The sequence below is a fragment of the Mytilus galloprovincialis genome, unplaced genomic scaffold (genome assembly GCF_965363235.1).
Source record: "Mytilus galloprovincialis unplaced genomic scaffold, xbMytGall1.hap1.1 HAP1_SCAFFOLD_50, whole genome shotgun sequence".
Lineage (NCBI taxonomy): Eukaryota > Metazoa > Mollusca > Bivalvia > Mytilida > Mytilidae > Mytilus > Mytilus galloprovincialis.
The window spans coordinates 1-128,680 of record NW_027467996.1 but is presented as its reverse complement, the minus strand read 5'-3'; the positions used below and the strand labels follow the sequence as shown (position 1 = coordinate 128,680).

At 34.0% G+C, this 128,680-nt stretch overlaps 4 protein-coding genes across 9 annotated transcripts; all 4 read left to right on the top strand.

Moving 5' to 3' along the window:
• Positions 1-9,653: 9,653 nt before the first annotated feature.
• Positions 9,654-25,618, top strand: LOC143059966 (uncharacterized; the record flags this gene model as incomplete). The annotated part of the gene is given in 4 exon segments (XM_076233516.1): positions 9,654-9,786; positions 15,233-15,368; positions 19,721-19,927; positions 21,925-25,618. Coding segments are annotated over 4 exon segments (668 nt in total), but the record flags the coding sequence as incomplete, so codon positions are not given.
• Positions 25,619-27,064: 1,446 nt separating this feature from the next.
• Positions 27,065-40,084, top strand: LOC143059965 (fibroblast growth factor receptor 4-like). Its single transcript, XM_076233515.1, has 3 exons — positions 27,065-28,822; positions 36,148-36,397; positions 37,638-40,084. The coding sequence occupies exons 1-3, from the start codon at positions 28,818-28,820 to the stop codon at positions 37,689-37,691; spliced, it is 309 nt and encodes a 102-aa protein (XP_076089630.1). The 5' UTR covers positions 27,065-28,817; the 3' UTR covers positions 37,692-40,084.
• Positions 40,085-53,768: 13,684 nt separating this feature from the next.
• On the top strand, positions 53,769-101,236 carry LOC143059962 (uncharacterized). 6 transcript variants are annotated; one of them, XM_076233508.1, is made up of 8 exons: positions 53,769-53,892; positions 65,651-65,797; positions 66,827-66,971; positions 71,689-71,802; positions 72,371-72,496; positions 79,713-79,823; positions 89,199-89,265; positions 90,021-91,059. In XM_076233508.1, the coding sequence occupies exons 1-8, from the start codon at positions 53,890-53,892 to the stop codon at positions 90,088-90,090; spliced, it is 783 nt and encodes a 260-aa protein (XP_076089623.1). In that variant the 5' UTR covers positions 53,769-53,889; the 3' UTR covers positions 90,091-91,059. The 6 variants fall into 6 exon arrangements, with proteins under 6 accessions (XP_076089623.1, XP_076089626.1, XP_076089624.1 ...); XM_076233511.1 differs by having other exon boundaries at positions 89,199-89,280; XM_076233509.1 differs by lacking the exons at positions 89,199-89,265; positions 90,021-91,059 and adding an exon at positions 95,378-101,236.
• LOC143059960 (E3 SUMO-protein ligase ZBED1-like) lies at positions 91,414-93,970 on the top strand. The gene is given in 2 exon segments (XM_076233507.1): positions 91,414-92,926; positions 92,929-93,970. Coding segments are annotated over 2 exon segments (1,479 nt in total). The 5' UTR covers positions 91,414-92,352; the 3' UTR covers positions 93,834-93,970.
• Positions 101,237-128,680: the final 27,444 nt, after the last annotated feature.

Below are 128,680 nucleotides of genomic sequence, written 5' to 3'. Positions count from 1 at the left end.
ATACATCATTGTACATATTTATTAAAGATAATGAGTCTTTAAGATTTTTAGCACACCTGGCCCGAAGGGCCAAGTGAGCTTTTCCCATCACTTTGCGTCCGGTGTCCGTCGTCCGTCGTCGTCGTCCGTCGTCTTCGTTAACTTTTACAAAAATCTTCTCCTCTGAAACTACTGGGCCAAATTAAACTAAACTTGGCCACTATCATCATTGGGGTATCTAGTTCAAAAAATGTGTCCGGTGACCCGGCCAACTAACCAAGATGGCCGCCATGGCTAAAAATAGAACATAGGGGTAAAATGCAGTTTTTGGCTTATAACTCAAAAACCAAAGCATTTAGAGCAAATCTGACACGTGGTAAAATTGTTTATCAGGTCAAGATCTATTTGGCCTGAAATTTTCAGATGAATAGGACAACCCGTTGTTGGGTTGCTGCCCCTGAATTGGGTAATTTTAAGGAAATTTTGCTGTTTTTGGTTATTATCTTGAATATTATTATAGATAGAGATAAACTGTAAACTACAATAATGTTCAGCTAAGTAAGATTTACAAAAAAGTCAACGTGACCGAAATGGTCAGTTGACCCCTTTAGGAGTTATTGCCCTTTTTAGTCAATTTTTAACCATTTTTCGTAAGTCTTAGTTATCTTTTACAAAAATCTTCTCCTCTGAAACTACTGGGACAAATTAATCCAAACTTGGTCATAATCATCATTGGGGTATCTAGTTTAAAAAATGTGTCCGGTGACCCGGCCAACCAACCAAGATGGCCGCCATGGCTAAAAATAGAACATAGGGGTAAAATGCAGTTTTTGGCTTATAACTCAAAAACCAAAGCATTTAGAACAAATCTGACAGGAAGTAAAATTGTTGATCAGGTCACGATTTATCTGCCCTGGAATTTTCAGATGAATCGGATAATCGGTTGTTAGGTTGCTGCTACTGAATTAGTAATTTTGAGGAAATTTTGCTGTTTTTTTTGTTATCTTGAATATTATTATAGATAGAGATAAACTGTAAACAGCAATAATGTACAGCAAAGTAAGAACTAAAAATAAGTCACTATGACCAAAATAGTCAATTGACCACCTAAGGAGTTATTACTCTTCATAGTCAATTTTTAACAATTTTCTAAAAATTTGAAGATTTTCAATAACATTTTCCACAGAAAGTACTGTTATAGATCGAGATAATTGTAAGCAGCAAGAATGTTTAGTAAAGTAAGATCTACAAACACATCACCATCACCAAAACACAATTTTGTCATGAATCCATCTGTGTCCATTGTGTAATATTCACATAGGCCAAGGTGAGCGACACAGGCTCTTTAGAGCCTCTAGTTTTTATTATTTTGCCTTATATTAAATGGCATTGTCTCCCTTTTTAGCTCACCGGAGCCCAAAGGGCCCCATGTGAGCTTATGCCATCACTTGGCGTCCTTCGTCGTCTGTTGTCATAAACTATTTCAAAAATCTTCTTCTCTGAAACTCCGAAGTTTTGATCCATCGTCAAACATGGCCACCATGGCTACAAATAGAACATAGGGGTCAAATGCAGTTTTTAGCTTATATCTTAAAAACTAAAGCTTTTAGAGCAAATCTGACATGGGGTTAAATTGTTCAATTTGTCAAGATCTATCAGCCATGAAATTATCAGACGAATCGAGCAACCCATTGTTGGGTTTCTGCCACCAAATTGGTAGTTTTAACAAAATTTTGCAGTTTTTAGCTCACCTGGCCCAAAGGGCCAAGTGAGTTTTTCCCATCACTTGGTGTCCTGCGTCCGTCGTCTGTCGTCCGTCGTCGTCGTCGTCCGTCGTTAACTTTTACAAAAATCTTCTCCTCTGAAACTACTGGGCCAAATAAAATCAAACTTGGCCACAATCATCATTGGGGTATCTAGTTTAAAATTTGTGTCCGGTGACCCGACCAATTAACCAAAATGGCCGCCATGGCTAAAAATAGAACATAGGGGTAAAATGCAGTTTTTGGCTGATAAATCAAAAACCGAAGCATTTAGAGCAAATCTGACATGGGGTAAATTTGTTTATCAGGTTAAGATCTACCTGCCCTGAAATTTTCAGATGAATTGGACAACTGGTTGTTGGGTTGCTGCCACTGAATTGATAATTTTAAGGAAATTTTGCTGTTTTTGGTTATTATCTTGAATATTATTATAGATAGAGATAAACTGTAAACTGCAAAAATGTTCAGCAAAGTAAGATTTACAAATAAGTCAACTGGACCAAAATGGTCAGTTGATCCCTTTAGAAGTTATTGCCCTTTAAAGTCAATTTTTAACCATTTTTCGTAAATCTATGTAATCTTTTACAAAAATCTTCTCCTCTGAAACTGCTGGGCCAAATTAAATGAAACTTAGCCACAATCATCATTGGGGTATCTAGATTAAAAATTGTGTCCGGTGACCCGACCAATCAACCAAAATGGCCGCCATGGCTAAAAATAGAACATAGGGGTAAAATGCAGTTTTTGGCTCATAACTCAAAAACCAAAGCATTTAGAGCAATTCTGATAGGGGTTGATATTGTTTATCAGGTCAAGAACTATCTGCTCTTAAATTTTCAGATGAATTGGACAACTGGTTAGTAGGTTGCCCCTGAATTGGTAATTTTAAGGAAATTTTGGCTTTTTTGTTATTATCTTGAATATTATTATAGATAGAGATAAACTGTAAACAGCAATAATTTTCAACAAAGTAAGACCTAAAAATAAGTCAACATGACCAAAATGGTCAATTGACCCCCTAAGGAGTTATTGCCCTTTATGGTAAATTTTAACAATTTTCATAAAATTTGTAAGTTTTTACTTACATTTTCCACTGAAACTACTGGGCCAAACCTAATTAATAGGGATAATTGTACGCAGCAAGATTGTTCAGTAAAGTAAGATCTACAAAACATCACCATCACCAAAACTCAATTTTGTCATGAATTCATCTGTGTCCTCTGTTGAATATTCACATAGACGAAGGTGAGCGACACAGGCTCTTTAGAGCCTCTAGTTTGTTATTATCTTGAATATTATTATAGATATATATAAGAAGAAGTCTTAAAAGCTGTACATGTATTTCATGCTTATCTTTGAAAAGCAGCAGGAAGAGTTGATATTCCTGCTGAGGTCCTGACAAACGTTATTAGAACTTCTAATAAAAGATCCAACTATAAAGACCTTGAATCAGGGCCGTAACTACAATGAGGCAGACGAGGCAATTGCTGGCAAAAAAAAATAATAAGGGAAAAAAAGAAAATGGAGAAAGTTAGGCATGCATGCAGAGGGTAGAACACATCCTTGCATTTTAACATCAAGAATTAAGTAATGCATACTTCGAATAGTAATTTATGTTGACGTGCAGCTTCTGTACTTTTATTTCAACGTAAGGTATCAATATCTCTGTATCTGATTACCATCGCCAGTAAACCGGCATTTGGTTCTGTAATTATTTATTTCCCGTGAAAATGAATTATTGATAATGGATATTTCCAACATTATCAGTCATGTTGTCAGTTCGCAAAGTAAATCAAAATTAAAATAGTTTGAATTCTTCACCTTGCTCAGTTAATATTATTAAAGAAGCATTCACAGATCACACATGAATACCTAAACACCCCACAATTTGTATGTAGTTCTCTTTCAAATAAAATGAAGATTTGAGGCATTTTCAAATGTTTTGCTGCAAACCTGGCTGCTATTCGAAAACAAAACATTTATTTTGGATGGATGGAGGATTTGTTTGGTTTAACGGCAAGTACATGAAGTAGGCTTTCTTTTAGCTATATATAGAGAGCAAGTTACAAAATGTATGTGATTATTCCATTCAAATGTTAAACGGACAGGACAAGACCTTGGCAGAATGACAATTTGATTGCTTGATACTTTGAATTTCCATGGAGTATTGTGGGAATACTTTGGGCTTGTGAAATAAAGACGGTCACACAATTAACCATGGTAAAGGTGACTAGAGAGTATTTAATTTGTATCATTATTGATTCGGGTGTAATAAAATTGAGAATGGAAATGTGGAATGTGTCAAAGAGACAACAACCCGACCGAAGAGCAGAAAACAGCCGAAGGCCACCAATGGGTCTTCAGTACAGCGAGAAAATCCCGAATCCGGAGGCGTGCTTCAGCTGGCCCCTAAACAATAATGTGTACTACATGTAGTTCAGTGATAATGGACGTCATACTATAAAACTCTGAAATATATAAATGAACTAAAAATTAAACATGTTTTTTGATATCTCAACCCTCCCCTATACCTCTAGCCAATGTACATTGTAAGAAAAACAAACACACAGCAATACGCACATGCATTTATCATGTTTATAGAATTAGCAAAAAAAATTAATTATTCAATTCAAAGAAAGTAGTCAGACGATGGGATAATAGTGGCACAAGAAAGGTCAAACTAGCATTCACAGACAGTGACTAGGTTCCACTCTTTGCGCTTTATTAAAGTGTTATTGAAAATGTGTGTTATTTTTAATAAAACGTTGACCACACACACTTGTCCCGCATTTTCTACTATCAGACATATAACCTACTGTAAATTTTATATAATTGATGGTACAAAATTCGAGGCAAATATCTGTCAACCGGCTCTGATAGACTATTACAGTTCTTTATATGGTAAATATGAAACAAAACGATAAATATGATACAAACAACGGAGGTAACAAGATATATTTCGAACCATAAATTAATGTTACAATTTTCGGCCAGGGGGCCTCAATCGGCGGCTCCCGTTAAACCCCTGCCTCGTCTGTTCCCAAGGCCTAGTTACGGCCCTGTGAATTGTTTATTTAGAGCTAATTTCCTAATGCATGTAGAGCAAGACTTTCAGGTTAGCTTACTTACTTGCTTTGTTTGTATATTGTACAATTTTATTGGGATAACGTCCAATTAAATGTAAATATAATATATACAGGTTTAACTATGCCTATATATATTGTTTGAAGATGTCAAAGCTTGAGTTAAAAGTTTATACATTGTTATACAAACAAAGCAAGCAAGCCACCAAAGTTTTACTCTACAAGAATTAGGAAATTAGCTCTTAGTAAATTTTAATAGCTATGATTTTAATTGAATTAAGTGATTACGACCAGCCTTACTTTGGTTCACGATCATCAGACAATTGTTGAATAAACAAACCAATTACAAATGTATAGACTAATGATCATTATGGTAATTACATTATTATGTGTTCCAGTGGATTGTAAATATCTATTTATCTCTTCTATGTGTCGGAATTGAATATAAACTTTTCCCAATTGTATTCTGAGTTATCATGGTTATCATGGAAAATAACTTCATATTCATATACTGATATCGATGCTGCTTAACAAATTGTACAAATCACACTGATTACTCATTTTTGTATCGATTTAAAGTAATTCATCTGAATGTTTCTCTAAACATGCTAAAGGTAATATTAGGCATCCTTCACTTACCTGCTGTCACTATTCATCGATACTTTTTACAAATTCCATTTATACTGATTCAGATATGTCACCAAATCCGCCGAAGTTAATTATTCATTATTATTTTATTATAGGGCCGGATCAACTAGGGGTGGATAATAATAACTTGTACAAGTAGTACCCCTGACTGAATGTGTCAAGTTTGCAGCATTCTAGACACTTCAGCACCGAGACAAATCGTCACCAGCATGGTGACAGACATTATGTTCTCAACAACTTTGCTTTATATTTTAAAAATCACATTTTTCTAATACTGGATGTTGACTTGACAATGGTAAAACATGGACCAGAGACGGATATGTTAAATCTGTGTACGTTTTCAAAGCACGATTGCTTTTAAGAAGTTCTTCACAGTTATTTCTTCAGGAAAATACTCTAAATGAATGTAAGATAAAGGTATCAGTGATAATTTTAGCATTTTGGAAAATTTGTATGCATAATTAAACCTCACAGCTGTAAAACTGTCAGACAACTTCTTATGGGAGTTATTGCCCTTACACATGGAAATGACAAATGTTACCATTTTTTTTCCATTTTTATACGACCGCAAACAAATTTTTGTGGTCGTATATTGGTATGAAGTTGGCGTCGTCGTCGTTGTCGTCGTCGTCAGAAGACACATTGGTTTTCGCACTCTAACTTTAATTTAAGTGAATAGATCTCTATGAAATTTTACCATAAGGTTCAATACCACAACAGAAAGGTTGGGATTGATTTTGGGGATAATGGTACCAACAGTTAAGGAATTAGGGGTCAAAAAGGGGACAAAAAAAAACTTCCAGACATAACTTGTGTGTTAGTGTATGGATCTCTCTGACATTGTACCACAAGGTTCCATATCACAAAGGGAATGCTGGGATTGATTATGGGGGTAATTGCCTCAAAATTTTAGGAATTAGGGGCCAAAAAAGGGGCAAAAACAAGCATTTTTCTAGTTTCATGACAATAACTTGTGTGTAAGTGTATGTATCTTTCTGAAATTGTACTACAAGGTTCCATATCACAACACTACAAGGTTCCATATCACAACACTACAAGGTTCCATATCACAAAGGGAGAGCTGAAAATGAGTTTGGGGGTAATTGCCCACAACGTTTAGGAATAAGGGGCCAAAAATAAGAATTTTTCTAGTTTCCAGACAATAACTTGTGTTCAAGTGTATGGATCTCTCTGAAATTGTACTGCAATGTACCATACCACAAAGGGAAGGCTGGGATTGATTATGGGGTAATTGCCTAAACATATTAGGAATTAGGGGCCAAAAAGGGGCAAAAAACAAGCATTTTTCTAGTTTTAGGACAATTACTTGTGCGTAAGTGTATGGATCTTTATGAAATTGTACTACAAGGTTCCATATCACAAAGGGAAAGCTTGGTTTGAGTTTGGGGGTAATTGCCCTGAACGTTTAGGAATTTTGGGCCAAAAAGGGGCCTAAAAACAAGCATTTTTCTACTTTCAAGACAATAACTTGTGTTCAAGTGTATATATGGATCTCTCTGAAATTGTACTGCAAGGTACCATACCACAAAGGGAAGGCTGAGATTGAGTTTGGGGGTGATGAATCATAAGGGGGTTCAAAAAATTTGGGGGAGGGATTTTTTTTTCCTTTTTTTCCATTTTTTTTCTTTAAAATTTTCCATTTTAAATTGGTTATTTCTGATTTATATATAAAAGCAAATAATAATGATATGGTTTGAATAGGCAAATTAAAAATATTTTTAAGTTCTTAGACCACATTCATTCTGTGTCAGAAACCTATGCTGTGTCAAATATTTAATCACAATCCAAATTCAGTGCTGTATCAAGCTTATAATGAATGTTGTGTCCATACTTGCCCCAACTGTTCAGGGTTCGACCTCTGTGGTCGTTTCAAGCTGCACCCAGCGGAGCATTTTATTTACATTTATAAGTTTTCATTATTTACCGGCCCTCATTAAAATTCAAATATCTGTAATTGGGAGATATCTGTATTGTATTTTAAGCTTGGCCTTCGTGAAACGTAGATTTGACTGTCACAAATTGAGTTTACCTAGCAACGAAATACAATACAGATATCTCCATTCTAATGCAACATCTTAAAATAAATTCCATTTGATAAATATTTTGGCTTACTTCCCAAAGTTGGTTTCCGTCCTCTAACTTTAGTTTGCCTCAACCAAATGTTATAAAACTTCTACAAAAGGCTTATTACCACAAAACACAGATCAAGTTTAAATTTCAGTGGCGTCACTTAAACCGTTCTAGAGTTATGCCCCTTTACAAATGGAAAAATTGCTGAATTTTTCATTCCCGCTCTCTAGTTTAGGAGGGGCCTCAGTGGCCGAGTGGTCTAAGTAGTTACTACTGTAATCACTAGCCAGTCAACACTGAGGTTGTGAGTTCGAACCCCGCTTGTGCGGGTGCACTGGACTCCAATCTAAATTGACTAGGATTGTCAGTTTTCCTATCACAGGTCGGTGGTTTTCTCCTGGCACTCCGGCTCCCTCCACCAATAAAAATTGGCCCAAAAGCGGTGCTTAAAAGTGGCGTTAAAACACCAAAAATCAAATCAAATCTAGTTTAGGTTGCCTCAACCAAATGTTATGAAACTTATTCACAATGCTTATTACCACAAAACACAGATCAAGTTTGAGTTTCGGTAGTGTCACTTTTACTGTTCTAGAGTTATGCCCCTTTACAAATGGAAAAAATACTAGTTTTCATTTCCATTCCCTAACTAAAGTTAGCCTCAACCAAATGTTATGAAACTTATACACAATGCTTAATACCACAAAATACAGATCAAGTTTGAATTTTGGTGGTGTCACTTTTACTGTTCTAAAGTTATGCCCCTTTACAAATGGAATAATTGCTGAATTTTTTGTTTCCGTTCTCTACCTTCAGTTTGCCTCAACGAAATGTTATAAAACTTATACACAATACATATAACCACAAAACTCAGATCAAGTACAAATTTGAGTAGCGTCACTTTTACTGTTCTTCAGTTATGTCCCTTTCAAGGTTACCGCTGGCGTTCACCATTTTCGCATTTTGCAAAAAAATAAAAATTGTGGCGATTAAAATTCATCATTTGCGAAAGAATTTGGCGAAAGAAATATATATAATGATTTGATTTCATCCATTTTATTTATTTTTCGTTTTGGCGACGCACGTGTTTCAAGCATATTTTTACGTCTCAACTTTTTCATTTACGATGGTCCGGAAAAGAAAACTGTCGTTATGAAGAAATATATTCAACAGGTTGGGAACAACTCCTCAAATAAGTAACCCTTCAATGTAATGACTATCCCTTAAATCAGGGATCAATTTCAAGTGATAAAAAAAAAATGTTTTGTTGTAAAAACCACTTTTTAGTACAAAAGGGCACATATTCATATCATTTGAAGAAACTTTTCCCAAAGAACTATACAACTATCTGGTATTATATGGTCAAAACATGTCCAAGAATTTTGTAATATTCCTGGACTTATACATCATGTACATGTATCTTCTTTATTTTAAAAAATAAGTGGACCCCTCTTTAAGAAAAGTTGTTCCAAATATAATGAATTTTTCCCCGTTTAAGTTAAAAAAAAGCTAAATTTTTCTTTTTACTTTTCTACAACAGCAAAATGATCCCTTGTCTGAGGGACAGTCCCTTATTTAAGGGATATCCCACATTTGGAGGGTTGTTCCAAACCTGTTGAAAAGTAAGAAAAGTCTCTGCCTTTAGTCTTTATCCTTCAACTGGAAGGGAAATGTATATCCGATAAACTTTTGAAGTCAAAATTATGATGTCTATATTGCTATTTTTATAGTATCTTTTAAAAAGTAAATGGGGGGGGGGGGGGTTAGAAAGAAGGAACATTTTAAACGAAAAATATATTTATGTAAGTTGGCGAAAAAAATAATTGACTCGGGGAAACCCTGCCCTTTATAACTTTATATGATATGCTAGCGGGGGCATCATCTGTGTCCCATAGACATATTCCCCATTTATTTGATTTTGCATATATATATGTACAGGTACGACTCAAATAGACACCAAGTCTGACTTAATAATAGATTATAGAACAAGTTTCCAAATCGACAGCAGATTCTATGCACCTCTAATCAGTGTCCAGTTCTTATATAAATAATTAGGATTTTTTTTTCAGAGTTATGATACATCATATTGAAGCTGGAAGACATGACTTTCAAAATGACCTAAAAGAAATACTTCGTGATTTGTTGTTGACTTCTAGAACAGTGGAAGAAATGAGGTTCACAACAATGCTGGAGAAGTTTTGCAGAATGTGTAACCTAAAGGGAAGGTAAATTCTTTAAAAAATATGGTGAAAATAAATTTTGACCATTACTATCATGACTATTGACAAGACTGTTTCTTTAACCACTTTGTGCTTAACCTTAACATACTGCAGAATGAGGACTGACTTTTCAGGGTTTTTTTCACATTGCTGGACTATTGTGTTACAATACATGTACATACATGTAAAACCAGTAAGATATTGTTTTTTTTAAATTGAGAATAGCAGCTAAGATTCCTTACGAACATCTTGCTACAACAAGAAATGAAACAACATGAGCAAGCTTAATTAGTGGAATGAAAATGTTATTTCTTTAAAATTTTGAAATTCAGACAGACATGATACAATGTATATGTAACACTTCCAAAAGTGTCAATCTCCCCAACAATGCCCAAACATGTCCTCAAAATCCTAAATGATCCAAACGTGTTCAATTATTATTATTTGCAAAGCGTGTCCGCTTTAAAACACCAGAACATCTCAAAACTTTTAGCAATAATATGTCCTCAGTAAAGGCAATAACTTTTATGGCAATTTAATAATTTTTGAAAACATGATTAAAGACGTCTGGTTTTGGTTGCAGGATTCTAAAACAGATCAAACGACATCTGGAGGAAATAAAGGTATTCTGTTTGGTAAAGACCAATGCCCAAGACATGGAACATTATCCTGTCTATCCACAGTGAAAGATGATATCAATGACTTCTGCTTTCAAATAGACACCAGATAAGAATAAGAATGGCACAATAAAAATGCGTTTTGCTTGCAGTGGTTTTATTGATTCAGCCATGCTAAGTTGAAGACATATCATGAAACTTATAATGTGTTTTTATGATTTGTGGAATCTTTCTACACCATTTTAATCATGTTAATCATCAACTGCCAACTTTTGACATTTTATTTGCCCTTGAATTTAGAAAAGATTGGACGAACAACCCTTTTATTTTAGATATACACTTGCATATAGTTCCTTTGTAAATCAAAATTTATAATGATTTACTATTTATGAATTATTTTGAAAAAGTATTTTTACATCAATTGAATCAGTTGATAAGAATTTTGTTTTATATAAGTATCTTATGCTTGTGTAAGTTGTTATTCAACGAAATTTGGGTCAACATGTGTATTAATAGATCTAAGTTGATTCCCACACTTTTTTGAAATGGTATAACTCCAATTCTTTCAATTGGCAAGTAAGAGTCAGTATGATTATCAAATGTCATGATTTTCAAATAATTACACTCAAAGGTGTAAGTATTAATTGGAAACAACCCCAGTCTTAATTCACCACAGTTAATATCTCATGACCTGTTGTACCACCATTTATTAAAAAAAAATCTGACAGAGTCTAAAATTGACATATCAATATGTAAATATATCAATATTTGCATCAATATTGTGAAATTCCCTACATTTGGACAATTACACAGAAATTTTATAGTAAGATTGGAAATGAAAAGAGAAAAAAAAAGTATGGTTAGAAGAATATCAGACTAGCTATGAATATGGCTGGATCACAACATTGACAATGCTTTGATTAGCATAAGTTTGTGCAACGCGGTTTGTTAATTTGCAACGCATAATTTAACTCTTGGTTGCTTAGTGGCAAATATGTCATGCATACTTAGAATGAACATAAAAATTGTAATTGATTAGTTTTGTACAGTTAAATTTATCGTTTATTAATTATAAGTGAACTTTTTTTGCACAAATATACCCCAGTGATGCCAAACGTTAAATATCTTAATAATATAGGAGGGTATCGCATGGCCTGCTTCCTACATAAATGGTATCTGGGCTATTATCATGATTATATAGTTACTGTCCCATTTTAACAACAACAAAACAAAACTACTGTTCCTTTATTAATATTGATTGGATTTGTAAACAACATATATGTGAATACGAATCAATATTTAATAATGCTCGACAGGTTTAAGTGATTTAAAAATATTGACACGATAAGCATTCATAAACAATGGATGTTTTCACTTCATATAGACACATTTTGGTATGTTTTTTAAGTGGACAACAACAACAACAACAACAACAATACTTTATTTTAAGAGGGTTACACAGTTAGCTATATAACTAATCTTCCCTGAGGCCCTCATCATGAGAAATCAAACAAAATGCAAACATATACATTGCATACATTAGTATAAAAAGTCAAGTATGATAATAATGTTTAATACAACTTGATAAAATGTGATGAAAAAAATAAACATGATGACATGATCAGTTTTTAATATTATTGATATAGCTAGGTTGATTTCAATAAATGATCTGTTATTTTGTATTTGAAAGAATTAACATTTGTAATATTTCTTAACGGTATTGGCAAATTATTCCACAAGAATGGTCCAGAATACATAAAAGATTTTTTGAACAATTCTGTTTTTGGTTTAGGGAGTATGAGGTTTCCTTGAACAGCATTTCTCAAGGGGTATGGATTTCTGTCTGAAACATAATGAAACTTGTTAGTAAGATATGATGGGGCATCATTTTTAATGCACTTAAATGTCATCACTAACTTATGATATTTTATTCTCTGTTCAACTGTCATCTAGTTTAAATGTTTGAATAAGGGTGCAGAAGGAGCGAATGGGTCTGTTTCTAGTATTAATCTAGCAGCCCTCTTTTGTAATTTTAATATCCTTTTTAAACCCTCACTGCTACAACTACTCCACACTATACAACAATAATCAATTAGTGGCAAGATATAACCATTATAGAATAATTTTCTGCAGTCTAGATTTAGAAATTTTTTAATCTTTAATAGTAGATATAGTCTAGATGATATTTTTGAGCAGATCACATCAATTTGGTTTGTCCATGTGAGGGAAGGGTCAATTTTAATGCCTAAAAGACTTTCACATGTGGAAGATTGTATCACTTGATTGTTAATAGTTAAACAACTCTCATTGTAATGTGGCATTGCTCTTTGCTTCGTTCCAATAATCATATATTTTGTTTTATTTTTATTGATGAACATATTGTTATCATTGCACCATTCCTCTACACCATGTAAATCTTCTTGTACCTTTGACTGTAGAGTTTGATAACAATTACCAGAAAGATGTAAAGTTGAATCATCGGCATATAAATCAGTGCAACAATTTTGCATATAAATAGGAAGGTCGTTTATGTATAATATAAACAGAAGGGGGCCTAATATGGAGCCTTGGGGGACACCATACTTGATATAAAGTTTTTCAGAATGAGCATTACCAATTTGTACTTGTTGAGTTCTTTCATTCAAATATGATTTAAAAAAAGAAACAGCAGTATTATCAAATCCATAAATTTCAAGTTTTTTACAGAGAATATCATGATCTACTACATCAAAAGCTTTCTTAAAATCCAACAGGACTGCTAAGTTGATATTACCATCATTCATATCCTGTATCCATTTATCTATGATATTGATAAGGGCAGTTTGGCAAGAGTGTTCTTGTCGAAACCCAGACTGTGCTGGGTGTAAAAGATCTAATCTTTTTAGGTAGTCATACAAATGTTTTGAAACATGCTTTTCTAAAAGTTTTGATAAAACGGGAAGTACAGAAATTGGTCTATAATTTGTTGCCATGAATTTTTCACCAGCTTTAAAAACAGGGGTTACTCTTGCATTCTTTAGAACACTGGGTAATGTACTTGTATCTATTATTCTGTTAAAAATGTAAGTTAAAGATGACGTTATGAAAGGAGCACTCAATTTTAAAATTTTTGGTCCTATGTTATCAGATCCGGTGGATTTATTAATGTCAAGTTTGATCATCTCATTAAATAGACCATTTATTGTGACTGGTGGAATTGAAAATTTTACTTGTTCTGACTTAGTAAATTTCTTTTGTACAAATTGATTTAATTTTGCATAATCATGAGTTTTGCTCATACATCTGTCAGTCCTCAGGTTTTCAACACAAGATGTAAAAAACTTATTACTGTGCTTATCCAGTGACCTTTGGGGTATCACAATAGCAATGGCCAAAACAGTTTACCAAATTGCAGTTAGATTTCTTCTCCAACTAACTGATCAACTGGTAAAATGTTTTAGCAGATTGCTCAAGTGAAATGTTGTTAGTATGAAGTGAGTGCTGTGAAATCAAAAGTAATACTTACCATCCAGATCCAGTTAGTTGATACCTTTGTCAATTGTTTCAAACACAAAAATGACTTACTATAGTATGAGTCACTGAATAAGAAGGTCTAATTTTGACATGGAAACTTCTATCATGAATATTATTATAGATAGAGATAAACTGTAAACAGCAATAATGTTCAACAAAGACAGATCTACAAATAAGTCAACTTTACCAAAATGGTCAGTTGACCCCTTAAGGAGTTATTGCCCTTTATAGTCAATTTTTAACCATTTTTCGTAAATTTTTGTAATCTTTTACAAAAATCTTCTCCTCTGAAACTACTTAGACAAATTTAACCAAACTTGTCCACAATCATCATAAGGGTAACTCGTTTCAAAAATGTGTTTGATGACCCCGCCCGCGAACCAAGATGGCTGACATGGCTAAAAAATAGTACATAGGGTAAAATGCAGTTTTTGGCTCATATCTCTGAAACCAAAGCATTTAGAGCAAATCTTGCAGGATAAAATTGTTCATTAGGTCAGGATCTATCTGCCCTGAAATTTTCAGACCAATCAGGCAACACGTTGTTGGGTTGCTGCCCCTGAATTGGTAATTTTAAGAAAATTTTGCAGCTTTTGGTTATTATCGTGAATATTATTATAGATAGAGATAAACTGTAAACAGTAATAATGTACTGCAAAGTAAGATCTACAAATAAGTCAACATGACCAAAATTGTCAATTGACCCCTAAAGGAGTTATTGCCCTTTATAGTCATTTTTTTACAATTTTCATAAATTTTGTAAATTTTTGTAATTTTTTACAAAATATTTTCCACTGTAACTACTGGGCCAAGTTCATTATAGATAGAGATAATTGTAAGCAGCAAGAATGTTCAGTAAAGTAAGATCTACAAACACATCACCATCACCAAAACACAATTTTGTCATGAATCCATCTGTGTCCTTTGTTTAATATGCACATAGACCATGGTGAGGGACACAGGCTCTTTAGAGCCTCTATTTATGGTTGTGTAACCAATGAAAGGCAAATATTTCATACAAGAATAGAAGCCAAATATTTCATTGGATTACAGTTTATGTTAAGGAAAATTTTACCCCAAATTGTACCTTGTCCTATAAACATTAAGGAAGATCAAAATCAGTGACAAGAAAAGCATGAACAAAAAACCTCACAAAAATATTTAGCCCTTGACATATTTAAAATCCATGAAATATTGTAACCACCTTAAATAACTGATTAAAACAAGATCGCAATCGATTGACTCGACCTAAATTATCAAATCCTGGTACCCTGTATATGAAAATGATGAAAGGTTAATTTTGAAAATGGTTCTTTTTGTAGTATAGGATTGGTCGAGGAAACCATGATCAAGGATGTACGTGTTGTGGCAGTTCCAGACTTAACTTTCATAATTTCATCAAATAAAATGCTTGATGTAACGGATGTAACACAGATACAGATAATGACAGTTGCAGAGGTACTTCTTCATATATAAATAAAGTAAAAAAATTTCAGGCTTGTGTGTCAACAATTAATTTTCATTTCCAATGTATGCAGATTTCTTAAGTCTAGTCTTGTAAGTGCTCTCCTGTGTACTATTCTTGCCAAATATTTAAAGAATTTATATCGAAGGTTTATATCAGATGGCTTAAAATTTCTCCACTGATTTTTTTCAAAAAACTAAAATCCATGAACATGTACCATGAAAATATAAACTATGTATCAGATATCAGAATGCAATTTTTACTCAACTGGCCCAAAGGGCCAAGTGAGCTTTTCTCATCACTTGGCGTCCATCGTCGTCGTCGTCCCTTAACTTTTACAAAAATCATCTCCTCTGAAACTACTGGTCCAAATTAAAGCAAACTTTGCCTAAATCATCCTTAGGGTATCTAGTTATAAAAAAACTATCCGATGACCCCGCCCATCAACCAAGATGGCCACCATGGCTAAAAATAGAACATGGGTGTAAAATGCAGTTTTTGGCTTATATCTCTGAAACTAAAGCATTTAGAGCAAATCTGACATGGGGGTGAATATGTTCATCAGGCCAAGATCTATCTGCCCTGAAATTTTCAGATGCATCAGACAATCCGTTGTTGGGTTGCTGCCTCTGAATTTGTAATTTTAAGGAAATTTTGCAGTTTTTGGTTATTATCTTGAATATTATAATAGATCAGTCAGGGCCATTACTTAAACAAGTAACAATTAAAATTACCTATACAAGTAATGTTGAAAACGAGGCTAATTTAAATATAACTTATATAAGTTATTTTTCTAAATATTATTTTTATAGGTGTTTAAGAATACAGATTTTACTAGCTTTAAATAATTTTCACAGTTATCTGGTTATTTTTCCCTTGATATATAAAAACTAATTCTTCAGAAACACTAATTAACTTTCCAACGCACTTATCTTTCATAACGATGCTTCTGGGTCAAAGATTGGTCTCTTGGGACTATTAAATTATCATTTTCCTCTAAAATCTTGAAGGTAGACTGATATAAATAGATTGATACTTGTGAATTAATTAAGACCTGAAGTTATTTATAATTTGTAACCTAATTCAATTATGTGCCTTTAATAGGTAAGTGTAATTGCTATTTTTTTTCAAAAATGTTAAAAATAACTTATTCAAATAATATTTTTGTCATTATTTTCAAAGTAACCCTTTATCTCTATACTCCTCTCAAATCTGATAAATTCTTTATTTTATCATATAAAATGGTGTTTTAAAAATCATGAAAACTACATTTAGTCTATGTTTCTATTGAAAATTAAAATAACTCTATTAAGTAATTTTATTATTTTTAAAATAAAAAATTACTTATATATTAGGTAATTAAAAAAAATAACTTGTTTAAGTAACGCCCCTGACTGATAGATAGAGATAAACTGTAAACAGAAAAATTGTTCAGCAAAGTCATGAAAGTAAGCTCTACAAATAAGTCAAACATGACAAAAATTGTCAATTCACCCCAAAAAGAGTTATTGCCCTTTAAAGTCATTTTTTCACAATTTTTCGTAAATTTTTATACGACCGCAAAAAAAATTTGTGGTCGTATATATATATATATATATTGGTATGACGTCGTCGTCGTCCGAAGACCGATTGGTTTTCGCACTCTAACTTTAGTTTAAGTGAATGGATCTCTATGAAATTTTACCATAAGGTTCAATACCACAAAAGGAAGGTTGGGATTGATTTTGGGGATTATGGTACCAACAGTTAAGGAATTAGGGGCCAAAAATAAGCATTTTTGTAACTCCCTGACATAACTTGTGTGTTAGTGTATGGATCTCTCTTGAAATTGTACCAAAAGGTTCCATATCACAAAGGGAATGTTTGGATTGATTTTGGGGGTAATTGCCTTAAAATTTTAGGAATTAGGGGCTAAAAAAGGGGCAAAAAACAAGCATTTTTCTAGTTTCATGACAATAACTTGTGTGTAAGTGTATGGATCTTTCTGAAATTGTACTGCAAGGGTCCATATTACAAAGGGAAAGCTGGAATTGAGTTTGGGGGTAATTTCCCAAAACGTTTAGGAATAAGGGGCCAAAAATGGGCCAAAAATAAGCATTTTTCTAGTTTCCAGACAATAACTTGTGCAAGTGTATGTATCTCTCTGAAATTGTACTGGAAGGTTCCATATCACAAAGGGAATGTTTGGATTGATTTTGGGGGTAATTGCCTCAAAATTTTAGGAATTAGGGGCCAAAAAAGGGGCAAAAAACAAGCATTTTTCTAGTTTCATGACAATAACTTGTGTGTAAGTCTATGGATCTTTCTGAAATTGTACTACAAGGTTCCATATCACAAAGGGAAAGCTGGAATTGAGTTTGGGGGTAATTGCCCAAATGTTTAAGAAAAGGGGGCCAAAAATAAGCATTTTCCTAGTTTCCAGACAATAACTTGTGTTCAAGTTATGGATCTCTCTGAAATAATACTGCAAGGTACCATACCACAAAGGGAAGGCTGGGATTGATTTTGGGGGTAATTGCTTCAAAATTTTAGAAATTAGGGGCCAAAAAGGGTAAAAAAACAAGAATTTTTCTAGAGTCAGGACAATAACTTGTGTGTAAGTGTATGGATCTTTATGAAATTGTACTACAAGGTTCCATATCACAAAGGGAAAGCTGGGTTTGAGTTTGGGGGTAATTGCTTTAAATGTTTAGGAATATGGGGCCAAAAAGGGGCCAAAAAAACAAGCATTTTTCTAGTTTCCAGACAATAACTTGTGTTCAGGTGTATAGATCTCTATGAAATTGTACTGCAAGGTACCATACCACAAAGGGAAGGCTGGGATTGAGTTTGGGGGTGATGAATCATAAGGGGGTTCACAAAATAAGGGGGGGGGATTTTTTTTTACTTTTTTTTACTTTAAAATTTTCCATTTTAAATTGGTTATTTCTGATTTATATATAAAAGCAAATGATAATGATATGGTTTGAATAGGTAAATTAAAAAATTTTTTAGTTCTTAGAGCACATTCTGTGTCAGAAACCTATGCTATGTCAAATATTTAATCACAATCCAAATTCAGTGCTGTATCAAGCTTGAATGTTGTGTCCATACTTGCCCCAACTGTTCAGGGTTCGACCTCTGCGGTCGTATCAAGCTGCGCCCAGCGGAGCATTTTATTGTAGTCTTTTACAAAAATCTCCTCTGAAACTACTGTGCCAAATTAAACCAAACTTGGCCTAAATTATGCTTAGGGTATCTTCTTTAAAAAATGTATCTGATGACTACACCCATTGACCAAGATGGCTGCCATGGCTAAAAATAGAACCTGGTGGTAAAATGCAGTTTTTGGCTTATATATCTGAAACTAAAGCATTTAGAGCAAATCTGAGAAGGAGTAAAATTGTTCATCAGGTACAAATCTTTCTGCCCTGAAATTTTCAAATGCATCAGACAACCTGTTGTTGGGTTGCTGCCCCTGAATTGTTAATTTTAAGGAAATTTTGCAGTTTTTATATGCCCGTTTACGGGTCGTATTATGGTATACCGTTGACCGTCTGTCCGTCAGTCCTTCGTCAACATGTCGGACATTAACTCAAAAAAACTTTAACCAATATGCATGAAACTTTGGTGAATTGTTTATATCTATTGACGTGAGCTCCCTTTCATTTTTTATAAATTTCAGAATTACCGTTTCCGAGTTTTGGGGTTTTATTCATATAACCAATTCCAAGTTCTTTGGCTACATTTATTCAGAAACCTATAATATGTCAAATATTTAATTACAATCCAAATTCAGACCTGTATCAAGCTTGAATATTGTGTCCATTTTTGCCCCAACTGTTCAGGGTTGGACCTCTGGGGGCGTATCCAGCTGCGCTCAGCGAAGCAGTTTATTGGTTATAACCTTGAATATTATAATAGAAAGAGATAAACTGTAAACAGCAAAGTAAGCTCTACAAATAAGTCACCATGATCAAAATTGTCAATTGACCACTTCAGGAGTTAATCTTCTACAAAAATTTTCTGCTCTGAAACTACTGGGCCAAGCTCATTATAGATAGAGATAACTGTAAGCAAGAATGTTTAGTAAAGTAAGTTCTACAAACAAGTCACTGACACAAAAACAGAGAGTTTTGTCATGAATTCTATTCTTGTCTTAAAAAATGTAGAGTGTCCTATGTTTAATATGCACTGCAACACATAGACCAAGGTGAGCAACACCGGCTCTTAAGAGCCTCTAGTTATTATTGCGATATTAAACCAGTCAAATTATTTGTATAAAGAAACCTTGCAATAATTTCTGAATGTACAGTAGTTATTAATTATGAATTAGTGGGTCCTATATGGTTTTCCTTGTTCTTAGGTTAAAGTTTCAACCAATGATTCATTAGTTGATCAAAAGATTCATGATACTAGACAAAAACCAGAGGCTATTGATAAGGAGACACTTCAAACTATGGATCCATCAAAGATAAGAGGATTTAGCCAACATGTTGGACAGCTGATCATTGGACTAGGCAATTCTTGCTTCATAAAACAATGTCTTGGCCTTTTGCTCCATGAGACAAAGGTAATGTTAATATATAGCTTATTGATTAAAATGTTTCGATCAACTCTTAAATGATCAATACTTTCAGTCCAGTAAAATTAATGATCCCTTTTGATAGATAAATGATATTTTCTATAAAATTGCATTACTATCAGTACAAATCAGTTTAGTTATTTGGATGCCCTGCCCCGATGTCATGGTCTAGCGACTTCGTATTAATTGTCAATGCTGCTGTCCCTCAAATTGTCTTTTTCAGAATTTTCTGCTGACAGCAAGACATTTCTCTGTGTCAGCAGTTTATTATACCCCACACAACAAATAAGGACTTACTATGTAGATGTGCATATCGACAGCAAATTACGATTTTTTTTTGTAGGAGTTATGCCCCTTTAACTTAGAATTTTGGCCAAAATATACTACTGCAACAGTTTGTCATCCCAACTTCTCTGAAACCACACAACAGAATTTCATGAAACTTTGTAGATAATAAGGACTTACTATGTACATGTGCATATCGACAGGAAATTACGATTTTTTTTTTTTGTAGCAGCTATGCCCCTTTTACTTAGAATTTTGGCCAAAATATACTACTGCAACAGTTTGTCATCCCAACTTCTCTGAAACCACACAACAGAATTTCATGAAACTTTGTAGATAATAAGGACTTACTATGTAGATGTGCATATCGACAGGAAATTACGATTTTTTTTTTTGTAGAAGTTATGCCCCTTTAACTTAAAATTTTGGCCAAAATATACTACTGCAACAGTTTGTCATCCCAACTTCTCTGAAACCACACAACAGAATTTCATGAAACTTTGTAGATAATAAGGACTTACTATGTAGATGTGCATATCGACAGGAAATTACGAATTTTTTTTTGTAGGAGTTATGCCCCTTTAACTTAGAATTTTGGCCAAAATATACTACTGCAACAGTTTGTCATCCCAACTTCTCTGAAACCACACAACAGAATTTCATGAAACTTTGTAGATAATAAGGACTTACTATGTAGATGTGCATATCGACAGGAAATTACGATTTTTTTTTTTGTAGAAGTTATGCCCCTTTAACTTAAAATTTTGGCCAAAATATACTACTGCAACAGTTTGTCATCCCAACTTCTCTGAAACCACACAACAGAATTTCATGAAACTTTGTAGATAATAAGGACTTACTATGTAGATGTGCATATCGACAGGAAATTACGAATTTTTTTTTGTAGGAGTTATGCCCCTTTAACTTAGAATTTTGGCCAAAATATACTACTGCAACAGTTTGTCATCCCAACTTCTCTGAAACCACACAACAGAATTTCATGAAACTTTGTAGATAATAAGGACTTACTATGTAGATGTGCATATCGGCAGGAAATTATGATTCAATTTTTATTGTAGGAGTTATGCCCCTTTAACTTAGAATTTTGGCCAAAATATACTACTGCAACAGTTTGTCATCGCAACTTCTCTGAAACCACACAACAAAATTTCATGACACTTTGTAGATAATAAGGACATACTAATATGTAGATGAGCTTATTGCAGGAAATTACGATTCAATTTTTTTTCTAGGAGTTATGCCCCTTAGAACTTTTTTGGCCCAATTATACTACTGCAACAGTTGAAACTTTGTAGTTTATGAGGACATTATATGTTAATTGTGCATATCCACAAGAAAATTTTTATCAGTTGACTTTTGTAGAGTTATGAGTCTTTGAACTTAGGAATCTGGTGAGATTTTGTTTGTTAAGTGACAATGTGGGGGTGTGGGGTATGTGAGGTTCTTTAATTTTTTTATTAAAATTATTTTTAGGGTTTCCCCTTAGCAAATCATGGACTTTGCAAGGGGGAGGGGTATCATTTTGTGGAGCAAGATCACTGGGTACTTCTACTTTTTTTCCAGTGTGCTATATTCACAAATATCAGAACTTTAAAGTGTCTTTTATACCATCTCTTGGGCAGGTAACAAGTAACTTTCTAGTGGTATACTAATTAAGTATAACTGATTTTTCTTTTCAGATACTGATAACATGCCTGTCTACATCACCCAGGTATTGTAATCATATCAAAGATAAATTAGGTCCAGAAGACAAAGCTACTCTGCATTTCATTGGACCTTATGATATATTAAAGGCAAGGGAGAGGAGCCAGCTGATAAAAGCTTTTCTACGTTTAGGAAACCGACAAAGATTAGGAATATCAAAAGTATAATCTGCCTTTTGTGTTACTAGAATCTGCTCACCCTATCAAAGCTAAAGTGAATACCAAAGTTGATTCATAGTAATGAATATAGAGGTGTAATACCACCAAATCATGGTACGTCACATCCGGTTGCATACGAAAGTAGGTCTTAAAAAATATTCCCTTGAATTTGACCGTTGTAGGTAATTAATTCTACATTTTATTGCAGTAAAACTATTTCTGTGTCATAAACATATGTCTTGGGTATTTCAAAACACCATTATTTTTTACCCGTTACCCGTTCTCTTCACCCTTGGCGGATAAAATTTCGGAAACACAAGGTAAGGATTTTTAACCGGATTTTTGTGACAAAAATGTCGGTTATTGATTTGGGGATGCTCGGGGGTGGGCAGGCGGGCGGCAATCAAATGTTGTCCGTGCACTAACTCATGAACCATTCAACCAAAGCTTTTCAAATTTTAATATGTTGTTACTGATGACAAAATAGAGTTCAAGTTCAATAATGACGATTTTGACTTTTACCGTTCAAGAGTTATGGCTCTTGAAAGATCGTAAAATGGTGTTTCCATTCACGTTGTTGCATTTACTCACAAACCATTCAATCTAAGCTTTTCAAATTTTAATATGCTGATACTGATGACAAAATAGAGGTCAAATTTGATATTGACGATTTTCACTTTCACCAATCATCAGTAATGGTTCTTGTGATATTGCCAGGACACAAATAAATGCTAATAAATCTGGTTTGCTGTCGTTGTGACAGCCTCTTGTTATTGGTTGCAGTCGAAACTCGCTGCATCCAATCAAAAAGCGCCTATAACATGAACACGTGTAAATGTAAGACGTGTTTGTAAACAGTTGCCACATGTTTATTGTGCAACAAGTCTTTACATCCCTAAACATATGAAAATATTAATTGACAACTTGAAGGTTTTTAATCAACTATTAGAAGTTCCTGTGTGTATGTCTCATGCACAAATGCATGAATGTTGACATATATTTTTCGTTTCCGGCTTTACCAAGTGTGTAGAATCTACATGTTTTTACCTCCAAATTGAAGAGTTCAAGTTCTACCATTGGTCAAGAATAATGTATTTGGAATGGGTGTGACTTTAATCTTCCAATAGATGGCGCAACATTGTTATCACAAATCTTGACTCAATCCACCAAGGGTGAAGAGAACGGGTGTTGATGGTAACCTTTGGCTAGCGAAGATAATGAACTAGGCGTTTTCACTAATTAAAAGGAAAATAATGTCAACATTGAAATTGTCATCTTCGTCATCGTCTGAATACTTTTAGTTTTCGCACTCTAACTTTAGTAACAGTGAATAGAAATCTATGAAATTTTAACACAAGGTTTATGACCACAAAAGGAAGGTTGGAGTGATTTTGGGAGTTTTGGTCCCAAGATTTTAGGAATAAGGGGCCAAAAAAGGGCCCAAATAAGCATTAATCTTCGTTTTCGCACAATAACTTTAGTATAAGTAAATAGAAATCAATGAAATTTAAACACAAGGTTTATGACCACAAAAGGAAGGTTGGGATTGATTTTGGGAGTTTTGGTCCCAAGATTTTAAGAATTAGGGGCCAAAAAAGGCCCAAATAAGCATTTTCTTGGTATTCGCACTATAACTTTAGTTTAAGTAAATAGAAATCCATAGTTGAAAGCAAGCTATGAAAGACCCTAATCTGATAAAAAGTAAAACCAAACAATAACCAGAAACATATGTATTAGACAAGTGCAACCACTGAATTACAGTCTTGTTACCTTGAGACAGTAAAAAAAACATAACCTCGGAATTAAAGTCTCCTGAATTTGAACAGGGTTCAACCCTCCTCTAAGCCAGGACAGTGGTTTAACATCATCACAAAATTAAACTAAAACACTAGAGACATAAAGTACTGATCTATGAGTACTCACAGTTACTGCAAGCTAGTTTCCAATTAATTGCAGCAACAACTAATGAATGAATCATGTTTGCAGACTAAAATATCAATTAGTACTGTGACTACTATTTTAATAATATATGTGAAAAGATGTCAAATGCAGTCTTTTTTTAAATGTATTGGTTAAATTTCACAAGTTAGTCATTGTTTAAAATTATTTGTTCCAATTATTGAAAGAATGCACCCATTTTGTGAAATAAGGATTATATCTTCATGATCTTGTCAATGAAGAACTTGTGTCAAATGCATTCCTGATTACAAAATTAATATTATTACCAATCATATCTGAGTATATAAAAATCCAAAATTTAAAACCTACCACAAACACATTATGTCCACTCTATTTTGTTTATTTGCTTAAGCTATATCAAATGGTGTCTGCCATGTTGGATTGTAGCAGAAAACTATCTGCCTAGATTTTTAAAGAAATGTGCAATTTTTTAAAAGAAGAATGTTTAATTCATTCCTTAAACTTTTTCTAAATGAAGAACATGGTGTCTTCTGTCATGTTTTTTACAAATACAGAAATTTAAGTTAATTATGTATGCACTTTTTGCTTTTAGGTCTATCAACAAGTGCAAACCATCTTGAATAGTGTAAACTCGAAACAAATGTATTGAATTTTACTAATGGAAGTAAAAAATGTTTTAATTTTTTCAATTATATTATCTTACTGGGTTTTACTGTGAGTTTTAAGTTTGCTTGTGAGCAGGACAATGAAATAAATCTACACTACCAAGAAATTGTATCTTAAACTTAATAAAATCAACATGGACTAATCTAGTATCTAGAAGACCAATGTAGATTCGATATCGATACACGACTTTTCGTATGCATGTTGTTTTGTCCACATGGCCTGAATCCTCTTTCTTGAAAATTGATGACTGAAGTTGGCTGTAACCAATTCTCATATAATCTGAAGAATGATTGTAGGTTTAAATTAATAGGCAGCAACTTTTAAAAATCAATGTAAGTGTGTTAGCCATATTAGGTGAGGTCTTATTTTAGCATAAATCAATACTTCAGTCTGTGTTAATACAAAGATGTATTTATATTTTTACATGTGGTATTCCTATCGAATGAATTTTTGAGTTACTTGCATTTGAGATATATTTATTTAAGACTATTGGATCACACATTTTTATGCTTCCTTTGCAGTTCATCTTATACATTGTTATATTAAGTCTTTTGTTTGATTGAACACATGACAAATCTTTATTTAATTTATTATAACTTTTCATGTGGTTTTATTATTTGAGTTTGATTGTCAAGTTATAGAAATTGTGTTTCTCATAAGAAGTCATATGTATATGTGTAATCTGGAGCGTTTTGACAACATAAATGTATTTAGCAGACTTTTAAAACCTGTTTTCTTTCATCCTGATGTCCTTATTCTCAATTTAAACGCACAATTAATGTGTTTATGTGAAAAAAAATCAAATAAGCAACTCGCTCTCACCCTCTTACACAACCTAACAAAGAAATAGAGTTTAGAGCATTTCTGACATAGGATAAAATTGTTTTTCAGGTCAAGATTATCTACAAACGTAACAACACATTGTTTGGTTGCTGCCCCTATAATGTAATTTTAAGGAACACCGATTTTTGCATTTTTTTATGTTGTTTATTGACGACAAACCATTTTCTATATTTGAAAATGCCTGTACCAAGTCAGGAATATGACAGTTCTTGTCCATTCGTTTTTGATGCGTTTTGTCATTTGATTTTGCCATGTGATTATGGACTTTCTGATTAGATTTTCCTCTTGAGTTCAGTATTTTTGTGATGTTGCTTTTTGGTATGATATATACTTTTTATACTGACAATGTAGACAAAGGTGTATTCCCCTTTACTATTTTTGAATTATTGGCTTCTAAACACTAATTCACTGATATTTTCCAATATCTACCAGGCCTCTTGTTTCAATTTCATCAACCTTGCAGTGCAAATGGAGTGGGAAACAAAAATCAAACATTCACTGATAGGTAAATACTAGTAGAAAAAATGTTTCTTAAAGAATAAATTTAATACAACAAATCATCTGTAAAGTGATCCACATGCTCTGTGTTGATTTTTTTTTTTATCAAAGTCAAGATTTGGTAAAATTTAGTAACAAACTCATAAGTAAATAAGCCTGCAATTAACAACCACTGAATGATATATTTATTTTTGAAAACACATTATAGAATCATAATCAATTTTAAAATGTAACATACTGGACTTAGATAAGTATATATTAAGTTCAATAATTTTAATAACATTTGAATGACATGAGATATTTTCCTGAATTTAGGTAGATTTTTGTTGTCGGAATATTTGAGATAGCATAAGCTGGCAAGAACTTTTTTGGTGTAGCTGTGATGAAAAATTGTAATTTTCATTTATGTGTTTATTATGTAGATGCATTTCCATTTCATGGACTTATACACTTCAGTCAACATGATAACTTATGCAAATCTATTCTGTTTATACATTGTACAAAAACATTTTACATTTAATTGATGCCAGTTTATTATTATATCATTATTTTTCTTTGAATAAGCTTATACATATAAACTATATTTATTGAAGTTGAATGAACTTATTTATATACACAATGAATTTATGGATTAAGATAAATTTGTAATTTTTGAATAAGCACTTATTACGTAGAACCAAATTCAAATTTTCAAACAACTTTTCTAGTCTAGAAGTTAGGGAAGACCATTTGACTTGAAAAAAAGGGGAATGGATTTTTCGACAATTTGTTTTTTTTTAAATGGAGTCATGCAGATGATTATATATATAAGATGAACTAGAGGCTTTGAAGGCCATGTGTCATTCGTCTATATCTACTTGCATCTTCAACTGTGGACACCACTAGAACATAAGGCCATGTTCACACCATACGCAGTGTACAGTAAACATGTTTACCTTTGGTTTAATGTAATGTACACTAGTTTCACATTAAATTTGTTCACATCTATACACCTTGTTTCCAAATTTGTTTCTTCATGTTTTATGACATAAACTACATTTGTAAAAAATTTTGGGTCATGGATTTTGAATTAATGTAATCACTCCTTTTGTAATAGCAACGTTGACAGTTTTGTGAACTTCTGATGAACAGACTCTACAGGCGAAAGGACTCAGTCTAACATGTATCAGGGGAAACGAGTACCAATTAATGTTAACGTTAAGTAGACACAGCCTGTTGGAAAGTTTTATTGTAATTTCTATGATAGAAAAAAAGAAGAATATTGTTCCAATCAAGGGCCCTTAAAGTACACATAAAAAATGCATCATGATTTGTATATGCATTTATCGGTTAGAAAGCAAAATTAAATTTGAAGGTCCCATCCAAAGGGTGAAAATAGAGGAAGCAAAAGGAGGTGTTCCACGCGGAATATTTGTATTTTATGAACTCTTACGTACGGTGACCTATAGTTGATAATGTCTGTGTCATTTTGGTCTTTTGTGAATAGTTGTCTCATTGGCAATCCGTTGAAAGTTTGCAAATATCCTTATGACCAAATTACACGGATGATAAATATTCACCATTTGTTACGTTGCCGTGTTCTAAGCGTATACATGCAGGTCATGAATTAATTTGTTGAATGAAATCAAATTGGAGCTTATAATTCTTCTATACAACAAGTATTGTTGACCTATTGCTTATAGTTTAAGAAAAATTGACCAAAACACAAAAAATTAACCTGAGCAATGAACCGTGAAAATGAGATCAAAGTCAATTAAACCTGCGAGACTTTATTTAGAATATCGTTGATCATCTCAACGAGATTGATTTTCTCGCTTGAACCGGGACGGCGAAATCGAGAAAGGCAATCGAGTTGAGATGACCAATGATAATCTGTTTATAGCTATTCTAGCAACGCCACGTGCCTGCTTAGTTTTTAGCTATAATTTTCCTTCTCAAGCAAGTAGCACGAACTGAAAAATTATCACAAAAAAAGATCAAAGGCAAAATGCACAAAATAGCGATAATGACAAATACATAATGATATATTTGCATACAACAAATAATAATATTAACGGTACCAATTTTCTTGCACCAGATGCGCATTTCGACAAAACATGTCTCTTCAGTGATGCTCGTGGCCAAAATATTTGAAATCAAAAGCTTATATAAAAGATGAAGAGCTATAATCCAAAAGGTCCAAGAAGTATAGCCAAATCCGTTGACCTATTGCATATAGTAATAGAAAAAAAGACCAAAACTCAAAACACTTAACTGTAACCACTGAACCATGAAAATGAGTTCAAGGCCAATTGACACCTGCCAGCTAGACATGTACACCTTACAATCATTCCATACATCAAATATAGTAAACCTATTGCAAACAGATTAAGAAAAACAGACCAAAACACAAAAACTTAATTATAACCATTAAACCAAGAAAATGAGGTCAAGGTCAGATAACACCTGTCAGTTGGGCATGTACACCTGACAGTCCTTCCATACACCGAATATACAAGACCTATTTCTTAGAGTATCTAAGATATGGACTTGACCACCAAAACTTAACCTTGTTCCCTGATCAAAAAATGAGGTTGAGGTCAAGTGAAATCTGTCTGACGGGCATGAGGATCTTGCAAGGTACGCACATACCAAATATAGTTATCATATTACTCATATTACTAGTACTCTTAATAGGAGAGAAATTAACATTAAAAAAAAATCTTAACTATTTTCAAGTCGTCACACAACCATAAAAATGAGGCCAAGGACAATGGACATGTGACAGACGGGAACTTCGTAACATGAGGTATCTATATACAAAGTATGAAGCTTCCAGGTCTTCCACTTTCTAAAATATAAAGCTTTTAGGCAGGTAGATAACGCCGCCACCGAAGTCGCCGCCCTATCCTTGTAGCGAGCTTTCTACGACATGTGTCCCAGGTTCGACAAATACCTGAAACATATCTTCTAGCATACATTAATGTTTAACTACCTTTCGATTGCTGTTCTTCATTCTACAATAGCTATTAAGACATCAAACTTCATTATAAAATGAGAACCCTTTTGTTTCAAATTGTTAGTGTGCATAGTAGAATAAGCCACGAAGCAAGAGCCCCACGTGAGCTGTGGTCTGTTGATGAAGTGGTAGTAGGTTCTTCTCTAAAAAAACGATTACTTTTAGCCGTCGTGAAGAAGCTCAATGGAATTTACATTATATTTTGGAGAAATTGTCTCTTTAATGATGATAATTCAATAAATGGAAATAAACTAAGAACCTACAGAAAATTTAAAGTAAAGTATGAACTAGAAAAGTACCTTATATTGAATTTAGATAAAAATGTTACAAAAAATTATGCTAAAATAGGAATAAGTAATTATAGTATGTTGGCTGTTGATCGCGGTAGATACAACAAAACAGCTTTAGAAAATAGAATATGTCCTTTATGCCATAAAGAGGTGGAAGATGAATTTCATTTTATCATAACATGTTCAGAAATTAATAAAACTAGGATCAAAATGTTAGATGAAATTTCTAATATTGTCCCCTGTTTTAATAAATCAAGATTTTTTAAAATTTTTATACGACCGCAAAATTTGAAAAAAATTTCGTCGTATATTGCTATCACGTTGGCGTCGTCGTCTGCGTCGTCGTCGTCGTCGTCGTCGTCGTCGTCCGAATACTTTTAGTTTTCGCACTCTTACTTTACTAAAAGTAAATAGAAATCTATGAAATTTTAACACAAGGTTTATGACCACAAAAGGAAGGTTGGGATTGATTTTGGCAGTTTTGGTCCCAATATTTTAGGAATTAGGGGCCAAAAAGGGCCCAAATAAGCATTTTCTTGGTTTTCGCACTATAACTTTAGTTTAAGTAAATAGAAATCTATGAAATGTTGATACAAGGTTTATGACCACAAAAGAAAGGTTGGGATTGATTTTGGGAGTTAAGGTCCCAACAGTTTAGAAATTAGGGGCCAAAAAGGGACCCAAATAAGCATTTTTCTTGGTTTTTGCACCATAACTTTAGTATTTATAAATAGAAATTTATGAAATTTAAACATAAGGTTTATGACCATAAAAAGAAGGCTGGTATTGATTTTGGGAGTTTTGGTCCCAACAGTTTAGGAATAAAGGGCCCAAAGGGTCCAAAATTAAACTCTGTTTGATTTCATCAAAAATTGAATAATTGGGGTTCTTTGATATGCCAAATCTAACTGTGTATGTAGATTCTTAATTTTTGGTCCCGTTTTCAATACTATAAGCAATAGGTCTAGTATATTCGGTGTATGGAAGGACTGTAAGGTGTACATGTCCAACTGGCAGGTGTCATCTGACCTTGACCTCATTTTCATGGTTCAGTGGTTATAGTTAAGTTTTTGTGTTTTGGTCTGTTTTTCTTATACTATATGCAATAGGTCTACTATAATTGGTGTATGGATGATTGTAAGGTGTACATGTCTAGCTGACAGGTGTCATCTGACCTTGACCTCATTTTCATGGTTCAGTGGTTATAGTTAAGTTTTTGTGTTTTGGTCTGTTTTTCTTATACTATATGCAATAGGTCTACTATAATTGGTGTATGGAATGATTGTAAGGTGTACATGTCTAGCTGACAGGTGTCATCTGACCTTGACCTCATTTTTTCATGGTTCAGTGGTTATAGTTAAGTTTTTGTGTTTTGCTCTGTTTTTCTTATACTATATGCAATAGGTCTACTATAATTGGTGTATGGAATGATTGTAAGGTGTAGATGTCTAGCTGACAGGTGTCATCTGACCTTGACCTTTTTTTTAATGGTTCAGTGGTCAAAGTTAAGTTTTTAGTTTTGGTCTATTTATCTAATACTTTATGCATTAGGTCAACTATATTTGGTGTATGGACATATTTTATGATCTTTATGTTGGTTAGGCTGGTTTAATTTGACTTTGACCTCATTTTCACGGTCCATTGCTAAGTTTTAAGTGTTTGTGTGTTGTGGTCTGTTTTTCTTTATTTATAAGCAATAAGTCAACTATATTTGTTGTATTGAAAAATTGTTAGCTGTACATGTCTGCCTGGCATGGTTCATCTGACCTTGGCCTCATTTTCATGGTTGATTGATAAATGTTTCCTTTTCTTGGTTAATGTTGAGTTTATGTGACAGTTGTAATAAAGCTTTATATTTAGGTCTATCAAGATAGTATCAGGAATTAGTAAAGAAGGCGAGACATTTCAGTGTGTGCACTCTTGTGGTGTAGTAAGATAGTACTTTAATGTTAGATGGGCTATCTATTGAACCATGCTTGATGTAATTGGTTTTTTTTTGTGTAGCGCGATAGTACTACGATTTTATATGGTATATCTATTGAAACATGCTTGGTATATTTGGATTTTATTGTTTAGTAAGATTGTACTATCATGTAAGATGGTCTATCTATTGAAACATGTTTGGTATATTTGGTTTTTATGGTGTAGTAATATAATTATATGATGTTAGATGGTTTATCTATTGAAACATCCTTGGTATAATTGGTTTTTATTGTGTAGTAAGCTTAAGATAGTACTATAATGTAAGATGGGCTATCTATTGAAACATCCTTGGTATAATTGGTTTTTATGGTGTAGTAAGATAGTACTATGATGTTAGATGGTCTATCTATTAAAACCTGCTTGGTATAATTACTTTTTATTGTGTAGTAAGATAGTACTATGATGTTAGATGGTCTATCTATTGGAACATGCTTGGTATAATTGGTTTTTATTGTTTAGTGAGATAGTACTACGATTTTTTATGGTATATCTATTGAAACATGCTTGGTATAATTGGTTTTTATGGTGTAGTAATATAATTATATGATGTAAGATGGTTTATCTATTGAAACATCCTTGGTATAATTGTTTTTTTATGGTGTAGTAAGATAGTACTATGATGTTAGATGGTTTATCTATTGGAACAGCCTTTGACCAAAGGGTCAAAAATTAAACTTTGTTTGATTTCAACAAAAATTGAATGTATGGGGTTCTTCAATATGCTGAATCTAACCATGTATTTAGATTTTTATACGACCGTATATTGCTATCACGTTGGCGTCGTCGTCCTGCGTCGTCGTCGTCGTCGTCCGAATACTTTTAGTTTTCGCACTCTAACTTTACTAAAAGTGAATAGAAATCTATGAAATTTTAAAACAACGTTTATAACCACAAAAGGAAGGTTGAGATTGATTTTGGGAGTTTTGGTCCCAAAATTTTAGGAATTAGGGGCCAAAAAGGGCCCAAATAAGCATTTTCTTGGTTTTCGCACTATAACTTTAGTTTCAGTAAATAGAAATCTATGAAATTTTGACACAAGGTTTATGACCACAAAAGGAAGGTTGAGATTGATTTTGGGAGTTTTGGTCCCAAAATTTTAGGAATTAGGGGCCAAAAAAGGGCCCAAATAAGCATTATTCTTGGTTTTCGCACAATAACTTTAGTATAAGTGAATAGAAATCAATGAAATTTAAACACAAGGTTTATGACCACAAAAGAAAGGTTGGGATTGATTTTGGGAGTTGAGGTCTGAACAGATTAGGAATAAGGGGCCAAAAAGGGCCCAAGTAAGCATTATTCTTGGTTTTCGCACCATAACTTTAGTATAAGTAAATAGAAATCTTTGAAATTTAAACACAAGGTTTATGACCATAAAAGGAAGGTTGGGTTTGATTTTGGGAGTTTTGGTCCCAACAGGTTTTTAGGAATAAGGGGCCCAAAGGGTCCAAAATTGAACTTTGTTTGATTTCATCAAAAATTGAATAATTGGGGTTCTTTGATATGCCTGATCTAACTGTGTATGTAGATTCTTAATTTTTGGTCCCGTTTTCCAATTGGTCTACATTAAGGTCCAAAGGGTCCAAAATTAAACTTAGTTTGATTTTAACAAAAATTGAATCCTTGGGGTTCTTTGATATGCTGAATCTAAAAATGTACTTAGATTTTTGATTATTGGCCCAGTTTTCAAGTTGGTTTAAATCGGGGTCCAAAATAAAACTTTGTTTGATTTCATCAAAAATTGAATAATTGGGGTTCTTTGATATGCCAAATCTAACTGTGTATGTAGATTCTTAATTTTTAGTCCCGTTTTCAAATTGGTCTACATTAAATACCAAAGGGTCCAAAATTAAACTAAGTTTGATTTTAATAAAAATTGAATTCTTTGGCTTTTTTGATATGCTGAATTTAATCATGTACATAGATTTTTGATTATGGGCCCAGTTTACAAGTTGGTTCAAATCAGGATCCAAAATTATTATATTAAGTATTGTGCAATAGCAAGAAATTTTCAATTGCACAGTATTCAGCAATAGCAAGAAATCTTCAATTGCACAGTATTGTGCAATAGCAAAAAATGTTCAATTGCACAGTATTGTGCAATAGCAAGAAATCTTCAATTGCACAGTATTGTGCAATAGCAAATATTTTCAATTGCACAGTATTGCGCAATAGCAAGAAATATCTAATTGCACAATATTGTGCAATAGCAAGAAATTTTCAATTGATTGGAGTTATCTTTCTTTGTCCAGAATAGTAGTTGAATCAACTTAAATCATTGTTTTATACAATGCACAATGTATATTCACTTTTACTACCAACTGATAAATTAAAACACTCTTTACCATTCAGTGATAACAAGCACTTTTTGTTACATTTTAATATTTTATGATGTATTTAAATGAGTAGTTATTGTTTCAAACTCCATTAGAAATTTGAATTGAGATCAGTTTTGAAAAAAGGGAAAGGGGGATGTGAAAAAAAATGGTGGTGGTGGGGGGGGTTAATTTTTCTCATTTCAGATTTCATAAATAAAAAGAAAATTTCTTCAACCATTTTTTTGAGAGGATTAATATTCAACAGCATAGTGATTGCTCAAAGACAAAAAAATTATTTTAAGTTCATTAGACTACATTCATTCTGTGTCCAAAACCTATGCTGTGTCAACTATTTAATCACAATCCAAATTTAGAGCTGAATCCAGCTTAAATGTTGTGTCCATACTTACCCCGACCGTTCAGGGTTCAACCTATGCGGTCGTATAAAGCTGCGCCCTGCGGAGCATCTGGTTAATATTTGGACCTGGTTATCAAATTGGTCCACATTGAGGTCTAATTAAAGGGATCTAAAATTGAACATGATTTGGTTTCATCAAAGATTTAATTCTTGGGGTTTTATGATATGCTGAATCTAACCATATATTTAGATTTTGGATATTGGACCATAATAGGTTTTTAAATGTCCAATTTGAAATTTTTAAGTTTTTATGTTTGAGTTGTTAGACCACATTCATTCTGTGTCAGAAACCTATATTGTGTCAACTATTTAATCACAATCCAAATTCAGAGCTGTATCAAGCTTTTATGTTGTGTCCATACTTGCCCCAACCGTTCAGGGTTCAACCTCTGCTGTCGTATAAAGCTGCCCCCTTCGGAGCATCTGGTTGATTGAGGTGCCAATTTGGGCATAATTGGTTTTTAAATGTCCAATTTGAAATTTTTAAGTTTTTATGTTTAAGTTCATAGACCACATTCATTCGTGTCAGAAACCTATATTGTGTCAACTATTTAATCACAATCCAAATTCAGAGCTGTACCAAGCTTTTATGTTGTGTCCATACTTGCGCCAACTTTTCAAGGTTTGACTCTGCGGTAGTATACAGCTGCGCCCTGCGGGGCATCTGGTTTGTTATTTTTTTGACTACTATAGAGCACTCTGCCACCAATACCCCAAAAGACATCAATCAGGTCTTCCTAGGTGTGTGCATGACCTGATTTCAGTTTTTTTTAAGCCCCCCCCCCCCCCCTCCCAATGTTCTTTGGATGAAATTATTTTAATATATTAAAAGTCGCTTTTTTTTTATTTCATTATAAACTAGGGATCATTCTGATTTCAGTGATATCTAGTTTTATACAAGTATCTTTATTAATCCTTCCACCACTAAGGGTCACTCATGCATAGTCCCTAAAATATGATGTCATAGAGAAAAAAAATGTTGATTGCACCCTTGTGTAGGTGCACTCAACTCCAATCTTAATTAACTAGGGAAAAGTGCCATTATTGGATATTAATAAAAACATAAAAAAGAGAACTGTTTTGAACAGAGGATTTTATTTTATAGCTTAAAATACTGAAAGATTTGAACAAACAGTAAAATGATTCCATATTCTATAAAGAATTTGTGTTAGCATTTATAAGAAACATGATGTAGATGTTCTGGAAATTAAGTCTTACGAAAACAAAGGTCAAAAGACTGCTACTATAGTTTAATTCAACTTGTTTCATATTGTACTGTACAATGCACGCAAGTGACAAAATCCTCGTGTGTAAACTGTTAAAAAAGCGTGTATTACACGCGAATATCATGTCACTTGACATGTATGCCTGTATATCATCTTAAGATGGTACCTAACACTACAGGGAGATAACTCTGTAAAATCAGCAGAACGTTTTAATGACGTTGTGTTCATAAGGGAGGGCCCTCATGGGGTTTTTGATTATGTGATTACTTGGCCGTTTTTTTAATGATTATTTGATTATTAAGCCAAATATTTCATGATTATTTGATTACCTAGGACTGTATTTTTAGTTTATGATTATTTGATTACTAACGATAAGCAAATATTTAATGATTATGTGATTATATTGGCAAAAAAATGGTGATTATGTGATTACTAGGACCCCCCATGAGGGGCATCATAAGGGAGTATTAAGCTTCTCAATGATCAAAATAAGTGTTTGTCAAACTGCTATATAACCAGTGTAATTTTTTCTGATCAAACGGTTGGTTCAAACTTTTTGAAATTTTTATATTTTTGTCAAAGGGTCAAAGTAAATACTTTGTCAACATTTTAAGAAAATTAAAGGAGCCAAATTAATTTGAGTTAAAGTGTTGGGTACCACCTTAACGAATTTATATCACAGGTTCTACAGCAGTAATATTTTCCCCCAAAAAAGGCCTTACAGATACTTTATGATGACTGATTTTTGTAGGACCTTGCTTCAAGTAAAAATAAATTGCAAAGATGGTTGAAATAAAAGCATATTTTGATTCACTAAGTAATTTAAATTTATTCATAAATATATTAATCCTTGTTCTTTACAATTTTAATCTTTTTTTCATAGTTGGTCCTATGGAGTATTGTTGTGGGAGATATTTACACTCGGAGGGAATCCTTATCCATCTGTACCTGTGGAAAGATTATTTGAACTTTTAAAAGAAGGTCATAGAATTGGCAGACCTCCATATGCTTCAGAAATAATTAATAAAACGATGCAGTCCTGTTGGCATGAGAATCCATCAGGGCGACCATCTTTCAATAACCTTGTTATTGATTTTAATAAAATGTTGACCTCTATGGACAACAGAAGTGAAGTAAGTATTTATTCTATAATTATGGAATTATCAGAAAAAATAAATAGTCAAAATGGTTTTTTTTATAAATTCATTTAAAGTTTGATATTTACTTTATAAATCTTGTTCTCAAATATATGTCTATATTATACAAATGTCAGTGTAATTTTGTATGTATTTTCTGTTAGGCCAGGGTTTTTCAATTTTGCTGGTTTACATATTTTTCACATTAAAAAGTCAGGTTGGTCGGTAGGAAAAAAAAGTAAAAAATATCTTTCAAGACCACAAATATGTAAAAAAAAAATATCTTTCACATTTCTAACAATATGAGTGGTATGCTATTTTGTCATCATTTCTTAAATTTGTTATCCTTGAAATTTAATTACTCAACGGTTATAAACAAAAAATGTATGGTATCCTCATCCAAGTTTTGTCTACAGACAAAGACAACATTATATTGTCATTTCACAAACAGATCCTCATAGTTGTCTTCCTGGAATTCATCAGTTGTCATGCATTCCTGTTTGAATATCAATAATGGAATTTTGGATCCTCAATGCTATTCAACTTTGTACTTGTTTGGCTTTATAAATATTTTAATATGAGCATCACTGATGAGTGTTATGTAGACGAAACGCGCGTCTGGCGTACTTAATTATAATCCTGGTACCTTTGATAACTATTTGTTATCCAAAAGGAAGATTTTTGTTTTTTTTATTATTTATGAAACAAGAAAATTCCAAATTATTTTAACTTTAACTTGACGACTTCCACGTTTTGACAGGTTCATTTAATCTTTGAGGTGATACATCTTATTGAATTATGACAAAAAAGTGAAACAAACTTATTGTTATGGGTTTTGAACACAGGTTTCTCTCATCAAAATTATTTGGCTATTTTTAGCTCACCTAGCCTGAACTTTTACAAAAATCTCTGAAACTACTGGGCCAAACTTAACCAAACTTGGCCACAATCATCATTGGAGTAAAGTGTTTAAAAGATATAACCAAAATGGCCTCCATAGCTAAAAATAGAACATAAGGGTAAAATGTAGATTTGGCTTATATCTCTGAAACCAAAGCATTTACATCAAATCTGACATGGAGTAATATTGTTAATCAGGACAAGATCTGTCTGCCCTGACATTTTCAAATGAATCAGACAACCTGCTTATTAATTAGTAGTTTTAAGTAAACTTTGCCATTTTTAGCTATAACTAAAGTTGCAATACTTCTTCAAATATATTTTTTTTTCATTTCAGGAATATCCAAATCTAGATGATTGTAACAGTATACATCCCATCATATCATCATGATCATAGTCTCTCTCATGTACGAGGCATTCACTGACAACTGTGTTTTATACTAATAGGCAGTGGTTGTTTCATTATCTCAATCATCTAGATCGTCTTCCACATATTGAATTATACTTGACTTAATTGTTCAAAGAAGACAACCATGCATCTTATTCAATCTCATGTTTTTACAACAAGTGCTATAGTGAACAAAAAAAAAGTTTTTGTTGCTCTAATGTTCAACCTGTGCAACCTCATTGACACCAAAGACAAAGAAATACTATTAGAAATCCAGTGTCTGTGATTTTTTTTTTTGTGATTTGTGTTGACAAGGATAAATATGTTTAATCATGTAAAGTACAGGAACTTATTTCAAGTCATTTTTTAAATGGAAATGTCCAAAGTTTTTTGATGACAATTTATATCAATTGTGACGAAAATGCGTTCAAATGACGACGAACGAACTTCAAATTGTGATCTTTTGAGAAATAATGAAATTCAAATCAGCGAACTGTCCGGGAGTATTAAACAAATTATTTCGATCAAATGACGAAACTATACTCCTGGTTGTTGAAATGCCAACTGACTAATTTTACAGCAAAAATGTTCTTTTATAGTTATGATCTGTAAAATTTGCATCATTTTTCCACATTTTCTATATTAAATTTTACAACAAAATTAAGCTAACAATACACAGGATTGTCAATATAGTTTTTTCTGTTTTATCATTCTGAAAGTAGAAATTGTGCAGGCATAATACTGTTTTTTATTGGCTCATGCTTTGCAACATTATACACTATTTTATATATGATTTTGGTTATACTGTTGAATTACTTTAGTATACATTTCAATGAATACAAATGTACAAATTTTGATTATTTAGAAGAATGAAAATAAGTGAATTAAATTTTCATTTAAATTCATACATGTGTACATATTAAAGAAGCATAGCAGATGCAGTTTAGCAAGAGGAAATGAGAAGTTTTTGGTAAATGAAATGTGTTTAAGACAACCTTATGCTAAGCTTTTATCCACACACGGTACCAATAATAGCCAATTGCCTAAGGTTGCTTTGACCCGAATCCCTAGGTGGTAAAAGGTGGGACTATTTTAGTTGAGTTCCAAAGTTATGGTAGGGTGAAACAACCTCCTTTATTCTGCAATGCATAAAAAAAAATCCCATCGGGAAAGGTTTTGTCCACACTTAGTTCAAATGATGGGACCAAGGTGGGTAAGGTTTTATAAGGTTTAAAGTTTGGGTAGTGTTACCACCTTCCAACTTTAATTTATCAAAAATTCCCTACGGCACAGCTTTGTCAACAATAAGTACAAATGATAGGGAATTACCTAAGGTTGTTTGGACCCAACGACCAAGATGGGTAAAGTGCTTTAACTTTTTTATACGACCGCAAAAATTTTAATTTTTTGGTCGTATATTGGTATCAGGTTGGCGTTGTCGTCGTCGTCGTCCGAATACTTTTGGTTTTCGCACTATAACTTTAGTTTAAGTAAATAGAAATCTATGCAATTTAAACACTAGGTTTATGACCATAAAAGAAAGGTTTGGATTGTTTTTGTAAGTTTTGGTCCCAACAGTTTAGGAATTAGGGGCCAAAAAGGGCCCAAATAAGCATTTTCTTGGTTTTCGCAAGTTAAAAGAATACATGTCAGTTTTCAAATCCCATGTACAGAATAAGGATAAATCATGGATATCTAAAAAAGAGGGACGAAAGATACCAGAGGGACAGTCAAAATGCCAACGAGGTTCAGGTTTTGCTTTTCTTATTTTAAATGCTTCATGGGAATATAATATACAGCATTTTTATATTTAGAGAGCTTATATTCTTCTGCATTTTTTAATCTCGTCTATAAATAAAACTAACCTTTGGAGTACATTATCATATAAAGATTAAAATAAATTGCAAAAAATACCAAGTAGTCCAAGATCAAGATATTTATAAATATCTTCGAAGTTGTGATTGAGAACTTTGTTTTCCTAAAACATATCTTTTTTGCAGTTTAGCAAGGTTCTTAAATTGAAGAAAATACAGTTCTAAAATTAACATTGTTGATCTCAAGTAAAAATTGAATGTATAGTAAAAAAAAAGGCAGTGGCTATTTGACTGGCAGCGGCAAAATAGCAAATTTGCTATTTAGCCGGCTCTAATTAAATTATATTTCACTGGAATTAAAATATGTAAAAACAATAATCAAATATGAGATTGCTCATATAGAGAATAGATAAGCAACAATAGAGCTGAAAAACGCTCAGTGGTCAATTGTGTGATTGAACAGTATTGAACATTTATTGAACATTTAAACATTTTGAGATGAACAGTTTTCGAATGATTTAATGTATTGTTATTCTTATCTGTTATTGATTATAGTATCTAATAAAAAAAATATAAATCTTTTGCAATTTTCTTTATACATATGCATGTGCTTTATGGTTTCAAAAGGGTTAGAAATGCGTTCATTATATATATTCCGGACCATATGAGTATTTTGACCATACGTGTATGGTCATGACCATATGCGTATACTCATATGGTCCGACCATACGCGTATGGTCGGACCATATGAGTATAATACTCATTTGGTTATTAACGGGCCGGACCATATGAGGTATATTTTTTTTCAAATTACATTATAAAAGAGGGACGAAAGACACCAAAGGGACAATCAAACTCATAAATCTAAAACAAACTGACAACGCCATGGCTAAAAATGAAAAAGACAAACAGAAAAACAATAGTACACATGACACAACATAGAAAACTAAAGAATAAACAACACGAACCCCAACAAAAACTAGGGGTGATCTCAGGTGCTCCGGAAGGGTATATAATGTTTCAATAATACAAAAACTTTATCTAAAAACATGACAATTTTTTAATTTTATAATCCAAAAACTTCGTAAAAATTGAATATTGATGACATAGTTAGTTTTCATCGCTAGTTACATTCGTGCATGTAGGCTTGGTTGACATTCACTTCCACATGGTATCATAGCTTTTTTGCATTTGCAAGAAATTTGTGCACGATCGTTTTCATTTACACATTTTGTTTGCGAGTGAAAAACAAGCCTTTCTTGTAGCTGCATACAGTGATACCGAGCTCTTTGGCCATTCCGATGTCTACGGTGTTTTTAAGAAGCTCTACATCTCAAATATCGTAACATGACTGCAATACACCATCTTCACAACACAACTTAAATAAACTAATTGAATGTTACTTTCCAGTGCAGTGACTTCTTATATAAATGTAACAGTTCATTAAGAAGTTTTTGGTATTTAATTTTTTAGTCGACCTATTGCCATTTACTCGTAATAACAAATCGGTAATGACCATCGGTAATGACCATCGGTATAAAATGTGTTTACTATAAATTTGACAATTAAGTAAAATAACTATGTGAAACTTCTTATTTTTATTTAGCTTATCTTTTTATTATAATATAATAATAAAATTACCTACATGATAGCGTCTTTTTAATGAACGGTCATACCATATGCAGAGTTTAGAAGTATTTAAAAAAAGTAAACTGTAACAGAGTGTTAATTACCCCGACCATACGCGTACGGTCGGACCATATCAGTATATACCCATATGGTCATGACCATACGCGTATGGTCCAAATACTCATATGGTCCGGAACATATACATAAAATATACATAATAAGACATATAAAAATGTGAAGATGTGGTATGATTGCTTAAGAGACAACTCTCCACAAGAGACCAAAATGACACAGAACACATAAACAAGCAACGTGTCCACCGCAATATTCAATAAAAATAATAGCGCTAATAGGGGTATTTCATCTATAAGAAAACATTATTACCACCAGAGATATGAACTTAATTGAAAGTCCTTTTCTAAGAGGTGCAACGTACAACAAACGTATTATAAGTGAATAGGTAACAAATAGGTAACAGGGTATTTACCGAGTGCTGGAACGGGTACATGCGCTCTAATAGGGTAATTTCATCTCTAAGAACACATTGTTACCACCAGAGACATGAACACAATTAAAAAACGATTTATTTTAAAGTGCAACGTATACCCTGCGCATTAAAAGCGAATAAGGAACGAATAAGTAACCGGGTATTATCCGAGCGCTGGAACGGGAACATACGCGCTAATAAGGATATTTCATCTATAAGAACACATTATTACCACCAGAGATATGAACACAATTGAAAATCCTTTTCTAAAAGGTGCAACGTACAACAAACGTAAAAAAGCGAATAGGTAACGAATAGGTAACAGGGTATTAACCGAGCTCTGGAACGGGTACATGCGCGCAAATAGGGTCATTTCATCTCTAAGAACACATTGTTACCACCAGAGACATGAACACAATTGAAAATCCTTTTCTAAAAGGTGCAACGTACAACAAACGTATTATAAGAACGTATACCCTGCGCATTAAAAGCGAATAAGGAACGAATAAGTAACAGGGTATCACTTTAGCGCTGAAACGGGTATATATATTCTATTAGGGTAATTTCACCTCTAAGAACCAATACTGTTACCACCAGAGACACAAAACTATTTCTTTTTTAAAGTGTAACGCATAACACACATTTTAAAAGCGAATAAGGAACGAATAAGTAACAGGGTACCAGTCGAGCGCTGAAACGGGTACATATGTTCTTTTAGGGTTATTTCACCTCTAAGAACCGACAGTTACCACCAGAGACACAAAATCATTTCTTTTTTAAAGTGCAAAGCATAACACACGTTTTAAAAGCGAATAAGGGTCGAATAAGTAACAGGGTATCACTGAGTCGAGCGCTGAAACGGGAAGATATGTTCTATTAGGGTTATTTCACCTTTTAGAACCGACAATTACAACCAGAGACACAAAAATATTTCTTTTGTTAAAGCGAAACGCATAACACACGTTTTATAAGCGAATAAGGAACGAATAATTAACAGGATATCAGTGTAGCGGTGAAACGGGTACATAGGCGCTAATAGGGGTTTTTCAACTCAGAGAACACATAATTACCACCAGTGACATGAACACAATTAAAAAACGATTTATTTCAAGGTGCAACGTAAATCACGCGTATTAAAAGCGATTAAGGAACGAATAAGTAACAGGATATAAACCGAGCGGGTCATTTCATCTATAAGAACACATTTCATCTCTAAGAACACATTGTTATCACCAGAGACATGGACACAATTGAAAATCCTTTTCTAAAAGGTGCAACGTACAACAAACCAAGGTGTATCTCTAGTAATATTTTCAAAGACCAGGGACCCTATATGACATACACAAGACCCCATGGTCTTATCCTAAGTAATATTTTCATAAGAACAGGCACCCCATATGACATACACAAGACGCCATGGTCTTATCTCTAGTAATATTTACAAAGACCAAGGACCCCATATGACATACACAAGACACCATGGTCTTATCTCTAGTAATATTTTCATAAGACCAGGGACCCAATATGACATACACAAGACCCCATGGTCTTATCTCTAGTAATAATTTCATAAGACCAGGGACCCAATATGACATACACAAGACCCCATGGTCTTATCTCTAGTAATAATTTCATAAGACCAGGGACCCCATATGACATACACAAGACACCAAGGTCGTATCTCTAGTAATATTTACAAAGATCAAGGACCCCATATGACATACACAAGACACCATGGTCTTATCTCTAGTAATATTTTCATAAGACCAGGGACCCAATATGACATACACAAGACCCCATGGTCTTATCTCTAGTAATATTTTCATAAGACCAGGGACCCCATATGACATACACAAGACGCCATGGTCTTATCTCTAGTAATATTTTCAAAGACCAGGGACCCCATATAACATACACAAGACCCCATGGTCTTATCTCTAGTAATAATTTCATAAGACCAGGGACCCAATATGACATACACAAGACCCCATGGTCTTATCTCTAGTAATAATTTCATAAGACCAGGGACCCCATATGACATACACAAGACACCAAGGTCGTATCTCTAGTAATATTTACAAAGACCAAGGACCCCATATGACATACACAAGACACCATGGTCTTATCTCTAGTAATATTTTCATAAGACCAGGGACCCAATATGACATACACAAGACCCCATGGTCTTATCTCTAGTAATATTTTCATAAGACCAGGGACCCCATATGACATACACAAGACACCAATGTCGTATCTCTAGTAATATTTTCAAAGACCAGGGACCCCATATAACATACACAAGACCCCATGGTCTTATCTCTAGTAATAATTTCATAAGACCAGGGACCCCATATGACATACACAAGACACCAAGGTCGTATCTCTAGTAATATTTTCAAAGACCATGGACCCCATATGACATACACAAGACCCCATGGTCTTATCTCTAGTAATATTTTCAAAGACCAGGGACCTTATATGACATACACAAGACACCATGGTCTTATCTCTAGTAATATTTTCATAAGACCAGGGACCCTATATGACATGCACAAGACACCACGATCTTATCTTTAGTAATATTTTCAAAGACCAGGGACCTTATATGTCATACACAAGACACCATGGTCTTATCTCTAGTAATATTTTCAAAGACCAGGGACCCTATATAACATACACAAGACACCACGGTCTTATCTCTAGTAATAATTTCATAAGACCAGGGACCCCATATGACATACACAAGACGCCATGGTCTTAGCTCTAGTAATATTTTCATAAGACCATGGACCATATATTACATATACAAGACACCACGGTCTTATCTCTAGTAATATTTTCATAAGACCAAGGACAATATGACATACATAAGGTGCAAATTGAACATACCTTGTGCAATGTGACGATATGCACGGCATGACATTTCAAGGCGCTTGTGTGCATAAAATACTTCTAATATGCGTGGCTGCACTATTTCCCGTGCATAGTCTATTCAACTTCACAGGACAGAATTTAATGCATTTCTGTTTTGTTGTGTACGCTACTGACGACCACCTAGGACAGTTTGTTAAAAATAAAACACGTTGAGACTTTGTTAATCTCACAAACAAGAAATGCCACAAAACAGTCAGCCTTAAGTTACATAGATTTAATTATGACTATTGAACGTGTAGCTAGCCTAGCTGCTACATAGATATTGATAGCAGATAGACTAGCTACTCGTTAAGTAAAAAAAATCTCTCATGGATGTGTAACTAAGCTACTGGACCAACTTCAGTGGGAATCACTGCAACACAGACGATGGAAACAGTGTCTGGTGCTGTGTTACAAGACTCAACACGAGATGATTGCCATTCATCCAGCCGAATACTACACAACAGGGGACAGTAGGACCAGGGGCAACCATAAATTTAGAAAAACTAGAGTGAAGAGGGATGTATACTACCACTCATTCTTCCCAAGAACAACTAGAGAATGGAATAAACTCCCCGAATCTGTAGTGGAGTCTGGATCTCTAGAGGACTTCAGGGCCAGAGTGAATACCATCCCCTGGACCCAGCCACATCTGAAATAGACAGCAGGATAACCAGTGTACATAGATGTAATTAATATCATATTTTATTGTAAACACCGTCCAGTTTATTTCCTGGACTTTTACTTTTGGCCAGAAGAGTGGCCTCCTGTCTGTTTGAGATGCGCCCGAGTCAATTACACTTTACTACAGAGTTCGACTCGTAGTGGGAAGAAGAAGAAGAAGAAGAAGAAATGATAAAAAAAAAAACTTTGGAGACTAAATAATTGCAGGAAAGCAGGGTTGGGTATAACGGACCCACTTGTAGAAAAATAACCATATGTTAACATAAAGTTTTGTACAGATATTATTTCATTGTAGATTAGAGAAAACATATTTGTATCAAACTTTATGAAATTAACTATACTAATATTATAGTATTGCCATACCAACGCTGTTTATTGTATTTCGTGTATAAGAAGAGGTGGTGGCAATTTTTTAATACTTTTACCCCCCCCCCCCCCAGGGGCGGATGCAGGAATTTTCGAAAGGGGGGGTGCTAACCCAGGGCACCCAGGGCAAAGGGGGGGGGGGGGGTGCAAAACATATGTCCCGATACAAATGCATTGATCGGCAAAAATAAAGGGGGGGTGCGCACCCCCGGAACCCCCCTCCTGGATCCGCCACTGCCCCCCATTTTCTTTGAATTTGGGTCTTTCTAAATTTCACTCTAGTTGCTAGGGTCACCCTACCCCAACTTTGGGCCTCAATTTAAAATGTTTCATAACTTTACCCACCTGGGTCTTTGGGTCTAGGCAAACTGTAGGGATTTTTGTTTATGAATTGCAGAATGAGGAGGTGATGTCACTTTTATTGTAAACATTAGTTATTTAATACTGAGAGAGGTCAGATTCGTCTTTGAATATCTTTCTACTTTGGAAATTAAAGAACTTTAACACATTTAATACAATGATTGGTTCATCAATTAGGCAAAAGTCTTTATTCAAAATTACATTCGGGGCTCATTTTGTCCGAATTGCACTAAGACGAATGAATGACCAATCAAACACGACATGTACATCAAATACAGTTTTTCACATTGGGTTGTCGGCCTTGAAATTCTTTTACACAAACAGCGTATTTTTAAATCAGAAGTTAACTGTCATTATTTATTTTAAACAACACATTCGTCTTATTTCAGGTCAAGAGTACTTGCTATTTATCAAGCTTCCTGATCACCAAATCTTAATTATACATGTTGTAATATCATACATAAAAAAACACCGATGTTTGTTAAATAGTTTAATGTATACTCTATGCACTGAAGCCAAGAAAGGTGAGGTCTGTTCCCGTTGAAATATTATTAGTTACCTACAATGAATTTCAACACATCTACCTCAGGTTTCAACGGGGCCCTTTGACCTCAATAACATATGAGTATAGAATTGATTGGGATTGGGATTGATACACTTTAATAGAACAAGGACTTGTATAGGCTGTTTAGCATTAGTTTTTTAATTTTTGAAGTTGAAAATTATGTTACAGGGCACAAAGGTATCTTTAAATTTATTTCTTACTGAAAATCTAAAGCTATTAAACCATTGATGTGGGTTATACATCCAGTGAGTGGGAAGATGATGATCTCAGAGGTAGAGATTAACTTATAAAGATCAGTAGCCAGCTGGGCTACGAGACCTGAAAATTGCGCTTTTTGTTCAGAAATGGCGCATAGAGTGACACATGTAAGCTCCCACATGGCGCACAATATGTTTCATTTTGTATCTAAATGTTAAGATATTGTAAAATGGATATGATATATAATATATAAAACACCCGGCCCATTGAACCTTTTACTTTCAATTCAATATCAATGTTCTAATATCACATACTACATGCAATAAATCAACTATATTTGGTGTATGGACAGTGTTCAAGCTAGTCCTTTTCACAGGGCGGTCCACCCGCCCTTACCCGAGTGCCGCCCTGTGCCCTTTGTACAGTTTCCAGGGCGCCCTGCCTTTTTTTGAAGATGGATTGTATATTATTTTGTTCGTATTGATATGATCCGCCAATAACGAAATTTTACCTGGCTTTCTTTACGACTCCAAGCTAATCAACAGTAACATCAGGTGTCACAATCTGTTGTTCTAGGTTATCCGTTTATTGGATGGGTCATTAATGATCATCAACATTAATTCATTCAAATAGAATCGGTCCTGCTTCAGGTTAAAGTTTTTGGTCAAGGTATAGTTTTTGATGAAGCTGAAGTCCAATCAACTTGAAGCTTAGTACACTTGTTGCTTATCATATGATCTTTCTAATTTTAAAGCTAACTCAGACTTTTGACCCAAATTGCATGGTCCACATGAAATAGTACATAGTACACATGTTCCCTTTGATATGATCTTTCCAATTGTAATGCCAAATTAGATTTTTTACCCCCTTTTTTAATGGTTCACTAAACATAGAAAATGATAGTGCGAGTGGGGCATCCATGTACTATGAACACATTCTTGTTAATACTTATTTTCACTGTTCACTATATGATCCTAACATTGTGCATTTACAGCTGTTTTTTGCTGTATTGCCATTAAGCACGTGCACAGCAGAGGTAGAACAATCATGCATAATACACCAGTTACTTCTAAAAATACAATGACAGCTAATCACCTTAAGACAGTACAACATTTCTTTATACATTATAATTTAAAAGCAGGTAATCCAAACATAACATTATACTTAAAACCATTAACAAGGAAACCCTTTTAATTTGTGATCTTCCCTTATATTTCCATTTCCGCTTGTTTTCCCCACTAAAATGTTATAAATATAAATAGATTTTCTACACCATGATGTATAACACACCTACCTTTGTTGGGTGAAATCATTATTTCATAAAAAAAAATATGGCAAGAGTTGTACACATGAGAGCGCTTAGTATACAATTTCCCAAATAGTTCATGTTTCAACGGGCATTATTCTTTTTAAAGTAAGTAATCCACACTGATTTTTGAACTCGTCCAAGATAAAGCTGATTTAACCTATGAGCCCAAGACATTGCTGATTTAACCTCTGATATAAGTTGTTTCTATGTACCCTTCAAAGCATTGTGTGAGAGGAAAAAAGGCATGTGACATATACAATATGTACATGCATGGTAAGCAATGGTAATTAAAAAAAAAACTGTCCACATAATTCGCAAGCCTATACCAATCAATCAAAATCTTTAGAAAAAATCTAGGACAAGTTTTATGATAAATGGGTCTCATTGGGGTCTAAGCGTGACGCGGGATTGCCGATTATTTTGTAAGCGTGAAACGTGAAAGTCAAATTATTGTGTCGTGAAAACGGGAAATGAGGTCTAGCGGGATCCAGGAAATGACAAAAAAATGAGAATTGCTTACGTACATAGTGTAAGCGGGAAACGGGAATGTGACAAAACAGTAAGCGGGATCCGGGATCGGCACACCCCAATGAGACCCCCTGATAACAAAAAGAATCTGCAGCTTATCGTTCAAACTTTTGAACAGGACAGGAGTCAGAAAATGTCTCAAAAGCACATATACTTTAAAAGGGTAAAGAAATAATCTTCTACCAATCTTCTGAAAAACAATATGAACTGACGGCAACGCCTATTCACATTAGGAAAAAAACAAATTATACAACGGTATTATATAGTTAACATGGTTAAGAATTAATCTAAGAAAGTTTCAATAAATTCTAAAATTTTAGAAGAAATGGAGGATACACCATATACACTCCCCATATATAGCAATGAACAGTCAAATATTTGCTAAGCGAAAACCCAATTAATTTGTGGAAGTTTGTTTGAACGAAATTCATTCACTGGTTTAGAAAAGTATATTTACGCAAAAAAGAAGCAGTTGGTACATATAGCAAAGAATACAATTTTCTTAAAAAAAGAAGAGAGGAAACAGCTAGTGCAAACATTTTTAGATATTAGAAAGTTATTAGAATTTCTTTGAGAACAGTGATACTAAGTTGTTAACAGAAATACTTTGTGGTGAAAGAAATATACACATACTTTGTAAGCAACTGGGATTCTAAGTATTATCATCACAACTTTGGACAGCCTTGGTTTTCTTGAGATACACATCAACACTACTTCAAGACTGGAAGTGCAAAACTATTCTACCTACATATACCCAGATATGATAAATTAATGTATTGCCATAAATAGTTTGGAAGGCTTTGTCTTCATGAGGTTCATATTATTTGAACCTAAAGTATAGACCAATTAAATTTTCATACATACTGTAAATCGATGCCTCGTGTAGAGAGTGCTACGGTCACTGCAAGATAAGAACCATTGTAACAGCTCTTTGAAGGGTCCATATCCAATTAACCTTCATTTTCCATTTGCAGTCCAAATTGCCTCGAACTTTCAAATCGGTCTACATTAAGGTCCAAAGGGTCCAAAATTAAACTTAGTTTGATTTTTACAAAAATTGCATTCTTGGGGTTCTTTGATATGCTGAATCTAAACATGTACTTTGATTTTTGATTATGGGCCCAGTTTTCAAGATGGTCCAAATCGGGGTCCAAAATTTAACTTTATTTGATTTTAACAAAAATTGAATATATGGGGTTCTTCAATATGCTGAATCTAATCATGTATTTAGATTTTTAATATTTGGTCCTGGTTATCAAATTGGTCCACATTGAGGTCTAAAAGGTCTAAAATTGACATTATTTGATTTCATCAAAAATTGAATTCTTGGGGTTCTATGATATGCTGAATCTAACCTTGTATTTAGATTTTGGATATTGGACCATAGACCACATTCATTTGGTATATATTACAGCTAGGACCTTGGTACTCGTTTAATACATATACATGTACATCTATTGGGAAATATAAATTGACATCAGATTTACACTCAGGGATTTGTGTAACGTAGTAGCATATTAATTTTGTGTTTCTATTTTTTTGGAGGTCAAACGACCCCGATGACTTCCGTACACTATATACAAAATTAATGGCAAATCATCGGCACAGACCTGTCTAGTGTACAGTCAAGCTATATTTTTATCTATTGTGGTCTATTAGACAGATATTGGTAAATTTATTTTTTCACAAGGGCAAATAAATACACATTTGATATTTGATTATCAAAAACTTCTTCAAATACAGCAAATATGACATGTTGACATGTTGCCACACATTAAAAAATGTTTTTGAAAATTGCTTTACACCTTTTGGGAAAATATTGTGTACGCGTTTTTCCAAGGGCAACTAATCTAAACGAACGACCATTCTGCACCTGAACAACCGCTACGGTAAACCGTCAACAAAAAGATGCAAACAATTAAATCATTGAACACTGTCATCCTGAAGAATATACTACACTGTCAGTATACAGGACACCAATGTCATTGTGATTTGCACATCTTAAAATTTTTAATTATGTTTTATATAGTTTTGTCTGATTGTAGAATATTCTGTACAAAATAGAGGGGGGGCAAGGGGTTTAACTGTTATGCTGTTATGGGGCAATTTAATTCTTTGTTATCTGTTATTTTGAAAATATATTTGCTGTTAGCTGTTATTGTCTTATTCTTTGTTAGCTGTTATTGGGCTTTTAGTTTTTTTGTTATCTGTTATTGTGATAATTTATTTGCTGTTAACTGTTATTGAAAATTGGAATGTTAGCATTTTTTTGACAGTCAATATTCGGTATAAATTGAAGATCATTGGCCATTGGGGTCTACCACTACTAATATGTTTGTCCTGTATTCAGAGAAGGATTCCATTAACATATACCCATCACAGAAGTGAGGTCCAGGACAATTCAAGTATATCTTATGATTATCCTTTGTAATAAATTCCATTTTTTTATGAATGTGTATTTAGAATTATCTTAATTTTTTGTATGAGAATAATGTTCCTTGTTTTCCGTACGAACATATTAAATTAAAACAATTCTTAATATAACAAAAAGGAAAACATATGGCCAGGAATATCTGACAAGGATCTCAATTAAGGACTAGGTCCTAACAACCACTTAACCTTTTATATAATATGGTACATAGACTCAGCTCTGTGATTCTTTTCAAAGCAGAACCAAATGCATTGTACAATGAAAGTTCCAACCATGTACTTGGGTCCGAAGCTGCACATAACTCATTACAAACAAAGATTTATTTCGTTTCAAGCCATTGTTTCCCTACTAAACTATGTATTCTACTTACTAGTACACTTGGTACAATCAAAAACCTCAGCTGATAAAAAATTGTTCAAATAAGGCCTTTGAAAATAGTGGAATAAATTGCTTTTAGAGTGTCAAAATTCGTTCGAAGTACTTGATAAATTGCATGCTTATAATTAGTGCTTTTGATTTTTCTACCCTATATACCACTTTGCCTCAAAGTTTTATTAAGAAAAATTCACACACCTCATTAAATGGTCATTTAGAAAAAGTCAGAATATTCAAACTCTTTTAGGTTACTTTTTTGATTAGCAACAAAGGGAGCGTCAGTCAATATATATAAACAACACACCAACGTTTCATGAGAACTGCTGAAAACATTTTTGTGTTAATGTCTGAAAACTGGAAAATCCATTACCCAGAAACTTAAAATCTAAAATTTATAAAAAAAAAAAAAAAAGAAAAAAAAAGGGAGCTCACGTCAATAGATATAACCAATTTCCCAAAGTTTAATGCAAATGGTTAAAGAGTTTTTGAGTTAATGTCCGACATGTTGACAACAGACGGACAACAGTATACCATAATGCGTTCCGTAAACGAGCATATAAAAAATATTATAATATATTGAGTAGTCCTTTAAACACATTCTAGATACATAAATTAATACTAAAAACATAGTCATACAAAATGGAATGCATTACAAAGGATTATATCCGTAATAAGAAATACTGATTTGTCAAAGACCGAATTATTTTAATATTTCATTTAATGTTATCTGTTTTTGTCCATTTTAATTCCTTGTTATCTGTTATGAGCCAAATCAATTTGCTGTTTTGCTGTTATTGGGACCCCCCTTGCCCCCCCTCAAAATACCGTCAGACATAGTGAAAAAAATATATGATAGGATATGTCTAAGGCGTTACGCGCGATATGTTCGTACATGTAAGCGTAACACAACGTCGCGAATATTTCGTAACGTTCAAACCGAAAATTCGACTGAAACGTTGTTTTTAAGCAAGTGCGACATTCTTGTAAGACTCGGCAAAATCGACGGTGCTTTTTAACTACTTATCGAAAATTGATGTATTTCAGTTTTTTGAAAATTTAAGAAAAATAACATTTTAAAAAATCATAAATTCTACCATTATAAGAGCAGTGATAAGCAAACAATGGACGTAAATTTGAGTTGAGTTCGTTTTTAAGTTAAAAAATGGCGGTGCGACAAACTTGTAAGCCTTTGAAAAATCGCTCATAAATTACCATATATCATGTTTCAGGATATTTGTCTTTAAATTCATAAAATTAAGCAAATTAACATTGATGTAGTAAATACAAATACTACACTTTTTTCATTTTAGATAAATATTTTTTGATTCTCAAATCTGGAATCCCAATTTTTTTTCCCGCGGGACAGATTTGCCCTTTTAGTATTGAACGCGTTTTTTTTTCTATGACGTCATCATAACGTCATAAAAATGCATAAAGGAATGGAGGAACTATTCTGTTTAATAATGGAAAAACACGTTTTTCAAAATATTAAATAGTTTTGACGAAAATCATAGTTTAGTGGTTACAATAACTGAAATATGTTACGCGGGACAACCTAAAAATAGCCGTTTTTTTTAAATGAAGTTTCAACAATTATTTTATTTGTTTTTTATTTTAAAAAATCGTTATTTTTTAAAATACGTACAATGAGGGGGAGGACAGGGGTAAGGGAGACAAGGAGAAAGGGGGTAGGAGAAAGGAGAAAGGGGGTGGGAGAAAGGAGAAATGGGTAGGAGAAAGGAGAGGAAGGCTGGGAGAAAGGAGAAAAAGTTGGACAAAAAAATAAAATATGACAAAATAAAATATCTCTCTTTTTTCCGGTAAATTAAAAAAAAAATAAGGAGAAGAGGGGTAGGAGAAAGGAGAAGAGGGGTGGAAGAAGGGAGAAGGGTACCCCCTGTCCTCCCCCTCTACAATAGCAACTACTCAGAAGTTTTATAAATATTTTTCTCTAATTTTTAGTCAATTTATCCCTTTCTAGTGCACCCATTGTATAAAAAAAATCCACGTGTGCTTCGTTTGATCTCAGTTCTTCATTGGTTAAAATCCGATTATGACGTCGAATTTTCTTGTTTTCCTCCGAATTTCCTATTGTGACGGCATGAAAAAAAGGCGACCATGCCTGATGACATCACATAGAAAGAACACATCTTTTTGCAGATCAGTCGCAAAGAAGGAATAAGTTTGCCTGCGTATTGTTAGAAAATCATTAGATAAACAGATTCCACCACCAAATCTCGTGTAATACGATATTTATCCACTCTCGACAGTTAAATTTTAAATATTTCTTCTTCCGAATACGGGAGTAGACTCCTAGGTAGGAGTGTAAAACGCTCGGCGAGTCTCGGGTTTAGTCGCACACCAGTCGTGTCCAATCCGGATCTCAAAAACCGATTCCGATATGCAGTTTATTGTATAATAGATACGTCAGCAAAACCAGTGTACACATCATGCACATATTTAATGGATTTGTCATAAGGCGCTAACAACAAAACGCAACGATAAGAATAGGAAACACAACCATAAAAATAATTATGGAGGAATGGTGAGACAGTGGCGGACCCCTCCCCCCCCCCGTATTTTCCACCTTTACCAGATGAACCACTTCAGTTGGAAAATCCTCTTGAAGTGTAGAATCCCTTATTGTTGATTATTCACTATTGCCGTATTGGAGGGGGAGGACAGGCGTAAGGGAGACGGGGAGAAAGGGGGTAGGAGAAAGGAGAAAGGGGGTGGGAGAAAGGAGAAAGGGGGTAGGAGAAAGGAGAGGAAGGCTGGGAGAAAGGAGAAAAAGTTAGAGAAAGGAGAAAAAATAAAATATCTCTCCTTTTAAAATTTTTTCTTATATTTCAAGAAAAAATATCTCAAAAGGAGATGTTTTATTCTAATGGGAGAAAGGAGAACAGGGGTAGGAGAAAGGAGAAGATGGGTGGGAGAAGGGAGAAGGGTACCCCCCTGTCCTCCCCCTCGTATTGGGCTATTCCAGAAATAATCCATACCCCCCTATAGTCCAAATAATTATGACGTCTTAAAAGGCTATTATAATTTTTTTCTTTGACGCCTTACATCGACGACGTTAATGTAAGGCGTCAAAGAAAAAAATTATAATAGCCTTTCAACAGGTCGGGACCACTACCTTATATGGAAATGCATAAATTAGCATACTTATGTTCTCGCACATGTAATTGTTTATTTACATGTGACGCAATTTATTTTTACCTAGGTTTTTGACCAATCCACTAAATGAGTTACAATGCATGATGGACTACTACGTGTTTACAATCAACCAAGAACACGTGTTATTTACTGAAAACAACACATTTTTTCGTGCAATGCGGGATTCACAATTTCGCTTAGTTTTTCATTTTGTGTATCCTTATTTATAGTTCGTGATATAAAGTATTACTTCCATGCTCAGATTAACGAAGAGTTGTTTCTATGCGAAGAAAAAAGGGTTTGAATTACCCGATATATAGCCATTAACATCATGTTTGATGATGGCACAGAGATTTCATGTATTGTTCCACCAGAAGCAACGAAACAACTGCGAAAAAACACAATTACCCATGAGACAAACTTACTGGTGTAAAGTAAGCCGTCGATAACAGCCGGAGTACAGTAATGTTTGTATATATAGATAATTAAAGGCAAATATGGGATCCTTGAATTTTGTGTTCGTAAAAAAGGCGAAGAAATATTTACATACATGGCAGTGTTAACAAAATCTATAAGTATTTTTGTTGGTCACATTTCAGTATATGGGACTTCCAAATTGTTCCCTTTTTTTAAGGTAGTGAAGTAAGCAACTGTAGTTTCAGTTTGTTCGTTTTTTAACGGGCTCAGACATTTGACAAACTGAATAAAATCATTACAGCTGATTTCTTAAACCTACAAAGTAAAACTTTGGTTGGCTTGCTTGCTTTGTTTGTATAGTTGTTTATACAAGCTTTGAAAATAAGATTGACATCTTTAAACAATATATATATATATATATATAGGCATAGTTTAACTTGTATATTTTATATTTTGTACAATATACAAACAAAGCAAGCAAGCTAACCAAAGTTTTGCTCCACATGCATTAGGAAATAAGCTGTAATGATTTTATCCATATGTATGTGCGACAAGATGGAAAATTTGATATGTTTTGTGAAAATTGCAGCGTTGGATCTATAATAAAAAAGAAGATGTGGTATGATTGCCAATGAGACAGCTGTCCACAAGAGACCAAAATGACACAGAAATAAACATTTATAGATCACCGTACGGTCTTCAACAATGAGCAAAGCCCATACCGCATAGTAAGCTATAAAAGTCCCCGAAATGACAATGTAAAACAATTCAAACGAGAAAACTAACGTCCCTAATTATATAAAAAAAATGAACGAAAAAAAAATATGTAACACATAAACAAACGACAACCACTGAAATACAGGCTCCTATACAATATATTTTTTTTTGATGAGATAGATTTCTTGTCCTTTTATATATTTAATTGAGCCGGTTTTTTTTTTGTTTTTTTTTTTGTTTGGATTGTTTTACACAAGTAATTTTTGGGTCATTAATAGCTTACTTTTCAGCATTGGACCTATGACTGCTTACTTTACTAAATTATGTCTTTGTTGGAAAGATGTCTCATTTAGTTTAGTTTAAACATATTTATTTATAGTGGATTGGGAAACAAGTTTTCCAACTTATATTAATCCCTTTCCACTTTGCGGGATGTCTCATTTGGCACTCATACGTCATCTTCTTATTTCTATATACAAAGCACGTTTTAGAAAAAAAAATAATAGGTAATATGGCACCCACTATGATCCAGAGACTTTTAATATTGGAGATATTTTACATATGTCAACAGGACAGCAGCCGAACGATAAAAAACCTCTGAGGTATATTTTGTGATAAAATTAGCAACAAACGATATTATCGATGGATGAAACTATAAAAAATGTATTGAGCTAAATACCGTACCCGCTCAGTGGCGGATCCAGGGGGCGGGGGTTCAGGGGGATGGACCCCCTTTTTTGGACGATCAGTGCATTTGGATGGGGACATGTAGTTGGAACCCCCTCCCCTTTTGTCCAGGGTTAGGACCCCCTTTTTAAAATGGCTGGACCCGCCCCTGCCGCTTTCATAACACTTCTTTTTAGCATACTGAATATTATGATGTTCTTACTATTAGTTCAGGTCCTGATAAAAAAAAAAACACATTCAGTACAGAAAGAAGTGTTTCAATAAAAGTTTCGTGTTTTTCTTGGCAGAAATGATTTTGCAAGACACTATACAGGTTTAAAAGAGCTCAAATGATTTTCTTACTGGACAGTGATCACTTCATTGTAAATTTCACTGCGTCGTGAAATTAATGCAGGTTCAATTCATAACAATGCACAAAACCGGTTCAACTACTTTTGCAAGGCGAAAAAGAAAGTCGAATCGTGAAGCCAATAAACAATATTTTTTTAATCTGAGCATGCAAATTGAAGATTACGTTATATATTTTACATTGAATATATTTGCAGAATAAAAACTTTGGTAATGAGAGTCCCAGACAATATATTAATTGACTGTTTTCCCACTAATTCCACGTGTTTTAAGTAGTTGTTTACTCGTAGTAGCCCACAATGCATTGTAGTTCATTGAGTCGATTGGTCAGTTTTTCAAGGCCATATTGGCCTTGTGTTTTGGAAATTACTATGCAAATATATTCTGACGTCAGAAAATCTAGAGTTCTCGACCTGTTCAAGACGTCATAATTATTTGGACTAACCCCCCTATAGAAGGTTAAGGATTTCCAGAAAAAAATCTGTTAAAATCTCAGATTTTCAAGAAAATATTCTGTAAGTTGTCAATAATTTCCAGATTATTTCAAAAATTCTAAAAAATATTCCAGGAAAAAAATGAGAATAATACTAAAAATTCCAAGAAAATATCCTGTGGAAATAAATATTTCCAGACAAATTTAATTTCCAACAGAAAAATTCCAGATAAACAATTTTCATGAAACATATAAGTTTTAATATTGTTTTTTTTGTGTCATACATGTAGATGATTAGATCAAACTGGCATTCATTCAGTGTATGGCAGCTGTATGCTTACTTGTTTTTGTTTAAATGTCTTTGTGATCAAGTTCATCCATTTCAAATGTACAATCATTCAATGGATAATTTATCTTGGGTCTTTTTATATTGTTATGATACATTACGGTCTCTGGTAAGGGTGAAGGTTGGCTCCTGTTGTAATGTTTAAAACACTACATTTTTTTATGCACCTTTTCTAAATCAGATGCCATTGACATTGTTCAGTGGTTGTCATTTGTTGGTGTAGTAACTTGTTCATGTTTCTGGTTTCTTTTTTTTTCATATAGATTCCACAGTTGGTTTTCTGTTATTTTTGGGGCCCATTATAACTTGTTGCTTGGTGTGAGCCAAGGCTCCATGTTTTTGACCTATACCTGTTAACTTTTTATGCGCTGTGATTTGGGTTGAGAGATGTCTCATTGGTATTCTTACCACATCTTCTTGTTTATACATGTAGGACTCTAAAGTGCGATGGTACTCTAAAGTGCGATGGTCACGCTAAAGTGCAATGGTCTACGCTAAAGTATGACGGTGTCTCACGCTAAAGTGCAATGTTTGTTTGTTCCCTAAAGTACGATGGTACAGCACGCTAAAGCGCGATGGAACAAAAGAGAAAGATTCAAGGGCACTAATGTCAAAAACAAGTCTTTTTGCGAAATCTAGTTTGCAATGATTCAACATATATACAACTTAGATTGACAACTAATACAAATAAATTTTGGAAAATCACTTGGATCATTTTGAATATCAATGTTTAGTGAGAGTTTAATGTCTCTAGCATATTTTGATTTTTCGTATGATAGGTGGTGAGCAGTTCTCTTTTCTGTAGTTCCACATAAACGACAGTTATAGTCTGGGTCCATTTTTTACCATATCTGTTGACAAAAAAAGACTATTTTGGATTTGTTTTAAAGGGTTGAAGGGTAGAAAAAGCACATCATAAGTTGTGATTGAAAGTTGTTTGTCTTACGTCCAGTGTCATGTATTTCATTCATATTTCGGGACTGTACATATTGAAAATTGAGCCGATTTAATCAAGATTTAAAAAAAGACAATTTTATTATAGAGCAATTATAAGACTTACAAATGTACTCCAAATCCAGGGCTGGTTTAACACCATGTTAAATAAGGCTTTACGTATATTATTATATACAGTGGCGGATCCAGAGGGGGGTTCCGGGGGTGCGCACCCCCCTTTATTTTGGCAGATCAATGCATTTGAATCGGGACATATGTTTTGCACCCCCCCTTTGCCCTGGGCTAGCACCCCCCCTTTCGAAAATTCCTGCATCCGCCACTGATATATGAAATATCCTGACTGCCAAATATACATCACTGATTTCTGATTTCATGGACATGTATATGTTAAGTGCACTGTAAAACAGTTTCAGTTTACGTTTTTGAAATAGACATTAAACCTTGTTTTTTAAGTGCATATATAAAGTATAAGATTTACAGTAGAAGTTGATAACTTTAAGATTTGTCCTTGTGAGAAAACAATACTCGGGTCATAAAGACTTTTTTTAAATCTTGGCTAGTATATATATTGGCATAGTCATACATGTTCAAATGATAAAATACTGACCATGGCTTTATATGATCGGAAAGGTCTTTCAATTGCGGGTAGACAAGAAGTTTTTATATTCACAATTAAAAAGATATTAACCAACATTATATAAATAGCTACACAACGAAGTGAGATCTCTGTTTTCTTCTTCTGTATTTTGTTGATGTTGGTACTTGTTCGATTAATTTTCGTATTTTAAACTGGAAATTTCTACTTTCCAGGGTTATCCAGTACCTTAACTATATAGACTACTCGAAACTTCACAGTAATTATTTTTATCAAATATATTTATTTTTAACCGGCGGTAACCGGAACACACCTTAATTACGATTTAAACTTAACCCACAAACTAATGAAATATTGTCACTCACCACTTCAAAACGTTGTAGTATTCAAAGTTCTCGTCCGATTTTCTTGTTTTGTACATCAGTCGATTTGTTTTGAAAAATTGAATAATTCTGAAAGACCACAGACGAGATTGAAATAAACAAAGGGGTTTTCCGACAGGTATTAGAGATAACCTTTCGCAATAAAAACCATGTGATGATAAGAAGTATGTCTGGTCAATTTAGGACGGCGGCATCGCACATGGTCACAAAGGGCTATTAACGATAACATACTAATTAGTCAGTTTCCATATCTTTTCTACAGAGCTCCCCGGGTTATAAATAAGTGCTAACAAATCGTTGTAGTTCCTGTCAATATAATACTTCCATGGTTCAACATAAATAGATTGTTATATTGGTTATCAAAATCAGCTAGTGGCAAAATCTTCTGAGTTTTGAATTTTATAAGCTCCAGACATCCCCCCTTTTTTTTGTAAAACAAAATTTTTGTTTAGTATGTATGTTATCTTTATATTTATATTATAAAATCTTCAATATAAATTTGAATAAGAAATGACTGATTTTCTACAAAAAAAAATTGTATACTGGAATGAAATTTGAGAAGTTATCAAAGGAGTAGGTTCAGTAAGACCCCTTTTTGGCTCCAAAATTAAGCAGCTTTGCAAAATTGAGCAAATGTAATCTTTTAGCTATTTTTTGGAAAGTAGAATGCTTCTGCTACATAAATATGTGCTGTTTTTGACAATACAATGTACATATATCGTGTACTAGCATCATAAAGTCATGCTAAATTACTGAAATCTTCACAATTATAGCATTTTAGTTAAATTTTAGACAGTTTCCGTCTAAAGCTTAGATAATGCAGCCTCTAATGAAGAGAAGTTATGTATACAGCATTACGGGTAACGAGGGTAAAGGGGCGAGTTTCTTCATATTTTGGCTTGGTAAATATGAATGTCATGTGAATATTCTGAGACATTTATTCAGGAGATTAAATATTTTCTTTGGTAATATCTTCTGACATCAGACTCGGACTTCTCTTGAACTGAATTTTAAATGTGCGTATTGTAAAGTGGCCGCATTCGTGTTCATTCATAATATTAAAATGTAAGTTGTATTTGATGATAATACATAACATATATAAAGGTTGAGGATGAACACGGATGCGGCCACTTTCATTTTTGACGAAAACCATCTTAAAAGTGACGTTTTTTGGCATATTTGTTAGATTTTTAACCGGATTTTTGTGACAAAAATGTCGGTTATTGATTTGGAGATGTACGGCGGGCGGGCGGGCGGGCGGGCGGCAATCAAATGTTGTCCGTGCATTAACTCATGAACCGTTCAATCAAAGCTTTTAAAATTTTAATATGTTGTTACTGACAACTAAATGAAGGTCAAGTTCAATAATGGCGATTTTGACTTTTACCGTTCAGGAGTTATGGTTCTTGAAAGATTGAAAAATGAAGTTTCCAGTCGTGTCCGTGCATTTACGCATGAACTGTTCTACTAAAGCTTCCCAAATTTTAACATGTTGTTACTGATGACAAAATGGAGGTCATGTTTAATAATGACGATTTTGACTTTTACCGTTCAGGAGTTATGGTTCTTAAAAGATTGAAAAATGGAGTTTCCAGTTGTGTCCGTGCATTTACGCATGAACTGTTCTACCAAAGTTTCCCAAATTTTAATATGTTGTTACTTATGACAAAATAGAGGTCATGTTCAATAATGGCGATTTTGACTTTTACTGTTCAGGAGTTATGGTTCTTGAAAGATTGAAAAATGGTGTTTCCAGTCGTGTCCATGCATTTTCTCATGAACCATTCAACCAAAGCTTTTGAAATTTTTATATGTTGTTACTGATGACAAAATGGAGGTCAAGTTTAATAATAAGGATTTTGACTTTTACCGTTCAGGAGTTATGGTTCTTGAAAGATTGAAAAATGGAGTTTCCAGTCGTGTCCCTGCATTTACGCATGAACTGTTCTACCAAAGCTTCCCAAATTTTAATATGTTGTTACTGATGACAAAATAGAGGTCAAGTTCAATAAAGACGATTTTGACTTTTACCGTTCAGGAGTTATGGTTCTTGAAAGATTGAAAAATGGTGTTTCCATTTATGTATTACTGAAAAATTATTACACCAGGGTTTTCGATATCACAAACTGGTCAAAACATTTACTAAATTTTATCACCGGTATAAGGAAATAATTCGTAAATATAACTCAACATGCAGACATCTTATACGTTCAGGTATTTCACATCCAAAATTTTATGGAAATATTCTTTATAAAGCACAAAAATGTCAGTATTCTCCTCAGAAACTAACAAAACCTTTAAATAGACTTATTAAAAGGGGATATAGTTACGATACTGTTGTCAGGTCATTAAAGATTGCATATTTTGGCTTTAACATTGATTCACTGATAGGGTCTTTGCATCGGAACTAAACACATTTATTTCTAAAAAAACAGTTGTTGGCATGACACGGGTTATGTTCTTCTCATATTTTTTATGATAGTATGATACTAAACCCCTAACGGGAGGGATTGTACCTGATATTCATATGATGAAGACATAATCTTTCAATCAGTTTAATTGAGGTCTGGAGCTGGCATGTCAGTTAACTGCTAGTAGTCTGTTGTTATTTATGTATTATTGTCATTTTATTTATTTTCTTTTGTTACATCTTTTGACATCAGACTCGGACTTCTCTTGAACTGAATTTTAATGTGCGTATTGTTATTGTTTTACTTTTCTACATTGGCTAGAGGTATAGGGGGAGGGTTGAGATCTCATAAACATGTTTAACCCCGCCGCATTTTTGCGCCTGTCCCAAGTCAGGAGCCTCTGGCCTTTGTTAGTCTTGTATGATTTTAAATTTTAGTTTCTTGTGTATAATTCGGAGTTTAGTATGACGTCCATTATCACTGTACTATTATGCATATTTTAGGGGCCAGCTGAAGGACACCTACGGGTGCGGGAATTCTCGCTACATTGAAGACCCATTGGTTGCCTTCGGCTGTTGTTTGCTCTGTGGTCGGGTGGTTGTCGCTTTGACATATTCACCATTTCCTTTCTCAATTTTATTTCCAGTCGTGTCCGTGCATTTTCTCATGAACCATTCAACCAAAGCTTTTGAAATTTTTATATGTTGTTACTGATGGCAAAATAGAGGTCAAGTTCAGTAATGATGATTTTGACTTTTACCGTTCAGGAGTTATGGTTCTTGAAAGATTGTAAAATGGCGTTTCCATTCACGTTGTTGCATTTACTCATGAACCATTCAATCTAAGCTTTTCAAATTTTTATATGTTGATACTGATGACAAAATGGAGGTCAAATTTGATGTTGACAATTTTCACTTTCACCATTCATCAGTAATGGTTCTTGTGATATTGCCAGGACACAAATAAATATTAATAAATCCGGTTTGCTGTCGTTGTGACAGCCTCTTGTTCATATTTAAGCTTCAATCGGAGCGTTTTTAATGACTGATCAGTTAAAATCTTTTACATAAACTAATCGAATCAATTGAAATATACACTTAAGTGTTTAAAAAGTGTCCTAAATATCTCGTTAGATGAAACTGAAATTTGGGGCCAAAATCGGCCCTTACCGGACCTACTCCTTTAATGTTCTCATACCACAGTCACAATTTGAAAATGTTTTCTCCAAATACAAATGGTTTTTAAAAAAATTATAAATTAGTTCACAATACATTACAAAATAAATGTGTCTCTAATCTCATATAATTTCCTGTACATGCAGTTTTACAATTTTCTATTTGTCGCCTGCAACTAAAGTGGCCAAATCTAGACATCTAACAATCCTTCTTTGGGGAACGATTTATATAATTTCTTATTGTTTTCAAATTCCTGTATTTCTTTACATGTTATAATTTCCTAAAACATCATGAAATTAAAGAAAATTACAAAACTTTTAAACAATTGTTAAACTCTAAATTTGTATAATATGAATGACATTTGATTTTTTAAATGTATACATGTTTAACATTTTTAAAGTTAAGATAAGTTATGGAACTGAAAGATGATACATTATGTATATATATTCAAAACATATTCATATAATAGATGTAATCATATTAATCCACTTAGACAAATAGAGTCAATGTATTATAATGATTGATAAATAAACGGAAAAAATAACAATTTAAATAATAAAAAAATAAACTTTTCTAATTTTAAAACTGAGACTAAATATTTATTTTTGCAGAGCAAGGGATTATGGATACATAGTTCCTAGTATTTATCTCCTTTGTCTTATAACATGTGGTTCAAGTAATTGCATGTAGTATATTATGATATAATTAAAGTCCACAGAAATGGCCATGTGTTCACAGTGGGACTTCTTTAAAGCTTTTTAATTACTGATTGTTTGTCAACTAGATGGCTAGATAAAATAATCTTCAACCTCAACAACTATGAAAAGCAGTAGGTCCTGGTGTGTGGTTTCTCACAAATTTCAATACAAACATACTTGTAGAGAACATAAATCATTGTAAATAAAACCCTATAAATCCAGATAGTGAACTATGATTTTGTTTTTATTTTAAAACCATTAAAACACTGACTTGTAAATAGTTGTAAAAATCTTGATTTGTTATCAACATCCAGTATTTTTACTTAGTCATTTCTTTTGATTCTTCATTTCTTAGTATGGATGTTTTGCATTTTTTATCATAAACCTTATAGCTGCATTAAAATATGACTCCTTCACAATAAAAAACAAACTTGAAACAAAAAGATAACTATGGGTCTATAATCAAGTTTGATTACAAAATCAAAAGTTAAATATAATTAGTGGAATTTGGATGTTAGAACCATTTGTTATGTTTATAAAGGTTTTTTTTTTATCATTTTTGTCATGAATAAATTATAATATACACAGTATTCATATCAATTTAATTTCACTTAGTTCTAGAAATGCAAGTTTCAAAATATTTTTTTTAATCACAGGCATTTATTTTCTGAGAATTTTTTCCCTTATGCCATGACCATAACCATGATAACACATGTTTTATGAAAATGCAAAAAAGCAAACAAGTTCTATAATACCAATATACTGATATACATGCATGTACATGTAACTTCCATGGTAAAAGAAAAGAGGGGGAAATATTATTATCTCAATCTCCAATTAGAAGTTGTGAATTGTCCCAATAAGATTACAAATGTAATAGTAAACATGTCATGTGGTGTTGAAAGTATGCATTTCTTTTGAAGTATTATCACTATCAATATCTACATGAATATCATATCCCCTGAATGTTATGTTAGAAGCTGAGGTACATGAACAAATGTACATTTTTTTATTTTTTTTTAGGTCCTATTGCAAACAATTTCAAATTTACAACTCTCAGACTTAATAGATATAGGAAGATGTGGTGTGAGTGCCAATGAGACAACTCTCCATACAAATAACAATTTAAAAAGTAAACCATTATAGGTTAAAGTACGGCCTTAAGTTCAGTACTGACAACTCTGGCTTACAACATGTATGGACACACTTTATACATGTAGTATTAAAATAATAAAATGTGGTATCATTTCCAAATTGCCAATAAGACTACTCTCCAATAGTTAAGATAATCATGCCATCTGCTGTGGGTATTTTTCAATTTTCACATCTTTTGATCCACTGGAAGGCGTCAAAGCAAAAGCTTAAAATAGCTTTCCTAGACATCATAATTATTTGTACTAACTCCCCACCAGAGATCAAAAGATACAAAATTAACCACTTAAGAATATCGTACAGCCTTCAACAACGAGCAAAAACCTATTAAACCACTTTAAATTTCTGGTACATTGTTTGTAAAGATACATAGGGCTTTAGAATTACCTAATGAACTACAGATATACATACAAGCACAAATTTATCTTAAGTTTACTGAAAGCGACTAGAATCCAGATTTTCCATGGAATTTTTAAACTTTTATTGTTGCCTTCTATAGGATGCTCTGGATTTCCAGAAATTTTCTAATAACAACAGCATAATTTTCCATGGAATATTTTAATTTATCTTTTTGCCTTCTATAGGACCGACATGGAATTCCAGATTTTTTTCTGAACCACATCCCAAATTTTCCATGGATTTTTTTCTGAACCCCATATACCTTCTATAGGGGGGGTATGGATTATTTCTGGAATAGCCCATTCACTACATGTATCTGTAGCATTAACATCCTGACACAAATATGTGTGCAATACGCATTGCTGAAATGTGACGTTTTTCTCCTCAAAAGATGATATTGTTGTAACAAATCTGTGTTTATTTTTTTTATAGTTTATGAGCATGGCACCTACATCCCCATTTATCTTGTTTGAAGAAAAATTGATGGAAGTCATCAAAAAAACACCAAAGACATCACCCCTGGAGATATATATTTTAAAAATATATCTGGAAATGAAAACAGAAACTGACATTGTTCAGGTTTGTACTATAGTCATGATAGTAGGATATAGACTGTCTGATGGACATGCATGACAATTTTTTATACCCTGTAAGAATATAAGATGGTCCCAAATGTTTGTTTGTAGACTGTTAACATCATGTAAAAACTTGAAGGCATTATTTGACGTTTTTATACCCCATCAAATGAAGTTTGTGTGGGTATATAGGAATCACCTCTGTCTGTCTGTCTGTCTGTCCATCCGTCCTGCTCATTGTCCTGAGCAGAACTTTTGTACCTTAGTACCTACATTGTAGGATTATCAAACTTGGTATGTGGATGAATCATATACGGGAGGTGGATGTGTCACGAATGAAATTATGTCACAATGACCTTGACTTTGATCTTCATGATAGCAAAACGAAGATGATGTGTCACGTACCAAATTTAGGTCAATGTGACCCTTGACCTTCATGATAGTAAAATGTCATCCACTTTTTTCTTTATAATTTTTAAAGCTTTTCTTCTTCATGTTCTTCATGTCATAGCTTTTGTACTGTAGAGCCTAGGTGGTTGTATCATTGGCATAGCTTTTGTACTGTAGAGCCTAGGTGGTTGTATCATTGGAAGATGAACTTCTTGCGATATCAGATGTAAGTCTCATGACTTATAGGGTTAGGCAAGTGAGAGGGAAAAAGGGGTGGGGTATAGAGTTGTGCTCATAGTTTCAAGTTAGATTTAATATGGAACAAGAATTTCATTGCAGACTCAATACACATGATACATTTACAAGTTTAACTTCATACCCTTGGGAAGGAGATTTGAAAGAATTTTGACACGCATCTTCATCAGTGATATCTCACCCATTATTTCATGATGTTATTATTATACAATTTTATTTCTATCTATTATTCAATTTTCCGTATTTAGCGCCAAAGTTCGGGAGCGGAGTATCACTAATAAGCATCAGTTCACACAGATTTCTTGTTTTGCTCTTGCATACATATATTATTATTTAGTGTACAGTTTTGTAACTGCTGAATATTGATTTTCATGTGTGTTATCTTTAGGAAGTAGGAACCAAGTATGACAGTCCCCCTCTAGATGAGAAGGACAGTTGTGGACAGAATTCAAGGAAAAGGAAAGAAAAGAATAGACTTTACACCTGGATAAAAAATTTCATAACAAGAAAGACGTGTGCACCTGTGGAATCTTGTGAGTTTATGATGTTTATCATGTTTATATGCACATTGATTTAAGAATTGAATGCATATTTTTTGTACTTAATCGGCGTGTAAAAGCGTTGACCGAAGCACATTTTATATAAAGCGTGGAAGCGCTTCATACAAAAAATGTGTGCACGGTCAACGCTTTTACACGCCCATAAAATGCAAAAAATCTGCATTCAATTCTTAAAATTACATTTTCAGTCAAAAAAAAACCAAAATCACATCAAAGTTCAAGGCAATATTTTTTCTGCGCCAGTCGAGTGTTTCGTCTATAAAAGACTCATTAGTGACACTCTTATCTAAAACTATGCAAATCCAAATCACTATGAAGTTGAAGAGATTATAAACCCAAAATATACCGAAACAGGGAACCAAAATAAGACCAAGGAAATCCTATGCCTTGAAGTAGAAAAACTTTATTGTTTTAAACAATTTCAAAATTTATAACAGCACATTTAGTTTGATGAATCACGTCAGCACCGAAGTGTTGACTAGCGGAGCGGGTTAACCTCTAGGAAGAATACCTCCACCAGCAGTGAAAACCATCATGGTGTTAAAAAAAAAAATCACATCAAAGTTCAAGGCAAGATTTTTTCTGCGCCAGACGCGCGTTTCGTCTATAAAAGACTCATCAGTGACGCTCTTACATGTATCTAAAACTATGCAAATCCAAAATCACTATAAAGTTGAAGAGCTTATAAACCCAAAATATACCGAAACAGGGCACCAAAATAAGACCAAGGAAATCCTATGCCTTGAAGTAGAAAAACCTTAGTGTTTTAAACAATTTCAAAATGTATAACAGCAAATTATGAATTTCCAACATAGTGTATTTTAACAGATTTGAGCTAGGACTTACATTTTCTGAGCTATAAGGGGCTAAAAGGGGTTAAAAAAGACTTCTCTTTTTTGTTCGTCAAATTTTTATTTTTCATCTTATTTTGGTTTTGTTTTTTATGCCCCGCCACGAAGTGAAAGGGGCATATAGATTTACCCTTGTCCGTCCGTACATACGTATGTACGTCCGTCTGTCCCGATCTTGGTTAAGTTTTGCGTTAAGGTCCATTTCTCAGAATGTGATAATGATGTACCAATGATATTTCATCAGTATATTCTTCTTAAATAGTACTACATTGATCAACAACATTTGGGTCAATTTGACCTACATTTCATGCTTGATTGACTTCAATAACTTTTTTCATAAATGACCATTGTGAAGAAACCTATTGTAATATATGAATGATATTTCACCACTGTGGTGTTCCTATGTAGTGTAACACAGTTCAACAGTTCAGCATCTTTTGGGTCACTATGACCTACATTTTATGCTTGAGTGATTTTGGTTAAGTTTTGCGTTTAGGTCCATTTCTCAGAACCCTATGGTAGTGCATCAATGATATTAGACTGTTGTAGTGTTCTTGCTTAGTGCAACACAGTTCAGCATCTTTTTGGTCAATATGACCTACATTTTATGCTTCAGTGGTTTTGGTTATGTTTTGTGTATAGGTCCATTTCTCAGAACCCTATGGTAGTGTATCAATGATATTAGACTATTGGTAGTGTTCTTGCTTAGTGCAGCACAGTTCAGCATCTTTTTGGTCACTATGACCTACATTTTATGCTTCAGTGATTTTGGTAAAGTTTTGTGTCGAGGATTATTTCTCAAGAACCTAATGTAGTATATCAATGATATTAATGTATTGTAGTGTCCTTGCATAGTGCAGCACAGTTCAGCATCTTCTAGAATACCATGACCTACATTTTATGCTTGAATGATTTTGGTCAAGTTTTGCATTTACTGCCATTTCTCGGAATCTGTGGTAGTGTATCAATGATATTACACTGTTGTAGTATTCTTGCACAGTGCAGCACAGTTTGACCTCTTTTTGGTCACTTTGACATATCTTATGCTTGAGTGACTTTGGTTTAAATTTGCCATACAGCTCTTTTCAGCAGCATTTTGGTCAATTTTTACATGAGACAACATGGAACCTCATATTGATCTTAATGGCAGGGCATCTGTGGCTTACAGACACATTTTCTAGTTTTTCTTTATGTTCCTTATGAACTTTCGCAACAGTAGAGTACGACAGATTTAGCATAGCTTTTACCGTTTTCGAGCTATTAGGGGCCAAAGTGGTGCTAAATAAAAAAAAAACCAAAAAAAAGTTTTTTTATTACTAATCAGAATTCTCTGTCCAGCATATTACTGTGTCCAGCATATTATTGTGTCCAGCATATTATTGTGTCCACTTTAGTAGTGTGTCAATGCTTGCCCAAATGAACACCTGTTCGACCACTGCGGTCGTATCATGCTGCGCTTGGCGTAGCTCTTTATTTTGGTAATGCTTCAACCAAATGATAATATCTTTGGTATGTAGCCTTATTATGAAGAGTTACAGATTAAGTTAGAGTTTGGTGACGGTTCAATGATTTTCACGGAAGCTACAGCCATTGGACATAGAAAAATTCAATATCAAAGAAATTGTAAATGTAAAACCACTGGCAGTGGGGCTAAACAAACCAAATATAAAACATACAAAACAATAAAAAGTAAAAGACATAGGTTAAAGGTAAAAGTGGTCCAAAATATAAAATATTTCTATACATACAAAATTACAGTGAATTATAAGTATTCCACACTTTTTTTTGTAATGTTCAACCAATTGATTTTATTTTTGGTATGTGGTCTTATCATGAGAAGTTACAGATTAAGTTCTACTTTGGTTGTGGTTGAATAATTTTTACGGAAGTTACGCCCTCGGACTTAGAAAATTACAGTGAATTTGAAGTTTTCAGCACTTTTTTATGTCCCGCCACAAAGTGGTCGGGACATATAGTTTTACCCTTGTTTGTCATTCTGACTTGTTGCGCAACAACCAGTTTTCCAGACTTTTTTACTAAACACCTTGAGATATTGAACTGATTTTTGGTATATAGATATTTATTGATGTTACAGATTGAGTTTGAGTCTTGTTACGGTTCATTGATTTTCACTTTTGTCGTTCAAGAGTTATGGGACTTTGTTCATTGAAAATTGACATTTTTCACAAAAACTCAAGTTTACTTTGACCAATTCTTACTAAATTTTAACATGATGTTACATGTAGGTCCTATGTAGAGTAAATGCCTTTGGTTTTTGTTATTTTCCCTATTGTCCTTTTAGAGTTCTGGAGTTGGGAGCGGACTAAGTAACTTACTTTTTTTTTGTGAATAACTAAAGAATATTTTTTTCCTATTTTCATTTAGATTTTTTTTGGTTCTATATTTAATTTATTATTTTTTTCATTATTTTATTAAATTTTATTTTTATAAAAATAATTGTCTGTTTGCTTTTAAAATTCACATAGTGTTTCTTCTTTTGTTTTGTTTGAAATAGACATGATCTGATAATTACAGTCGAATCTGCTTAATCCGACACCTGAATATTCCGACATCCTGTGAAATCTGACAAAATTTACTGGTCCCGAAAGTTTTCTTTAACATTCTTTGTTAAAAAATCTTCTGTATTCCGTCACCCGTCTACTCCGTAATCCGACAGCATTTTCAAGTCCCAGCCTTCATAAGTACTCTAATTATACTTGTTTAATCCGACCCTTTGATCTCCTTAATCAATTTATAAACAAGGTAATCATAATTCAGTCAGGTGTATTTCATGCATTTTTATTAAAGGTAATTTAATCCATTACCTGTGTACACAAATATCTTGTTATTTTTTATTGATCGGATAGGAAATTTGAGGCTCAGTACGGGATAAAAACATTTCTACAACATATGGAAAATATATAAATCTTAATACATACTTTTCATAATGTCTTTCTTAATTCAATGTGAGTAAATTGTTGGGGAAAAAAATCCAGACGAAGAAATATTGCTAATTGGACTGTGAAATGATTTCATTTTGACAGTTTAATTTATGTAACCAGTGTCGAAGACGATATTCCGACTAAATGATACAAATAACCATGACTGGGAAAATAGTTAAACAATTGATGAAGACTAACACTGTAAATGTTCTAAGAACTTGTCAATCTCACTGAAATTTATCGTACTAAATATTTACAAGATCTTGGGAATTCGTACTTGACGTGGTGTAATGTTTCATAAACACTATTTTTCTTTAAAGGATCTCCTTAGTAAAACCTATTTTGGGTGTTATTGCCCACGTTTGTATCTTACATGCTTATTTCACTTTTATCAAATGTGAAACCCGAGTATTCCGACACCCTGTCCAATCCGACATATTTCTCTGGTCCCGAGGTGTGTCGGATAAGACAGGTTCCACTGCATATGTTTTGAAATGAACTATAAAAAAAATTCGGAATGGGCGTATATTGCACTTGTGGCGCAGCTGTTTATTCTAATTCTGATTTCCAATATATTTCAATAATAGTGAACTACCAACATAATCGTGGCAAGCAAGTTAGACTGTCAAGAAAGTAAGCATATCAAACACATTACTGTATGAAGCAAGCTACTGGTAACACAATTCCTGTGTTGACCACAATATAGGTTATTGAGTAGTCAACAAAGTAGGTTGTTGAGCACCTCAGTTTGTATTGATAAAATTATCTGTAATTTCAAATGTTATTTTGGACTGTCAATTAAGTCATTTTAAGCTTGAGAGGCAAAATAAACCTTTGCAAAAAAAAAGCTCAGACCTGTCCTCTGTTTATCATTGGATGAAAATCTTATATTTTCAGTTAAAGAAAAATGGACCAGATTTGCAGATGCAAATCCATCTGTGGTGATGCAGTACGTCATAAGTAGGCCCAGGGTAATAGAACAACTGCAATGCATTTTGGACTCTGATTCAGGTAAATTTAGAGTTTTACCAAAGAAACAAATGGAATTGTGAATTCAAAAACATGTGTTTTTGATTTCTGTTTAATAATTGAATGATTAATTGTAATATGTTTTGCATTAGTCCATGATTGCAGAATATTTAATTTATTTCAGACAACATGTATGAAAGATGAGCATTGTTGATTGCTTTATAGATTATTATTAGGGTAATGTGAGCTTTTGCCACCATGAAACATCTATCATAACTTATCACACTTTAATCTTCCCCTCTGAAACCGCTGGGCTAAATGGAATCAAACTTGGCAGGATGCATCTATGTAAGGTCTGTTATAAAATTGCCTCATTTCGTCCTGATTGGACAACAAAATTGGCTGCCATGGGCAATTCTTGATGCTCACCTGAGCCTCTAGTTTTTTTTTTATTCAGTCATCTTCAAAATTGTTACTAAAAGAATGCATAGATCACACACAAAAAATTAAAACGGCATTAAAATTGCTATATTTAGCCATTGATATGTTTGGTTAAGACTATCCAGGTAAGCAATTTATGTTAGTTAATGAAATATCTTTCCTTATTCAGAGAAAGAGTTAGAAATAGACAGAGAAGAAGATAGAAATACTCAGATGGAAGGTGTAGAGGCAGAAGAAGATTTTGAGAGGGAACAGTTCATCGATTCAGAAGAGAATATTATCAATGAAGAAGAGGGTATAAATATTGTCAAGTGCTGTTTTTATCCCCCCTGCTAAGCGAAAGCGGGGGGATTATGTCATGTATGTAATGCAGTCCGTCTGTTTGTATGTATGTAATGTCATGCAAAATCTCAGAAACTAGAAATGATGGAAACTTGAAACTTGGTAGCATGTTAGAGTATGTGATCAGGGTATGAAATTCATGCCCTAGGGCAAATTTATGAGCGAAATTTCGTTTTTGAGATAGGCAGAAAATGGTGAAATCTTCCAAAATATTTACAATAGGAAGTTGGTTCCAACAGTATGACCTCCCATTATGGGTACCAAGTCTAGCAGTGGCATGGTATTTTGCCTGCAAGCCCTGAGGGCATTTTCCTAAGGGTTAAAAATAATGACAAAATCGATTCTGCACGAACTCCTCTTACACCTTTCATGGTAGAAACAAGAAAATTATAAGTGTATAAGTAGTACTATGAAAGTTGTCTGTGTCGAAGGTTTCGGAATTTTGAACTTTGCCCTTAGGGCAAAATGATTTCCCACCAAATGATTAATATGCGACATCTTTTGGTATGATTATGATCCAAGCAACTAACTTTTTATACCACCGCAAAAATTTTGCGTTCGTATAATGGTATCGCCCCTGTCCGTTGGCGTCGTCGGTGTCGGCGTCGTCGTCGTCGTCCAGATTAATGGTTTCCGGACAATAACTTAAGTTCTGATAGAGCAAATGCTACGAAATTTTAACACAAGGAATATAACCACAAAATACAGCTTGGGATTATTTTTGGGGGTTATGCCCCCGCCGGTTCCTGAAATAGGGGCCAAAAAGGGCAAAATAAGTGTTTATATTAAATATGATGTAGAGGATTTATTTTTATGCCCCACCTACGATAGTAGAGGGGCATTATGTTTTCTGGTCTGTGCGTCCGTCCGTCCGTCCGTCCGTCCGTTCGTTCGTTCGTCCGTCTGTCCCGCTTCAGGTTAAAGTTTTTGGTCGAGGTAGTTTTTGATGAAGTTGAAGTCCAATCGACTTCAAACTTGGTACACATGTTCCCTATGATATGATCTTTCTAATTTTAATGCCAAATTAGAGATTTTACCCCAATTTCACGGTCCACTGAACATAGAAAATGATAGTGCGAGTGGGGCATTCGTGTACTGAGGACACATTCTTGTTTGTTCAATTTTAATCAAATTTTTTTCATAATGTTCCTTATGAAATCCCGCAACTGTAATATTGCAACGGATTTAACATAGCCTTTACCGTTTCCGAGCTATAAGCGGCCAAAGTGGTGCTAAATCCCAAAAAACGAACTTTTTTATTTCTTGTCCGATTTCAATGGGTTTTTTTTTTTTGATTCCTCATGAAATTTTAAGCGATTTGAGCTAGGACCTACGGTTTCGGAGCTACAAGGGGCCAAAAGGGGCTAAAACTGCCTTCTCTTTTTTGTTCGTCAAATTTTTATTTTTCATCTTATTTTCATTTTGTTTTTTTCATTATGTTCCTTATGAAATTCCGCACCGATAGTATGTCAACGGACTTAACGTAGCTTTTACCGTTTCCGAGCTATTAGGGACCAAAGTGGTGCTAAATAAAAAAAAAAAACTTTTTTATTTCTCGTCCGATTTCAACGGGTTTTTTTTCTTTGGATTCCTTATGAAATTTCCAACTCAGAAAATTTTTACCGATTTGAGCTAGGACTTACGGTTTCTGAGCTACAAGGGGCTAAAAGGGCTAAAACGAACTTCTCTTTTTTGTTTGTCAAATTTTTATTTTTCATCTTATTTTGGTTTTGTTTTTTTCATTATGTTCCTTATGAACTTCCGCACCGATAGTATGTCAACGGATTTAACATAGCTTTTACCGTTTCCGAGCTATTAGGGGCCAAAGTGGTGCTAACTCCAAAAATAGAACTTTTTTATTTCTCGTCAAATTACAACATTTTTTTTGTTTGGATTCCTTAACAAATTTCCAACCCGTTTGATTCTCTCCAAATTTAAGCTGGGACTTACGGTTTCCCTGCTACAAGGGTCTTAATTTCTGTGTCCAGTATATTACTGTGTCCAGCTAATTACTGTATCCAGCAAATTACTGTGTCCAGCAAATTACTGTGTCCAGCACATTATTGTGTCCACTTTAGTAGTGTGTCAATACTTGCCCAAATGAACACTTGTCGACAACTGCGGTCGTATCATGCTGTGCTCGGCGAAGCTTTTTATTATGTATTAGTATAACAGTTGGAACAATACTGTATGTTTGGATTCCAAATATGGCAATTCCAACTTTGGTAAATTTCCTGAAAGTCTCAAAGACTGTTTAAATTTTGGAAATGTTCCTTGAAACTAATTGTGTTTTACAATAACATATAAAAAGATATGCACACTTGGATTTTTAAAAAATGCCAATTCCAGTTTTAAGAAAATTCCTGAAAGTCTCAAAGACTGGCAAATCTTTGAAAATGTTCTTCAAAACTTACTATTCTTACATTGCAAAAACAAACAAAATATTTTTGAATGTTCAGATTTCCATTTTTGGTAAATTTCCTGAAAGTCTCAAAGACTCATTATTTTTTCAAAATTTAACTTGCAATTAATCTCTTTTGCTACATTTTATTTATTGGAATTACATGGAACACTAAGATTTCAAAAAATTGCAATTCCAAGTTTTGTAAATTTTCTGAAAGTCTTAAAAAGACTGCTTGATTTTTGGAATCATTCTACAAGACTTACCATATATATATATCATAAAAACTAATGAAATGTTTTGAAATGCTCTGATTCCAAAAGTTGCAATTCCAACTTTGGTAAATTTCCTGAAAGTCTCAAAGACTAGTTAGTTTTTGAAATGAAACTTTTACGCTGATGCTTGTAAAATGGGTTAAAACAAGTCCAATGTTTAGTGTGGTATAATAAAACAATTATGTCCTTCATGAAAAGTTAATATCCAAAATTGTTAAATCTCGAAAGGGGGAATTTCCCTTTGGCTATGCCCGCAGGAAATAACCTCTTCCTCGATTTATCAATTTTGGATACAGTAAAACCTGTGTAAACCGGCCACCTCTGGGACCGTCAAAAAGGGCCGATTTAGGCAGTGGGTCGGTTTATTCAGGTTTTCAGATTGACAGGAAGTCAGTGGTTCATGACGTCAGATATTTTACAGAACTGCATATTTCATGCAATTAACAAATAATAAGCTTGTATAGTACAGTAGATTACTGACATATTATAAATTAGTGTATTGAATAATAGAAAATTCTGAAACTAATTTTATTTAACCTAGAGTGCCGATGATTTGAACACAATATATATTTGGACATGTCCCTGCTTTTTACCATTTTTCTACGAACGAAACATCTTCAATCATTGCTCTCATTGGTATGAGAAAGTTAAGAAATCCATCATCTTTGGAATTTGAAAAATGATTCATACATTTAATGTTTGTGAAGAAATACTCATATGAAGTTAAAGTTTCTGGCTCGTCCGCTTCATTTTCACTTTCGCAGATTTTGTTTGCGTCGGAATCTCCACATTGTTTGAATTGATAAACACGAGTTGTTTTTCTGTCCATCATAAGTTTCCTCCGTAGGCATTGAAGATTAATTTTCCATAGCAGTTATTTCGTTTCAAAAGTGGTCGGATCTCTGTCGACTTGATCAGTTGATTGACATCAATCAATACCGTTATGATAAAAGGCCAAACCGGTTTTGACAGGTAATAATTAAAGTAATTTACTGTATTGGGACTAGATAATTAGATCGGAATTCCGAATAGACAGGGTCCGGTTTACAAGGGACATTTTTGCAAAGAATATTAAGGGAAGGAAGTGGGACTTTAATTTTCGGCCGGAATTGACAGGAAACCGGATTACTCAGGGTCCGGTTTTCACAGGTTTGACTGTATTAACTTTCCATGAAGGTCATAATTGTATATTATACAATTTATGACTTTTGATGAGGTGGATACAAGGATTTATTTACCTTGTACAAATATTTCATGTGATTAAGGTCAATATTTAAGAAATAGTTCAAGACACTGAGGGCCTTTTGGAGTGGCCTGCCAGTCCATATATTACAATTTGGCCTAAAGTTTCAATGAACAATTTCTTTAATTATACTTTCAACTGTCCTTTACAGTAACATGACTATCAATCTTTATTTTTAAAATTTTGTAAAAAAAAAAAATGAGTCTTTCATTGATATTTTATTGTAATAATTTGATACATTATTTAGTTTTACCCCCGCTTAAAAAAACGGGGTATATAGTATTCGTTGTGTCCGTCCGTTCATCCTTCCGTCCCTAAACTACTGAAGGGAATTCCATGAAACTGTCAGAGAATCTTTGTTACATGTTCCCATTGTGCACCTCCTAATTTAGATTTTGATCCTACCAATTTCTGCGGTTTCCAATAGCAAATCATGGACTTTGTCTGTCCCTTCGTCCGTCATACTAAGCCATCCTGTTTACGGACTTAGTACATATATTAAACATATGGCTGTTAATGAAAAACATGTTCGACTGTATTGACTAATATCTCAAAAACCATTCATTGCAAACAGAGAAAATGTGACAAGGACAAAAATGTTCAGAATGACAAGATCTATTTAATTTATATTTATGTCAAAATTGTTGGATACTCCTGCATAGGGGTTATTGGCCATAAATGACAGTTTTTGGCAAATTTGAATGCTTTTGGCTATTATCTCATAAACTATTATCACTGTGCTTAAACGGCTGTGGGTAACTTAAGTTACCCACAGCCCAATATGGCGGCGTAAAATAATGCGATTTTAATTTTATCAAATATCTTTAGATTTACGCATTAATAATTCTTTACAAGTTGTCAATGTATTGTATCTAAGGCAAAATAATCAACTGAAAACAAAAAATGTAATGCATTTTGTCTTAGCTTAGCGTAAGAACAATTTTAAAAATGGCAAAAGATGTCCGTAACTTTTCTTAACCGAAAACTCTGGCTGTGGGTAATTTTTCTGTTGTAGCCTTTGGATGCATAATTTTTGCGTATATAAGGATTCTTTATACATAATGATCTGACATTTGTTTTCCTTTTCCACGGACACCGAAGAAAATGACACTCACAAACATGGGGATAATACCAACTTAAGCGCTTAACTTTGGTCCGTTTAGCTGTGCTGGATATACAAATACACAGTCAGGTCCGGTCAGATTAGGGACATTAAATCCGATGCCTCGTATAGGAAGAGTGCCACGCTCTCTACGTTCATGAAAATATAACATAAAATTGCGTACCAATACAGGATAATTTGTACATTAAACATGCAATAAACTTCAGCATTTCAGCTACTGCAATTTACAATCATTAGATCTGCAAGTTACACGCATCTGCTTTACAAGTTAAGGGCATCTAAACTGTAGAAAAAGCAGCAGGTACACGCATCTTACAGCTCACTAAGAGCTTTAAAAATGAAATAGCTAGACATATAATAAACATGATTCTGGTCTATATTAAATCTTGAGACACTGACCTTTTCCTAAATTGCAAAATTCAACAATTGTAACAATTTTATAGGCTTAAAAGCTAGAAAATATAATGCCCATATTTTCGTATGCCATCTACGGCTAACCGTAACTGCATTTACGGGCATCGGCTTTATACCAGTGATTTTCCACTATTAACAGCTACCGAAGGAGAGACAGGGTTTCAAAGAACTCAATAAATCATTATCCCAGTAGAAATTTTATTTTCAACTGTTTGAAGAAAAACAACAATGTGATCCTGGCAAATCTATTTGAAATTACATATATGTAATTGCACTATGTTTCGATGAGTAACACAAGTAAATAATGAAGAAAGTTTATTAACCCAACTAGTCCTGGTTTCTTAAAAAATAAGGCTAAGATATTTTCATTGTTTCAGTATTAATGTACGGTTTATTCCCTTTTGTAATTTCATCTGAAAATTTGAATATTGGCACCGCATAGAAGAAAAACATTTAAGCTACATGTTCAGATTTTTCGGCTTCTTAATATTCATCTTAAACTAGTTGATGAAGGACAGCCGTGGTTTGTTATTGTAAAAATGTATGTTGCAGTACTGTGTTGCTGTAATTTTATGAGTAAAACAGACAGAGTGATATCACATATAATCTAGAATAAAAAATGTTGAAGGGGTTTAGTGTTTTGCTTTAAGGGATCGTTTCGAAAATTGGAACTTCTGACTATGAATTCCCCTTGCCGTTTTTGGGAATAAGTAAGGCGTTAACCTTTACTCTTTACTGTAACTAAATGTAGTTGTATACCAACTTACGATATTTCATAGCTTACCTTTATATTTTTGTGTATAACAATATAAATTCTGAGAAAAGTTAAAGACACATCATGAAGTTACGGACATCTCTGTAAATTACGTAAAAAAAGTTACGGATATCTCTTGTAAAAGTTACGTACCTCTTTTGGACTTTTAAAATCAGTTGTTTTTCGACTTATTGTTTTATACTTAAGTTATTTCTACTTTTATTAGTGCGGGCGAAACTGATATACATCTTCTTGAAAGCTTTATCTTCGTTAAACAACTTTGTTTTGCTTTAAAATAACTAAAATCTATATAAACAGAAGATGTCTTGCGCCATCTTGGGCTGTGGGTAACTTAAGTTACCCACAGCTGTTTAACATGTTTAAGCACAGTGATTATAGATAGAAAAAAAAATATTTTAGATTGCAAATATGTTCAGCAATAAAAGCTCTACACACAGTTCAAATGACCACTTGTTATTGGATTTATTGCCCTTAAATGTTTATTACTTGTTTATTACCATATCCTCTATTTTTATATTTTCACCGATTTTAGTACTTTAAAAAGTATCTTTTAAACTGTTATAGATATATTGAAAGTTTGAACAGCAAAAATGTTAAGTAGGACAAGATCTAAAAAATACAGCCAGTGGGTCTGAAATCATCCTCAAAGGAAGATTTAGACAAATTTGAAAACAGGTGAGCGACACAGGCTCCTTGGAGCCTCTAGTTACCTTTCTTGCAATAGTTACTAGCTGGTTCGTGTCAAGCGCAAAATTATTATGATTTACATTCAGAGTGGAATTGGTAACGACACGGACACATAAATATTCTGAAATATAAAACAGCAATACAAGACTTGACACAGCTTGTTTTTTTTTTTTTGTCAGATCATACATTATTTTTTTTATTTTGGTCCTGGTAATGAAACATCTGTCAAATATGATATTCATCTTTTGCAGATCTACCAACAATGGAAACTCCAATTTCCTATCCAAAAAGGAAAAGAATTCCTAGAAAAATATATACTCCAAGCAGCAGTAAAGTAGCTGAAAAGCAAGAAAACAAGAAAAGTAAGAATTGCTGATTTGTATTATTGGTTTCTGTTTTGGTCACTTAGCCTGAAAGGCTTGCAAGTTTTTGCCATCACTAAGCATTTTCATCCATTATTTATCGTCTGTCTGTTGTCCATCCATCCATAATTTATGTTTTATTTTGTTCTAAAACATCAAACGGACAGATGGATCAGTATAAACAATATGCCCTTCACTTATTGTCACGGTGGCACGAAAAAGGCGTCTAATTTTCCATCTAGTTGTAATTTGACCATGTCATGAATATTGTCCAAGTCCCTTCCAACAACAATCGTCAATTTAAGGAAAAAAAATCCAGTAAATTTTCAAAAGTTGTAGGCTAAAAAATATCTTTAAACCTGAATTTCTTTTTATATTAAATAAAATTGACAATTTCGATTTTCAGTTATGTCAAAAGTAGTCATATTTTTTCCAACAAAGTGAATTTTTACAGATTTGAGCTAGGTCTTAAGGTTTCAGAGCTAAAAGGGGCTAAAACGGACTTCTCTTTTTTGTTCATGAAATTTTTAATTTTCATATTTTCATTTTGATTTTTTCATTTTTCATTGTTTTCCTTATGAACTTTTGCACTGGTAGAGTCTCGACGGATTTAACGTAGCTTGTACCGTTTCCGAGCTATTAGGGGCCAAAGTGGTGCTCAATCCCAAAAAACAAACTTTTTTATTTCTCGTCCGATTTCAAAGGTTTTTTTTCTTCTTTAGAGTCCTTATGAAATTTCCAACATAGAGAATTTTAGCAGATTTGAGCTAGGACTTGCAGTTCTTCCAACCTATTAGGGGCCAAAGTGGTGCTTTTTAGTACTAATGTAATTTCTGTGTCCAGCAAATTACTGTGTCAAGCATATTATTGTGTCCACTTTAGAAGTGTGTCAACACTTGCCCAAATGAACACTTGTCGACCATTGCGGTCGTATCATGGTGCACTCGGCCAAGCTCTTTATTCTTGTATGTCGTTCATGAATTCAAAAATGCTTCATCCAATTGAACTGAAATTTTAAAATTAGGCTGGAATTGGTAATGTCTGGTTACCTTTTGTTTTTTTCCAATTTTGCGATGTGTCCAGAGTATGGGACTTTGATTTTTATAAAAAATGCCATTTTTCTTGAATGTCGTACAGTAACTCAAAAATGCTTCATCCAATTAATCAGAAATTTTATAATTAGGCTAGAATAGGTAATGCCTGGTTCTCTTTCGTTTTTTTTCTGATTTTTCTATATGTTGTTCTAGAGTTGTGGGACTTTGGTGTTAAAAAAATGCGTTTTTCTTGTATGTTGTACACTAATTCAAAAATGCTTCATCCGATTGAATTAAAATTTTAAAATTAGGCTGGAATTTGTAATGCCTGGTTCCCTTTCACTTTTTATTAGCTCACCTGACCTGAAAGATCAACTGAGCTATTCCCATCACTTGGCGTCCGTCGTCGTCGTCCGTTAACTTTTAACAAAAATCTTCTCCTCTGCAACTGCCAGGCCAAATGGAACGAAACCTAGCCACAATCATCCTTAGGGTATGATGTCCATGTCAGTCAACCAAGATGGCCGCCAGGGCTAAAAATAGAACATAGGGGTAAAATGCAAATATTGACTAATTTCTTGAAAACCATTGCAGATAGAGAAAATCTGACATAGGCAAAAATGTTCAGAATGTCAAAATCTACCTAAGTTCCATTTATGCCAAAATTGTCGGATGCCCTCGCAAAGGGGTTATTGCCCATAAATGATGATTTTTGGCCAATTTTAACGTTTTTGACTATTTAAGAAATAATTCATGGCAGCCATGGTTTATCAGAGATTTTAACATGGGTTGCATTGTTTGTGTAAAATTTTAATCCCGAGTGTTAGTGAGGGTTAAAATTTCGCAAATAATAATTTTCTCCTCTGAAACTACCAGGTCAAATGGAACCAATCTTGGCCACAATCATCCTTATGGTATCTATTTTTAAAATTATATCCGTAGTCCTTGACGGGCACCAACATGGCTGCCAAGGCCAAAATTTAATAGATGTATATCATGCTAAAATTGTCATATTTCTTGCATTTTATATATAAAAAAACCTGTACTCAATTTCCTTTTGTTTTCACAATTCCCTTTATTATCCAATGCTACATACTATTATGCTGCGATTGGTAAGCACCTATGTTTCCATGAAGTGCCAGCGCTGCAGGTCCAGAGCCAACTTTGCTCTTGTTCTTTCCCATTTTCATACTTAACAAGTTTTCTTTTCATGGTCTGTATGTTTATATTATTGGCAAGTGTTAACTAGAGATCAAAAGAGGTCAGGGCATCAACTTAATCGGAATAAAAATTAGCATGGTTATAAATGCCACTTGGCTAAGTACATGTAATTAAGACAATATAAAAGAAAAAACACACCTGTCATATTTTAAATTTCTCTTTAATTACCGTTATCAGTGCCAGCTAAGTAAATTAACAGTAATAATTATACCCCCGCTCCGAAGGAGAGGGGGGGTATAGTGTTTTACCTCTGTCCGTCCGTCCGTCAGTCAGTCCGTTGTTATGATATTGTAATTATTATGTTTATTTATGTTGGCCTAATTTGTGTTGTATGGCCTGATAGTTGTTTACCAAATAATCTTATAACTGTGCAGTTTAGGAATCACTGGAACAATCACAGAATGATTGGAACTTTCTAGAATGATCCTTATAAAAGATGCGTAATTTAAACTTCTACGTTATTCCAGAAACTTCCGTTGTAACTTTCCAGGATTTTCCACAATGTTCCATTATAGAGTGTTCTAGAATTTTCCATGACAACACTATATATACAGACACTAAAGTTAAACTCTCATAATTAAACTTGGACATAGACATTGATAGACATTAGTATTCATAGCATTTGGATTGACACTTTTATTCTAAAGACAACATCATACTGGATTGTGACATTAGTAGTGAACGTAATATTCAAATTGGATTCCGAAAGATTTCCGGATACAGATAAAGATAACAGATTGGACTCATATTTTGACAGTTAAGTTAACAGTAATATTTGTTTAATACCTTTTGTAAACTTTTGTATATTAAATGTTATTAAATTTTACTATTGATTTGTGTCTTTTGTTGGCTACAATTTAAAGGCGATTTCTGGCCGTAACAGAAATTGGGGGCTCGTCCGGGAGAACGAAAATATCTTATTCAAAATTTATTCAATATTTTTATTATAACTAGCCAACAAAATTCTACAAAATGGCATTTGATGCCGGTAATTTTTTGAAAACGCCAGACCTGGAGAGTTTTGATAATTTAAAGAAAGAGGAATTAGTGTTGCTTGCTAAAGAACTGAAATTAGTTTTTAAAGTATCTATGAGAAAACAAATTATAAAAAATTTGGTTATAGACAAATTAGTTGACGCAGAAATTTTAGGTAAAGAGGCTCTTGAACTTAAGGTCGAAAATATTGACGCCTTTAAATTAAAACAGCTTGAATTAGAACATGAACGCAAACTAAAAGAACTGGAAATGAATTTGAAGGAGATGGAGAAAAGAAAAGAAGATGAATTTAAATTAAAACAGGCAGAACTGAAAATGAAGGAAAGATTGGAAATGGATAAAAAGGAAAAAGAAGATGAATTTAAATTAAAAGAACTTGAAATGAGGGAAAGGCTAGAGATGGAGAAAATGAAAATTGAAATGGTCAAAGAAGAAAGCAACACTAAAGTCCAGTCGAAATCAGAATATTTTGATGCAGCAATATTTTGTGAAAAAAACAGTCGATAAATATTTTCCACAGTTTGAGAAAATTGCTCATAGTTCATTTGTAGTTTGAATTGGCCAAAGCCATATTGGACTACAATGCTACAGAGTGTTTTTGAGGGTAAGGCCGCTGAAATATACTCCGCACTTCCATCAGAAAAAAGTTCCGATTATGACACGGTGAAACAGGAAGTTTTGAAAGCTTATGAGCTAGTACCAGAAGCATATAGACAGAAATTTAGATCTTATAAAAAGTTTGATTCACAAACCTATGTGGAATTTGCTCGGGAAAAAGAAGATCTATTTGATAAATGGCTTACGTCAAAGAAAACAGATAACAATTTTGATAACCTAAGACAATTGATGTTATTAGAAGAGTTCAAACAATGTGTTCATTTAGACTTAAAAACACATTTAGACGACAAAACTGTTGAGACAATACATGATGCAGCTGTTATTTCAGATAATTATACTCTTTCACATAAAAGAAGTTTCAAGGGTCAAAATGTTAATACTTCAAGTGGAAATTACAAAAATCAAAGCACTGAGCGTACTGATAGTAAGCCTGTTGCACAGAATAAGAGTCAGTCCAGTTATAATATGTCTAGTCCAAAATTTGATACTTTTGAGAAGAAGTCACTGACTTGTGCTTATTGTAAGAAGATTGGTCACCTGATGGCTGATTGTTTTAGACTTCAGAAGAAGAATGAACGAGATAATAAGCCGAAGACCAGTGCTTGTACGACACCTTATATTACCAGTACATTGGAATGCCCTGCGCGTCAGGCTTTTAAGTCCAGTTTTTGTGATTACATGGAGGAATATAAACCCTTTATGTCTGATGGGTTTATTTCTATTGTTGATGATACCACTCTTCAGCCTATTAAGATTTTACGAGACACTGGAGCTTCTCAGTCTTTATTGTTAGAAGGTGTGTTGCCTTTGTCCGAGAAGACTTCTGTTGGTGCCTCCGTTTTGTTACAAGGTGTAGAGTTGGGTTGTATAGATGTTCCTCTCCATCGTATTTATCTGAAGTCAGATTTGATAACTGGACCAGTTATTGTGGGTGTTCGTCCTAATCTCCCTGTTGAGGGTGTTACATTATTGCTAGGAAATGATCTAGCTAGGAACAAAGTGGTTGCAGAACCAATTGTTACCAGTGAACCGGTGGTGGATGTTAAATCACCTGAAGATGATGCTGAATTGTATCCAGCTTGTGTTGTTACTAGGGCGATGGCTAGAAAACAACAAAATGAGAATTTGCAAGAAGACAAGTTTGATTACATGGACCTTTCTGACACTTTTATAGCTGATATTGAAGATCCTGGTAACTCAGAAAAGGCTATTATAAAACCACCTAGTGTTAACAAAAATGTTATTATGCCATGGCCAGATGTGAACAGCCATTCATTAGACCGAAATAATTTACTCGAAGAACAACATAAAGACCCTGAGGTTCTTCAGCTCAGCCAGAGGGCTCAACCACAGGAGGAAGCAGACAAAGTGGCCGAATGCTATTACCATCAGGACAGTATTTTAATGAGGAAGTGGAGGCCTCCTGATGCTACCCCAGAGGAGGAATGGAGAGTGATATACCAAGTGGTGGTGCCTAAAGTTTATAGACAAGAAATTATTGGTCTTGCCCATGACACCCCCTTGGCTGGACACTTAGGTATAAGGAAGACTTGCCTTAAGATCTTGCAGCATTTTTACTGGCCTAAACTTAGAAATGATGTTGCAGAATACTGCAAATCATGTCATATATGCCAGGTTGTTGGTAAACCTAACCAGAAAATACCACCAGCACCTCTTCTGCCTATTCCAGCCTTTGACGAACCTTTCAGCAGAGTTCTAATTGACTGTGTTGGACCTTTACCAAAGACCAAGACTGGAATTGCATATTTATTGACAATCATGTGTACATCTACCCGCTTTCCTGAGGCTATTCCGCTAAGAAATATCAAGACACCTACTATTGTCAAAGCACTTATCAAATTTTTCACATTAGTAGGACTTCCTAAGTCTATACAGTCCGACCAGGGATCAAATTTCATGTCAGGTCTATTTCAGCAAGTAGTGTACCAGTTAGGGATTGCTCAGTATAGATCAAGTGCGTACCATCCAGAATCTCAAGGTGCCTTAGAACGTTTTCATCAGACATTGAAGAACATGATTAGAACTTTTTGTCTTCAATTTGACAGAGACTGGGATGATGGAGTTCACTTTCTACTTTTTGCAGTCCGAGAGGCTGTTCAAGAATCCATTGGTTTTAGTCCCTTTGAGTTGGTATTTGGCCATACTGTAAGGGGACCGTTAAAATTGATTAAGGAAAAGTGGCTTACTGAACATACTGACTTGAATCTTTTAGACTATGTATCTAGATTTAAAGAAAAATTGTATACTGCTTGTCAAATTGCTCAGAAAAACTTAAAAAATGTACAGAACAAGATGAAAATATGGTATGATAAAGATGCCAGGGACAGAGTTTTTGAGCCTGGTGATAGGGTACTTGTATTTTTGCCAGTCCCTGGACATCCTTTACAGGCTAAATATTGTGGTCCTTATACAATAGAGAGTAAAATTAATGATTTGAATTATATTGTAAAAACTCCAGGTCGGCGCAAACAAAATAGAGTGTGTCATATTAATATGTTAAAACCATATTTTGAGCGTACTAATGTTCTATGTGATAGTAAACCAGTTGCCACTTTAGGCATGGTTAAATTTGAGAACAATCATGACAAACCAGATGTAATTGAACCAATTTTTAGTTGTAAAACTATGGAAGAGACAGTTAGATTGAAAAATTCAGAAATTTTGTCAAATTTAGATTCAAAACTTGCACATCTGTCTTTTGATCGTAGAGAAGAAATAAAAACTTTGGTATTTTCTTTTAAAAATCTTTTTCCAGATGTGCCAAACAAAACCACTGCTGTTTGTCATGATGTTGATGTCGGAGATGCTTGTCCAATTAAGCAACATCCTTACAGGCTCAATCCACTCAAACTTGAAGTTATGAGAAAAGAAATTAAATATATGCTTGACAATGATATTATTGAGCCGAGTAACAGTGAATGGAGCTCTCCTTGTCTCCTTGTGCCAAAACCAGATAAAACTTTTCGTTTCGTGACTGATTTCAGAAAAGTAAATTCAGTCTCAAAATCTGATTCCTATCCGATTCCAAGGATAGACGATTGTATTGACAATATTGGTCAAGCAAAATTTGTGAGCAAATTTGATTTATTGAAAGGTTATTGGCAAGTTCCATTGACACAGAGAGCTCGTGAAATATCAGCTTTTGTTACACCAAATGGCTTATTTCAATATACTGTAATGCCATTTGGCATGAAAAGTGCTCCAGCTACATTTCAAAGAATGATCAATAATGTTATAAAAGATTTAGACCGTTGTTATGCTTATATTGATGATCTTATTGTATGTAGTGATAGCTGGGAACAGCATTTAACACATTTATATGATACCTTTGATAGATTGTCAAAATCAAATTTGACTGTTAATCTTGGTAAAAGTGAATTTTGTCAGGCCACTGTTGATTATTTAGGGCATACAGTTGGCCAAGGTCAAGTAAAACCTATTATGGCTAAAGTGGAAGCTATTTCCAAATTTCCACCTCCTACAAATAGAAAACAACTTATGAGATATTTAGGCATGATTGGATTTTACAGAAAATTTTGTTCAAATTTTGCTACTGTTGTTCAACCATTGACTCATCTTTTACGGAAATATTCTAAATTTATCTGGAGCGGAAATTGTCAAAAAGCTTTTGAAAATAGCAAATCACTTTTAATTGATAGTCCAGTTCTGATTACTCCAGACTTTGAAAAACAATTTAAACTTGCCGTTGATGCAAGCGATGTAGGAATAGGAGCTGTTTTATATCAAGAGACAGATGATAATGTTGAAAAACCTATATCATATTTTTCTAAGAAATTAAATAAACATCAGAAAAATTATTCAACTATTGAAAAAGAGTGTTTTGCAATGTTGTCAGCACTTCAACATTTTGATGTATATTTGAATCCCACTGTATATCCTATTCTTGTTTATACTGATCATAATCCTCTCACCTTCATGCATAAAATGAGAAACAAGAATCAGAGGTTGACTAGGTGGAGTTTATTGTTACAGGAATATGATGTAATTGTAAAACATATTAAGGGTAAAGATAATGTAATAGCTGATGCTTTATCTAGAGCTTATTAAATCACTTTGTATATATTATGTATTTTTGTTCATATTATTCATGATAAGTTTTTGTTACACTAAAACTTCTTTTAAGGGGGGAGGTGTTATGATATTGTAATTATTATGTTTATTTATGTTGGCCTAATTTGTGTTGTATGGCCTGATAGTTGTTTACCAAATAATCTTATAACTGTGCAGTTTAGGAATCACTGGAACAATCACAGAATGATTGGAACTTTCTAGAATGATCCTTAAACTTTCCAGGATTTTCCACAATGTTCCATTATAGAGTGTTCTAGAATTTTCCATGACAACACTATATATACAGACACTAAAGTTAAACTCTCATAATTAAACTTGGACATAGACATTGATAGACATTAGTATTCATAGCATTTGGATTGACACTTTTATTCTAAAGACAACATCATACTGGATTGTGACATTAGTAGTGAACGTAATATTCAAATTGGATTCCGAAAGATTTCCGGATACAGATAAAGATAACAGATTGGACTCATATTTTGACAGTTAAGTTAACAGTAATATTTGTTTAATACCTTTTGTAAACTTTTGTATATTAAATGTTGTTAAATTTTACTATTGATTTGTGTCTTTTGTTGGCTACAATTTAAAGGCGATTTCTGGCCGTAACACCGTCCTCTGTCAGTCCATCCGTAACACTTTTTTGTAACACTTTTCTCAGCTACTATGTATTACAGCTATTAGATATTTGGTATCAAGCATCAGGTTGGGGTGCTGTACCGTGTAAGTGGTTTTCAGGTCTGGTGCTCATCTACTTCCTGTTTACAGACTTAGTACATATATTAGACATAGGGGTATTAATGAAAAATTTTCATTACACTTTTCTCAACTACTATGTATCACAGCTATTAGATATTTGGTATCAAGCATCAGGTTGGGGTGCTGTACCATGTAAACGGTTTTCAGGTCTGTCGCTCTTCTACTTCCTGTTTACAGACTTAGTACATATATTAGACATAGGGGTATTAATGAAAAATTTTCGTAAGACTTTTCTCTGCTACTATGAATCACAGCTATTTGATATTTGATATCAAGCATCAGGTTGGGGTGCTGTACTGTGTAAGCGGTTTTCAGGTCTGTCGCTCTTCAACTTCCTGTTTACGGACTTAGTACATAAATTAGACAGGGATATTAATGAAAAATTTTCGTAACACTTTTCTCAACTACTATGTATTACAGCTATTAGATATTTGTTATCAAGTATCAGGTTGGGGTGCTGTATTGTTTAAGTGGTTTTCAGGTCTGCTGCTCTTCTACTTCCTGTTTACGAACTTGCAGATCCTATAATGATATGGTTAGCGGGGGTAGACTTTTGTGAGTAATAGCTCACAGTTCATCTTGTTTAATATTTAATTCCTATCTTGAACCTGTAATAATAATGAATTAATAGAAGTTGTATCACTCAAAACTGGCAAGAGAAAAAGGAAGGCTCCTTCAACTTTCACACCAAGTGATTGGTAAGTATCAAAAATGTAAGTACACATTGATTAACTTTGGTTAAAAGTTCACGTCCGAGTTCATTTCTCAGATACTATGTGGCCTAGGATCATGTAATTTGATGTGGGGATGTAACTTTGCAAGCCTGTCAGCATCAATACCAAAATAGGTCAATTTGACCTCCATTTCATGCTTGATTGACTTTGGTTAAAGTTTACGTCCGAGTTCATTTCTCAGATACTATGTGGCCTAGGATCATGTAACTTGATGTGGGGATGTAACTTTGCGAGCCTGTCAGCATCCATACCAAAATAGGTCAATTTGACCTACATTTCATGCTTGATTGACTTTGGTTAAAGTTTACGTCGAAGTTCATTTCTTAGATACTATGTGGCCTAGGATCATATAACTTGATGTGGGAGTGTAACTTTGGGAGCCTGCAACATCCATACCAAAATTGGTCAATTTGACCTACATTTCATGCTTTTATTGACTTTGGTTAAAGTTTACATCCGAGTTCATTTCTCGGATACTTTATGACCTAGGATCGTGTCACTTGATGTGGGGATGTAACTTTGGGAGCCTGTCAGCATGCATACCAAAATAGGTCAATTTGACCTACATTTCATGCTTGATTGACTTTGGTTAAAGTTTATGTCGAGTTCATTTCTCAGTCACTATATGGTCTAGGATCATGTAATTTGACCTACATTTCATGCATAGTTGACCCTCCTTAGGTAAAGCTCTTACTTTTATGAATTATTGTGTTTTATAGGTTTGTCTTAGGTACAAAGAATGTTGCAGATGAGGCGAACTTTGTAATCATGGATTACCCTATGTTTTAGCAAGGCACATTCACTGATCATACAAGGTTAGTGCCCTGAGGGGCATTTCTAGAATTATACAGGCCCTGGAGATAGTTTTTGATTTGAAGGAGAATTCAATTTGTGTTTCTTTGGACATCTATAACAGCATCCTGTTACAATTATATCTTCTTAGGTTTTGCTCTTTTGATATAAATTACATGAGTTAAAAAGTAGTCTTAGATTTAGAGTGCACTTATTGGCAGTTATATGCATGTATTACTTTTGCTTATATAAAGAGGTTTATAGCATTGTATATGAAAATCTCTGTTAATATCGACCTACAGGGGATGCATGATGCCTTGATTTATAAAGGTAAATCTAAATTTATAAAGGTTTGTTGTTATCTTGAATTGTGTCACATTTTCTTGTTTAGGGGCTTTTTACAGCTTACTTTATGTTGTGGATTCTTGTCCATTGTTGAAAGCCGTACGGTAACCTGTAGATAAATTTTTATTTGTACTTGGAACCTTTCCAGATGACTGTCTCATTGACAATCATACCACATCCTCTATTCTTATAACTAACTTGATAAGAAAATATAAAGTGCATCTTGAAAAAAAGCCATGGGATAAATATCAAAAAGGGATGTAGCTAGTCTATATTGTTATTGATATGCTTGTATTATACGCCTTAAATCATACTTTTCCTATAGAATATTCAAAATCTGCACTTCAAACTAATGAATTACACTATACAAAGGATGTATACGACAAAAGTTTAATCACATTATCAGCTGAAGTTCTGTTCACCCATAAAACATGGACAGTTGAAGATTTGGAAATTTTCTGAAAATACTGTGTAAAATTAATATAATAGTTAATACTTGTTTCATATGACATTTTACTTGCTTGTTTGTTGTGTATAAGGTATTGTTTTTTATTTCTTTGGTCAACTCACCTTTTTGTATATTATTTTATGTATATAATTTTGTTTTGAGGACTCCCAATAGATTAGCTAAATTGTATGGGGTAATCCTCAGTTGGTAGAGTATTTTGTCTTGCTTCTACAGTTTTCAGGCATCAAATTTTTATTGTATTTATGTTCATATATATATGTAAATACTTGCATGTCCTAATGCTTAACTGGCAGGTCGAAACTTTCCTGGTTCAGTTTAAATTAAACTTAGAATTATTTATTTTTATTTGTTGTCAAATATTAAATATCCTCTGAATACAATTTTTGAAATGAAAATAAAAATTGATGATTTTTAAAAAATTAAAAGCTCAAGTTTGGAATAGTTATGTACATTAACAATTATGTACTAACTTTTAGAACCAGGAAGGTCTCAGGGAAAGTCAGATGATATAGATATTTCTTGAAACCATGAATTTGATTCCTACCCTGACTGATGAGACCAAATGGAAGCAAATTTATAGGTATATAAATTTCTAGTTTTAAGCTCACCTGACCTAAAGGGCCAAGTGAGCTATTTCTATCACTTGGCGTCCGTCGTCGTCTGTCATCGTCAGTCCTTTAACTTTTTCAAAGATCTTCTTCTCTGAAACTGCCAAGCCAAAATGGAACCAAACTTGGCCACAATCATCCTTAGGGTAACTAGTTTAAATGTTGTGAACGACATTTCTGCCGGACAACCAACATGGCTGCCAAGGCTAAAAATAGAACATAGGGGTAAAATGCAAATATTAACTGCCATCTTGGAAACTGTAACAGATTGAGAAAATCTGACAGGGTGACAAATGTTCAGATTGACAAGATCTACCTTAGTTACTTTTGAGTTAAAATTGTCGGATGGCCCCCGCATAGGGGTTATTGCATATAAAAGACTATTTTTGGCCAATTTTAATGTTTTTGGCTATTATCTAATAAGTTTTAATAGATAAAAAAAAAATTAAAAATTGCAAAAATGATCAGCAATAAAAGCTCTACAAACAAGTCATTGATCACTTAATATTAGTGTTGTCAACGGTTAACCAGTCGAACGACCGAATACCGAATACCAAAAACGCTTACCGGTTAACCGGACCTTTTTAAAATTTTAATAAAATTGATGTAAATGTGTACTGAAATCATTAGTAAATAATGTGAAATGATTGTACGAATTGATTGGTACTTGATTAGACAGATCAATTGTTCAGTTTATTGATTAATCTTGTTAACCTTGAAAACATTTAAATTTTATTACTTAATTAGCACATAGACAACTTGTCTGTCAGCTCCGGGCAAGTATAATGTAAACATAATTAGCATATTAAGTTTATTTTGAACAGTTGTAAGCTGAACATGCTGAATAAATTTTACGATTTAGTTTATTTCTTCACTTTGACTTTATATTGTGTGTGCGTACATGTAAATATGCCACCTCCGTCATCTAAGGCTTGGTCTTTTTTTAAACGTAATGCCGACTCCAAAATAGTGAAATGCAAACTATGTGAAATGGAATTAGTCTATACTGGTGGTACAAGTAATATGCTGAATCATCTGAAGTTAAAGCATCCCAATGACTTTTCTGAAACGCCTGAGAAAGTTAAGCAGTCATCGGTTTTAGACTTTGTTCAGACACCCAAATCTAGAAGATTTTCGTCTACTCAATCTGAACTAATAACAAATTCAATAGTGGATATGATTATATTGGATTACCTACCCATTCGCATTGTTGAGGGAAAAGGATTTTCAAAACTTATGTCGATAATAGCTCCAGAATTTAAAATTCCGTCTAGAAATACTATAAAATCCAGAATAGAAAAGTCATATAGTGACAAAAAAGAGAGTTTGATTAAAGAGTTAAATCTCATTGACAGCGTATCCCTTACTTCTGATACATGGACATCGAATGCTACAAAAAGCTTTTTAACAGTCCAGAACATCACGTTGACAAAGACTGGAATTTACAGTCAAATGTGCTTGTTACTCGTGAAATGCCTGAACGCCATACAGGCGAAAATCTTGCTGAACGACTGAAATCTACAATTTCAGAGTTTGAATTGGACGGTAAAATTGTGAGTTCTGTACATGACAATGCTAGGAACATGAATTGTGCATCAGAGAAATGTGACTTTGACGATATGAGATGCTTTGGTCATACCATTCAGCTTTGCATTAAACCATGCTTGGAAATACCCGCTATTGCCAAACTTACTTCACATGCTCGTAAGTTAGTGGGACATTTCAAGCATTCAACTACAATAACTGCAGAAATGAGGAAAAGACAAAAGTTGTTCGGACTAAGACAGAACGAACTTATACAAGACGTAGTTACGAGATGGAATTCGACTCAGCTAATGATTGAACGCCTATGTGAACAACGCAGAGTTATTACGGATGTAATGCTAGATACAACTGTTACTAAGAAATGTGACACACATATGCTTCTCAAAGATCATGAGTGGGATTATCTGGTTGAAATTTCCGCAGTATTGAAGCAAATGTCTCATGTTACAACATACATGTGTCTGGAAAAGGACGTATCAGCCTCTGTAATGCTTCCTATTGTCAACGGACTCTTAAAAAAACACCTAAAAAACTCTGAAGAGGATAGTGCTCTTGCGCATAAAATGAAAGCAAGTATTTCAGAAGAACTCATCACCCGCTTTAAACCGTATGACATTGAAACTGCATCTACACAGCATGCTTTAGCGTCCTTACTTGATCCGAGGCATAGAACACTTAACTTTTTCTCCCCAGAACAAAAAAAAGTCGCCATTGAAATGTTAGAGTCCAAGTTAGACGATGTGCCATTAAAGCCCGCAGTTAAAACGTCATAAAAAAACCTTGGAACTGAAGTTGACAAGCAACCAGCCAAGAAACAAAGAGTCCAACGATCTTTGGACTTTCTTTTGTTTGACACCGACGAAGATACGTCCTTTCAAGATGAATCGGAAATGTCCTTATACATCAAGGAGCGTGCTGTGCAAGATTCAAACCCACTCGAGTGGTGGAAAGAAAATAATTGTAAATTCCCCAGACTCTTTGTGTTAGCTAGACAATATTTAAGTATTCCTGCTACCTCTGTTCCGTCAGAACGAATCTTTTCATGCGCGGGTCTCATTGTTACTAAACTGAGAAATCGACTATCTTCCTCTGTGATCGACCAGATAATATTCCTGAATAAAAACTATGTACCCGAGGAAAAATGTGAATAACTCTTCTTTCGTTCTTTCTAAATGTACATACTTATAAATTTGTTTTTTTTTGTAATTTATTACATATTGAAATCCTAATTGTGTTAGTGTTTGCATTATTGTGTTATAATACCCTGGGATAAATGTCAATTTATTGTATCATAAAACCAGTCATTCGTGAAGTACTTTGTATAAGACTTTGAACATCAACCTAACTACCGGTTAACCGGTTAATCGGTCGAACGATTATTCGGTTAACCGGTTAGGCATAATTGTTCAATTTGACAACACTACTTAATATGAAGATTTTGTTTGAGAAATGAAATACACGTAATTGTAAATACTAAGATTGGTGAGATCAAAGAGTATCATAGAAAATAAGTGAATTTTTACAGATCTGAGCTAGGACTTAAGGGTTCAGAGCTAAAAGGGGCTAAAACGGACTTCTCTTTTTTTTTCATGAAATTTTTATTTTTCATCTTATTTTCATTTTGATTTTTTCATTGTTTTCCTTATGAACTTCTGCACTGATAGAGTCTCGAAGGATTTAACGTAGCTTGTACCGTTTCCGAGCTATTTGGGGCGAAAGTGGTGCTCAATCCCAAAAAACAAACTTTTTTATTTCTCGTCCAATTTCAAAGGTTTTTTTTTTCTTTAGAGTCCTTATGAAATTTCCAACAGAGAATTTTAGCTAGGACTTGCAGTTTTTCCAACCTATTAAGGGCCAAAGTGGTGCTTTTTAGTACTAATGAAATTTCTGTGTCCAGCAAATTACTGTGTCAAACATATTATTGTGTCCACTTTAGAAGTGTGTCAACACTTGTCGATCATTGCGGTCATATCATGGTGCACTCGGCCAAGCTCTTTATTCTTGTATGTCGTTCATGAATTCAAAAATGCTTCATCCAATTGAACTGAAATTTTAAAATTAGGCTGGAATTGGTAATGTCTGGTTACCTTTTTTTTTCCAATTTTGCGATGTGTCCAGAGTTATGGGACTTTGATTTTTAAAAAAATGCCATATTTCTTGAATGTCGTACAGTAACTCAAAAATGCTTCATCTGATTAATCCGAAAATTTTAAAGAGAAAAGATTCCTGCATGGGATGATATAGTTTTTTGACAGAGAGTTTTATTCCAAAGTACAGAAATTTTGCTCTAAAAGTTGGGTAATTTTTGTTTTTATAGAAATCTACCGCAGAATTTTTCACTTCATGACGCAATTTCACGCCTACCAATCTCTCTCATTCACCACCAAATGTGATGCAAAGAAATTAATGAGAGAGACATCCGGAGCTGAATGAGAGAGATACATTTTAGATCAATTAGAGGTAAGTGTGTAAATTAAAACCTCTTACTCAAATTGTTTTAAAAATCAGAGAATGCTATTCTGTGGCAAATTCATTTCTCTATACTATCACGTGAAATGACTGTTTCAAGTTTCAGTTATACATCAAAACCTGAAATCGTCTTTCTGGAGACCTTAATTATCATGTTTACCTGAATCAGTCGACAATGCAAAAGCAATGCGGTGTCTGCCTTTTTGATTTTTCTCTATTTTCGGTATAACTTTACCATTTGCATCTCAATTTGTAAAAATAGAGGAAGAATACCTGGAGTGTTTTTTATAATATGGTTTTATTTTTCCAATGGTGTATATGATCAGTATTTTCAAATTTGCTCATTGATAAAGGTAACTTTTGCATGAATGGTGACTTGGCTTAGAACGGCATAGGCATGAATAAAAAACGGTCATAATACAAGACACAAATTCACTGTGGTCACCTCAAGTTTTTCAACAGGGTATCAAGCTCTGAATGACCCCGACAAGATTTAAAAAAAATATATATCGAACAGTATAACACATTAGTTTGTCACAACATCAACAAACATACAAAATAGAACTACTAAATGTACCCATGGCCAATATTTTCCTGCCTTTGAACTGGTGCATATGCATGCGAGGGGTTAGACAGATGTGGCCTTTGGAAAAATAAATCCATACTATAAAAATTCGTTAAGGTTCCATGGAATCAGTGATAACATGTAACTCTTAATTTGTTGATCTTCAAAAACTGTCCTGAAGAAAAATGTTCCCCACCTCATAATACTTAATAAGAGTCTCTGATGACGGAAAGATTTACAACAGACTGTACCAGAATGTAAATTGACAAAAAATAAGTCTTATTATCAATCAATTTTGGAAAAATCTATATTGTTGTTAAATTTTGATAAAAACACTGTACTTTTATCACTAAAAGCTTTGGTACTAGTTTCAGTTAGTTTCATGAAGGTTTGATATAAATATTGATAATTAAAAACTTTAACAATACACTACCCTTTAATGTGAAATGCAAAAAAAAAAAATTAAAAAAAAAACAAACCTAAGTCCATTTATCAGTACATTGTGGAAAAATAGATAAATATTTTTAGGTACAATTTCTTGATCATAAAGGTGCCTCGATCCAATTTAGAAGGAATTCCAAAGAGACATGCCGATAAAGTAAACGATGTTTAAAGAACTTTAACTACAGACTGAACCTAAATGTAAAGTGCAAAAAACTTATTCCAATTACCAGTGAAATTCAGAAAGAAAATCTTTTTTTTTTTCTCAAAATTTAGTTTTGAAACATGCTATATCTCTTGATCATGAAGAAGCTGCTATCCAAGTTTCAAATGATTTGATTAAGATTTGATGAAGTCATTGATGTTTGAATTTTTTTTTAACCATAGCGTGTACAAAATATGATGTGCAATATACTGTCCATTTGCCAATAAAATTCAGAAAAAATAATAAAACTTTTTTTTCTCTCAAAATATTGTTATAGATAGTGCCTCCTCAACATAAAGTCACTGTCTAAATTTCAAATGATTTCATAATGATTTGATTAAGTTATTAATGTTTAAAGGAATTTAAACACAGGGTGTACCAGATGTTGATCATCACAACGCCGACGACGACGACGAAATTAAGGAGCGCTACGTCTCGCCTTCATGACTTTTGTTGCAGGCGGGACGGACAAAAATTGCTCTTGGTAATCTTCCTCTATTTTGATAAATTACATGAAAATGGTAACTTTATTATCAGAAAATAGAGAAAATCAAAAAGGCAGACATCGCATTGCTTTCGCAATGTCGACTGAACCAGGTAAACATGATAATTAAGGTCCCCAGAAAGACAATTTCAGGTTTTGATGAATAACTGAAACTTGAAACAGTCATTTCACATGATAATTGTCGAACACTTTGATATAAGCATAAAGAAATTTGTTGTCCTCTCATGCACCACCACTTTTCTCCTGCATCACCACTAGTTCTCATGCATCACCACTAACTTCAAAGAATGATTGAGAGAAAACGGATAGAGTCTGACACTTGATATGACATGGTAGTGATACCTTGCTGGTAAACTTTCTACAACAGTGAAATTGGTAAGATAAGATTAGATTAACATTGATTTCTGGACAATTGTTTGACTTTTTTTCTTGTATTTCCATTGACATGTTTGTAGGAGAAAACGTCTTACGTTGTCAGTTTTGTGTTTACATGCAAGCAATGAATACCAACGTATAGAGAAATGAATTTGCCACAGAATAGCATTCTCTGATTTTTAAAACAAATTGAATAAGGGGTCTTAATTTACGTACTTACCTCTAATTGATCTAAAATTTATCTCTCTCATTCAGCACCGGGTGTCTCTCTCATTAATTTCTTTGCATCACATTTGGTGGTGAATGAGAGAGATTGGTAGGCGTGAATTTGGGAACACTCTATTTTTCCCAAAAATATTTCATACTTTAAAATTATATGACTGAAAAGAGGAAACTTCGAGGCATCCTATGATATATTTTTCTTTAAATTTAGTTGAATATTTAGTTCAAAAATATATAATGAAAAGTTCAGTTTTTGAACCCCAAAAATTTGATGTAAATTTCCGTTAGTGGGGTCACGTCAGTAAAACTAAAATCACACTGTAAATATTCTCACCTGCATAAATTTTATATGGTTACAAAGCCAATATTAAGAGCTTTATCCAGGTTAAATTTCATAATAGTAGTGTGGAATTTAACAGGTAAACTAACCAGTTAAAGTTACGCAATTTTCTTGATTTCTAGTATTCCGCCGCTCGTTAATCATCGATAACTTCAATTGTTTATTGGAAGGTTTCTTGACATTTTTACGACCTCTTTTCACAAGAAAACTACCCCTCATGCCTTTATTATTTTTCTAAAATTAGGATTTTATTGTTATGCGAAAGAAAATTTAATCTTGCAAATCAGTAATAAATCAGCTTCCCTGCATAATTTTTAGAATAATTTTATGATGAGTAAATCAAAAGTTATAGGTGAAAGTTTGAGACACGACGTAGAAAATTTACTGTTGTATCATAGAAATACTGAGAGATTCAAATCCCAATCGTTTTATATTGATCCCAGTTAAAATCAAATACTTAAAATATGCAGAATCCACATAGAGCCACAGATTAAAATGTCTTTAACAATTTTAAATAAAATGTAAAACAGTCAATAAATTTTAAACATGACTTAAAATGAAAACAAATTCATGCAATGAGAGAAATAGAAGGAAACATAATGAATATAGAATCAATATAAACATGCTCATATCAAATAAGAAATATAAATTACTTAAAATAATTATCAGCCATCATTGAACTTACGTACTATGGGGTTCATGGAAGTAGGAAATTTAATTTCAATGTTACAATAGACATATAATTTACATTTAAATATATTAAGTTCAAATCTGTATTTTGCCTTAAACGCATGAAACTACTTACAAGATTTACAGATCCAATACGTTTGTTTGGGCACACATTTCAGATGGACACATTTGCAGATGGTGCCACTCTAGACAGCAATCACATGCCAGAGTTTCCTTAACACCAAGTTTTTGTTTACAAGCAAAACAATCCCATTCATGATGCTCCTTATTCTGAATCATCAATTCTTTTAACAATAACCAGCCATCGTCAGTTAAGATGTTTGCGTATTCTTAGTGTGTTTGGCATTTTCATCTAAAATTTTGTAGGATACATGTCCATATAGTCACTAAACATCAGGCTAGTCTATCAATTGAATGATTTTATATTTCGACATAATGATTTTTTTGGGTCAAAGTCAATGCACCATTCACGGGATTTATTCCAAGACCGAAATTTGGAAATTCGTATACGTTTCATCTATATGGCAGTTCGTACTAGGAGCCCTGGGACTCGCCGTACGAATTGTTCGTACGGAGAGCCACTTGCATGAAAAAATTGACATGAATTCGAGTAATCAGTAAATCTGAACATAGATAATAAATCTATGATCTGAAGTTTTTTTTTATGATTTTACTGTTTCTTGTAACATCAACGAGAACTTACAATCTCCACGTAGGACATACCAAGTACGCTTTTGCTGTGTTTTTTTTACAATAATTGTGCAGTATATAGTCAAATTTAATAAAAAAAAAAATGAAAACTAAAATAAGACAACAAAAACTTTTAAAATGTCTGACCTGTAACGTATCCTTTCTGGGGGTGTTGTTGTTCTGTAAATTCCTCCACTGGCTGGAGAAACACTGCATAAAATTTGGCAACTATCTATTAAAATCTAAAACTGAGAATGTAGGGCAAGCAGGATGATCCCTACTAGAGTCTCATTTAATACCAAAATGTCTATAGTTCACAGAATATGATCATCTTAGTTCACTTAAAATGGATGTTCAGTATTTTGCTACGGGTAACGTGAAGTGCATAGCAAAGTCCTCTACTGATTTCTTCAGGGGTGTTAATTACGGTGTCCTTTAGGAGTCATTATATGTAACACGCTTGTTGTTTAAATGCGTATGAATTTTTGACATTTCAATTTTCATTTTTGCGTCCGATGACCCTAAAAATCCATAAATGTAATGTACACTTCATTAGATTTAAACAAATATATTGCGAGCCTTCTTTTGAACTGCATGATTTTGAATTTTGTTTCTCTTACCCCTTTTGGGTCAATTCCAAGGATTCTGAAACGGGGATTACATATGAAGAAAGCCTTCTCATTTTCCTAGTAATTTTTAGCAATACCATTTTTTTAGAACACGACAAAAGTCTTAACTGGTTTATTTTTCAGATCTCAAAAATATATTTTCTTTTAAATTTTACATGTTACTATCCATTGAAAATGGACAGTCATATAGGATACTTAAAAATACTTTGTCGTCGCCGTTGTCTGGACAAATTAGTTTTTTTTTCAAGAATCTGAATGACACCCCCCCCCCCCCCCCCTCCTCCTTCTTTCCGGCACTTTTAATCTTAAAAAAAGATAAATGAAAATATAACAACAGCAAATAAGCAAATAAATAAAATAAATAAAAACAAAACGAAAAAACAAAATCTAAGCAAAATACAACAAAAAACAAACACACAGTGCCCAGTCCCCTTTCTTTGCTTTCAAAGTAAGTAAGTCCCTTATAGAACTGAAATTTTAAAAAAAATGATTTACTTTAGAAATGAAAGATTGTTTGAGATGTGTTGTATTAACTTCGATATTTTTTTGGTAGGGGTGTGCCATTTTTGCCTCAAAAAACGTACCCATTTTAATATAACATTCACTGAAATTCAGTACCTATAGTTATATAAATATTTAAGAAAGAATGACCTATACTTATATACAATATTTAAAATATGACGTCAAAACGTTATTGCAGATCAAACCAGGAGACAAATTTCCGGGGTTCATTTGGGAACTTATTTGAAAGGTGAACTTTCAAATGAATTGATTAAATTTAATATAATAATTGACCATTAATAATGTAACATTCTCAATAGCATATTTATATATCAAACTCTGACCCTGTAAACTTGATTGTTGTTTTTCGTTTATTTTTTCTATGTATTTCATGTTTTAGATAGTATTATGTATTTGTATTTGTTTTGTTATCTTGTGATTATCATTGGACTATAATTGTCTATGTTCTTTATGTTGTGAACTTGTTTGTTTTGCGTTGACCCTCTTTTGGGTGTATGATGCAATAAAATTATTCTTATTCTTATTCTTATTCTTATATGATATGTAGATCATACCCCAAATCAATATACAGTTATCCAACGTAAATGCATTATTTATCCCGTAACAATAATAATACTGTGACCTATAGACATGGTGTCAGAGTCAATCTATCACAGTCAGATGATTTATCCTGTAACAATAATGATACCTTGACCAATAGAAATGGCGTCAGAGTCAATCTATCACAGTCAGATGATTTATCCTGTACCACTAGTGATACTGTGGCCAAAAGACATAGTGTCAGAATCAATCTATCACAGTCAGATGATTTATCCTATAACAATAATGATACTGTGACCTGTAGACATAGTGTCAGAATCAATCTATCACAGTCCGATGATTTATCCTGTAACAATAGTGATACCTTGACCAAAAGAAATGGTGTCAGAGTCAATCTATCACAGTCAGATGATTTATCCCGTAATAATAATGACACTGTGACCTATAGACATGGTGTCAGAGTCGATCTATCAGTCAGATTATTTATCCCGTAACAATAATGATACTGTGACCTATAGACATGGTGTCAGAGTCAATCTATCACAGTCAGATGATTTATCCTATAACAATAATGATACCTTGACCAATAGAAATGGCGTCAGAGTAAATATGTCACAGTCAGATGATTTATCCTGTACCACTAGTGGTACTTTGGCCAATAGACATAGTGTCAGAGTCAATCTATCACAGTCAGATTATTTATCCCGTAACAATAATGATACTGTGACCTATAGACATGGTGTCAGAGTCAATCTATCACAGTCAGATGATTTATCCTGTAACAATAATGATAATGTGACCTATAGACATAGTGTCAGAATCAATCTATCACAGTCAGATGATTTATCCTATAACAATAATGATACTGTGACCTGTAGACATAGTGTCAGAATCAATCTATCACAGTCCGATGATTTATCCTGTAACAATAGTGATACCTTGACCAAAAGAAATGGTGTCAGAGTCAATCTATCACAGTCAGATGATTTATCCCGTAATAATAATGACACTGTGACCTATAGACATGGTGTCAGAGTCGATCTATCAGTCAGATTATTTATCCCGTAACAATAATGATACTGTGACCTATAGACATGGTGTCAGAGTCAATCTATCACAGTCAGATGATTTATCCTATAACAATAATGATACCTTGACCAATAGAAATGGCGTCAGAGTAAATATGTCACAGTCAGATGATTTATCCTGTACCACTAGTGGTACTTTGGCCAATAGACATAGTGTCAGAGTCAATCTATCACAGTCAGATGATTTATCCCGTAACAATAATGACACTGTGACCTATAAACATGGTGTCAGAGTCAATCTATCACTGTCAGATGATTTATCCCGTAATAATAATCATACTGTGACCTATAGACATTGTGTCAGAGTCAATCTATCACAGTCAGATTATTTATCCCGTAACAATAATGATACTCTGACCTATGGACATGGTGTCAGAGTCAATCTATCACAGTCAGATGATTTATCCTGTAACAATAATGATACCTTGACCAATAGAAATGGCGTCAGAGTAAATCTATCACAGTCAGATGATTTATCCTGTACCACTAGTTGTACTGTGGCCAATAGACACAGTGTCAGAGTCAATCTATCACAGTCATATGATTTATCTTGTAACAATAATGATACTGTCACCTATAGACATGATGTCAGAAACAATCTATCACAGCCAGATGATTTATCCTATAACAATAATGATACTGTGACCAATAGAAATGGTGTCAGAGTCAATCTATCACAGTCAGATGATTTATTCCGTAATAATAACGATACTGTGACCTATAGACATGGTGTCAGAGTCAATCTATCACAGTCAGATTATTTATCCCGTAACAATAATGATACTGTGACCTATAGACATGGTGTCAGAGTCAATCTATCACAGTCAGATGATTTATCCTGTAACAATAATGATAATGTGACCTATAGACATAGTGTCAGAATCAATCTATCACAGTCAGATGATTTATCCTATAACAATAATGATACTGTGACCTGTAGACATAGTGTCAGAATCAATCTATCACAGTCCGATGATTTATCCTGTAACAATAGTGATACCTTGACCAAAAGAAATGGTGTCAGAGTCAATCTATCACAGTCAGATGATTTATCCCGTAATAATAATGACACTGTGACCTATAGACATGGTTTCAGAGTCGATCTATCAGTCAGATTATTTATCCCGTAACAATAATGATACTGTGACCTATAGACATGGTGTCAGAGTCAATCTATCACAGTCAGATGATTTATCCTATAACAATAATGATACCTTGACCAATAGAAATGGCGTCAGAGTAAATATGTCACAGTCAGATGATTTATCCTGTACCACTAGTGGTACTTTGGCCAATAGACATAGTGTCAGAGTCAATATATCACAGTCAGATGATTTATCCCGTGACAATAATGATACTGTGACCTATAAACATGGTGTCAGAGTCAATCTATCACTGTCATATGATTTATCCCGTAATAATAATCATACTGTGACCTATAGACATTGTGTCAGAGTCAATCTATCACAGTCAGATTATTTATCCCGTAACAATAATGATACTCTGACCTATGGACATGGTGTCAGAGTCAGTCTATCACAGTCAGATGATTTATCCTGTAACAATAATGATACCTTGACCAATAGAAATGGCGTCAGAGTAAATCTATCACAGTAAGATGATTTATCCTGTACCACTAGTTGTACTGTGGCCAATAGACACAGTGTCAGAGTCAATCTATCACAGTCATATGATTTATCTTGTAACAATAATGATACTGTCACCTATAGACATGATGTCAGAAACAATCTATCACAGTCAGATGATTTATCCTATAACAATAATGATACTGTGACCAATAGAAATGGTGTCAGAGTCAATCTATCACAGTCAGATGATTTATCCCGTAATAATAACGATACTGTGACCTATAGACATGGTGTCAGAGTCAATATATCACAGTCAGATGATTTATCCCGTAACAATAATGATACTGTGACCTATAGACATGGTGTCAGAGTCAATCTATCACAGTCAGATGATTTATCCTGTAACAATAATGATACTTTGACCTATAGACATAGTGTCAGAGTCAATCTATCACAGTCAGAAAAAAATGGTACTGTGGCCTATAGACATGGTGTCATAGTCAATCTATCACCATTAGAAAATTTATCCTGTAACAAAAATGGCACTGTGGCCTATACACGTGGTGTCAGAGTCAATCTATCAGTCAGGTGATTTATTCTGTAGCAATAATGGTACTGTGGCCTATAGATATAGCGTCAGAGTCAATTTATCACAGACAGATGATTAATCCCGTAATAATAATGATACTGTGACCTATAGACATAGTGTCAGAGTCAATCTATCACAGTCAGAAAAAAATGGTACTGTGGCCTATACACGTGGTGTCAGAGTCAATCTATCAGTCAGGTGATTTATTCTGTAGCAATAATGGTATATCCTGTAACAAAAATGGCACTGTGGCCTATACACGTGGTGTCAGAGTCAATCTATCAGTCAGGTGATTTATTCTGTAGCAATAATGGTACTGTGGCCTATAGATATAGAGTCAGAGTCAATCTATCACAGTCAGATGATTTATCCCGTAATAATAATGATACTGTGACCTATAGACATGGTGTCAGAGTCAATCTATCACAGTCCGATGAATTATCCTGTAACAATAATGATACCTTGACCAAAAGAAATGGCGTCAGAGTAAACATATCACAATACTGTGAGCTATAGACATAGTGTCAGAATCAATCTATCACAGCCAGATGATTTATCCTGTAACAATAATGATAATGTGACCTATAGACACAGTGTCAGAGTCAATCTATAACAGTCAGATGATTTATCCTGTAACAATAAGATACTTTGACGTATAGACATAGTGTCAGAGTCCATCTATCACAGTCAGATGATTTATCCTGTAACAAAAATGGTACTGTGGCCTATAGACATCGTGCCATAGTCAATCTATCACAGTCAGATGATTTATCCTGTAACAAAAATGGCACTGTGGCCTATAGACGTGGTGTCAGAGTCAATCTATCACTGTCAGGTGATTTATCCCGTAATAATAATGATACTGTGACCTATAGACATTGTGTCAGAGTGAATCTATCACAGTCAGATTATTTATCGCGTAACAATAATGATACTGTGACCTATAGACATGGTGTCAGAGTCAATCTATCACAGTCAGATGATTTATCCTGTAACAATAATGATACCTTGACCAATAGAAAATGGCGTCAGAGTAAATCTATCACAGTCAGATGATTTATCCTGTACCACTAGTGGTACTGTGGCCAATAGACATAGTGTCAGAGTCATCCCATGACAGTCAGATGATTTATCCTGTAACAATAATGATACCGTCACCTATAAACATGATGTCAGAGTCAATCTATCACAGTCAGATGATTTATCCCGTAACAATAATGATACTGTGAACTATAGACATGGTGTCAGAGTCAATCTATCACAGTCAGATGATTTTTCCTGTAACAATAGTTATACCTTGACCAAAAGAAATGGCGTCAGAGTAAATCTATCACAGTCAGATGATTTATCCTGTACCACTAGTGGTAATGTGGCCAATAGACATAGTGTCAGAGTCAATCTATCACAGTCAGATGATTTATCCTGTAACAATCAGGATACTGTGGCCTATAAACATGGTGTCATAGTCAATCTATCACAGTCAGATGATTTATCCTGTAACAAAAATGGCACTGTTGCCTACAGACGTGGTGTCAGAGTCAATCTATCACAATCAGGTGATTTATCCTGTAGCAATAATGCTACTGTGGCCTATAGACATAGTGTCAGTGTCAATTTATCACAGTCAGATGATTTATCCCGTAATAATAATGATACTGTGGCCTATAGACATGGTGTAAGAGTCAATCTATGACAGTCAGATGATTTATCCCGTAACAATAATGATACTGTGACCTATAAACATGGTGTCAGAGTCAATCTATCACTGTCAGATGATTTATCCCGTAATAATAATGATACTCTGACCTATAGACATGGTGTCAGAGTCAATCTATCACAGTCAGTTTATTTATCCCGTAACAATAATGATACTCTGACCTATGGACGTGGTGTCAGAGTCAATCTGTCACAGTCAGATGATTTATCCTGTAACAATAATGATACCTTGACCAATAGAAATGGCGTCAGAGTAAATCTATCTCAGTCAGATGATTTATCCTGTACCTCTAGTTGTACTGTGGCCAATAGACACAGTGTCAGAGTCAATCTATCACAGTCATATGATTTATCTTGTAACAATAATGATACTGTCACCTATAGACATGATGTCAGAAACAATCTATCACAGCCAGATGATTTATCCTATAACAATAATGATACTGTGACCAATAGAAATGGTGTCAGAGTCAATCTATCACAGTCAGATGATTTATCCCGTAATAATAACGATACTGTGACCTATAGACATGGTGTCAGAGTCAATCTATCACAGTCAGATTATTTATCCCGTAACAATAATGATACTGTGACCTATAGACATGGTGTCAGAGTCAATCTATCACAGTCAGATGATTTATCCTGTAACAATAATGATAATGTGACCTATAGACATAGTGTCAGAATCAATCTATCACAGTCAGATGATTTATCCTATAACAATAATGATACTGTGACCTGTAGACATATTGTCAGAATCAATCTATCACAGTCCGATGATTTATCCTGTAACAATAGTGATACCTTGACCAAAAGAAATGGTGTCAGAGTCAATCTATCACAGTCAGATGATTTATCCCTTAATAATAATGACACTGTGACCTAAAGACATGGTGTCAGAGTCGATCTATCAGTCAGATTATTTATCCCGTAACAATAATGATACTGTGACCTATAGACATGGTGTCAGAGTCAATCTATCACAGTCAGATGATTTATCCTATAACAATAATGATACCTTGACCAATAGAAATGGCGTCAGAGTAAATATGTCACAGTCAGATGATTTATCCTGTACCACTAGTGGTACTTTGGCCAATAGACATAGTGTCAGAGTCAATCTATCACAGTCAGATGATTTATCCCGTAACAATAATGATACTGTGACCTATAAACATGGTGTCAGAGTCAATCTATCACTGTCATATGATTTATCCCGTAATAATAATCATACTGTGACCTATAGACATTGTGTCAGAGTCAATCTATCACAGTCAGATTATTTATCCCGTAACAATAATGATACTCTGACCTATGGACATAGTGTCAGAGTCAGTCTATCACAGTCAGATGATTTATCCTGTAACAATAATGATACCTTGACCAATAGAAATGGCGTCAGAGTAAATCTATCACAGTAAGATGATTTATCCTGTACCACTAGTTGTACTGTGGCCAATAGACACAGTGTCAGAGTCAATCTATCACAGTCATATGATTTATCTTGTAACAATAATGATACTGTCACCTATAGACATGATGTCAGAAACAATCTATCACAGTCAGATGATTTATCCTATAACAATAATGATACTGTGACGTATAGACATAGTATCAGAGTCCATCTATCACAGTCAGATGATTTATCCTGTAACAAAAATGGTACTGTGGCCTATAGACGTGGTGTCTGAGTCAATCTATCACTGTCAGTTGATTTATCCCGTAATAATAATGATACTGTGACCTATAGACATGGTTTCAGAGTGAATCTATCACAGTCAGATTATTTATCGCGTAACAATAATGATACTGTGACCAATAGACATGGTGTTAGAGTCAATCTATCACAGTTAGATGATTTATCCTGTAACAATAATGATACCTTGACCAATAGAAATGGCGTCATAGTCAATCTATCACAGTCAGATGATTTATCCTGTTACAAAAATGGCACTGTGGCATATAGACGTGGTGTCAGAGTCAATCTATCACAGTCAGGTGATTTATTCTCTAGCAATACTGGTACTGTGGCCTATAGACATAGTGTCAGAATCAATTTATCACAGTCAGATGATTTATCCCGTAATAATAATGATACTGTGACCTATAGACATCGTGTAAGAGTCAATCTATCACAGTCAGATGATTTATCCCGTAACAATAATGATACTGTGACCTATAGACATGGTGTCAGAGACAATCTATCACAGTCTGATGAATTATCCTGTAACAATAATGATATCTTGACCAAAAGAAATGGCGTCAGAGTAAACATATCACAATACTGTGAGCTATAGACATAGTGTCAGAATCAATCTATCACAGCCAGATGATTTATCCTGTAACAATAAGATACTTTGACGTATAGACATAGTATCAGAGTCCATCTATCACAGTCAGATGATTTATCCTGTAACAAAAATGGTACTGTGGCCTATAGACGTGGTGTCTGAGTCAATCTATCACTGTCAGTTGATTTATCCCGTAATAATAATGATACTGTGACCTATAGACATGGTTTCAGAGTGAATCTATCACAGTCAGATTATTTATCGCGTAACAATAATGATACTGTGACCAATAGACATGGTGTTAGAGTCAATCTATCACAGTTAGATGATTTATCCTGTAACAATAATGATACCTTGACCAATAGAAATGGCGTCAGAGTAAATCTATCACAGTAAGATGATTTATCCTGTACCACTAGTTGTACTGTGGCCAATAGACATAGTGTCAGAGTCAATCTATCACAGTCAGATGATTTATCCCGTAACAATAATGATACTGTGACCTATAAACATGGTGTCAGAGTCAATCTATCACTGTCAGATGATTTATCCCGTAATAATAATCATACTGTGACCTATAGACATTGTGTCAGAGTCAATCTATCACAGTCAGATTATTTATCCCGTAACAATAATGATACTCTGACCTATGGACATGGTGTCAGAGTCAATCTATCACAGTCAGATGATTTATCCTGTAACAATAATGATACCTTGACCAATAGAAATGGCGTCAGAGTAAATCTATCACAGTCAGATGATTTATCCTGTACCACTAGTTGTACTGTGGCCAATAGACACAGTGTCAGAGTCAATCTATCACAGTCATATGATTTATCTTGTAACAATAATGATACTGTCACCTATAGACATGATGTCAGAAACAATCTATCACAGCCAGATGATTTATCCTATAACAATAATGATACTGTGACCAATAGAAATGGTGTCAGAGTCAATCTATCACAGTCAGATGATTTATCCCGTAATAATAACGATACTGTGACCTATAGACATGGTGTCAGAGTCAATCTATCACAGTCAGATTATTTATCCCGTAACAATAATGATACTGTGACCTATAGACATGGTGTCAGAGTCAATCTATCACAGTCAGATGATTTATCCTGTCACAATAATGATAATGTGACCTGTAGACATAGTGTCAGAATCAATCTATCACAGTCAGATGATTTATCCTGTAACAATAATGATACTGTAACCTGTAGACATATTGTCAGAATCAATCTATCACAGTCCGATGATTTATCCTGTAACAATAGTGATACCTTGACCAAAAGAAATGGTGTCAGAGTCAATCTATCACAGGCAGATGATTTATCCCGTAATAATAATGACACTGTGACCTATAGACATGGTGTCAGAGTCGATCTATCAGTCAGATTATTTATCCCGTAACAATAATGATACTGTGACCTATAGACATGGTGTCAGAGTCAATCTATCACAGTCAGATGATTTATCCTATAACAATAATGATACCTTGACCAATAGAAATGGCGTCAGAGTAAATATGTCACAGTCAGATGATTTATCCTGTACCACTAGTGGTACTTTGGCCAATAGACATAGTGTCAGAGTCAATCTATCACAGTCAGATGATTTATCCCGTAACAATAATGATACTGTGACCTATAAACATGGTGTCAGAGTCAATCTATCACTGTCATATGATTTATCCCGTAATAATAATCATACTGTGACCTATAGACATTGTGTCAGAGTCAATCTATCACAGTCAGATTATTTATCCCGTAACAATAATGATACTCTGACCTATGGACATGGTGTCAGAGTCAGTCTATCACAGTCAGATGATTTATCCTGTAACAATAATGATACTATGACCAATAGAAATGGCGTCAGAGTAAATCTATCACAGTAAGATGATTTATCCTGTACCACTAGTTGTACTGTGGCCAATAGACACAGTGTCAGAGTCAATCTATCACAGTCATATGATTTATCTTGTAACAATAATGATACTGTCACCTATAGACATGATGTCAGAAACAATCTATCACAGTCAGATGATTTATCCTATAACAATAATGATACTGTGACGTATAGACATAGTATCAGAGTCCATCTATCACAGTCAGATGATTTATCCTGTAACAAAAATGGTACTGTGGCCTATAGACGTGGTGTCTGAGTCAATCTATCACTGTCAGTTGATTTATCCCGTAATAATAATGATACTGTGACCTATAGACATGGTTTCAGAGTGAATCTATCACAGTCAGATTATTTATCGCGTAACAATAATGATACTGTGACCAATAGACATGGTGTTAGAGTCAATCTATCACAGTTAGATGATTTATCCTGTAACAATAATGATACCTTGACCAATAGAAATGGCGTCAGAGTAAATCTATCACAGTCAGATGATTTATCCTGTACCACTAGTTGTACTGTGGCCAATAGACATAGTGTCAGAGTCAATCTATCACTGTCAGATAATTTATCCCGTAATAATAATCATACTGTGACCTATAGACATTGTGTCAGAGTCAATCTATCACAGTCAGATTATTTATCCCGTAACAATAATGATACTCTGACCTATGGACATGGTGTCAGAGTCAATCTATCACAGTCAGATGATTTATCCTGTAACAATAATGATACCTTGACCAATAGAAATGGCGTCAGAGTAAATCTATCACAGTCAGATGATTTATCCTGTACCACTAGTTGTACTGTGGCCAATAGACACAGTGTCAGAGTCAATCTATCACAGTCATATGATTTATCTTGTAACAATAATGATACTGTCACCTATAGACATGATGTCAGAAACAATCTATCACAGCCAGATGATTTATCCTATAACAATAATGATACTGTGACCAATAGAAATGGTGTCAGAGTCAATCTATCACAGTCAGATGATTTATCCCGTAATAATAACGATACTGTGACCTATAGACATGGTGTCAGAGTCAATCTATCACAGTCAGATTATTTATCCCGTAACAATAATGATACTGTGACCTATAGACATGGTGTCAGAGTCAATCTATCACAGTCAGATGATTTATCCTGTAACAATAATGATAATGTGACCTATAGACATAGTGTCAGAATCAATCTATCACAGTCAGATGATTTATCCTATAACAATAATGATACTGTGACCTGTAGACATATTGTCAGAATCAATCTATCACAGTCCGATGATTTATCCTGTAACAATAGTGATACCTTGACCAAAAGAAATGGTGTCAGAGTCAATCTATCACAGTCAGATGATTTATCCCGTAATAATAATGACACTGTGACCTATAGACATGGTGTCAGAGTCGATCTATCAGTCAGATTATTTATCCCGTAACAATAATGATACTGTGACCTATAGACATGGTGTCAGAGTCAATCTATCACAGTCAGATGATTTATCCTATAACAATAATGAGACCTTGACCAATAGAAATGGCGTCAGAGTAAATATGTCACAGTCAGATGATTTATCCTGTACCACTAGTGGTACTTTGGCCAATAGACATAGTGTCAGAGTCAATCTATCACAGTCAGATGATTTATCCTGTAACAATAATGATAATGTGACCTATAGACATAGTGTCAGAATCAATCTATCACAGTCAGATGATTTATCCTATAACAATAATGATACTGTGACCTGTAGACATATTGTCAGAATCAATCTATCACAGTCCGATGATTTATCCTGTAACAATAGTGATACCTTGACCAAAAGAAATGGTGTCAGAGTCAATCTATCACAGTCAGATGATTTATCCCGTAATAATAATGACACTGTGAACTATAGACATGGTGTCAGAGTCGATCTATCAGTCAGATTATTTATCCCGTAACAATAATGATACTGTGACCTATAGACATGGTGTCAGAGTCAATCTATCACAGTCAGATGATTTATCCTATAACAATAATGATACCTTGACCAATAGAAATGGCGTCAGAGTAAATATGTCACAGTCAGATGATTTATCCTGTACCACTAGTGGTACTTTGGCGAATAGACATAGTGTCAGAGTCAATCTATCACAGTCAGATGATTTATCCCGTAACAATAATGATACTGTGACCTATAAACATGGTGTCAGAGTCAATCTATCACTGTCATATGATTTATCCCGTAATAATAATCATACTGTGACCTATAGACATTGTGTCAGAGTCAATCTATCACAGTCAGATTATTTATCCCGTAACAATAATGATACTCTGACCTATGGACATGGTGTCAGAGTCAGTCTATCACAGTCAGATGATTTATCCTGTAATAATAATGATACCTTGACCAATAAAAATGGCGTCAGAGTAAATCTATCACAGTAAGATGATTTATCCTGTACCACTAGTTGTACTGTGGCCAATAGACACAGTGTCAGAGTCAATCTATCACAGTCATATGATTTATCTTGTCACAATAATGATACTGTCACCTATAGACATGATGTCAGAAACAATCTATCACAGTCAGATGATTTATCCTATAACAATAATGATACTGTGACCAATAGAAATGGTGTCAGAGTCAATCTATCACAGTCAGATGATTTATCCGTAATAATAACGATACTGTGACCTAAAGACATGGTGTCAGAGTCAATATATCACAGTCAGATTATTTATCCCGTAACAATAATGATACTGTGACCTATAGACATGGTGTCAGAGTCAATCTATCACAGTCAGATGATTTATCCTGTAACAATAATGATACTGTGACCTATAGACATAGTGTCAGAATCAATCTATCACAGTCAGATGATTTATCCTGTAACAATAATGATACTTTGACCTATAGACATAGTGTCAGAGTCAATCTATCACAGTCAGAGGATTTATCCTGTAACAAAAATGGTACTGTGGCCTATAGACATGGTGTCATAGTCAATCTATCATCATCAGAAAATTTATCCTGTAACAAAAATGGCACTGTGGCCTATACACGTGGTGTCAGAGTCAATCTATCACAGTCAGGTGATTTATTCTGTAGCAATAATGGTACTGTGGCCTATAGATATAGTGTCAGAGTCAATCTATCACAGTCATATGATTTATCTTGTAACAATAATGATACTGTCACCTATAGACATGATGTCAGAAACAATCTATCACAGTCAGATGATTTATCCTATAACAATAATGATACTGTGACCAATAGAAATGGTGTCAGAGTCAATCTATCACAGTCAGATGATTTATCCCGTAATAATAACGATACTGTGACCTAAAGACATGGTGTCAGAGTCAATATATCACAGTCAGATTATTTATCCCGTAACAATAATGATACTGTGACCTATAGACATGGTGTCAGAGTCAATCTATCACAGTCAGATGATTTATCCTGTAACAATAATGATACTGTGACCTATAGACATAGTGTCAGAATCAATCTATCACAGTCAGATGATTTATCCTGTAACAATAATGATACTTTGACCTATAGACATAGTGTCAGAGTCAATCTATGACAGTCAGAGGATTTATCCTGTAACAAAAATGGTACTGTGGCCTATAGACATGGTGTCATAGTCAATCTATCACCATCAGAAAATTTATCCTGTAACAAAAATGGCACTGTGGCCTATACACGTGGTGTCAGAGTCAATCTATCACAGTCAGGTGATTTATTCTGTAGCAATAATGGTACTGTGGCCTATAGATATAGTGTCAGAGTCAATTTATCACAGACAGATGATTAATCCCGTAATAATAATGATACTGTGACCTATAGACATGGTGTAAGAGTCAATCTATCACAGTCAGATGATTTATCCCGTAACAATAATGATACTGTGACCTATAGACATGGTGTCAGAGTCAATCTATCACAGTCCGATGAATTATCCTGTAACAATAATGATACCTTGACCAAAAGAAATGGCGTCAGAGTAAACATATCACAATACTGTGAGCTATAGACATAGTGTCAGAATCAATCTATCACAGCCAGATGATTTATCCTGTAACAATAAGGATAATGTGACCTATAGACACAGTGTCAGAGTCAATCTATAACAGTCAGATGATTTATCCTGTAACAATAAGATACTTTGACGTATAGACATAGTGTCAGAGTCCATCTATCACAGTCAGATGATTTATCCTGTAACAAAAATGGTACTGTGGCCTATAGACATCGTGCCATAGTCAATCTATCACAGTCAGATGATTTATCCTGTAACAAAAATGGCACTGTGGTCTATAGACGTGGTGTCAGAGTCAATCTATCACTGTCAGGTGATTTATCCCGTAATAATAATGATACTGTGACCTATAGACATTGTGTCAGAGTGAATCTATCACAGTCAGATTATTTATCGCGTAACAATAATGATACTGTGACCTATAGACATGGTGTCAGAGTCAATCTATCACAGTCAGATGATTTATCCTGTAACAATAATGATACCTTGACCAATAGAAAATGGCGTCAGAGTAAATCTATCACAGTCAGATGATTTATCCTGTACCACTAGTGGTACTGTGGCCAATAGACATAGTGTCAGAGTCATCCCATGACAGTCAGATGATTTATCATGTAACAATAATGATACCGTCACCTATAAACATGATGTCAGAGTCAATCAATCACAGTCAGATGATTTATCCCGTAACAATAATGATACTGTGAACTATAGACATGGTGTCAGAGTCAATCTATCACAGTCAGATGATTTTTCCTGTAACAATAATGATACCTTGACCAAAAGAAATGGCGTCAGAGTAAATCTATCACAGTCAGATGATTTATCCTGTACCACTAGTGGTACTGTGGCCAATAGACATAGTGTCAGAGTCAATCTATCACAGTCAGATGATTTATCCTGTAACAATCAGGATACTGTGGCCTTTAAACATGGTGTCATAGTCAATCTATCACAGTCAGATGATTTATCCTGTAACAAAATTGGCACTGTTGCCTACAGACGTGGTGTCAGAGTCAATCTATCACAATCAGGTGATTTATCCTGTAGCAATAATGCTACTGTGGCCTATAGACATAGTGTCAGTGTCAATTTATCACAGTCAGATGATTTATCCCGTAATAATAATGATACTGTGGCCTATAGACATGGTGTAAGAGTCAATCTATGACAGTCAGATGATTTATCCCGTAACAATAATGATACTGTGACCTATAAACATGGTGTCAGAGTCAATCTATCACTGTCAGATGATTTATCCCGTAATAATAATGATACTCTGACCTATAGACATGGTGTCAGAGTCAATCTATCACAGTCAGTTTATTTATCCCGTAACAATAATGATACTCTGACCTATGGACGTGGTGTCAGAGTCAATCTGTCACAGTCAGATGATTTATCCTGTAACAATAATGATACCTTGACCAATAGAAATGGCGTCAGAGTAAATCTATCTCAGTCAGATGATTTATCCTGTACCACTAGTGGTACTGTGGCCAATAGACATAGTGTCAGAGTCAATATATCACAGTCATATGATTTATCCTGTAACAATAATGATACTGCACCTATAGACATAATGTCAGAGACAATCTATCACAGTCAGATGATTTATCCTGTAACAATAATGATACTGTGGCCTATAGACATAGTGTCAGAGTCAATCTATCACAGTCAAATGATATATCCTGTAACAATAATGATACTGTGACCTATAAACATGGTGTCAGAGTCAATCTATCACAGTCAGATGATTTATCTTGTAACAATAATGATACTGTCACCTATGGACATGATGTCAGAGTTAATCTATCACAGTCAGATGATTTATCCTATAACAATAATGATACTGTGACCAATAGAAATGGTGTCAGAGTCAATCTATCACAGTCAGATGATTTATCCCGTAATAATAACGATACTGTGACCTATAGACATGGCGTCACAGTCAATCTATCACAGTCAGATTATTTATCCCGTAACAATAATGATACTATGACCTATAGACATGGTGTCAGAGTCAATCTATCACAAGTCAGATGATTTATCCTGTAACAATAATGATACTGTGACCTATAGACATAGTGTCAGAATCAATCTATCACAGTCAGATGATTTATCCTGTAACAATAATGATACTTTGACCTATAGACATAGTGTTAGAGTCAATCTATCACAGTCAGATGATTTATCCTGTAACAAAAACGGTACTGTGGCCTATAGACATGGTGTCATAGTCAATCTATCACAGTCAGATGATTTATCCTGTTACAAAAATGGCACTGTGGCATATAGACGTGGTGTCAGAGTCAATCTATCACAGTCAGGTGATTTATTCTCTAGCAATACTGGTACTGTGGCCTATAGACATAGTGTCAGAATCAATTTATCACAGTCAGATGATTTATCCCGTAATAATAATGATACTGTGACCTATAGACATCGTGTAAGAGTCAATCTATCACAGTCAGATGATTTATCCCGTAACAATAATGATACTGTGACCTGTAGACATGGTGTCAGAGACAATCTATCACAGTCCGATGAATTATCCTTTAACAATAATGATATCTTGACCAAAAGAAATGGCGTCAGAGGAAACATATCACAATACTGTGAGCTATAGACATAGTGTCAGAATCAATCTATCACAGCCAGATGATTTATCCTGTAACAATAAGATACTTTGACGTATAGACATAGTATCAGAGTCCATCTATCACAGTCAGATGATTTATCCTGTAACAAAAATGGTACTGTGGCCTATAGACGTGGTGTCTGAGTCAATCTATCACTGTCAGTTGATTTATCCCGTAATAATAATGATACTGTGACCTATAGACATGGTTTCAGAGTGAATCTATCACAGTCAGATTATTTATCGCGTAACAATAATGATACTGTGACCAATAGACATGGTGTTAGAGTCAATCTATCACAGTTAGATGATTTATCCTGTAACAATAATGATACCTTGACCAATAGAAATGGCGTCAGAGTAAATCTATCACAGTCAGATGATTTATCCTGTACCACTAGTTGTACTGTGGCCAATAGACATAGTGTCAGAGTCAATCTATCACAGTCAGATGATTTATCCTGTAACAATAATGATACTGTCACCTATAGACATGATGTCAGAGTCAATCTATCACAGTCAGATGATTTATCCCGTAACAATAATGATACTGTGACCTATAGACATGGTGTCAGAGTCAATCTATCACAGTCAGATGATTTTTCCTGTAACCATTATGATACCTTGACCAAAAGAAATGGCGTCAGAGTAAATCTATCACAGTCAGATGATTTATCCTGTACCACTAGTGGTACTGTGGCCAATAGACATAGTGTCAGAGTCAATCTATCACAGTCAGATGATATATCCTGTAATAATAATGATACTGTGACTTATAAACATGGTGTCAGAGTTAATCTATCACAGTCAGATGATTTATCTTGTAACAATAATGATACTGTCACCTATAGACATGATGTCAGAGACAATCTATCACAGTCAGATGGTTTATCCTATAACAATAATGATACTGTGAGCTATAGACATAGTGTCAGAATCAATCTATCACAGCAAGATGATTTATCCTGTAACAATAAGATACTTTGACGTATAGACATAGTATCAGAGTCCATCTATCACAGTCAGATGATTTATCCTGTAACAAAAATGGTACTGTGGCCTATAGACGTGGTGTCAGAGTCAATCTATCACTGTCAGGTGATTTATCCCGTAACAATAATGATACTGTGACCTATAGACATGGTGTCAGAGTGAATCTATCACAGTCAGATTATTTATGGCGTAACAATAATGATACTGTGACCTATAGACATGGTGTCAGAGTCAATCTATCACAGTCAGATGATTTATCCTGTAACAATAATGATACCTTGACCAATAGAAATGGCGTCAGAGTAAATCTATCACAGTCAAATGATTTATCCTGTACCACTAGTTGTACTGTGGCCAATAGACATAGTATCAGAGTCAATCCATCACAGTCAGATGATTTATCCTGTAACAATAATGATACTGTCACCTATAGACATGATGTCAGAGTCAATATATCACAGTCATATGATTTATCCTGTAACAATAATGATACTGTGAATTATAGACATGATGTCAGAGTCAATCTATCACAGTCAGATGATTTATCTCGTACCAATAATGATACTGTGAACTATAGACATGGTGTCAGAGTCAATCTATCACAGTCAGATGATATATCCTGTAATAATAATGATACTGTGACTTATAAACATGGTGTCAGAATTAATCTATCACAGTCGGATGATTTATCTTGTAACAATAATGATACTGTCACCTATAGACATGATGTCAGAGACAATCTATCACAGTCAGATGGTTAATCCTATAGCATTAATGATACTGTGACCTGTAGACATAGTGTCACTGTGGCCTAAAGACGTGGTGTCAAAGTCAATCTATATCTGTCAGTTGATTTATCCCGTAATAATAATGATACTGTGACCTATAGACATGGTGTCAGAGTCAATCTATCACAGTCAGATTATTTATCCGTAACAATAATGATACTGTGACCTATAGACATGGTGTCAGAGTCAATCTATCACAGTCAGATGATTTATCCTGTAACAATAATGATACCATGACCAATAGAAATGGCGTCAGAGTAAATCTATCACAGTCAGATGATTTATCCTGTACCACTAGCGGTACTGTGGTCAATAGACATAGTGTCACAGTCAATCCATCACAGTCAGATGATTTATCCTGTAACAATAATGATACTGTCACCTATAGACATGATGTCAGAGTCAATCTATCACAGTCAGTTGATTTATCCCGTAACAATAATGATACTGTGACCTATAGACATGGTGTCAGAGTCAATCTATCACAGTCAGATGATTTTTCCTGTAACAATAATGATACCTTGACCAATAGAAATGGCGTCAGAGTAAATCTATCACAGTCAGATGATTTATCCTGTACCACTAGTGGTACTGTGGCCAATAGACATAGTGTCAGAGTCAATCCATCACAGTCAGATGATTTATCCTGTAACAATAATGATACTGTCACCTATAGACATGATGTCAGAGTCAATCTATCACAGTCAGATTATTTATCCCGTAACAATAATGATACTGTGACCTATAGACATGGTGTCAGAGTCAATCTATCACAGTCAGATGATTTATCCTGTAACAAAAATGATACCTTGACCGATAGAAATGGTGTCACAGTCAATCTATCACAGTCAGATGATTTATCCCGTAATAATAATGATACTGTGACCTAAAGACATGGTGTCAGAGTCAATCTATCACAGTCAGATTATTTATCCCGTAACAATAATGATACACTGACCTATAGACATGGTGTCAGAGTCAATTTATCACAGTCAGATGATTTCTCCTGTAACAATGATGATACTGTGACCTATAGACAAATTGTCAGAATCAATCTATCACAGTCAGATGATTTATCCTGTAACAATGATGATACTGTGACATATAGACATAGTGTAAGAATCAATCTATCACAGTCAGATGATTTATCCTGTAACAATAATGATACTTTGACCTATAGACATATTGTCAGAGTCAATCTATCACAGTCAGATGATTTATCCTTTATAAAAAATGGTACTGTGGCCTATAGACATGGTGTCATAGTCAATCTATCACAGTCAGATGATTTATCCTGTTACAAAAATGGCACTGTGGCCTATAGACGTGGTGTCAGAGTCAATCTATCACAGTCAGGTGATTTATTCTGTAGCAATAATGGTACTGTGGCCTATAGACATGGTGTCAGAGTCAATTTATCACAGTCAGATGATTTATCCCGTAATAATAATGATACTGTGACCTATAGACATGGTGTAAGAGTCAATCTATCACAGTCAGATGATTTATCCAGTAACAATAATGATACTGTGACCTATAGACATGGTGTCAGAGTAAATCTATCACAGTCAGATGATTTTTCCTGTAACAATAATGATACCTTGACCAAAAGAAATGGCGTCAGAGTAAATATATCACAGTCAGATGATTTATCCTGTACCACTAGTGGTACTGTTGTCAATAGACATAGTGTCAGAGTCAATCTATTACAGTCAGATGATATCTCCTGTAACAATAATGATACTGTGACCTATAGACATGATGTCAGAGTTAATCTATCACAGTCAGATGATTTATCCTGTAACAAAAATGGCAATGTGGCCTATAGACGTGGTGTCAGAGTCGATCTATCACAGTCAAGTGATTTATTCTGTAGCAATAATGGTACTGTGGCCTATAGACATAGTGTCAGAGTAAATTTATCACAGTGAAATGATTTATCCCGTAATAATAATGATACTGTCACCTATAGACATGGTGTAAGAGTCAATCTATCACAGTCAGATGATTTATCCCGTAATAATAATGATACTTTGACCTATAGACATGGTGTCAGAGTCAATCTATCACAGTCAGAATATTTATCCCGTAACAATAATGATACTGTCACGGCCATGAACCATGTACCATACGCCGAATATCTATGAAAAATTATAGTACGCACAAGAGCCTGTAGAGGTCTTAAAGAAAAACAAACAGCCAGGCTGTTTACAGTTTTTATATTTATTTTCCTTACACAAAGAGTCGTAATGATCATAGTTGATAAAGAATATGTATTCTTATACATAAATATTGTTGTAGTTATAGAAATTCATAGTAACATCGGTTTTGTTACAAACGTTAGAACGTTTAGAGATGTGTATTGTAATTTTATACACATCTATGACATTGTCATTCTTTGGAATGTGACGTAAACAAACACTGTCTAGAACAAGGTAGATAATCTGGATGCAATAATCGTCGTTCTCGGCGTACATAAGTCTTACCAGCTTAAATGAATAGTCCATAGAACACACATAATCCTAGGAATAACTTCATAACAATTTTAATAGAAGGTGACAGCTGAATATACAAATAGACGGTCTAGAGTTGATAACAAACTGACGTTGTTCCGATCGAAATCTAGACGGCATAATATTCATGGCTGTTTCATGCGGCTGATCACTTAGAAAACTCGTATCATAATAAACGAGACATGCTTAAATTCCTCTCCATGTCTAGAATATAATTATACAAATTTCCCGAATATGTTAATACGGAATAAAGAGATATTTACAAAAGTTTGTTCAGGTAGGAAACGGAAGTATGACGTTTCCCGTAGAAATCAGTTTCTGATTGGCTGATTGGTTGTTGAGGTAACCATAGGGGACCTCGTGAGAAGCACGAGGATATTGCACGTAAATATTATTATAAAACATCATGCACAGACTGTGTTAGGCAGTCTGGCTTCAAGACTCAAGGCGGAAGCTAAAAAATAAAAAGAACTGCTAGGCGGAAGGCAAGAGCAGTTTTAATTATTTGTCTAAAAGAGAAACAAGGAAAGGTTTCTATAGACGGAATATTTCTGAAAGAGAAATTAATTTAATATACAAAGAGGGTGTCTTTTACTTACACTTAGTCAAGTAATAAATTGTGAACGGTGTTCGTACATAACAATTAAGGTTCAGAAGTACAAAAGTTGAATTTAAATATAAATTCAGCTAAAAGCAAATAAAGTAGTATTTAAGGAAAAATATATGTATATTTATTTCCTATAGAAAATTCCTGAATATAAAGGAATTTAGTTACTTGTCCGAATTAAAGCAACAGTATAAATTATTATCGTACAAATAAATAACGTATCGAGTAGATACTTTATAAATTGTATAGAGTTATAATATAGAATATTACTACGTCATAGCAACCGTCAGTTAAAGAAAGAAGACTGTCCGTTATTTCCATATCAATATAAAGGTTCCGAGTATTTTTCCGCAGAAAAATACATTGTGCAAGAGGATCAGGCAGCTACCCAGAAATATATTGACAATAATAAAACATTTTTATTCATAATATATTATAAATATTTCATATACTAATTAATAAATTATATATTGTATATCCAACTTTCTCATTCATATTCACCAAAAGCCAGAGACTCAACGATCCCGTATAGATAACATAATGTTGTGGCTATATTAAAGGTTCTTCTTGTATTTAGTAGTCTTGTCTGGATAGTACAGTCCTTTCTTGTATATTGGTGTAACTTTGACCGGTAAAACTATAAACAGTCAAAGTCCCACTATTATACGAATCGTTTATCACACGGTTTAAGGTACACAAGAACTAAGCATAGCCCTACGGCGTTACAATACTATGACCTATAGACATGGTGTCAGAGTCAATCTATCACAGTCAGAATATTTATCCCGTAACAATAATGATACTATGACCTATAGACATGGTGTCAGAGTCAATCTATCACAGTCAGATGATTTATCCTGTAACAATAATGATACCTTCACCAATAGAAATGGATTCAGAGTCAATCTATCACAGTCAGATTATTTATCCCGTAACAATAATGATACTGTGACCTATAGACATGGTGTCAGAGTCAATTTATCAGAGTCAGATGATTTATCCTGTAACAATGATGATACTGTGACCTATAGACATAGTGTCAGAATCAATCTATCACAGTCAGATGATTTATCCTGTAACAATGATGATACTGTGAGTTATAGACATAGTGTAAGAATTAGTCTATCACAGTCAGATGATTTATCCTGTAACAATAATGATACTTTGACCTATAGACATATTGTCAGAGTCTATCTATCACAGTCAGATGATTTATCCTTTATGAAAAATGGTACTGTGGCCTATAGACATGGTGTCATAGTCAATCTATCACAGTCGGGTGATTTATTCTGTAGCAATAATGGTACTGTGACCTATAGACATAGTGTCAGAGTCAATTTATCACAGTCAGATGATTTTTCCCGTAATAATAATGATACTGTGACCTATAGACATGGTGTAAGAGTCAATCTATCACAGTCAGATGATTTATCCCGGAAAAATAATGATACTGTGACCTATAGACATGTTGTCTGAGTCAATCTATCACAGTCCGATGATTTATCCTGTAACAATAATGATACTGTGACCTATAGACATGATGTCAGAGTCAATCTATCACAGTCATATGATTTATCCTGTAACAATAATGATACTGTGAATTATAGACATGATGTCAGAGTCAATTTATCACAGTCAGATGATTTATCCCGTAATAATAATGATACTGTGACCTATAGACATGGTGTAAGAGTCAATCTATCACAGTCAGATGATTTATCCAGTAACAATAATGATACTGTGACCTATAGACATGGTGTCAGAGTCAATCTATCACAGTCAGATGATTTTTCCTGTAACAATAATGATACCTTGACCAAAAGAAATGGCGTCAGAGTAAATATATCACAGTCAGATGATTTATCCTGTACCACTAGTGGTACTGTTGTCAATAGACATAGTGTCAGACTCAATCTATTACAGTCAGATGATATCTCCTGTAACAATAATGATACTGTGACTATAGACATGATGTCAGAGTTAATCTATCACAGTCAGATGATTTATCCTGTAACAAAAATGACACTGTGGCCTATAGACGTGGTGTCGGAGTCGATCTATCACAGTCAAGTGATTTATTCTGTAGCAATAATGGTACTGTGGCCTATAGACATAGTGTCAGAGTAAATTTATCACAGTGAAATGATTTATCCCGTAATAATAATGATACTGTCACCTATAGACATGGTGTAAGAGTCAATCTATCACAGTCAGATGATTTATCCCGTAACAATAATGATACTGTCACCTATACACATGATGTCAGAGACAATCTATCACAGTCAGATGGTTTATCCTATAAGAATAATGATACTGTGACCTGTAGACATAGTGTCAGAATCAATCTATCACAGTCCGATGATTTATCCTGTAACAATAATGTTACTGTGGCCTCAAGACGTGGTGTCAAAGTCAATCTATATCTGTCAGTTGATTTATCCCGTATAATAATGATACTTTGACCTATAGACATGGTGTCAGAGTCAATCTATCACAGTCAGAATATTTATCCCGTAACAATAATGATACTATGACCTATAGACATGGTGTCAGAGTCAATCTATCACAGTCAGATGATTTATCCTGTAACAATAATGATACCTTCACCAATAGAAATGGATTCAGAGTCAATCTATCACAGTCAGATTATTTATCCCGTAACAATAATGATACTTTGACCTATAGACATGGTGTCAGAGTCAATTTATCATAGTCAGATGATTTATCCTGTAACAATGATGATACTGTGACCTATAGACATAGTGTCAGAATCAATCTATCACAGTCAGATGATTTATCCTGTAACAATGATGATACTGTGAGTTATAGACATAGTGTAAGAATCAGTCTATCACAGTCAGATGATTTATCCTGTAACAATAATGATACTTTGACCTGTAGACATATTGTCAGAGTCTATCTATCACAGTCAGATGATTTATCCTTTATAAAAAATGGTACTGTGGCCTATAGATAGGTGTCAAAGTCAATCTATCACAGTCGGGTGATTTATTCTGTAGCAATAATGGTACTGTGGCCTATAGACATAGTGTCAGAGTCAATTTATCACAGTCAGATGATTTATCCCGTAATAATAATGATACTGTGACCTATAGACATGGTGTAAGAGTCAATCTATCACAGTCAGATGATTTATCCCGGAAAAATAATGATACTGTGACCTATAGACATGTTGTCTGAGTCAATCTATCACAGTCCGATGATTTATCCTGTAACAATAATGATACTGTGACCTATAGACATGGTGTCAGAGTCAATCTATCACAGTCAGATTATTTATCCTATAACAGTAATGGTACCTTGACCAATAGAAATGGCGTCAGAGTAAATCTGTCACAGTCAGATGAATTATCCTGTACCACTAGTGGTACTGTGGCCAATAGACTTAGTGTCAGAGTCAATTAATCACAGTCAGATGATTTATCCTGTAACGGTATTGATACTGTCACCTATAGACATGATGTCAGGGTCAATCTATCACAGTCAGATGATTTATCCTGTAACAATAATGATACTTTGACCTATAGACATAGTGTCAGAGTCAATCTATCGCAGTCAGATGATTCATCCTGTAACAAAAATGGTACTGTGGCCTATAGATATGGTGTCATAGTCAATCCATCACAATCAAATACTTTATCCTGTAACAAAAATGGCACTGTGGCCTATAGACATGGTGTAAGAGTCAATCTATCACAGTCAGATGATTTATCCTGTAACAATAATGATACCTTGAACAAAAGAAGAGGCGTCAGAGTAAATATATCACAGTCAGATGATTTATCCTGTACCACTAGTGGTACTGTGGCCAATAGACATAGTGTCAGAGTCAATCTATCACAGTCAGATGATATATCATGTAACAATAATGATACTGTGACCTATAGACATGGCGTCAGAGTCAATCTATCACAGTCATATGATTTATCATGTAACAATAATGATACTGTCACCTATAGACATGATGTCAGAGACAATCTATCACAGTCATACGATTTATCCTGTAACAATAATGATACTGTGACCTATAGACATAGTGTCAAAATCAATCTATCACAGTCCGATGATTTATCCTGTAACAATAATGATACCTTGACCAATAGAAATGGTGTCAGAGTAAATCTATCACAGTCAGCTGATTTATCTTGTACCAATAATGGTACTGTGACCTATAGACATACTGTCAGAGTCAATATATCACAGTCAGATGATTTATCCTGTAACAATAAGGATACTGTGACCTATAGACATAGTGTCAGAGTCAATCTATCATAGTCAGATGATTTATCCTGTAACAAAAATGGTACTGTGGCCTATAGACTTGGTGTCAGAGTCAATCTATCACAGTCAGATGATTTATCCCGTAATAATAATGATACTGTGACCTATAGACATGGTGTCAGAGTCAATCTATCACAGTCAGATGATTTATCTTGTACCAATAATGGTACTTTGGCCAATATACATAGTGTGAGAGTCAATCTATCACATTCAGATGATTTATCCTGTAACAATAATGATACTGTGACCTATAGACATACTGTCAGAGTCAATATATCACAGTCAGATGATTTATCCTGTAATAATAATGATACTGTGACCTATAGACATGGTGTCAGAGTCAATCTATCACAGTCAGATGATTTATCCCGTATCAATAATGATACTGTGACCTATAGACATGGTGTCAGAGTCAATCTATCACAGGCAGATGATTTATCCTGTAACAATAATGATACCTTGAACAAAAGAAAAGGCGTCAGAATAAATATATAACAGTCAGATGATTTATCCTGTACCACTAGTGGTACTGTGGCCAATAGACATAGTGTCAGAGTCAATCTATCACAGTCAGATGATATATCATGTAACAATAATGATACTGTGACCTATAGACATGGCGTCAGAGTCAATTTATCACAGTCATATGATTTATCATGTAACAATAATGATACTGTCACCTATAGACATGATGTCAGAGACAATCTATCACAGTCATACGATTTATCCTGTAACAATAATGATACTGTGACCTATAGACATAGTGTCAAAATCAATCTATCACAGTCCGATGATTTATCCTGTAACAATAATGATACCTTGACCAATAGAAATGGTGTCAGAGTAAATCTATCACAGTCAGCTGATTTATCTTGTACCAATAATGGTACTGTGACCTATAGACATACTGTCAGAGTCAATATATCACAGTCAGATGATTTATCCTGTAATAATAAGGATACTGTGACCTATAGACATAGTGTCAGAGTCAATCTATCACAGTCAGATGATTTATCCTGTAACAAAAATGGTACTGTGGCCTATAGACTTGGTGTCAGAGTCAATCTATCACAGTCAGATGATTTATCCCGTAATAATAATGATACTGTGACCTATAGACATGGTGTCAGAGTCAATCTATCACAGTCAGATGATTTATCTTGTACCAATAATGGTACTTTGGCCAATATACATAGTGTGAGAGTCAATCTATCACATTCAGATGATTTATCCTGTAACAATAATGATACTGTGACCTATAGACATACTGTCAGAGTCAATATATCACAGTCAGATGATTTATCCTGTAATAATAATGATACTGTGACCTATAGACATGGTGTCAGAGTCAATCTATGACAGTCAGATGATTTATCCCGTATCAATAATGATACTGTGACCTATAGACATGGTGTCAGAGTCAATCTATCACAGGCAGATGATTTATCCTGTAACAATAATGATACCTTGAACAAAAGAAAAGGCGTCAGAATAAATATATAACAGTCATATGATTTATCCTGTACCACTAGTGGTACTGTGGCCAATAGACATAGTGTCAGAGTCAATCTATCACAGTCAGATGATATATCATGTAACAATAATGATACTGTGACCTATAGACATGGTGTCAGAGTCAATTTATCACAGTCATATGATTTATCATGTAACATTAATGATACTGTCACCTATAGACATGATGTCAGAGACAATCTATCACAGTCATATGATTTATCCTGTAACAATAATGATACTGTGACCTATAGACATAGTGTCAGAATCAATCTATCACAGTCCAATGATTTATCCTGTAACAATAATGATACCTTGACCAATAGAAATGGTGTCAGAGTAAATCTATCACAGTCAGATGATTTATCCTGTAACAATAATGATACTGTGACCTATAGACATACTGTCAGAGTCAATATATCACAGTCAGATGATTTATCCTGTAACAATAAGGATACTGTGACCTATAGACATAGTGTCAGAGTCAATCTATCACAGTCAGATGATTGATCCTGTAACAAAAATGGTACTGTGGCCTATAGACTTGGTGTCAGAGTCAATCTATCACAGTCAGATGATTTATCCCGTAATAATAATGATACTGTGACCTATAGACATGGTGTCAGAGTCAATCTATCACAGTCAGATGATTTATCCTGTAACAATAATGATACTGTGACATATAGACATAGTGTCAGAATCAATCTATCACAGTCCGATGATTTATCCTGTAACAATAATGATACCTTGACCAATAGAAATGGTGTCAGAGTAAATCTATCACAGTCAGATGATTTATCCTGTACCAGTAATGGTACTTTGGCCAATATACATAGTGTGAGAGTCA

What these genes read in the sequence shown, in the direction of transcription:
- LOC143059965 (XM_076233515.1), top strand. An exon ending in CTATGGACAACAGAAGTGAA is followed by an intron (nt 36,398 to 37,637) that starts GTAAGTATTTAT and finishes TTTTCATTTCAG; the next exon opens with GAATATCCAAATCTAGATGA.
- LOC143059962 (XM_076233508.1), top strand. An exon ending in CAGAAACTGACATTGTTCAG is followed by an intron (nt 65,798 to 66,826) that starts GTTTGTACTATA and finishes TGTTATCTTTAG; the next exon opens with GAAGTAGGAACCAAGTATGA. An exon ending in AAAGCAAGAAAACAAGAAAA is followed by an intron (nt 79,824 to 89,198) that starts GTAAGAATTGCT and finishes ATGAATTAATAG; the next exon opens with AAGTTGTATCACTCAAAACT.